Below are 144179 nucleotides of genomic sequence, written 5' to 3'. Positions count from 1 at the left end.
ATAAAATATAGAACCATCATATGCTTAACAGGTAATAACAAAGCATCACACATGACACACATATTTTTCACGTGGAAACCCAACTGGGAAAAACCATGATGGGGATGAATACCCACAAGCTTGTTGTTGAACTCTTTGGAAGTCCGCTCTGTTAGGAGCCTTGTCCTGTTAAAGACAGATATAATAGGTTCTATTAGGAACCGATCTTGTTAGGGATCACCCGGTTAAGGGATGGCTACAATACCCGGTTAAGGGTTAAACCTTGTTACAGGTTACCTTGTTAGAGGATTTCAAGAACTCAATAGCTAAAGGATTTCCAGAGCTCTCTAGCTTTCCAAATCTCAATAACTTTGAGTTACCCTGTTAAGGGATTTATAGCAAGTCGGTTAAGGCTACCCTGTTACGGGATTTTCCTACTGTTGAGGTGGTTAGAGATCAATAGTTATTTCAATGATCTGGTAACAACACTCAATGCCAATGCAGATCTGCTTAAGCTCCTCTTCACCTTTTGCACTTACACTCTATAGGTATCACTTCTCTCCTCTGGTCTAGAAAGAACCACGTATCCCTTCTCTTGGATACTCACACACAACTTTTGCCAACAACCTCTGAAAGAGTCACAAAATCAACCTTATAGGACAACAGACAGGTCGGTAGCATAAACCCTAAACCCTAGACTTGTTAGGTTAAGGAATTCAAATGGTTCAATCCTGACTGTTGATCATACTATATTGAATGCAACAGTCTTGATCCAATCTCAAGACATTCTCCATCGTTTGTTTTCCACTGATTTCATGGCGGATGATAACCCATCACACGTTATCACCATTTACATAATTTGCACATTCCCGAGGTAGATAGGAACAATCTCCTTTATGCAAGATCCTTCACGCGCAACATGATATGTTCTTCATTACAATGCCAACTCATCACACAATGTCATCGGTTGAGCCATATAGGCTTGAAGCACTTCAACCGGAAACCCTGAAGTTGAGACTACCAACCAGTAGTCATACATCACTTCCATGTGTCGGTTCCCATAACCATATGCCCATTCACCATGTTATACCAGTTCTCACATATGCCGGTTCATACCTCTTCAACATATTGACATCAATGACAACATACAATGTCATTATGCCCACATACCGGTTCACATAATGCCAACAACATATACATATATACATATACATATACATATATATATACATATACATATACATATACAGATGAACACACACACATATGAACACACACGTATATGTTGGAAATTGACACTCAATTGGTTGGTTTCACTATGTTGTCATTGATGGCAACATGGTATTGTGTTATGGCTTCATGTTTTGGTTCAGTTGTGTACCAACAGGCACTTCACAAACACTACATTGGCACCGGCACCAGCACCTGCAATGCAGATATATATACACACACACATATATATATACATACACACACACACACACACACACACACACACACACACACACACACACACATATATATGTATATATATATATGTGTGTGTGTGTGTGTGTGTATATGTATATATATGTGTGTGTATGTGTGTGTGTATATATATACACACACATATATATACATATATATGTATATATATACACATATGTATATACACATATGTGTATATGTGTGTGTGTGTGTGTGTTGGCAATTGACACTCAATTGGTTGGTTTCACTATGTTGTCATTGATGGCAATATGGTATTGTGTTATGGCTTCATGTTTTGGTTCAGTTGTGTACCAACAGGCACTTCACAGACACTACACTGACATCGGCACCAGCACCGGCAATGCAGGCTGACATGGTTTAGAATATGGTTATCAGTATTGGAGGCCAACATCTCTTGGATCCAACATCGACAATTGTTTTCAATATTTATGCATTTATGTTATCTAGCTGACATGTAATTTGATATTGTAATTATCTTTGTAAGCCGACATAAGGCATGATAAGTTGTATAGGGTATATAGGTCAGTTTGATAGATCATTTTGATATCATCATCATCATGCAAATATATAATTGTAAGGAGATAATGAAGGAGATGCGAAATATATCAGAGAGATTATGTATGTGAGGATATTTATGTAAGGGTTATTCCGGCAAAGGGTTTAGGGTTTTAGATCGGAACAGATAGAGCTTAAACTGAAACTGTATTTTGGCATAGAAGATGTTATCTTAGCAGTTCAACACTTCTTCGGATTGTAGTCTAGATTTATATGTAGTCATTGAGGCTCCTTTTGTGATTGAGTAGTGTGCTCTAGGCTGTAAGCCTTCCTGTAAGTGCATGCCCCTTATATTTTGTAATATCTCTTCATATGGCCAGTGGATTGATATTGTGGGTCACAAAACCCACCGTGGTTTTTCTTCTTTGAGGTTTTCCACGTATAATTATGTATATTATGATTCTCATTTATGTGATTGGCTTATTGGTTTCTTTACTTCTTTCAATTCTGTATGTACCAATATACCGGTTGGTGTATGGATGTTTTAATAAGGCTAAAATTGATCATTCCGGTATAACACTGATTCACCCCCCCTCTCAATGTTATTGGATTCCAACAATATATATATTATTGGTAAGTTAATAGATGTTATGGGCAACACCCTTTGTATTGATATCAAAAAGTAACATATAGATTTTATGTTCCATGTTGCCTATTTGTCCTGCTACTAGAGGTCGAACTCTACATGACTATTTTGTCCAAAATTAGCACATGTGGTGCAGTTTTTCTCCTATATACCCTTACATAACCAAAATGGTGTTAGCCACCCCCAAAATGGTGACAACAAAGAGCATCAAACAAGAACATACATTTGATATTTGTAGTCTCATACTACAACACTAGCAACATTATTATCCTATTACAACATACAAAGACAAATAAGAGGAAAACAAACCTAGGGTTATTATGCTTTTTCCATCCTCCTCATTTCCTCTACACAGGCTCTGATTGGTAATTCTATGTTGTAGTCTTTAAGGGTTGTCAATTTCACAATGCGAGAAGGTTCGTCTTCTTCATCACCTTTTGCCAACTCCTCCTTTATCACAGTGCAAAATTTCATCTCTTCCTCATTACTCTCCAAGACCTCACTTCGCAAATATTATTTATCTATTTACCACCCTCATTTAACATAATTCCCATTAGTTTCTTTAGGAAAATCACATTTCTAGCAATGGTCGCCTTCCTTCAAATGTTTCTAACTTTGAGGTGTTGACTAGTGGTAGCTTTTTCACCTCCTCCCCTTTCCCATGAACACATAATAGTCTTGAGGGAGAGAGATACTCTTCTTTTCATCTACATTCTACAAGACATTGTTAATTTCCCCAAGATAAGGGTTCCTAAAAACCTTATGGCATGGTATTTTTCCGATCACTTTCGTTTCCCCAATTTCTAAGATTATCTCTAGAAAAATGGTAGATGTATCTGTATTGACCCTATGCCTATGGCATGTCCTCATTTAAAACTCATCCCCCAAGATTGTCTCCATTACATGGATGACTAGTAAATGGGTGGAGTTAAACATGGTTTTGAGTCTCTTCTCAAAGACTTCCCCCAAAAAAGAAATTTGTCATTTATTGTAGACAAGCCTAATGGGTGTGACCATATTTGGTGGCACACTCAATATCTCTCAATTCAATATGCATGAGTTACCCATAGCTGTCAAGGAGAATAGATAGCATTGAGCTATCTATCACAAAATTTGATAACCACATTTTGACATGTTCTCATCATAATGTCACCTTCATCTGGTCATGTTAGTGTGAATTTGTTCATATTTGCAGATGACATAGCTGATTAATGTTTGGTTGCTACATCACATGCATAAGCTTGCCCTTTGTGCCCAACAATGATGTTTGTAGCTCAAAGATTATGTTGTCCAATGCAACATCGTTCCCAATCTCTCGAGAAAATTTCCATATTGCTTATTCTCTTCAATAATAGTATTGCCACTACAACCTCAATACCTTGGCATGCATGCAAAAAGGCATTCTTTGTCCTCTCCATCCCTCTATGTGAATATGAATGATTAGATGACATCCACTAGGGACCCACTGGAATATCTGTACTAGGTCATTCACAATCCTCATGCCCTATCATCTATGAACCTCTCTCTATGGCTTGTTTGTCCAGCTCGTTGGCTAGGTCATTTTCTTCCCGGTAGACATGTGTTAGCTTGAATTCTATAAATCTATTGATGATGTTATGAATTGGCTTCAACCATTGATCCAACCTCCAGTTTGGAGTCGAGTTCTATCTAATGTGTGTTAATAGTAATCAAGGAGTCTCCTTCAAGATGTGGTCTCCTTGCATTTAATTCCTTTCCTAGATTTAAGCCATGTAGGACTACTCTAAACTCCGCAAGATTGTTGATAGTTTCTCCTAGGTGCTCTGATCTTTCTGCAAGAATACTTACATTGTGATCACATGCAATACATTTGGTGCCTATAGGTCCTAGGTTCCCCTTCGATGCTTGATCAAAATTGACCTTGATCCACCCTTCATCTAGAGCCATCCAAATCACTCTATCTTAAGGATTATGAGAAATATTGTCCTTCCTAGCATAATCAATAGGGACGCAATAAGGTTGGGGTAGGCTTTTGAAATTTCATCCTAGCCGGTGTAGACATTACCTGTTAGCTTCACATTTCTTGTTGCATTATTTTCTAGTTTAGTGATTTGGCATTCAATTTTCCCCACTAGGCTTTCCCTAGTCATCACTTTGTCATGAAATATCATATGATTGCATTCCTTCTAGAGATTCCATATGATGGTGGAGGGGAGTATGCTCCATAGATTTTTGAATAATACCTTCTTTGTCTTCTTCAACCACATCACAAACCACTCTTCTAACTCAAGTGGGAGTGGGCATTGGAAGTTCATTGTTGACATAAGGTGCTTCCAACAAAATTCTGCAAAAGGGAAAACTTAGTAGTAAGTGATTTGTTGTTTCTTCCTTAGATTTACATAAGACACACATGCTCAGGCCTTGAATTCCCACCTTCCTTGTCCTATCTTCTTCTAAATAGCCATCTAGGCAAAGACACCTTCTTTCAAAAGGAATTTCTTGTTCTAGAGAAATTTAAGTGGCCAATTTTGTTTTGCTAAAGATGCATCTTTCACTTTACACCCAATCTTCACCTTGTATTCACTAGATACCAAACATCGCCATGTTATCACATCCATGTTGTTAAAAGGGAAGAATATCTTGTCATTGAGAATATTTTGTAAGGCTTCTTCCTATTCCTTGGGGGCATTCACACCCTAGAGAGAATTCCAAATCCAACATGGGACGCCATCAACTACAACATGTTCCCCATAATCACTGATTTTTTTCTCCAAGTCTTGCTGGTTTTAGCTCTGAGGTCATCTAAGCTTGAATTTTTTTTAGTGGTTCATGACCTTCCCAAGAATCTGCCTAGAATGAAGCACTTCCTCCATCTTTAACTTCCCACATGATGTTCTTCATCGTTGAATCCTGACATTCTAATATGTAGTTCCAAACTGTAGATCCCCATGGCAAGTCCATAATTGTGAGAATCTGGGTGGGTCCATCTAAACCTAGATATTTTTCCAAAGGACTTTAACCCACTTTTGATCTCCATTGGTGTGTAGATTCTAAACAATCTTTACTCCCATTGTTAATTTCATGATGTTTAATTGCCTTATACCTATCCCTCCAGCTTCTTGTGGAGCACATATTTGTCCCAAGAAATAAGTGGTAATTTATGCTTCTCATATGTCCCACTCTGAGAAAACCTTTGCATGATATATATAAGGATCTCTTCTACAGTCTTGGGGATTCTCACACAAGACATGGAATGTATAGTAATTCCATAGAGCATTTATTTTAGCATCAATATCCTTTCGATTGAGGTGATCCATTTCCCTTTCCAATTTTCCATCTTGTTTTTGAAACTATTGATCAATTTTTACCATTAAAATTTATTGTTTACTCCATTAAACAATGACATCCCTAAAAGTCTTCCCGAGAAATTTTCCAACTTAAGATCTAATAATCTATCAATATCTCTTTGTAGACTAGGCTGAGTATTGAGGAAGAATACCTTTGGCTTTCTCTAATTAATTCTTTGGCCTCAAGCCTTGCGGTAGATATCTATGAAGGAACTTATTAACTTGGCCTTTGGTGACAGGCCATGCTAAAGAGCATAGTGTCATCCATGAACTATTGACGAATCATTGGATCTATACCTATTGTGACTTCCATTCCTTTTGACTGCCCATCTACTTTGAGTTTTTGAATGCTTCATCCATATCCTCCACCATTAAGATGAATAGGATGGGAAAGAGGGTATCGTGTTGTCATATTCTTGTTGATGAGGTGAATAAGCCTTGAGATTTTCCATTCATTAAATCTAAGAATTTTGGGGTAGAGATACAACTCTTAACCCAAGATATCCACATGTTGTCAAATTCAAACATTCCTCGAACACTCGGGAGGAACTACCCTTCAAGTAGATCATAATGTTTTAAAATGTCTAGCTTTAGTATCATGCTCATTATCCTGGCCTTTCTAGTTGAATGGATTACTTCATGCACCATTATCATGGCCTCCACAATTGATCTTCTAGGTAAAAATCTACTTTGTTCTTCTCAAATAACCTCCTTTAATATAGCTTTTAATCTATTGGCAATAATCTTGGTAATGATTTTGTAGACAATATTACAAAGTGCAATGGGTCTGAAGTCCCCCATAGCTTGGGTATCCTTATTTTGGAGAATTAAGGCTAGGAAGGTGTGGTACAATGCACCCAACATTGTGTTTTTCTTCCTTCACTCCTCAAAATCCCTAAATAATCTTCAGCCACAATATCCCAAAAGTGTTGGAAGAAGTTGACCGGGAAGCCATATGACCTAGTGGCTTTGTCTGAATTGAGTTGAAAAGTAGCTTTCCTAACCTCCTCATTTGAAATTTCTCTGAATAACTATGTATTTAGTTTTACATTAATCATTAAGGGTATGTTCCCTAGTATACATTCTCTTTTTTCTTTGTGCTCATGGATGTCCTTATTTGGAATTGTCTTAAAAAATTTGATGGCCTCCTGATTAACTTCCCCCAAAGATTGAGTCATAGTTCCATATTTCTTCATGATCTCCACAATCCTTCTTCTATTTTTGTTGGTAATTATCATTCCGTGAAAGAACCCGGTATTTTTATCCCCTTCTTTCAACCAAAATTTCCTTGATTCTTGCCTCCAAAAGCATTCTTCCCTTGTCAAGATCTCAGTTAGTTCCGACTTTAGATTTTTCGCAATTTCAAAATCATCTGCACTTATACCTTTCTCAATGACTCCTTCATTAAGGGCCATCAACTCTTTCTCAACTCAATCTTTTTCCTAAAAAATGTTCTTAAAATGCTCTCTATTCCAGATCTTTAGTTTTCTCTTAACATAGCTCAACTTCTTATTTAGTTGATAGAGTCGAGAGTGATTTCCAATATTTAATTCAATCTACCAATAATCCATCAAGTGTTGTAGTCTAGTGTCCCTAAGCCACATGTTTTCAAATTTGAAAGGGCTTCCAACGGGCGGGAGTTTTGACCTTATGATCAACTCAACTAGGAAGTGGTCAAATCTTGTGAAGGGTAAAATGGTGGTCTCTTGTATGTCTGGTTGATTGTCCCAGTCTCCAATCAAGAATTTTTCCAACGTCTTTACTATATTGGTAAATCCCTTCCTTTTTTTCATCGAAGTCTAGGTGTCATATTTGGGTTTTAGACCTCTCAACATATTCTAGTCCAAAAAGTTCTAGAATTCAAACCGAACCAATGTGAGGTTATCCTCATTTCTTTGTGTTGTTTAAGGTCGCATTGAAATTTCCTCCTATTATCCCTTTCTCCCCACCCATAGTCCTTTGTTTTTCAACTACTTCCATGCCCATATTTTATCGATCATGGATATCGAACCATACACATTAATGACATATAATCTTTCATTCTTCTACATAGATTTGCATCTCATAATCGACAAGTTCTAATTTGCTTCTTCCATAATGCATTCCATAGTGAGGGGATTCCATATTATCTTGATATCACTTCATGCTCCTATTGATCCTACTAAAATTCCATTATGTTGTCTCCAAATCTTAAGTCTCTTTATGCTCTCATCTTTACTCCATTTGGTTTCTTGTGACAATACTACATCAACTCTAGTTTGGTCAATTTGGTGGTTGACCATATATCATTTGTTAGGAGCATTAATGCCCCTAACATTCCATGTTAGAGACCTCATTTTCTCCCAAGAAGGAGGTTAGAATTTCTTAATCTCAATTTCCTTTGCCTCTTGGTATTGGCTACCAACTCTAATTTTTCCTTGTTGGATTTTGGCCCCCTTTTTCCTTTTTGCTTTATGTTAGTTTTCTTGGCAACAACAATGAAGGAAAACTAAGAGGGTGGGGGTGAATCAGTTTTCATTGGATCTACAAACTTAACCACAAATACAAATCTAATAAACTATAGCAACAACAAAGATAATCAAATTGATAACACAACACACAACACCCAGATTTTGACATGGAAAACCTCGTTAAGGGAAAAACCATGGTGGGAACCTACCCACAATAAGATGATACTCTGTTGTAGTATGTGAAAATAATTTCAATGGGAAATGCACCAGCATTCATTCTCACTACCTAGAGCTCATAACTCAAGATAAAATAACCTGAAAGGCTACAACCCTCAGGGAAGTCTCATTGACTTACAACAATATTCGGACTACAATCCGGAAGGAATGGATTGCAATAATAGCATCTGCTAATGCCTGATGACAGTTTAGGTTAAGCACATTTGACTACTCTACAACACCTCAACTTAATACACCAAATCAAAAGATAAATCCTTTTTTTGCACATACACTACTCTCTGATAATGCAGACACAACCTCGATCACCCAAATTGCATGACTATGACACCTATTTATATAATTCATCAACCTTGACAAAAAGGTCAGCTAAACCCTCAACTCACAATTAAAAATTTACATCACACAATACAAAGATTGACCACCAGACCGATATAATTATATACATGATATAACATGGACCTAAATAAAATTTCCAAATGCTCATCACCACCAGTAATCGCATCAAGATCAACCACAACATGCTACACCACCAGGAAAAACTGCATAACACAAAGAACATCACTAGTTCAACAAAATCACCAAAAACTCACACAACAATCAATGCAGATCATCAAAACAAATAGGACACAATTAGGTAACACCAACAAGCACATTAGAATCATCAACAATAGCTGCACCAACACCACTTATCAAATCTTCATCAATCAACATCTGAACCTCAAGAACACTCAAACAACAACAACTGTCACAAAGGAAGATAACTTGTGGAGCACCAAGTCCTGAACCATCTGAAATGAAGATACACAAGACCATCCTAAACAAACTCCCAAAATCTCAGCTCAAGATCTGATCACACCAGAATATACCGAAGGAAATACTAAACTCTGCAAAGCACTGATCAGAAAACCAAATTGCAAACTAGATCATATGATATGATCAATTAAGCTTTCCAAATCACTAAAACTAATACAGAAAGATATAATGATACTAGAAATACTCCATACAACAAACCATGATCCTAATTGTAGTGTCATAAAATTGCGACCCTAGCAATTTTTGATCGCGTTAGGGTCCTCACGCATGCGAGATCCAATCCTCTAGTCTGATCGGAGATCAGAGACTACTCAACCCTCAGAATCTGCTTCTTCCTTGGCCTCCATATCACCCTTTTTGCACTTTGCCCTGGAGAAAGGGGCAGGATAGAGGTGTGGCGCCCCTGTTCCCCCTAAGATAGGGGTGTGGCGCCCTTGTCCTCCTAGGACAAGGGTGTGGCTCCCCTATCCCTGCCCTATTATGGGGCAGGACCTTTCCTAAGCATGCATTGTAGGTTGTGCAATGAGCGGGAAAGCTTCCCCGATGTCGGTATGTGATGAAAATCAGTTTCATTAACCCTAATGACAAGTATTTAAGTTGCATTTGCCCTCTCATTTGGGTAAGAAGAAGAAGTTGTAAGTTGGTCAAGTTGGATAAAATTATGATCAAGCATTCAAGAGCATTCAAGAATGCAAGCATTCCTTTCCAGCATTGAGCATTCTCTAGTCTCCCTTCAAGTCTAGGTGTTGCACTCAAGTCAAGGATTCAACCATTGAAGAGGAGATTGATTCCAACATTCAATTCCACACAAGCATTTCTATCAACATTGCTATCACAACCTCCCTTGAGGTGATTTACAATTCAGTCTTTCATTTACATTTACTTCCAAGTACTTTCTTTTATTACCTGGTTAATTCTAAAACTGGGGTTTGACCTGAAGGAAAAACCCCAATCCCAACCCCTTTTTCCTCTCTTTTCTATGTGTAGGTTGCAGGTGCGCAGTTGTAATTTCGGATTTAGGCTCCATTTGCAGAGGCGGAAAAACCCTTTTCGTTTCACAGATTTTTCGAAGGACCGTGTACATTCCCATCATGGTGCGGGCAACTTTTCTTCAAATTCGCAAGGCAACTTCATCTCAACATATTACTATCAGATCTAGCTTCACAAATTTATCCCATACTCTGATCTTAAGTTATAATCAGTTCTTTGTCACTTTTGCACTACATAATTCAATCAATTCCTTTCCATTTCAAATAGGAAGAGGGGATTAACTTATCATTATCATTTCACTCAGAATTCTATCTTCTTCTTTGGAGGTTGAATCTAGTAAATTTTCCTCTCCTCTTCTAATGTAATTAGGTGAAAAGTGTTTGAAGAGAAATTCATAGTGAAACACTTATCTCTCCTTGGAAGGAAAGAGTAGTTTTCCTCTTGGTCTTTCATTCACACATTCTTCACCCACCAATACATGTTGGTGACATTACATTTTGGTGAACCCGACGTCTTGCATGCTTTCCTTTGAACAAAATTGCATATTTTTCATTTGCAAGCTTAAATTTTCTGCAAACTTAGTGGTTAAATCATCAAAAACCCTGGTTTTTAAAATTAAAATTGCACTTCTAATTTTTAAAAATTGCTTGTGGTTATCTTAAATCTAAAAATTATTTTCTTTGTCAAATTCAATTGGCAATTCAAATTTACAAAATTAAGCGGTTGCTTGTTAAAACCCTAATTTTCAAAAATCATCTTGAACTTGTGCAAAAATTAGATTTCCATTTAATTTTTAGATTTTTGATTGTTCTCATACTTGTTTTCATTCCTACAATTCAAATTTTCAATTTCCCTCCTTTTTCCCAAAATTCAAATTTCAAAATTAAGTGGTTAGGTCATAAAACCCTAATTTTCAAATTTAATTGGATTTTACGCAAATTTCAATCAATTTCATTCAAATTCATATTTCTAAACATTTTTCAAGGTGTCCCTATCCATTAGGTTTGACATTTTTCAAAATAGTAATTCAATTCCTCTTTTTCTTCAAAACCCTAATAGGGTCCTATTTTTACATTTGAACCTTAATTTCACACATCTACAAATCATAAAATTTGTCAATTTTGGGGGGTTAGCTTTGAAATCATCATAATATTCATCCCTCAAAAATTTCAAAAAAAGTTGGTCAAACCATGTGCGTTCCCCCCACGGTCCTCGGCTTTTTCCCCAAAATTTCGGAAGACTGTTATGACTATATTTAATAGCCTAAATCTAGAAGATTTGCTAATTTTATCAATTTTTTATCCCTCTAGAATCGGAAATACCTCCAAAATTCAACATTCAAATTTTAAGAAATATTTTTAAATTAAGAGGTTAATTATAATCTGCCCTGATTTTAAAATTAAGTGGTATTCCCTTGGCCCTAATTTTAAAATTCCAATTTCCTTTCATTTTTGGAAATTGTGTCATCCTCTTCCTCCAACAAAGTTCAAATTGCATATTCATTATTTTCTTAAATTTTGCATTACTCAATTTTGTAAGCTTTGTTCCAAAATTTAAAATTCAAATTTTCCCTCTAGTGCATGAGTTTCACCAGTATTACTCCTACCTATATTATCCCCGTTAGACGAAGCATTAAAAGTAAGGCTTCCCAAGGTTTAATTACCGAGGAGATGGGGCCTAATTTCAGTGACTTCTTTAATGAGGATCATGCTAATTCTTCCCATCCTAATCATGTGCCTATTTACCCCATTAATGAAACCCATGATGAGGAAGAAGTTTTAACTAGGGTCTCTATAGATAGACTTTCCACATTAGACAATCAATTTGATAACTTTCAACAATGGATGTCCCAAGAATACCCTAATAGTGAAACTCTTCCATTAATTGAAGGCCTTAAGTGCATGATTCAAAGTGATAAGAATGGAATTGATATATTGCATCATAGCATTGCACATATTGTTGATTCTAATGTCATGCCTATCAAGAGTTGGGCCGAAACCCTAGGTTATTCACAACCTTCAACACAAGTCGATCCTTCAATTCCTTTGACTACTCTTATGACTAGTATTCCTACTTTTACCTCCAACATTATGGCTACTTCAACTCAAAATGTCATCCCTGCAACCATTGGTCATGGGGGCAATCCCTCTTCTTTATTTAATCCTCCATCTTTACCTATGTCTTCCATAATTATTCTTATTATTCCTCAACCAATCAATGTGACACAAGGGGGCAATTCCTTTAACAACTTTGTTCCTCCTTTAAGTATCCCTTTTCCTACCCAATCATCACCTTTGCCTACTTATCATAATGTCTCACCACCTTATTCTCAGTCCATGCCTTCTTTCAATAACGTCACACTACCTTCTCAAACAACTATGACTAGCATCAATTCTTCTACCGAAGTGACAATTAACAATCTTGCTCAAACTGTGTCTTCCTTACAACAATAAACTGCTTGTATGAGTTAATCCAAGTTTAGTGTTCCCACCTTTGATTTTGTGAGCTCACTTTCTCTTGATATTGTTAGAGTTGTGCAACCCAAACATGTTGAGATCCCTCAATTGGAACTCTATAATGGAAAAGGTGATCCTCTTACGCATGTCAAAACATTTCAAACCTTGTGTACCGATTTTTCTTATGATCAGAGATTACTCACAAAATTGTTTATAAGAAGACTAAGAGATAAGGATTTACAATGGTATTTCTCTTTTCCTTCTTATTCTATCACTTCCTTTCAACAACTGGCAAATGCTTTCATCCAACAATTTCAAAACAACATTGGTCCTAAAATCAGTTTGACTTATTTAATGTATTGTAAACAAGGTGTTAAAGAAAAAGTGACTAATTTCATTGGTAGATATAAGCATTTGTGTGCTCAAATTTATTTTCATGTACCTGATAATGATATTCAAATAATTTTCATTTCTAGTTTACAAAAAGATATCAGGGAAAAGATTCTTTTGTCTAAGTTTACTTCCTTTCCGCAGTTGTATGCAACACTCCACAATTATCAACTGGTTGTGAGTCAAATGGAGCAATCCACTCCAATGGCTCTGGGTGATAAGGGGGAGAGTGTTCAACAATCATTTGTGAAATTAAAACCAACAAAAATCTTCATCAAGTTCAATGATACAATCAACAACAACAATGTGAATGCTACAACAGGTGTGCCTTCTATTTCTATTTATTTCCAAAGAGAAAGACATTTTACTTCTTTGAATGAATCTTTACATAGTATTATCTCTCAGTTGTTGCACAGAAATGTTATCAAACGTCCTCCTATAAAGAAATATGATCCTTCTAAACTTTCATCCCCTTATTTTGATAACAATTCATTTTGTCAATTCATCGCCAGCCTGGTCATGATATTGAGAAATGTTTCTCATTGAAAAAATACGATTCAAGATTTGATTGATAATAATACTATATATGTGGCAAGTGTGAATGATAAAGGGAATGGATCAATATCTCTTCCTAATCAAAATCTTAATATTTTCACAGATCCCTTGTCTTCTCATACCTCTAACGTTATTGAGATTGTGCCTAATTCTTTCTCTTCTGAGGAATTCACCTCTATGGCTCCGAACTTGGTAAATATGGTAGAAACACAAGATACACCTAAGGATCCTTGTATTACATTTGACCCAAGGGATACCATTAGAGCACCCGATTGCCCTTTATACATAGTTACAAAGGTTAAGGATATCCCTTGTCATGGTGTCATTATTGATCCCTCTTGCATGGTTAATGTCATAACGGAAGAGTATCTTTTCACTTTACAATTGCATGAACCAATATATGATGCTTCTAATATGGTTGTGAAGTTATTTGATGATTCTCTTGTCCTACCATTTTCTCTATCACCCTTCCTATTGAAGTTCATACTAAATCCATGGATGTTGACTTTGTTATTATACCCTCTTCTGAGCAATTCCATGTGAAGCTGGGATATCCTTAGCTATCTTCCATGAAGGCTATTGCTTCTCCAATCCACAAGTGTCTAAAATTTCCTCATGATGGAGAAATCATAACTATGAACCATAGCTTATTTCGTCCATCTGAAAGAAGACCCCGTGTTCCTATTGATTTCTTTTGGCCTAAACAATTTCAATCTCTTCCATCAAGGAGCGATGCTCTTTTTCAATCTTATCAAAACTGGAAGAAAGATATGATCGCCAACACTTGACATTCCTATTATTCTTCAAGATGAGGTTCTTCCCCTCATGAATAGAACTAATCTCCCTCCAAAGGAAGATTGTCAACCTATTCCTATGGATGTGACTATACCTTCTCCTAAGGAGAACAACAATATTCTTCCTAAGATTAGACATGTACCTCCTCCTCATGATGGACCCGGTTTTCTTCCTATACCTACTATTCCTCCTTTCTATGGTGCAGTTCCACCTCCTTCCTCTTATCAAGAGAAGAGGCATTCTTCTCCTCTTGTTCAACTAAAAAGACCTCAATCTAAACCTTCAACTATCAAGGAGATAAACATTCCTACTTTTTTAGATGCTCCTCCTCCTTCTCAGCCTTCCACTAAGACTCGACGGAATCATTGTGTGAGAGAATGTCAATGATGACATCGTGTTCGATATCATGAAGTTGTCCCTCAAAATACTCAATCTCCTAAGACTCCAACAGTTGACATGATTCCCTTTTCTCCCAAGCAAGATGTTCAACCTACATCTCCAAATAATAAGTTGCACAAAACATGTGATGGTTTTACTCCTATTCGTGTTCTTTCACCTCTTTCTCTAAACTTTGATGAAGAAATGGGTGAAAATTTTATTCACGATGGCAATAAAACTCCTAATGCATCTAATAGTGAGTATGAATATGTTGATGTGGACAAGCATTTATCAACTAAATTTTCACAAATACTAATCCTAGCTCCTAGAATCGAACAAAGTGACTTACAACATGAGCATAATCCTTGTTTGTATCTTATGATAGCTCCATCTACTATGGTCGATGTCGCTCCTCTGGCATGTTGCTCGCCTTCCTGAAATAGTGATTAGCAAGATCGGGAGGTGGATGTTGTGCTAGATTAGCAATATTAGCACTGTAGATCTTCTCTCTCTCTCTCTCTCTCTCTCTCTCTCTCTCTCTCTCTCTCTCTCTCTCTCTCTCTCTCTCTCTCTCTCCTTTCTTGCTCTTTTGTGACCATTCTTCTATATGTATCCCTATTCTTCTATTATCCCCTAAATGTCTACTTGCGGATGATGCAAAGAATTGAGATCTTTTCTTGGTCTCTTTCATGTTGACTCAAAATACATCCTCTCTCCCTTTCTTCTAAGGTAGTGTCCTTATTTGGGGAATGACGATTATTATATACATATACATACATGATATACATGAGTTATCATATAGTATACTGACCCCAAGGAAAGCGAAACTACCTCGTACCTCTTGTTTTGTGTTCATTATCCTTGGGTTTAATCCTAAATTGGAGGTTAAATCCTTGCGATAACACACCCCCTCTCTTCTCTCTCTCTTGGGTGTATCCTACCTTAAACCAATCACTCCTGATAAGGCATGTGTGATCGCTTTAATGTGGGGGCATACACTCTACTCATATTTTCCTTCTTGATACTTAGAATTACTTAGTGAACTTTGTTTTGCTTTGTAATCTTTGGTATCCTTGCTTTCATGACTCATAGTGAGGGGAAATTTGCTACTTGCAATCATGGTTCTCCCCTTCTTGATCTTCCCTTTTACTTTAACAATTGAATTCGTAAGATCCTGAGTCCATTGGGGGCTTGGCACATCTTGCCTCATTGACATGGTAAAAGTCTTTCAATCTTGTTTCCTTGTAATTTACTGGCAGTATTGGCATACACTCATACTCCCACTAAAGTAGGGGCTAAATGTAGTGTCATAAAATTGCAACCCTAGCAATTTTTGATAGCAGTAGGGTCCTCACGCACGCAATATCCAATCCTCTAGCCTGATCGAAGAGCGGAGACTGCTCAACCCTCAAAATCTGCTTCTTCCTTGGCATCTACATCACCTTGTCTACACTTTTCCCTAGAGAAAGGGGGAGGTGTGGCACCATTTTCCTCCTAGGACAGGGGCGTGGTGCCCCTGTCCCTACCCTATTTTGGGGCAGGACCTTTCCTAAGCATGCATTGTAGGTTGTGTAGTGAGCGGGAAAACTTCCCCGATGTCAGCCTGTGAAAATAATCAGTTTCATTATCCCTAATTGAAATGTATTTAAGTTGCATTTTCCCTCTCATTTGGGTAAGAAGAAGAATTTGTAAGTTGGTCAAGTTGGATAAAATTATGATAAAGCATTCAAGAGCATTCAATCATTCCTTTCCAGCATTGAGCATTCTCAAGTATCCCTTCAAGGCTATGTGTTGCATTCAAGTCAAGGATTCAACCATTGAAGAGGAGATTGATTCCAACATTCAATTCCACACAAGCATTTCTATCAACATTGCTATCACAACCTCCCTTGAGGTGATTTGCAATTCAGTCTTTCATTTACATTCACTTGCAAGTACTTTATTTCATTACTTAGTTAATTCCAAAACTAGGGTTTGACCTAAAGGAAAACCCCCAATCCCAACCCCTTTTCCTCTCTTTTCTGTGTGTAGGTTGTAGGTGTACATCTATACTTTTGGATTCAGGCTCCATTTGTAAAGGCAAAAAAACCCTATTCATTTCATGGATTTTTTGGAGGACCTTGTACATTCCCACCACAGTCTAGGCAACTTTTCTTCAAATTCGTAGGGCAACTTCGTCTTGACATATTACTGCTAGATCTAGGTGCACAACTTCATCCTATACTCTGATCTCAAGTTATAATTATTTCTTTGTCACTTTTGCACTACATAATTCAATCAATTCCTTTTCATTTCAAATAAGAAGAGGGGATTAACTTATCATTCCAATTTCACTAAGAATTATATCTTCTTCTTTGGAGATTGAATCTAGTGAATTTCCATCTCCTCTTCCAATGTAATTAGGTGAAAAGTGTTTGAAGAGAAATCTATAGTGAAACACTCATCTCTCCTTGGAGGGAAATGTTAGTTTTCCTATTGATCTCTCATTCATGCATTCTTCACCCACCAATACATGTTGGTGATATTACACTAATAAACCAATCTGCAATCATCAGAGCAATAAATCAAAGGAATACATTGACATCAATGACAATAACATATCCTAGGAGCAGCAATGTCCAACAATCTCCCCCTTTGGCTTTGGTGGCAACATATAGATGTGAAAAACAATCAATGCAAAGAAAGAAAACATCTCCAACAGACTCCCCCTGAGATCAAGCAGATAAAACAGTTTTTCACATGGTTCTCTCCCCCTTTGAGAGTAATGCCAAAGATTCTAAAAACAGAAAACCAAACTTACTCTCCCCCATAGATAAACAAATCATGATTCTCTCCCCCTTAAACATATAACTAACCATAAATAGAATACTCCACTAGAGGAGCAACATAAACTCATCAATCTGGACAAAGAGATAAGGTTGTGAAGTCCACCAGATTGATGCAACTTAATGCATCTAGTTCTCATCAGGAGGGGTGGATACACCTAGCTTGTCTCTCAAATAGGAAAATGTATTTGCAAGCAAAGGTTTAGTAAAAATATCAGCAATTTGTTCCTTTGTAGACACATGTTCTAGCTTTGTCCTCTTCGATGACTTTTTCTCTCAAGAAATGATATTTTATTAACGCATGTTTAGTCTTTGAATGTTGCACCGAGTTTTTTGACATATTGATAGCACTGGAATTATCACAATATATGATAGTAGGCTCATCATAGATAACTCTAATATCCTTCAACATTTGCTTCATCAAAACTACCTAAGTGCAGTTACTAGTAGCAGCAATGTACTCAGCTTTAGCAGTAGATAGGGACACTGAATCTTGTTTCTTACTAGCCCATGAAACCAATTTCTTACCCAAAAACAATGCACCACTAGAGGTACTCTTTCAGTCATCAACATCACCAGCCCAATCAGCATCAGTGTAAGCACATAGCTTGAAATCATCATTCCTCAGATACCAAAAACCATAATCATCAATCCCTTTCAAGTATCTGAATATCCTCTTTACAATAGTGACATCTCTCTCTTTTGGATTAGCTTGATATCTAGTAGCCATGCACACAGCATGCATAATGTCAGGTCTAGTCTAAGTTAAGTATAGCAATCCACCAACCATAGATCTATACAAAGTCTAATTAGCTTTTGGAGATTCATCATTTTTAGATAATTTGCAGCCAATCACCATAGAAGTTCCAAATGATTTGGAGTCATATAACCCAAACTCCTTCAACAATTTCTTCACATATTTAGTTTGAGATATAAAAATAGCTTTTCCAGTTTGTGAAATCTGCAAACTAAAGAAAGATTTCATCTCTCCTATCATAGACATCTCAAATTCTTTCTACATATCACCGGCAAACTTCATGCTCAAGTTATCATCTCCTCCAAATATAATATCATCAATAAAGACTTCAACAATCAAAATGTTATCATCCTCAATCTTAAAAAATATATTAATGTCAGTAGTACCTTTATTAAATCCTAATTTTAGCAAGTACTTATCCAATCTAGCATACCAGACTCTAGGAGCTTGTTTCAATCCATAAAGAGCTTTCTTTAGTTTGCATACCATGTCTCCATCATCTGATAATGAAAATCCATCAGGTTTCTCAATGTAGACTTCTTCCTCAAGATCACCATTCAAAAAGGCTGACTTGACATCCATCCAATATACCTTGAAATCTTTATAAGCAGCATATGCGAGCAATAGTCTAATAGCTTCACGTCTAACTACCAGAGCAAAAGTCTCCTCATAATCAGTTCCTTCTTTCTATGAATATCCTTTGCATACCAATCTTGATTTATTTCTAACAACTTCACCAACTTCATTCAATTTGTTCCTGAATACCCATTTAGTACCAATCACATCCTTATTTTTAGGTCTAGGCACACATTCCCATGTGTTATTCTTTTCAATCTGATTCAATTCTTCTTCTATAGCCCTTATCCAATTTTCATCTTTGCAAGCCTCAACAACATCTTTAGGTTTAATTTGGAAATCAAACATGCCTCTTCAGCAACTAGACTTCTTCTAGTCATCACACCTTTATTTTTTATCTCCAATAATCTACTTTTATGAATGATTCAATCTTACACACCTCAGAGTCTTCTAATTTTCAGGTTCCTGTACTTCTCCACCGGCAGTAGCAATATTTGGGTTAACAATCTCTATTGGATCATTCTGCTTCAACTCTTTAGTTTGAATAGGAGTTAGAACAACATGTTGACCATCATCATATCCGCATGTTCTGATTTCTTTTTCATAGCTTTCATCAACCTTCACATTTGCACTTTCCACTATTTATCTCGGTCTCTTATTGTAGCACCAGTAGGCTTTTCTCTTTGTTGAATATCCCAAGAAAATTCCTTCATCACTTCTTGCATCAAAATTTTCTATATCGACATCTCTCTTGATATAACACTTGCTACCAAAAATTCTAAAATATCTTACACTAGGAAAATTACCAAACCATAGCTCATAAGGAGTCTCACCAACGTCACCTTTTATATGTACTCAGTTGAATGTGTAAACAACAATGCTAACAACTTCTCTCCAATAGATCTTCAGAACATCTCCTTCAATCAACATAGTCCTTGTAGCATCCAAGATAGTACTATTCTTCCTTTCAACAACTCCATCTTGTTGTGGGGTTCTAGGAGCAGATAATTGTCTTCTAATCCCATGTTTCTCACATAATGAATCAAACTCACCGAAACAAAATTCTCCACCTATGTCAGATCTCAAGCATTTCACCTTCAGTCCTGTCTCAATCTCAACCTTTGCTTTCAATATCTTGATTTATCTAATGCTTCTAATTTTTCCTTCAAAAAGACAACCCACATCATCTTGGAATAATCATCAATCAGTAACATAAAATATTTGTCATCCTGTATAATTCTAATATTTTTAGGTCCACATAGGTCAGTATGCACAAGATCTATCAATCCATCATATGTATACTGCTTGCCCTGGAAAGAAATTCTTCATTTGTTTACCCATTTGACATTCTTTACATATCGGATTAGCAAGCTTAACAATTTTAGGCAGATCTCTAACAACTTGAATAGAACTGATCTTAATCATTGAATCAAAATTAACATGACACATTCTCCTATGCCATAACCAAATTTCATCAATTTGAGCAATCAAACAATTTTTCTCACCAGCATTCAAGTGAAAGATATTACCTTCAGTCTTAGTTCTAGATGCAATCTATATGTCGGAGGCATTTAGGATCTTTCATTTTCGATTCTTGAATTGTAAATTATAACCTTTGTCAACCATCTTCCCAACACTTAAAAGATTATGCTTCAAACCTTCAACATACAAGACATCATCAGTATTATGCTTACCATCAAAGGAAAGAACCTCTACCATGGATCACACAAGATTTTTCAAGCCCAAATATTACTATTCCACCATCATAGTTCTCCATACTCACAAATTTTCTTTTATCATCGGTCATATGATGTGAACAACTATTGTCAATCGCCCATTCATCTTTCTCTTCAACTTTAGCGGCTAAAGGTTTCTCCTCAATAGTACAGCTTGTGGAATCAACAGGTGTCAGTCCATCATCTTTGATAGAAATAAACACAACTTCATCTCCTTCTAATTTTTCATCTATAACACCTTCATCAGCAACATAATAACAGTTTTGATGATGCTTATACTTCCGGTTAGACTTGTAAGGCTTATCATATTTCTCATGCTTCTCATATCTATCATACTTATCATGCTTATCAAAATTGTCATGCCTATCATATTTAGCCATTCTCTCTGAGCACATAGAAGCAAAATGTCTTATCTTATTGCAAGAGAAACATTTCTGAGGCAATTTTCCATCATACTTACCAGCTCCCTTAGGCAATCTTTGAGCAATCAATGCTTCAAGCTCATCCAATTCTCTTTCTTGCTCTTTCATATCTGGATATTTTGCATTCATCAGGATCATACTTCTACTTTTCGGATACAGATGCTCTAAATGTTGTCTCAAACTTTCCATGTGATTCACCAAACTCTCTCAACTCAAATGCAACAATATTTCCAACCAACATATCTATTTTCACAGTAGTCACACTCTGGATCTCATCAATAGAAGCTACCTTATGTTTGTAAGTTGGAGGTAATGATCTCAGCACCTTAGCAACAATTTCATCTTCTTCAAGGGTTCCACTGACACATTTGATACCTAAAAATAAGGTCATTCACCTTCGCCATAAAGGAATTTATGTTCTCATCTTCCCCCATTCTCATCATTTCATACTTCCCTTTCAAACTCTACAATTTAGTAACTTTTACTTGTTTATCTCCTTCATACAGGGTTTCAAGCTTCTCCCAAATCTCATGTGCATTCTGAAGTCCCATTACATTATTCATCTCTAAATCCATTAGGGTACTCGACAATTCTTCCTTAGCTCTAATGTTATTTTCAGCTTCCTTGATCTCATTAGCAGTAACCAGTCCATTCTGAGGAACAAAATAGGCATTCTTTGTAATCTTCCAGTAATCTTCTCCAAGACATCTCAAGTGCACCTCCATTCGGTTCTTCCATATCACATAGTAACTTCCATCAAATCTTAGACTCTCCTTCTTAAAGATAACACCACTAGTTGCCATCTCGAATCTCCTCAAGTGGTTAAGCTTCTTCCGAAGGATCTAGCTTTGATACCTATTGTTGACAACAACAATGAAGGGAAACTAAGAGGGGGGTGAATCAATTTTCACCGGATCTACAAACTTAACCACAAATATAGATCTGATAAACTACATCAACAAAAAAAGATAAGCGAATTGATAGCACAACACACAACACCAATATTTTGACGTGGAAAACCCGGTTAAGTGAAAAACCACAGTGGGAACCTACCCACAATAATATGATACTCTATAGTAGTATGTGAAAATAATTACAATGGGGAATGCACCAACATTCAGGCTTACTACCTAGAGCTCATAGCTTAAGATACAATAACCTAGAAGGTTGCAACCCCCAGGGAAGTCCCACTGACTTACAACAAGATTCAAACTACAATCCGGAAGGAATGAACTGCAATAATAGCATCTGCTAATGCATGATGGAAGTTCCAGTTAAGCATATTTGTCTTCTATATAACACCTCAAATCAATACACCACATTGAAAGATGAATCCTTGTTCGCACATACACCACTCTTTGATAATGCAAACACAACCTCGATCACCCAAATTACATGACTATGACACCTATTTATACATGTCATCAACCTCGACAACAAGGTTAGCTAAACCCTGAACTCACAATTAAAAAATTACATCACATGATACAAAGATAGACCACACGAATGATATAATGATATACATGATATAACATGGACCTAAATCAAATTTTCAAATGCTCATCACCACCAATAATCATGCCGAGATCAACCGCAACACGCTACACCACCAAGAAAAATCACATAACATGAAGAACATCACCGGTTCAGCAAAATCACCAAAAACTTGCACAACGATCAATACAGATCATCAAAATAAATAAGACACAATTAGGAAACACCAACAAGCATGTTAGAATCATCAGCAATAGTTGCACCAACACCACTTATCAAATCTTCATCAATCAACACTTGAACCTCAAGAACACTCAAATAGTAGCAACTGACACAAAGAAAGATAACTCGTGGAGAATCAAATCACAAACCATCTGAAATGGAGATACACAAGAACATCCCAAACAAACTCCCAAAATATCAGCTCAAGATCTTATCACACCAGAGTATACCGGAAGAAATACTAAACTCTGCAAAGCACTTATCAAAAAACCAAACTGCAAACCGGATCATATGATATGATCAATTAAGCTTTCCAAAACACTGAAACCAATAAAAAAATATAATGATACTATAAATACTCCATACAACAAACCATGATCCCAATAAACCAATCTTCAATCACTGGAGCAATAAATCACAGGAATATATTGACATCAATGACAACATATCCTAGTAGTAGCAATGTCCAACAAGTTTTCTACAATTTTGATTGTGATTGCTCAATGCTTCTTTCTTCTAGTATTTCCCCTTCTTCTTCTTCCCCATAACTCACTTACTCCTCTAAGTCTATTTCATGTCTACTTCCTATTCTATCTCAATATTTAAGTTTCTCTCCTACAAATTAGTTGGGGTAGCCTCACTACCTTCCTCCTCTACCAATTGATTTGTCAATGCATTGATCTCCTTGGGGGTTTTCTCTTCATCCAAATTATTCACCCCATTTCTAAAGATATTTCTTTCAATCTCATTGCCTTTATCCTTTGGTAACTCCCTATTCTCCATCCCCTTGTCCTTATCTTTGTTTTCTTAAGGGACAAAAAGAGGTTCCTTCCCTTGGGTAATATTTTGGGTGTTGTCTCCCTTTAGCTTATTTGTTGTCTCCTTCCCCTGGTCTCACTTTGCTGAGCAGTCTCTTTTGGTTGTAAACTATCCTTTGGATATACTTTGCTGAGCAGTTTCTTTTGGTTGTCAACTGTCCTCTAGAGATATCCACTTTTTTTTAATTTTACCTACTCCTAGTTTTTCTTGTTTGAAGGCTTGTTGATTGGAAGTACGCACCTTTTTCTTTTATGGTTATGGTTAGGTTATTGGTCATGTGAATTTTCCTTATTAGTTGTCACTGATACCCAACATTCCAATTGTCCATGCCCTTAAAATTTTCACTTAGAGCATAAAATTAGTTTGTCCTCTTATTCTTCCTTTTGTCTCCATGCTCCCCACCTAGTGTGAATTTTCTATTTCTTGAGAAAGTGAGGGGAAAGGCAATAGATTGAGGCAAATTCTTGCATAGGTCCCCAAACATCTATCATCCATCTTCTTATCCACTTGAATAAAAATTCCTAGATTCTTCCTAATTCCTATAAGGTTCCCATCTTCCCAATACTTCGTGGGGATATTATACAACCACACTCATATCAACCCTGCTTCTATTTATTGTTTCCATCGGTCAAAGTTTGGAACCCATTGTTTGATTAAGATATCAGTGTCATCCATTAGATATAGCCCATGTTTAAAGACTCTCCATCTATCTATACTAGAAGGAAATTCAACTAGAAAATACCCATTTGGTAGGGCACGCAACACCACTTTGGTTCTCCAATTTTTGTCACTCCAACTCCTTATTTTACTAATAGTATGCAATCTACCACCTCATTTGATGAACAACCCTACCTCTTTCAATCTTGTTACTGAACTCTCTACCTGATTATTGTTTAGAAAAATAGATATGTATTTATTAGTGGGTTCCCAAGACCCACCCAAGACCTTGAGGCTTACCTTTATTCCTGGGTTGGTTGGATTGGGGATCCATCTCTCGATGTAGTTTTTCATTGCCTTTCTAAGGTTTTCTTGTTTGGTTCCCAATTGGTTGGTGTCTTTCGAGATGTTCTTTTGCCTGTCAATTTTTTAGGATTCTACATTGCCACCTTTGTTTTTCTAAAATAGTCCTTACCTGTGTTTCACCATTGTATCTTGTTGAGAAGGATTTGTAAAATGTCAGGGCCCTCCTCTTGGTGTAGGAGAACCCTTCCAAAATCTCCCTCCTTCTTGTTTTGTTGGTATTATGCTTCTTATGAAGCCGTTGTATATAAAATAATGAGCCAAGTGCTCATAGGTCCTAGGTAGAGTCCTAGAGGAGATCTTAGGGGTCATAAGTCAAAATTGTGATGGCTTTAAAAATGGAGGTTGTGTGTGTCCTAGAGGTTTTTAGGGGTCCTTCATATCATGGTGGTGTCCTTAGGTTGGCCCATTGTGGGTCTAGGAGTCATGAAGAGCAACATTGGGAAAGTTGCTCAAAAGTTGCAAAAGTTGCATGACAACTTTTAAAAGTTGTCAAGCAACTTTTAAAAGTTGTCAAGCAACTTTTCCACCATGTTGTCAAAATCATTAGGTTGGCGTGGAAAACCCTAAATTTGGCACACCAACTGAGGTTTGGGTAGTATAAGATGTTTTAAACCCTAAGTTAAAGGGTTGGTTGTCAGAGATTGTACGGCTCAAGCAAACTATACTGACTGTGACTGTTTTTGAGTTACCAGTCTATTTGAATGAAGTTACCAAGAAAACAAATGGATTGATCTATGATCAAACCTATGTGGAGTGTCTTCTTGGGTGTATAAATCTTGATTGTGAGTGATTAGATTATCTTTTTGTTTACCGGTAGAGTGTGTTTGTAAATAGTTTGTGAACTGCAGTTTTACTATCCAGTTTTGGACCGGTTTGAGTAAATGAAGTCTTGACTCCATTCCCCATTGTGGAACCACCATGAAACCATAGGGAATGGATGTGGAGACCTTGTACCATAGTCACAAACAAGAAGGGCCCTTGGAAATGCAAGGAGGCCAAGAAAATACCCATTCCTAGGTGAGACTGGACAGTGCCCGATTAGGAATGGTTGTTGGTGCAGAGGTCTTGAAGAGCAAGGTTGTATAGTGGGAAGTGCATCATTTGGAGGAAGTGCAGAGGAGTGAGAGAAGCATCATTGGTGTGAAGGAGGAGCCTCTACCAATACAAACAAGGTGGCTAGAATACTAAACCTTCACTGTGACCCTAACGGACTCTAAAACCCTCACAAACACCCTCAAAGCCCTTAAAATCCACCAAGGACAGAGTATGGACACTAGGGGGCCTAAAACCTAGAAAATCCTTGAGTCTTTGCCAAATGAATGGCAGTCCTTTTTGGGATATTGGATTGTTTGTGCATCATTTGTGAGAGGGAGCCCTAGAAGACTGGTTAGGAGACCTAATTGGTCCTAATCCTTGTAGCCCTTTTTGAAGGCAAAAACACTAAATTGTGAAATCGGTAAGGGGTTAAAGGCTTGAAACCTCTTGAGGTGTAGAACAAGATTAGCCCTTATTAGCCATAGTAAGGGAACTTGAAGTCTCATGAGTAGCTGAGACTTTTGGAGTAGCATTGCAACTCATTGGTGGGTGGATTGGGCAAGGTCAGGGGATTCCTCAAGCAAAGGGAAGTCATAGAGACCCTAGGGTGTGTAGAGAACACCAGGTGATCCCAGAAAAGGATCCAAGAGCATAGACTAGGCTAGTCTATCCCAAACCCCATCCCATCAGATTGGTATCAGAGCCAAGTTAAGGACTTGTTAGACTGTGTATGTCTCTATATACTAGTGAATCAGTAGGGGAGAGCAGAATGGTTACTAATGCAGAGCTGGATAAAGAGGTGGAAGAACAGAAGGAGAAAAATAGACTCCTTGAAGAAGTTGTGAGTGAGATGAGGGATAAGTTGCAGGAAGTGGTGGATCAAAGGACACAAGGACCTTGGGATGAAGACACCAAGGGTAAAGGCAAGAAGACTATAGACATAGATGACATTATCCCTGAACCAGATCCCTTGTTCAATGAAGAACCTTTTGTGAAAGCTATTAACGCATTGAACACCAAAGCCTTTGAAGGATTGCCACATTTCAATGGAAGAATGGATTTGGACACTGTTATGGAATGGATTGAGGGCATGGAAAACCACTTTGAGTGTGAAGGAGTGATAGAGGCTCAGAAGGTTAAAGTTGCCAAATCAAGATTAAGGGGAGTAGCTTTGACATGGTGGAAGTACCTGCAAGAAGAAAGAGTTAGTATGGGGAAGCTACCTATTGCAAATTGGAAAGCTATGGTGGGTAAGATTAAGGAGAACTACTTACCAGAGGATTATGAAGTCCAACTTCATAAGAAGAGACAAGGATTGAGGCAGAAGGATCTTGATGTGGCCTCCTACACAGAGGAGTTTCAAAAGCTATGTCTTAGGTCCAAAATCCAAGAAGAGGAATCCATTAAGGTGGCTAGGTATCTCAGCAGCCTAAAGTGGAACATTCAAGAGGAGATAAGTCTATGGACTCCTACTACTGTCCAGAAGTGTCATCAGCTTGCTGCCAAGGTAGAAGAGAGGAACAAAAGGAAAGGAGACTCCCATAAAAGGGGTAGAGGTAGAGGTAGAGATCAAATGAACCACCGAGGTGGTTACCAAAGCAAGTCAAATGAGCAGAGGAACCAAGGAGAAGCCAAGTTGACTGAACATGGCAGTGAAAACAATCCTAAAGGAGGACATTCTAGAGGAAGAGGTGCACAAGGTGGACCAAATAGGGGTAGAGGTACTGGCAGAGGTAACTCCTATTTTGCAACCATGAAGTGTTACAATTATGGACAATTGGGACACCCGACATATAGATGCCCTGACAAGCCTACATAATCCAACAGTGGAAAGAGGGTTGCCTATGCACATGAAGACTCTTCAAGTAGCAAAACACCTGAGGTAGATCATATTGAATCAGAGAGTGGAGAAAATCTGATGTTCAATAGGGTCTTGATAAGACAGCCAGTCAAGTGTGAACCTAAGCATAGGAGAGCATTGTTTAGGGTAAGGTGCAAGATTCTTGGTAAAGTGTGTAAGGTGCAAGATTCTTGGTAAAGTGTGTAAGGTGATAGTTGATTTAGGCTCAACTGATAATATCATATCAGAAGAGGCAGTTAGGAAGTTGAAACTCACAAGGATACCCCACACTAACCCATACAAGGTGACATGGTTGAATCATGAATAGAGTGTGTTGGTCAATGAATAGACTTGGGTAGAGTTTTCCATTGGAGGATAGAAGGACATAATCCTTTGTGATGTGTTGCCAATGGATGCATGTCACTTACTATTAGGAAGACCCTAGCAATTTGATTCGAAGGTGATCTATGATGGAGAGGAGAACTCCATTTCCTTTAAGAAGGACAGCAAAACCTTCAAGATTCAGTCTTTGACAGAGAATGAAGAAGGAACTTCAAAGACACCTAGTGTCTTAATGGCTACTAGTAAAGAGTTTTTGAACTTGCTACATGAGGAGGAGATAGTGAAGTGTGCCATCTTTGTGAAACCAAAGGAGGAAGAAGACAAGTTGCAGACAGAAGTACCCAAGGAGGTGAAGCACATGTTGCAAGAGTATAAGGACATAGTGAGTGATGGGACACCTGCAACACTCCCACCTAGAAGGTCTATAAGTCATCAGATAGACTTTGTTCCTGGTGCATCCTTACCTAACAAGGCTGCATATAATCTCACGCCTAATCAGAACAAAGAGGTAGCAAGGCAAGTGCAGGAGTTATTGGAACAAGGATTGATTAAGAAGAGCATCAGCCCATGTGCAGTCCCAGTAGTGCTAGCATCAAAAAAAGGAGGTAAGTGGAGACTTTGCACTGACTCAAGAGCAATTAATAGGATTACCATAAGGTATAGGTTCCCTATTCCTAGAATAGAGGATCTAATGAATTGTTTAGGAGGGGCTATGTATTTTACCAAGCTAGACCTTAAAAGTGGTTATCACCAGATAAGAATTAAGGAGGGTGATGAGTGGAAGACTACTTTTAAAACCATAGATGGATTGTATGAATGGCTTGTAATGCCATTTGGACTCACCAATGCTCCAAGAACCTTCATGAGGTTGATGAATGAAGTGTTGAAGGATTTCACAGGCAGATTTGTGGTGGTGTATTTAGATGACATTCTCATCTATAGCAGAACCAAAGAGGAACACCTTGAGCATTTGAGGTTGGTCTTAGAGAGGTTGTATGAGGAGAAGCTATCCATCAACCTAGAGAAGTGTGACTTCTTGAAGCAAGAGTTGGTTTACTTAGGATTTGTGGTGTCTAAGGGAACCTTGAAGATGGATCCAAGTAAAGTGGAGGCAATCTTGAATTGGCCTGCACCTAAAACAGGGACTGAGGTAAGAAGTTTCCATGGATTAGCTCAATTCTATAGGAAGTTTGTGAGGAATTTCAGTGGCATATGTGCACTAGTCCTTGACACCATCAAAGGAGGTCTTAAAATTAAGTTTAAATGGAAAGAGCAGGCTGACAAAGCATTTCAATTGTTAAAGCAAGAAATAGCCACAAAACCTATCCTTCTCCTACCTACGTTTGATAAGCTATTTACCTTGGAGTGTGATGCAAGTGGAAGTGCAGTAGGTAGTGTGTTGAGTCAAGAGGGAAGACCTGTGGCATTTTTCAGTGAGAAGCTTAATGAAGCAAAGAAGAAGTACTCAGCCTATGACCTAAAGCTATATGCATTAGTGCAGTCTCTAAAGAAGTGGAGACATTATCTACTCCCAAAGGAATTTGTAGTGTTCACAGACAATCAAGCATTGAGTTAAATCAACACTCAAGAGAAGCTAAGCAATAGACATCTGAAATGGATGGAGTATCTCCAATCCTTCACCTTCACCATCAAGCATAAGAAGGAGCAACTTAACAAGGTGGCAGATGCATTGAGCAGGAAGTTGTTGATTGTTCAAGAGTTACAGTTGCAGAGCATAGGCATAGAGGGTTTCAAAGACCTCTATGAAGGAGATGAAGACTTCTCATCAACTTACAAGGTTTGTAAAGAGTTTGAGAACCATTTCCATGGTGAGTATGCAAACTACACTCTCCAAAATGGTCTCTTGTGCAAGGGTAACTAGTTGTGTGTACCTAGAGGATCTATGAGGGAGAACCTCATCCAAAAGAAACATAATGGTAGTTTGAGTGGACACTTTGGGATGAATAAGACCCTAGATCTAGTACAAAGGTACTACTATTGGCCAAAGTTTCCAAGAGATGTGAAGAGGTATGTAGAGCAGTGTGGTGTATGCCAAAGAGCCAAAGGTGGATCAAGTAATGCCGGTTTGTATCAACCATTGTCGGTCCCTAACAGACCTTGAGAATGTATAAGCATGGACTTTGTAGTAGGACTTCCCAAGACTAAAACAGGTATGGACAACATCTATGTGGTAGTAGATAGATTTTCCAGAATGAGTCATTTCATACCATGTAAGACTACACATGATGCTAGTTATATTGCACATCTCTTCTTCAAAGAGATTGTTAGGATTCATGGACTCCCTTTAAGCATTGTTTCAGACAGGGACAACAAGTTCATGGGTCATTTTTGGCAGACATTATGGAGGAGACTAGGAACTAACCTGTCATTTAGCTCAGCTTACCATCCACAAACCGATGGTCAAACTGAAGTCATCAATAGAGTGTTAGGCAATTTGTTGAGATGTCTAACTAAGGAATATGGTTAGACATGGGACCTTATCATTCCTCAAGCAGAGTATGCATATAATGACAGTGTGAATAGAACCACTGGTAGAAGCCCTTTTGAGATTGTGTGTGGTAGACATCCAAGGGGAGTATGTGAGTTGAGAGATCTGAGTAGCTTGGAGATGAAGAGTGGACAAGTAGAGGACTTCACCCAAACCATCAAGGAGGTACAAGAGAAAGTTAAGAAGGCCATCCTTGAATCCACTCACAAACTAAAAGCCAAAGTGGATGAGAAAAGGAGAGAAGTTCAGTTCAAGGTGGGTGACTATGTGATGGTCCATTTGAGAAAAGCAAGGATGCAAAGTGGTAAGCCTACCAAACTGCAAATGAAGAGGGTAGGACCTTGTCAAATTCTGGCAAAATATGGTGAGAACGCATATAAGGTTGATTTACCTTCAGACTTAGCCATTTCACCAGTCTTCAATGTTGTTGATCTGGTAATGTACAAGGGAGAGATAGTAGGGTAGATTGAGAATCAAGCCAAGGTGTTACAAGACTTGGATGTGAACACCTTACCTCAAGTGAAGAAGCCTAAAGAAATGGAGATCTTGGAATCAAGAGTGAATAATTCCACCAAACAATAGGTCTACATGGAGCACTTAGTGAAATGGGCAGATCAACCAGTATTTGAAGCTACATGGGTGGAAGAGAGCAAGTTCAGGAAGCTTGGCATAGACCCGGCTCTCATCTCTTCTCCTATTTCTTAATTATGTGCAGAGGGGAAGTATGGTGTAGGAACACCCTTCCAAACTCTCCCTCCTTCTTTTTTTTTTTGTATTATGCTTCTTATGAAGCCGTTGTATATAAAATAATGAGCCAAGTGCTCATAGGTCCTAGGTAGAGTCCTAGAGGAGATCTTAGGGGTCATAAGTCAAAATTGTGATGACTTTAAACATGGAGGTTGTGTGTGTCTTGGAGGTTTTTAGGGGTCCTTCATATCATTTTTGTGTCCTTAGGTTGGCCCATTGTGGGTCTAGGAGTCATGAAGAGCAACATTGGGAAAGTTGCTCAAAAGCTGCAAAAGTTGCATGACAACTTTTAAAAGTTGTCAAGCAACTTTTCCACCATGTTGTCAAAATCATTAGGTTGGCATGGAAAACCCTAAATGTGGCACACTGACTGAGATATGGGTAGTATAAGATATTTTAAACCCTAAGTTAAAGGGTTGGTTGTCAAAGATTGTACGGCTCAAGCAAACTGTACTGACTGTGACTGTTTTTGAGTTACCAGTCTGTTTGAATGAAGTTACCGAGCAAACAAATGGATTGATTTGTGATCAAACCTATGTGGAATGTCTTCTTGGGTGTATAAATATTCATTTTGAGTGATTAGATTATCTTTTTTTTTACCGGTAGAGTGTGTTTGTAAATAGTTTGTGAACTGCAGTTTTATTGTCCAGTTTTGGACCAGTTTGAGTAAATGAAGTCTTGACTCCATTCCCCATTGTGGAACCACCATGAAACCATAGGGAATGGATGTGGAGACCTTGTATCATATTCCCAAGCAAGCAGGTCCCTTGTAAATGCAAGGAGGCCAAGCAAATACCCATTCCTAGGCGAGACTGGACAGTGCCCGGTTAGGAATGGTTGTTGGTGTAGAGGTCTTGGAGAGCAAGGTTGTATAGTGGGAAGTGCATCCTTTGGAGGAAGTGAAGAGGAGTGAGAGAAGCATCATTGGTTTGAAGGAGGAGCCTCCACCAATCCAAACAAGGTGACTAGAATACTAAACCTTCACTGTGACCCTGACAGACTCTAAAACCCTCACAAAAACCCTCAAAACCCTTAAAATCCACCAAGGATAGAGTACGAACACTAGGGGCCCTAAAACCTAGAAAATCCTTGATTCTTTTCCAAATGAATGGCAGTCCTTTTTAGGAGATTGGGTTTTTTGTGCATCGTTTGTGAGAGGGAGCCCTAGAAGACCGGTTAGGAGACCTAATTGGTCCTAATCCTTGTAGCCCTTTTTGAAGGCAAAAACACTAAATTGTGAAATCGGTAAGGGGATAAAGGCTTGAAACCTATTGAGGGCTCATGAATGGGTGGAAAAACCTTGGAAAAGACCTAAAACAACCTTGCTAATACCTTGGAAGGTGTAGAACAAGATTAGCCCTTATTAGCCATAGTAAGGGAACTTGAAGTCTCATGAGTAGGTGAGACTTTTGGAGTAGCATTGCAACTCATTGGTGGGTGGAATGGGCAAGGTCAGGGGATTCCTCAAGCAAAGGGAATTCCGAGAGACCCTAGGGTGTGTAGAGAACACCAGGTGATCCAAGAAAAGGATCCAAGAGCATAGACTAGGCTAGTCTATCCCAAACCACATCCCATCACCTCTCCTAGTCATGGATCTGGGTCAAGGTATCCAATTCATAACCTTCCATCTTGACCTTTTTTCTGAACTAATCTCTTGGTCCTCTAAAGGCCTTCTTGCCATAGCAGTTCTCTCTCTCCCTTACTCTCCTTTGTGACTGTGTTGTCTCGAACCTCTCATTCAGCTGATAAAACATGGGCTCTGGTATTGGGAGGTCTTCATGTGCCTACTTCGACCATCATCCTAGTATCCTACCCATTGTCTCAGAGATCTATCATTAACTCAATGGAATCCTATTAGCCCCTGTCAGAATGTTCACTCATGCCTTGGCACCCAAGGCAAGTCAATTGGGCCTAGAGTTCACCATTCTTCCTATCACTTCGCATTTTTTGCTCCTAGCTTTATCTAACTTTAATTTGCAATATAATAATGTAATGTATATTATATAATATTATACAATATATTTTTATATATTATTATATTATAGTATATAAATCATATTTAATAATATTCTTTAATGTTGTTTTTTATAAATACTTCTATAAAATGAATGTCAGTTCCAAACTAATATCCATTTAGTGGTGGTTTATTTTTCTAATATATAATATATTTTTTATATTATATATTATCATGTCTAATATAATATATTATTATATACTATAATACCATTATATAATAGGTTACAAAATATTATTACATATTATAAGATAGAATATATTACTATTATATATTATATTAAAATCATTATATATTAGATAATATATTATAATAAGGACCCGTTCATGGGTTCCCTAGGGTTAATCCTTTCTGCAAAGATCTAGGTATTAAGGAGGAGACTTGGTCAAAACCTGAGCGGGTTGGGTTAAGATTAATTTTGATGGGGCTTCGACGGGTAGCCCGAGTACCTCTAGAGCAGCATGTGTGGCCTGTGATGTTGAAGGGAAGGTTCTCTTCAAAGGTGCAAAAGACTACAAGATGACAATAACAATGATGCAGAGGTTCAAGTGGCCTTGTTAGCAACTGATTTGGCAGTGAATATGAAGGCTTCAAAAATCTACTAGGAGGGAGATTCCTAAGTGGTGGTTAATTCTATTATGAAAGGTGTTACCCCGAGCTAGAAATTGAATAAGTTCATCACCCAAATCTATGCAAAATTAAAAAAAAATCAAGGCTTATGTATCTCATGTAAGGAGAAGCGGAAATGTCATTGCTGACGGCTTGTCTAGCGTGGCATGTGATCTTTCCAAGGGAGAGGTGAGGTGGTGGGATGGTAATGACATCAATGTTCAATGGAGTTAAGATGACTTGCTAAGTACAATACCATCGCATTCTTGAAATATGTGAAATATGGTTTACACCTATGTTAATGTGTCAAGGCTGGATCGAGATTTACAGTCAATTAATGTCAAATGTCTCTGCAATGGCGGCGGATTTTGTGTGTTGGCCATTTGGTGGAATTGATTATCTATTACATTGATGTTTTGTCATTGATGTCAACACTAGTTGTTTGGATGCTTTACCGCCACCCTTCTTGTCCCGGTAGGTTAAGTTGTTTTTGTTTTATTTGGATCCAGCATGATCCGGTAGGCTCTGGTATAGTTTGGTGATGAAATTGGCTTCTTCATGATACTCATGCTCATATTCGATCTGTTGGTTTTGGTCTGGTGATCAGATGCTATCTTGCTTGCTTAGAAGCTTAGTTCCTGGTTCCGATGAGGGTTTCACCGGCAGAGCTTTGATGAAGATCTTTGATGAATTGCATATGCGGTGTTGGTGCATCTTCTGGTGGAGTTTCAGGATGTCGTTGGTGATCATGTTTGAGGCTTGGTAGATGGAGATCATTGTTGTAGCGTTTGGACCTATACTGGGTCCCGGTTGATCTAGGTTATGGACCGACTTTAATGTAATGTGTGGATTGGACCTCTCGAGGTATTTTCAGGATGTCTTATGTGTTGGATATTATTTGTTTGGTCTAAGGCCGACATAGTTTATAAATATGTAATTGGTTTATTATCTGGTGGCCGACCTAATTGTTAATGGTCAAGGGTTTGTATATATAGATGTAAGATCTCATTGTAGATAATCATGGTTATGTTAGAGGTCATCGTCAAGGAATGTAATGTGTGAATAATGTAATATCATTCAAGCGGAGGAGTTGGTCAATCATTGAAGATTGAATTGGGTTTATGTAAGAGGATTTAGTCCTCTGGTATTGAGCTTAACCGGAACTATACTCAGGCATTGGAGATGCTATCTTTTGTAGTTCAACACTTCTTTGGAATATAGTATGGATTTCTATGTAGTCAGTGAGGCTCCTTTTGTGTTGAGAAGTGCACTCTAGGTTGTTGGCCTTCCTACAAGTGCAAGCCCCTCAATTGTAATTCACATACTTATTGCAGAAGTATAATCTGACTATGGGTAGGCTTCCCACCGTGGTTTTTCCCTTTACTGGGTTTTCCATGTATAAATCTTGGTGTTATATGGATGGTATTTATTTTGTGATTGTTGTTTATGTTTAATTGGCTTAACTGCTATTTTAGCATTTGGTTTAAGCATTATGGTATCAAAGTGTAAATTGCTAATAGTTTCGGTAATCTATGAAATGGATTCACCCCCCCCCTCTCAATTGTCTTCTAGTTATTTGAATTGTCTAACAATTGGTATCAGAGCTTTGGTCCTATCTGCAGAAAGCTTAACCACTTGAGGAAGATCCTATGGCGACTAACAGTTCAAGTTCATCTAGTTCTTTTGGAGCTATATTTTGGAGGGATATTCTGAGGCTTGATGGAACAAATTACACAGTATGGAAGATTCAGATGGAGAATCATCTGAGATGTCTTGGCAAGGAGATTTGGGAGATCACACATAATGGTGTCACAACCTATAATCCAGGATCTAGAAATCCTCCTCCAAAAAACCTGGACAAGGAGCTTGAGAATGATTGTAGAGCAAGAGAAGCCCTCTTGTATGCACTTTCTAATCAGCAAATAATGGGATTAACTGACAAATAATCTGGAAAGGCTATATGGGATAAATTGGAGACTCTTAATGAAGGTGACCCTACACTGAAGATTTCTAAACTTGATGGTTATCATGTGAGATTTGACAACCTGAAGATGGAAGAAGATTAAAGGATTACTGCATTCATGGAAAGGGTAAATGAGATTGTTATGGGAATTCAATGTTGTGGTGGAACTCTGAGTGAAGATGAAATAGTTTCTAAAGTCCTAAGAGCCCTACCACTGGCTTATAAAATGAAGGCTACTTCTATTAATGAGTTGAGAACAATGGCTAACACATATGTCAATAGAGATACTTTGTTTGGGAAACTATCTGCTTTTGAGCTTGAAGAATTTGGACCTTCTGGAGTTATGAAATCTGAACCTGCTTTTCATGCATCTACATCTACAACTGGTAAGCAAGACTGGAAAGCTTTGTATGCAAACGAATTAGAAGATATGAAGAGAGAAGATGATGAGTTTCAGCAACTTGAAGCACTATTTTCTAGGAGAGTACCTAAAGGACCGGTAGGAAGTAAGTATGAAGGAAAATTTGTTAGACACAATGCACCACTGAGAGGAGGACAGGGTGAACCAGTGGTTCTCAAACTTTTCCCTTTAGCTATCCTATGTGCACATATCGGTTGTTAGATCTAACTATGAACTGACTTACTGGTTAGTGAGGAGACTAACACAAATGCAAACACACACAAGGGGACATCACATAACACTCTCATATATGAGGAAAACCCAAGATACGAAAAACCTCAGTGAGTAATGTTGTTGGAGTCTACTGCTCCAATCCAACCTCACAATGAAAATTGTTACAATGTTTAGGGAACCAACCCAAGGAGAACCAACCCAAGGAGCACCAACCCCTAACTTGTTTATGGGATACAACCAAAAGGAACTACAATCCCTAATTTAGGGCACCAACCCAAGGAGCTACAACCCCTACCTGATTTATGGGTTACAACCCCTACACTAAGCTACAACTCAGTAATCACAATGAAAACATCAAATACAAAATTGGTTACTGTGTTACAAGTGAATCTTGCAACCATTCCAAATACCTTAACATGTGGGTGAGATACCTTCTCTGCTACACTGACTCACTCTTTTGCTGCTCTCATCTGCTGCTTAACTATTGGTAAACTCTACTAGTACACCTCTTCCACTTCTCCTTCTTTGCTGGATCTCCACCTTACTCTCTTCTCTTCACCGGTATAACACTTTGTTAGTACACTGTCTGCCTTCTCTGCAGCCTCTTTTCACTTCTACTCTGTTGGTATAACCACTACCGGTACTGCTCTTCTCTCTCCCTGTTTTCTCAAATACTCTCTAAGCACTTGGCTGATTCACTTTCACATGCAGAAGGAACACTTAATCACTTCACAATAGCATAAATATTTCTTCTCTTCAGCAACAACTTAACTATGTCTTTGGCCTTCATACTTATAGCCAGGTTTTCTCGCAAAAAGACTTTTCAATTTCTTAGGCGGTTAGGGTTTCCTCATCATCCTTGAGGCAAACCAAATACAATTAGATCTTGCTCGATTTGATCTTCTTGATGACCAACTATACATCTCTGCCATTAGTGCACCTTCTTGATCATGCCTTCTATCTTTGAAGATCTACTTTTTACCCTGTCGACTGATCTCTTGGTCAACCACCAAGATCGGTCATGGTGTTTCCTTCATCGCCTCGATCTCCTCAATCACCCTTAGCTGGATCTCGGTTGTCCTCCAGACCTTGAGCCACAAACCTCTACAACACGTCCCGTGATTTGTGGGATCTACCATTAATGTCGACCAACTCTGCAACTACCTCATCAGTGTATATTCCATCTTCATCCGATGCAGGTTCACCACCTTGATTCCATGTGGCATCCATGTCGACCCTCTACCAGCTTGACTCTTCATGTCGGTCCACATAGGATCACCGACCAAAGACACTACCGGTTCCTCTTTCCTGTCAGTTTACTAACCCTATCAGTATCTTACATTCTACCAGTTAACTCCTCTTGATGAAATGAGTCATCAAACTTCATTAGACTCCTCATTCATTTAGGCCATATTCCTTTGTTTGCATCAGCTCAACCTCACCTTCTTCTTGATCAGCTCGAATCATATCTCGGCCAGTTTTTCTAAATGACAAACACATCACTCTTCTTCTGTATCGGCATCTCAACATGCCTTCTCTGTTGGTCCAGTGCATAACCCTGATCTCATGCACTTAAGGCATTCCCTCAAATCACAAGTAGATCCGATGTGAACCTTCAAACACCTTCCTTTAACTCATCCATCTTATCTCAAGGGGCTATGATGTACACAATGCATAATAGGAGATAAGCTCCACTTACTGGTGGAGTGACACCTTGAAATCTGCATCCTGCAATGTACTCATGTGGCTTCCCTATTTGTGTAGCATATCTTTAAACAGGCACATGTGATCTGGTGTGGGCACATTCAATGTTAGTCATCACTCCATATGGTGACTGCAACTTCATCAGGTGGGAGTCATGTTGTCTAGCAGCCTTACAACATACCTATTCATTCTTCTCCTCTAGTGTTGATATGATTCAGGTAACATTCTGCCTCTTCATCAAAAACAACTACTCAAACACCTTTCCCATCCTACTTGTACACTGGTCATGACCCTTGCAGGCTAACAACCACTCACTTGGTTGATCTAACTTCTCCATGTCAACACATTATTTACCAGTTAACATCCTTCCCTTACTGGTGATACACTGTACCGAGATTGATCGCCTTACCATCTCATCCACACAAGTTAGGAACTAACTTGTGTATCGATGACTCCAGTGGCCATTCATTCTTGCCTTACCGGTTTTTTGCAACACAAGGTGATATCAAAGATATCTTAACCTGTACTTCTCTTTGATAGTGTTTCACATGCATCTCTCATACTGGTAGTCATCCCATATCGGTTGACATCAATGAAAACACAATGCCAACAATCTCCCCCTTTGGCATTGATGTCAACTCATGTAGTATCTAGGATACTACAGAATCCTTCTCCCTCTTTAACAACAATGGCAAAGGGCACTGTCAGGAAATCTTTTCTCCTTGTATTTACCAGGTACTAATAGAAATCTTTCTCCCCCTTTATCTTCATTGAATTCCACTCCTCCTTTGATACCACTTGTTATCTTGTCACCAATCATTACATTATGTTACATCTTCTCAAGTCACAAAACTTGAGATGGAAGATTCAACCATCAACTGACTCCAATTGAGCATGCAAATCTGAAACCATTTGTATAAACACTTAATTGTAGAGGGATGTGTCAGTGAACACTACTCACTTGTCGGTCAACCTTCATTACCTCCTGTTTGATTTGAATTTCTTTAGGAATCAAATGTGATTGTACTACCAACACAACCAACCAGAGGATAGGTAGATACCCCTTGCAATGAAATTCGCCTGGGTATTCCTACTACAATTTTCATCACCTGTAGTTTGGGCAGTTAGTATCCTTACAAGTTCAACCATGCCAGCTCTTTGTCATGATCACTTGAACTCCCCCTGAGTCATTCATCTCAAGTTCTCAACTCTAGTCAGGTATAATACTAGGACTCTAATCTACTCCATATACCGGTTGAGCTATGAATATGTGATCATTTGATGATCTTTAGCTCTATTGTATCCACCACAACCTATGACATGATCCTGAATTCACACAATGCCATACAATGACATCATCATGCCATAAAACAAAATAGTTAGCCCAAAGATATGTATGCACATAAGGTCAACACATGTAATTCAGGTCCTTTCCAATAACACCTGATACATAACCTCATCCATCTAGGCTACCAAAGTTACTGCAATGATCCCTCAACTCATTGACTTATATAACCTCCAACACAGATCTCCATTTGTGCTCGTAGCATGTTGCACATACCGGTGTCCAACAACGGTTCATCTTTTCCACCGGGACACTTACCTCTCTACCTTTAATTCCTAGTTCCTATTTCCTCTACTACCATTCATTTCTTCTATAGTAGTAAACCATCTTCTATGAGTAGTCAGGGTAACTACACATACTGCCATCATATTTTCTTCCTCTTACTGGCAATAGCTTGTTCATCTTCTTGTCTATATTCAACTAAGGGGTGAAAGATCTGGTTAATATGTAACTCCCCCTGAGTCCTGCATTTTCTTTAAGCCATAGGAGACAACACTTGTGAATTAAATGCACAATGTTGGTCCATGGTCCTATTTTCTTGCTTCTTCCTCCATCTCTGCTTGGTCTCACTTTTCTTCCCCTTTCCAATCTAGGGAGCAGGTTTCTTCTTCTCCTGCCGATTGATCCTTGCACTTCTGGATACTCCATTATAGCCGAAAGCAGTGATATAATAGCACACAACATCCATCCCAACCTCATGATTGGGGAACCTTTTAACATACCAGTTAGCTCTTCCTCCTCTGACCGAGCCATTTTGACTGGTTACCAGTTTCCTTGAATTCCTTGCATGTGCAGAAACACTTTTCATTTTGTTCCATGCAGGTCTTTGCTGCTCATATGTCCTATAACTTCCTTTGAGATGATTAGGATGGTTCCACCAGTTTCCATAGAAAGGTGAGTTCTTCTTCCTGAAATCATAGTTTCTATGGCCAAATCCATTGCAGTCATAACATACAACATTTGCATTTCTAGGAGCAGTAAATGGATTCCTGTTAGCATAATCGGGAGTGGGCATATGCATGTTTCTACATTCTGATATTTTATGCTCAAATACATTTATTCTCTTGCAATCTACCATGTTATTCCTAGGAGGAATACCCTGTCTATTCTTGGGCCTCATTTTACATTCATCTGCACTATGACCAAATCCTTTACATTCAAAGCAATAACCAGAGAAAGGTGGCTTATTACTTACAAATTTGTTATGCCAGACATGAGGTGATCTTACCGGCTTGACCTCTCTATTTCTCCTTCTCCAGGGATGAATCCTAGGTTGTCCATGCTCTGCAGATCTTCCATCTGATCTCTTCTTCTACCATGCTTGTCTTGACTTGGTGGCAGCAACATTTCTCTGTCTTCTACTGGTAGGAGGTCTTCTCCTATTCATGCTACCGGTAACATTGTCTTCCCACATCTTTCCTTTTCCTTTCAGATCTGCATTGTTTCTCCATGCAACACCAGTTTTCCTCTTCAAGTCTTCATTGGTTGAAGTCAGGTCAACCTTTTTTCTTGGAGTATCTTTGACTGTGAAGGTTTGGCTTTTGCCATTTTCATTTGAGGAGACAAATTGAATATCTTTGTGGGAGGTCTCCTTTCTTGTAGAGCATTCATCGGTAGCACATCCTAATCCTCCAGTATCCTTGGAATGTTTTTGTTTACTTAACATTTTGTCCAGGGCCTCAGTACTATCATCATACCAGATCCTTATCTTGAGCTCATTTTGATATTTATCAAGGTCTTTCTTGATGCTCTCCATTTCCTCTTTCAGCTTCAGACACTCTTTGTCCTTTGTTTCCACTTCTAGTTGGATATCCTCACATCTTCTCTCCTTACCATCAAAGACTGATTTCAACTCACCAGTCAATTCTTTTGCCTCTTCAAGTTGAGATGTCAATATGCAGATATTATTATTTGATTCTTCAAGACATATTATCAACCGACTGCATTCATCATGAACTGAATCTTTGTAATTTTTAAAATCCTTTCTAACACTTTGCAGCTCATCTAGTGCACTTACTGGTTCACATTCAAGATCTACTTCGGCTTCATCTTCATCATCACTCCCAAACACATCTTTCTGGTGGATTTGTCTGCCTTGTCACACTCTAATGTGTTCACATCACTTTTTGTCTCTTGTGCCATGAAGAGATGAGTTTCCTCTTCATCAAAATTGCAGCAGCTAGCCGATTTTCTATCAACACTTCAACATATGCCTACATTTGTTGTCCTTCGTGCTTCCACAATCCGATTTGGCAATGCATGGCTCATTTCCATAAAGCTTCTTCAGTCTAACCCATAGACTCTTTGTTATTTTGCACTTATCCACCTGTGAGAGAACATCACCGGTGAGCCCACTGAATATAGCCTTCATGGCTTCTTCGTTGCATATACATCTTCTTTCTTCTTTAGTGCCATTGGGAGGATAGACATTTCTAGGGAGACCATTAGCAGCTGCCATCCATACATCATAACCTAGGGAGGAAAGGAAGACTTCCATTCTGCAACTCCAAATGGCATAGTTTGAACCATCAAACATTGGAGTAGGGATTGACACTAAAAAAACCATTGTGTCCTTAAGCCAGAAACTACCCAAGCTGGATAAAGCTCGTCTAGCTAGGAACCTAGGCTCTGATACCAATTGTTAGAAACATTACACCACTGAGAGGGGGAGGGGGTGAATCAATGGTTCTCAAAATTTTCCCTTTAGCTATCCTATGTGCGCATACCATTTGTTAGATCTAACTACAAATCGACTTACCGGTTAGTGAGGAGACTAATGCAAATGCAAACACACACAAGGGGACATCACATAACACCAACATATACGAGGAAAACCCAAGATGGGAAAAACCTCAGTGAGCAATGCTACTGGAGTCTATTGCTCCAATCCAGCCTCACAATGAAAACTGTTACAATGTTTAGGGCACCAACCCCTGATTTAGGACACCAACCCAAGGAGCACCAACCCCTAACTTGTTTATGGGCTATAACCCAAAGGAACTACAATCCTTGATTGAGGGAACCAACCCAAAGCAGCTACAAGCCCTACTTGATCTATGGGCTACAACCCCTGCACGGAGCTACGACTTAGTGATCACAATGAAAACATCAAATATAAAAGTGGTTACTCTGTTACAAGTGAATTTTGTAACCATTCCAAATACCTTACCTTGTCACTGAGATACCTTCTCTGCTACATCGACTCACTCTTCTACTTCTCTCATCTGTTGCTTAACTATCGGTAAACTCTACCAGTACACCTCTTCCATTTCTCCTTCTCTGTTGGATCTCCACCTTACTCTCTGCCCTTCACCGATATAACACTTTGTCGGTACATTGTCTGCCTTCTCTGCAGCCTCCTTTCACTTCTACTCTGCCGGTATAACCACTACTGGTTCTACTCTTCTCTCTCCCTCTTTTCTGAGATACTCTCTGAGCACTTGGTTTATTTTCTTTCACATGGAGAAGTAACACTTAATCACTTCACAATAGCAAAAACATTTCTTCTCTTCAGCAACAACTTAACTATGTCTTTGGCCTTCATACTTGTAGCCAGATTTTCTCTCCAAAAGCCTTTTCAAATTCTTAGGCGGTTAGGGTTTCCTCATCATCCTTGAGGCAAACCAAATCCAATCAGATCTTGATCGATTTGATCTTCCTGACGGCCAACTATACATCTCTGCCATTAGTGTGCCTTCTTGATCATGCCTTCTATCTTTGAAGATCTTCTTTTTTCCCTGTCGACTGATCTCTTGGTCAACCACCAAGATCAGTCATGTTGTTTTCTTCATCACCTCGATCTCCTCAATCACCCTTAACTGTATCTTGGTTGTCCTCCAGACCTTGAGCCGTAAACCTCTGCAACAAGTCCCGTGATTTGTGGGATCTACCATTAATGTTGACCAACTCTGCAACTACCTCGTCGATGTACATTCCATCTTCATCTGATGTAGGTTTACCACCTTGACTCCATGTGGCATCCATGTTGACCCTCTGTCATCTTGACTCTTCATGTCGGTCCACATAGGATCACCGACCAAAGACACTACCGGTTCCTCTTTCCTATCAATTTACTAACCCTTCCGGTATCTTACACTCTACCGGTTAGCTCCGCTTGATGACACAAGTCATCAACCTTCATCAGACTCTTCCTTCAGTCTGGCCATATTCCTTTGTTTGCATCAGCTCGGCCTCACCTTCTTCTTGATCGGCTCAAACCATATCTCAGTCGGTTTGTCTAAATGACAAACACATCACTCTTCTTCTATACGGGCATCTCAACATGCCTTCTCTATCCGTCCATTGCATAACCCTGATCTCATGCACTTAAGGCATTCCCTCAAATCACTGGTAGATCCTGTGGGAACCTTCAAACACTTGCCTTTGCCTCATCTACCTTATCTCAATGGACTATGATGCACACAATGCATAATAGGAGATAAGATCCACTTACTGGTGGAGTGACACCTTGACATCTGCATCCTGCAATGTACTCATGTGGTTTCCCTATTTGTACAACATATCTTTAAACAAGAACATGTGATCTGGTGTGGGCACATTCATTGTCAATCATCACACCATATGGTGACTATAACTTCATCAAGTGGGAGTCCCGTTGTCTGGCAATCTTACAGCATACCTGTTCATTCTTCTCCTCTAGTGTTGATGTGATTCAGGTAACATTTTGCCTCTTCATCACAAACAATCCCTCAAACACCTTGCCCTTCCTGCTTGTACACTGGTCATGACCCTTGTAGGTTAACAACCACTCACTTGGTTGATTTGACTTCTCCATGTCAACACATTATTTACCAGTTGACATCCTTTCCTTACTGGTGATACAATATACCAAGATTGATCACCTTACCATCTCATCCACAAAAGTCAGGCACTAACTTGTGTATCGGTGACTCCAGTCGCCATTCATTCTTGCCTTACCAGTTTTCTGCAACACTACCGGTTTTTCGCAACGCAAGGTGATATCAAAGAAATCTTAACCTATACTTCTCTTTGAAAGTGTTGTACATGCATCTCTCATACCAATAGTCATCCCATACCGGTTGACATCAATGATAACACAATGCCAACAAAAGCACCTTTTAAATGTTTTGCATGTAATAAGATTGGCCATTTTGCATCTAGATGTCCTCAAAAGAATTCAAGATTTGAAGAGAGAGTTAGAAGATCATTTAAGCCTAACCCTAGATATCAGAACAAGTATAAGTACAAGAAAAACAAAGACAAATCATGCTACATAGCGGATGAGGAAGGCATTACTGATTCTGATAATGAACCGGTAGAAGACTCTGCTAGTGGTTTCAGCAATGGGAAGGAATGGGTGTTCCTGGATATCAAGGAAGATGATCCGGCACTAGAAGAGAATGTACCTTAAGAGAAGGAACTTGCTGCTAAAATTGAAGACAAGGATGAATGGGTAATTGACAGCAGTTGTTCACATTATATGACTGGAGATAAAGGGAAGTTTCTGTCTTTGCAAGAATTTGATGGCGGCTAGTTAGATTTGGAGATGACAAAGCATGTATGATCGAAGGAAAATGAACTATATCATTGGATTGTAAGAACACTACTAACAATGTTTATTATGTTGAAGGTTTGAAGCATAATATTTTGAGTGGAGGACAATTGGTTGATAAGGGATTTCAATTACAGTTCAAGGATGGAAAATGCAAAATCATTAACAGATCTAGCTTGGAGATTGCAACCGGTACACAGACAAAAGGTAATATATTTCATTTGAACTCTGGTGAGAAGACATGTTTGATTACACAGATTGATGAGAGTTGGCTATGGCATAAAAGGTTGTGTCATGTGAATTTTGATTGCATTGTGAAGATCAGTACAACTAAGGTAGTTAGGGATATACCTAAGATTATGAAGCCCTATAATCCAATATGTAAAGAACGTCAAATGGGTAAATAGGTCAGAACCTCTTTTAGGATTATACAAGATAAATCAAATGATGTTATTGATCTTATTCATATAGATTTGTGTGGCCCTGCTAGAATTAAAAAATTTCAAGGTGATAGATATTTCATGCTAATCATTGATGATTATTCTAGAATGATGTGGGTTACTTTTCTAAAAGAAAAATCTGAGGCATTTGAAAAGTTTAAAATTTTTAAGGCTAAAGCTGAAACTGAGACAAGATTGAAGATTAAATGTTTGAGATCAGATCATGGTGGAGAATTCATATCCAGTAAGTTTAATAAATTTTGTGAGAAGCATGGTACAAGAAGACAATTTTCTACTCCTGGGCCACCTCAACAGAATGGAGTTGCGGAAAGGAAGAAGAAAACTATCGTAGATTTCCATTAATTTTTGTTTGAACAGTAAATGCCAAATTAAGTTTGGCTTGATGTATATGGACAATTTCATTCTAGTTGTGGGGTAGGGTTTGTGCAAGATACTGGTCTGAGAATATCAAGTTTTGTGTAGGGTGGTTTGGTGGACTGTGGGTGGTTTTTTGGTGGTTGATGGTTTTTTCCAGTTGATGTGCTATTTTAGTTATATTTAATAAAATCATAAATATTACTGATCAATATATATATATATATAAGGATTCGTCCTTAGTTTGAAAGATTGGTAAGGTTGTGCTAAAGCTTTTGGTTTTTCTCATGTAGGTCGAAGATCCAACTCTCATTAGCTAGGTTTATGTGATTGTTGGTCTAATCGGGCCAAGTCTACTTCTCGAGGGGCTTATAGTGGGGGCTCGCCTTGTTTTGAGCGATGATGTGAGGTGATCTCCAAGTGAAGCTCCAAGTCATTGGGTTTCCCTACCAATTCCCCCTATATATATATATATATATATATATATATATATATATATATATATATATATATATATATGTATGTATGTATATGTATGTTTATGTATATGTGTGTGTGTATATATATTATAATATTTTATATATAACAAGAGATGCACTATGTTAGGTTCCTGTCATGTAGTGAATGCAATGAATTTTGTTGTGTTTAATAAATTGAAATTGAGTGATGTTAAAAAAATCATTTAAGGAGACAAAATAAAGTGTACATAATATTGCTCATATCATTGGAATCATTAATTAGTAGACTTGAAAATTGATTTAATGAATTGAATGTTGATAAAATAAATAAATTGTATTGATTGGCCCACAACCTTCTAAATGAAATTAATGTCCTTTATAAATAAATAATAAATAAAATAAAAAATGATATGAAGACAAATTTGAATAAAAATTTAAAATGAAATAAGTTATAAGATTCCATATCTTACATTCCACTAATAAGACTATTGAAAACTTTCATCCAATAGAAAGGTAGATAAATTAATTTTGATATTTTTTTAAAAATGAGAAAAAATATACATTGGAAAATTTGGCCAAACTATTATAATTCTAGCATTTCATTGGTTCATTTGCTAATAAATAGTAAATCATATGAATGCATTAGTATTCCTGCTTTAGAGGAACTATTAATAATATATTATATGATAATACTATATATTATTATTATATAATGTGTAATTTTTTTATTTTTTTTATAGGTGAATACTTTTGACTGGAGCTATGAACCAGTGAGGCCACATTTTTTAGGGACCTCATCCATTTTTCTCTAGTTTTTACCATAGCAAAATGTACCTTTTACCTAACCCGAGTAAAAAATCAAACCTACATTTAGCAATTTTGGCTAAGTGACAAACATGTTTATTTCCTATCACTACTATTGGCCCATCATGATCCTACACTCATCCTATAATTACACTTTTATGAAATGATACAATCAACTTTCACCTTATTTCCCCATTATAAAATCCACCCATCAATCACTGCATTTCTTCTAATTCAATTCACAATTACCAACTTATCTTATCAAGCATCTTCCATATAAATTAAAAGTGTTGATTTCAAGACTTCTCCATTCATGATGGTGAAGAGAACTCAATCTCAACGCTTATATGTTTACACTTGAAAGTGTTGATCTCCCACAATTAGAGTCATCTCTATATCTAGACCTAAATCTTGGGGGTTCATTTATAATGATTCTTCCTATGTATGCCCTTTAGAAAACCAGAGGCTTCATAGTTTGTACACCAATGTTAGAGGCAGTTCATTCTCTCCTATTGTATGAGATCTTTGATCTCACCTTTAAATCATTACTTTAACTTATTTTAATTATAATTGTATGATAACAATTTTCCATCAAGTATTGGATCCACCAAACATTACCAATCATTAATGTACAAATATACACAAATACCTAGGGTTCCTATCATTTCATAATCCTTAAATTCTCTCGGTGCTTGAATCAAATTTACACCACATATACACAAGGAAACTAACTCCAACATAGATCACAAATACATAATGACTAGCTCCAACATACTACACAAATACACAATGACAAGCTCTAGCATACATCACATATACACAATGACTAGCTCGAGCATGCATCACATATGCAGTGATTAGCTCCAACATACATTACAAATACACAATAATTGGCTCTAGCATACATCACATATACACAGTGACTAGCTCCAACATACATCATATATACATAGTGACTTGATCCAACTTACCTCATAAATATGAAGTGAGTAGATCATACACACATCACATGTACAATAGTGATTGGCTAGTCCACAAGAGCTAATGAACACCTACACCCAGTGCATCTTAGATAGAAAAAGGAATTTTGGTGCATTACAAATTACATTGTGGCTCCCTTTTTTTTTTCCAATCTTTTGCACCAATAGACAAATAGGAAGAGGATTCAATGTATCCCATGCTACACCAAGGGTCCTACCTCAATCCAATAGGATCAAGTATACCATATGACAAACAGGAAGAGGATTTGATGTATCTCATACTACACTAGGGGTACATCCTCCATCGCAAATATTTTCACAAATAGTGAACCAACCTAGCTTGATGGATTCCAACTTCAATCACTTATAGGTCACTGATGACAAGTCTTTCCACCTAGAAAGAAGTAGCTCTAACATATACCACCAAGTGACGTTAGTAATATTGTCAACTATCTTCTTCACAATCTCAAGTAGCACTTGTCCTTGGTCACCTGCATGCTATAAGTGATTGCATGCTAACCTTCCTGATACAACAATTAGTTCCATTTATTGTTACCCACACATTAGGGTAACTACATATGCAACCATTACCATATCATATCCAAGGTAGCTCTTGGAAACCTTCACCTCTATGAAACAAGTGAATGCCAAATAATCCTTTTCAATAGCCTAGACATGCACAATCCAATTATTAATGTCTACCACTACTCAAATATCTCACAAGTTCACACTTGTGGAGGTCACATAACAAGGTTTATAGTATTGGTCATGGACCTAGATAGGTACATCACAATAGACTAATTTAGGATCCTATACATATATTCCTATAGGTTTGGGGTTAAATTTTACAAACATGTCTAAATCACTTGGATCCAACACAAAATGGCCTCTAGTCAATATACATGCATAAACAAATACCAACTATAAAGTAGTAAAATTCATTGCTTTCATTTGATTTGCTACTCAAAAGCCATTATGTATTAAATACAAGCTATCAAGTTTCCTTTACTCATTCATAACAATTTGATACCCCATTTCAACCTCTTACTGAAGCCTACTTAAAAACAAAGGTCAAACAAGCTAAGAATGACTTAAAACCTTGCAGTTATCCCCCTTTAAATCCTCCCTCTATGTACTTAAGGTCATAGGGGAATCATTTGCCAAAACACTAGATATGTTTCTGCTTCCAAACAAGATTGAAGTCACACATAGTTATCCTCCCCAAGTCTCTCAAAGGACCTACATACAAGTTCCCATAACCAAGGTTTTATCATTTTGAAATAGAGGCTTGGCTTATTACTGAACACAAAATTACCCCAGTTCACTCAAACCTATAGAAAAGAACTTACATTTGAAATTCATATAATGGGGTTCAATATTGACGTTTGTTGGTTGAAAATTTTGTAAACCTAGGGGATGTGCAAAATTGTGGTTTCAGCCAGAGTGTGAGTATGATACTCTCCTAATTTAGGGAAGGCTCCCCCTATCTACAAACTAAACTAATCTAATATGGGTTGGACAACAATCTTTCTTATTCTTTCAAGAAAATCTATACTCTTTTATCTTCATAAAAAAGCAATATCAATTGGAAACAAATAACAACAAATACAGAAATGAGAATTTTTTGTAGGATTTTTGGAACATAAAGGGAAGAAAATTTTCCATAAAAGAACAAAGACCTTCGTCACTTCCCTGGGACGGGAAAACAGAAATGAAAGCACAAAGTCTTTAGCACTTCTACTGTCCTATCAACCTTTCTAGATGATTTTAGTGTACAACACATAGCAACTCAAAATCTGTCTATGTGATGCACTTCTCCTTATGTGCACAAAGTCTTAAAAATAAAAGAAGAACAAAGTCTACAAGTTATTTCCTTACTTGAGCTTTCTACACTAGCTTCAAACATGATAAACATCTCAAAGTTTGCAAGACCAAGTCTGAAAACCAAACCTATATCTCCAAATGCAATTAGCAACTCAAAGTCTGCAAGATTGAATTTAAATCTATCTCGAACACTAGAACAAAGATCACAATCAACTCTACAAAATGTCATCACATAACAATTTGAATTGGCACAAAGTCTCAACACAACTTGCCTCTTTTATTGAAAGCAAATTGATTTACATCTAAGCTCAAAGTCTCAGAGTGCACATACAAACTAGCAAAATTTTGTTGCATTGCCAAAAGGTAAAAATTATAATAGATCCTCTCAAGTATTTATAGGATAGGAGCCTTGAGAAAAAGGTGGGAGGATCCCAACTAACTTGAGAAATTCTCTCAACCGCCATGACTTATTCCAACTACAGTCCTAATCTAAATCAACTTGTAGTTATTTTACAAATAATTACATTATTTTACATGTAATGGCATTACATGTAATTTTTCAAAACAAATTTACAAATGCATAATTAATCTAAGTGTCCAAAGACACAACTCCAACTGCATCATCCTTTGTCTGTGATGATCTTCATGCGGCTTGAAGTATTCTGGATTGGTGAAGACATCTTTAATCAAAACGAGAATTTGCATCCTTAATGATCTTTGTATCCTTGGCCAACAAAATTCAACCTTATCTTCTTTCTTGGGGTAGTATTGGCTTTTTAGGAGGGAAGTTCTTTGCAAGGTTGAAGTAAGAAACCTCTCTCTATATTGAAAGCATTCTATGCTCTTAACCATGAATTGTTGTTGTATCTCTTCTTTGTATTATCCTCCAATCTTGGAATCTACTTGCAAAATAAGTCTCATGCCTTAATTTATTGATTTGGTAGGTCGTGTGTGCAAATAGGACTGACAAGGGAAGGGATAAATTGATGCAAAAATGGGCTCACAAGTAAATTTTGGGTTCTGGAAATTACATTACATCTGTGGTAAGACGAGAGCATTAACTTGCAATTGTGGAGAACAAACATGCGACTTCATATGTGTAATGGGTAACTACAAGTTTGCACTTGTATTTGGATCTTTAAGACTCATTTTCAAGTTTTTTTAAGTGCATTTTAGATCAATTTCAGGTTCTGGAAGGTTGACTGCAAGTAAGAGAACATTACAGCCTGCACTTGTAATCGGGTTTTAAAATTTCGATTGCAAGTAAATAGAAAAAATTTGCAAGAGGGGAAAATCATGCACATTTACAACTTGCCTTGCAAATGACATCCATTTGGGAAGTTCACTTAGAAACCCAAATCCTTGCTTGGTCAAAGGCAGTAGACCAAAACAAATGAGCTTGGGAAGAACTAAAATGCTCTATAAATAGATGAAAGAGCCACCACGTTGATATTCCTTGCAGCAAGTAAATTGGTTTTGCATTTAGTCCTCTCCACAAAAAAATGGCTTGGAAAGAGAGATGCATTTGACTTCAAACACTCATTAATGAAGGACGTGCAAGACATGTTTGCAATGTGGCAAGAAGGTGATTCTCATGCTTCAAAACATGGTAATAACCAACAAATGGTGTATCCAAAAATGTCTTCAAAAAAAATTCAAAAATACCTTCAAAAATGCCTCGCATGTTCACCCAATCTGTTTTTAGTGAAAAATGTGGTAACCAGCATCGATTCCCAATGATTTGCATGAATGTTGGACGGATTTTAGGGAAGAAAGCCACAAAAAATAGATTTGTGGGAGCAAATGTGCAGGTCGGGTTCTTCCTTAGTAAATACAAGCAAATATGCCCTCCAAAGATGCAATCGGGTTTTAGAAACACCTTTGAAAGTTTTAAATTGCATTACTTTTCCTTCACTTGAGCAATTTCGGGTTTCTAGGGAAGAAGAGCACAAAAATAAAGAGCAAGTCGACTTGCAATGGGAAAATAAAACCCCTACATCAACTAAAAGGAATAAAAACATAAAAACTTGTAATAGGGAAATAAAATTCCCATTCCAAGTAAGACATGAGACATAAAATCACTTTAAAAACTTTAAAAGACTTGTAATAGGGAAATAAAACCCCTATTACAACTTAAAAGCACAAAGTAGGAACTTTTATGAGAAGTTACAAGTTCTCATTAAACTTGTATTTTAAATTAACTTGTAAGTTGTCCAAAAAGTTCCTAAAAACAACTTAAAAGACAAAAGGGAAAATAAAAAGAAAGTTACAAGTTACAAGTTTTTAAATAAAGTTCACTTGTAATTGCTAGAAAAAACCCCTACAACAGTAAAACATAAAGGAAACTCTAAACTTGCAAAGGAAAGAAAATTTTCCACTTGCAGTCTAGAAAATAAAATCCGATTTTGAAGGAAAGACATAGAAAACGAACTTGAAACGCGACAAAATTTGAAAAGCGGATTGAGGATGAACCAAAGATCAGTCCATTTCAACAAGAAGCAAAAATTTTGCCTCGATAAGCATGCCTTAAGAGTAAAATCTTCAACTTGTAGTGATTGCTCTGAAACCTGAAATTGCACAAAAAGCTAGAAAAATGAAGACCGAAACTCATCAAAACTTGGACAATGATGGTAAAGACACCCCCAATGATTTGACATTAACAAATGTGAATTTTTCACCTTGTAAAACGTGCCTTGGAGACAAAAAATGATGCATTTTAAGCAAAATTTGTAGGGGTTGTCACATTTTTTAAAATTCGAAAATAAGGACAACAAGGTTCTTATGCTCAAGGGTTTAATAAATATCTTGTATTCGTATAAAATCCTTTACCCAGATACTCAAATACCATTCTATAATTATATAGTGTGTCTTATTATTGCATTAATTAAGGAAGATAAAATGACATTAAAATAACTTATTACACATGTTGCCACCACAATAGACTTTCCCATGCTTAGCTGACCAACATAATTATGTCTCATAATTTTTCAACTTGAAAAGTTTACTAGTCACATAGGGGAAGAGAACTAGTTATGGACATAGTACCAATGACAATCATGATTTTGTCAACCCAACTCCTCGTTACTAGATTGTAAAGGAGCCCAAAAAATTGATAATGAAAAGTTCATTAATGAATACCACATCTACCAATAGTGGATAATTTTTTAGCTTTTTTACCATAATTAGCCCATTTGTGCACCACTACTAGTACATTTATGCATAACTATTGGGACATTTGTTTGCTACTACTGGACTACTATTGGATATTTTGAGTTATATATTGTTGGTCAAAGATGATTATGTATCGGACTTTGAAATGACCACTTTTTGACCTTTGAACACATAACGAATTCCACGACATGCATCGTTACTACCCAGAAGCCAAAAAAATAGCTTTAAGCAGTTAAGTTGCATACAAAGAGAACCAGAAAAAATTGTCGAAATCAGATGAACTGTTTAGGAGCTTAAGATGCGTGAAGTTAGCTATGTCCACTATTGGTACGCTTCCCCTATACCCCAATGTAGGAGTAGACAACCATTGAGAGTTTCCCACAAGGGATAAAATGCTACCTTTATTAATGCCAAGACTATATATATACATATATGTAGGAGTAGATACACCCTTCTAGTCCCAATAGGTTGAGTAGTTTCTGGTTGCTTTGGATCCGACATGATTCGATAGGCTTCGGTACAGTTTGGTTATGGAATTGGCTTATTCATGATACTCATGTTCATATTCAGCCAGTTGGTTTTGGTCTGGTGATCGGATGCTATCTTGTTTTGCTTGGAAGGTTGGCTTGCGGTTCCAGTGAGAGTTTCATCGACAGAGCTTTTAATGAAGATCTTTGATGATATGCATAAGTGGTGTTGGTGCAGCTTCTAGTGGAGTTTCAATATGTTGATGGTGATCATGTTCGATATTTGGTGGAGGGAGATCATTGCTTTAGCATGTGGACCTATATTGGGTCTCGGTTGAACTAGGTTATGGATTGACTTAGTGTAACGTGTGGATTAGACCTCTCAATGTGCTTCTGGGATGTCTTATGTGTTGGATATTATTTTTTTGGTCTAAGGACGACATGTTTTGTAATTATTTATTTGGTTTATTGTCTGGTGGCTGACCTGATTGTTTATGGTCGAGGGTTTGTATATAGAGATGTAAGATCTCATTGTAGATCATGATGGTTATGGGATATGGATATGTAATGTGTGAATAAAGTAATATCATTCAGGCAGAGGATTTGGTCGATCATTGGAGGTCGAATTGAGTTTATGTAAGAGGAATTAGTCCTTCGATATTGAGCTTAACCAAAATTGTACTCAGGCATAGGAGATGTTATCTTTGCAATTCAACACTTCTTCTGGATTGTAGTCTGGATTTCTATGTAGTCAGTGAGACTCCTTTAGTGATGAGCAGTGTGCTCTAGGTTGTTGGCCTTCCTGCAAGTGCAGGCCCCTCAATTATAATTCACATACTTACTGCAGAAGTATTATTTAACTGTGGGTAGGCTTCCCACCATGGTTTTTTCCTTTATCGGGTTTTCCACGTATAACTCTTGGTGTCATGTGGATGGTATTTATTATCTGATTATTTTTTATTCTTAATTGGTTTTACTACTATTCTAGTATTTGGTTTAAGAATTCCGGTATTAATGTTTTGGGTTCTGGTATTAAAGTTTTAATTGCTTAAGATTTTGGTTATTTGAACTGTCTAACAATTGGTATCGTAGCTTTGGTCCTCTCTGCAGAAAGCTTAACCGCTTGAGGAAGATCCTATGGCGACTAACAATTCAAGTTCATCCAATTCATCTGGAGCTATCTTTTGGAGAGATAATCCTAGGCTTGATGGAACAAATTACACAGTATGGAAGATTCGAATGGAGACTCATCTGAGATGTCTTGGCAAGGAGATTTGGGAGATCACATAGAATGGTGTCACACCTCATAATCTGGCATCTGGCAATCCTCCTTCGGTAAATTTGGATAAGGAGCTTGAGAATGATTGTAGAGCAAGAGAATCCCTCTTGTGTGCACTTTTTGATCAACAAATAATGGGATTAATCGACAAATCATCTAGAAAGGCTATATGGGATAAGTTGGAGACTCTTAATGAAGATGACCCTAATGTTAAAATTACAAAACTTGATGGTTACTGGGTGAGATATGAAAACCTGAAGATGAAAGAAGATGAAAGGATTACTGAATTCATGGAAAGGGTAAATGAGATTGTTATGGGAATTCAATGTTGTGGTGGAACTCTGAGTGAAGATGAAATTGTTTCTAAAGTTTGGAGAGCCCTACCACCAGCTTACAAGATGAAGGCTATTGTTATTAATGAATTGAGAACAATGGCTAATACTTCTGTCAACAGGGATACCTTGGTTGGGAAATTATCTGCTTTTGATCTTGAAGAATTTGGACCTTCTGGAGCTATGAAATCTGAACCGTCTTTTCATGCATCAGCATCATCAACTGGTAAACAAGATTGGAAAGCTTTGTATGAAAAGGAATTGGATGATATGAAGAGAGAAGATGAATAATTTGAGCAACTTGAAGCCCTATTTGCTAGAAGAATACCTAAAAGACCGGCAAGAAGTAAGTATGAAGGAAAAGAACCTTTTAAATGTTTTGCATGTAACAAGATTGGTCATTTTGAATCTAGATGTCCTCAAAGGAATTCAAGATTTGAAGAAAGACTTAGAAGATCATTTAAGCCTAACCCAGGATATCAGAACAAGTATAAGTACAGGAAAAATAGAAGCAAATCATGCTACATAGTAGATGAGAAAGGCATTACTAATTCTGATGATGAACCGGCAGAAGACTCTGCTAGTGGTTCCAGCAATGGGAAGGAATGGGTGTTCCTAGCTATCAAGGAAGATGTTCTAGCACTGGAAGAGAATGTACCTGAAGAGAAGGCACTTGCTGCTAAAATTGAGGACAAGGATTAATGGGTAATTGACAGTGGTTGTTCACATCATATGGCTGGAGATAAAGGGAAGTTTTCATCTTTGCAAGAATTTGATGGCGGTCTGGTTAGATTTGGAGATAACAAAGCATGCATGATCAAAGGAAAAGGAACTATATCATTGGATGGTAAGAACAATACTGATAATGTTTATTATGTTGAAGGTTTAAGGCATAATCTTTTGAGTGTAGGACAATTGGTGGATAAGGGATTTCAATTACAGTTCAAGGATGGAAAATGCAAAATCATTAACAGATCTGGTTTGGAGATTGCAATCAGTACACAAACAAAAGGTAATATATTTCATTTGAATTCCGGTGAGAAGACATGTTTGATTGCACAAATTGATGAGAGTTTGCTATGGCATAAAAGGTTGTGTCATGTAAATTTTGATTACATTGTGAAGATCAGTTCAACTAAGGTAGTTAGAGATATACCTAAGATTGTGAAGCCCTATAATCCGGTATGTAAAGAATGTCATATGGGTAAACATGTCAGAACCTCTTTTAGGAGTATACAAGATAAATCTAATGATGTTCTTGATCTTATTCATACCGATTTGTGTGGCCCTACTAGAGTTAGAAGTTTTCAAGGTGATAGATATTTCATGCCAATTATTGATGATTATTCTAGAATGATGTGGGTTGCATTTCTAAAGGAAAAATCTGAGGCATTTGAAAAGTTTTAAATATTTAAGGCTAAACTAGAAACTGAGACAAGATTGAAGATTAAATATTTGAGGTCAGATCATGGTGGAGAATTCACATCTGGTGAGTTTAATAACTTTTGTGAGAAGCATGGTATAAGAAGACAATTTTCTACTCCTCAGACACCTCAGCAGAATGGAGTTGTGGAAAGGAAGAACATAACTATCTTGGATGTTGCTAGAACAATGATGATGTAAGCTAGTCTACCTCATATCTATTGGAGAGAAGCAGTGATCACAACGGTTTTTACATTCAACAAAGTACATATCAAAGGAGAAACCGGTAAGACACCTTATGAATTATGGTTTGGCAATACACCTATAGTTAAGTATTTCAGAATCTTTGGTAGTAAATGTTATATCGGGAGAGATGATACCATTGGAAAATTTGATCCTAGATGTGATGAAGGCATATTTCTTGGTTATTCTAATGAAAGCAATGCATATAGATGTTATAACAAGAGATTACAGAGAATTGTGGAGAGTACTAATGTCAAAGTGGATGAGATGAATAGAGGTTAAATCAGAGTTTATGAGAAGGAACCAGCTGTGAAAATGATTATATATAAACCAGTAGAACCTTTACCAAAACAAAGTGTTGAACTAGTTACTCTGGCAGTATCAGAAAATTCTACAGCAACTAAAGAACCGAGAAGAGGAACAGAGAGTCAGAAGACTCCTAGGTATGTGAGATTGAATCATTCAGATCATTGGGGATAAGAGCAATGGATTGATGACAAGAAGAAGACTGGAAACTAATGAGGTATGTTTAATTTCACAATTTGAACCGTTATTAGTAATTGAGGCATGTAAAAAATGAATATTGGTTGAAATCTATGGAAGAAGAATTAGATCAGATTGAGAAATGTAACACATGGACCTTGGTTCCTTGACCTAAAAATAAAATTTTTATTGGAACTAAATGGGTTTTTAGGAATAAATTGAATGAGGATGGTCAAGTTATAAGGAATAAGGCTAGATTGGTTTGTAAAGGATATTCTTAGAAGGGAGGAATTGATTATGGAGAGACTTTTGCAACTATAGCTAGGATTGAAGCTATAAGATTATTTATTTCCTATGTTGCTTATAAAAACTACAAGGTTTATCAGATGGATGTTAAATGTGCATTTTTGAATGGGAATCTTGATGAGGAAGTTTATATTGAGCAAGCTGATGGTTTTTCACTATTAGATGATACAAACATGGTTTGCAGGTTAAGGAAAGATTTATATGGATCAAAACAGGCACCTAGAGCTTGGTATGCAAGGTTGGATAAATATCTTTTGAAGCTTGGTTTTACTAAGGGTAATGCTGACAGTTATTTATATTATAAGGTTATTGATGATGATATACTGATTATTGAAGTATTTGTTGATGACATCATTTTTAGAGGTGAAGATAAGTTGTGCATGGAATTTTCTAAGAATATGAAGAAAGAATTTGAGATGTTTATGACTGGGGAAATGAAATTTTTCTTAGGTTTGCAGATTACTCAGACTAACAAAGGCATTTTCATCTATCAAACTAAGTATGCTAGGGAATTGTCGAAGAAATTTGGTATGGGAGATTCTAAACCGGTATGTATTCCTATGGTTACAAGTGAGAAATTGACAAGAAAAGATGTTTCTGCACTGGTAAATCCTACAAGATGCAAATCTATGATTGGAGGTCTGCTTTATTTGACTCGGTCTAGGCCTGACATAATGAATGTTGTTTATATTGTATCAAGATTTCAAAGTGATCCTAGATAAAATCATGAGAGTGCAGTGAAAAGGATTTTTAGATACTTACAAGGAACATCAGAATATGGTTTGTGGTGCCCTAAGGATGATGGCTTTACTTTATGTGCATATACAGATGTTGATTGGGCTAGAGATGTTGATGACTGGAAAAGTTCTTCTGGTGGAGCTTTCTTTCTTGAAAGAAGTTGGTTTCATGGATCAACAAGATACAATCATGTACCTATTTATCTACTACTAAAGCTGAGTAGGTTGTTGCTGCTACTAACTATACATAGCTTTTATGGATGAAGCAAATGTTGAAAGATATAAAAGTGGATTGTAATATACCAGTAGTTATTCACTGTGATAACTCTGTTGCTATTGACATATCAAAGAATCTGGTATTTCATTCTAAGACAAAGCACATATCTATCAAGTACAACTTTCTGAAGGAGAAGGTGGAAGCAAATGAAGTCAGACTGGTTTATGTGAACACTAAAGAGAAGATTGCATATATCTTCACTAAACCTTTGCCTAAGGAATCATTTGAGTACTTCAGATACAAATTGGGAGTTTTTGCCCCTCCGGTAGAGACTTGATTGATGTGGTTTGGCATCAGTCTAGTATACATTATTAGAGATATTTTTCATTTGGGGATGCTACTGCTCGGGGGGAGTAGTTATCTTTGTGATTCAGTGGTTTTTGTTTTTTCTTTGAAATTTTTGTCATATTTTTGGCATTGATGTCAAAGTGGGAGAGATATTGATGTGAAAAAGAAAAACTTAAGGAGTTGTACACATTAGAGGGAGAGATATATGTGTAATTCAGAGATTTGCAAAGATATCATTCATAGGGGGAGTTTGGTCTTTGTTTCAGAACTTCATTTCTATATCTTTGAGGATATCATTCACAGGGGGAGTTTGGTCTTTGTTTCAAAACTTCATTGCTATATCTTTAAGTGGGAGATTGTTGGTTGTCTTCCATTGGGGGAGACTTGTTTGGCATTTCTTGGTACTTAGATGTTTTTCACATCTAGTGTTGCCATCAATGCCAAAGGGGGAGATTGTTGGCCATTTTGATGAATTGATTATGCGTTGCATTAATGTTTTGTCATTGATATCAATACTAGTTGTTTGGATGCTTTACCGACACCCTTCTAGTCCAGGTAGGTTGAGTAGTTTTTGGTTGCTTTGGATCCGACATGATTTGGAAGGCTCCGGTATGGTTTGGTTATGGAATTGGCTTATTCATGATATGTTCATATTCAGTCAATTGGTTTTGGTCTGGTGATCAGATGCTATCATGTTTTGCTTGGAAGCTTGGCTTGTGGTTCCGGTGAGGGTTTCATCAACAGATCTTTTAATGAAGATCTTTGATGATATGCATAAGTGGTGTTGGTGCAGCTTCTGGTGGAGTTTTAGGATGTTGATGGTGATCATGTTCAAGACTTGGCGGATGAAGATCATTGCTTTAGCGTGTGGACCTATATTGGATCCTGGTTGATCTAGGTTATGGACCAACTTAGTGTAACGTGTGGATTGGACCTCTCGATGTGTTTCCAAGATGTCTTATGTGTTGGATATTATTTGTTTGGTCTAAGGCCAACATGTTTTGTAATTATGTATTTGGTTTATTGTCTGGTGGCCAACCTGATTGTTTATGGTTGAGGGTTTGTATACATAGATGTAAGATCTCATTGTAGATCATGATGGTTATGGAATATGGATATGTAATGTGCAAATAATGTAATATCATTTAGGTAGAGAATTTGGTCGAGCATTGGAGATCGAATTGGGTTTATGTAAGAGGATTTAGTCCTTCGGTATTGAGCTTAACCAAAATTGTACTCAGGCATAGGAGATGATATCTTTGCAGTACAACACTTCTTCTGGATTGTAGTCTGGATTTCTATGTAGTCAGTGAGACTCCTTTTGTGATGAGCAGTGCACTCTAGATTGTTGGCTTTCCTGCAAGTGCAAGCCCCTCAATTGTAATTCACATACTTACTATAGAAGTATTATCTGACTGTGGGTAGGCTTCACACCATGGTTTTTCTCTTTACTGATTTTTCCACATATAAATCTTGGTGCCATGTGGATGGTATTTATTCTTTGATTATTGGTTATGCTTAATTGGTTTAACTGATATTCTAGTATTTGGTTTAAGCATTCCGGTATTAATGTTTTGGGTTCCAGTATTAAAGTTTTAAGTGCTTAAGGTTCCAGTATTAAAGGGGGAGATTTTTGGCCATTTTGATGAATTGATTATGTGTTGCATTAATGTTTTGTCATTGATGTCAACACTAGTTGTTTGGATGCTTTACCGACACCCTTCTGGTCCCGGTAGGTTGAGTAGTTTTTGGTTGCTTTGGATCCGGCATGATCTGGTAGGCTCTGGTATGGTTTGGTTATGGAATTGGCTTATTCATGATATGTTTATATTCAGTCAATTGGTTTTGGTCTGGTGATCAGATGCTATCCTGTTTTGCTTGGAAGCTTGGCTTGCAGTTCCGATGAGGGTTTCACCCGCAAATCTTTTAACGAAGATCTTTGATGATATGCATAAGTGGTGCTGGTGTAGCTTCTGGTGGAGTTTTAGGATGTTGATGGTGATCATGTTCGAGACTTGGCGGATGGAGATCATTGTTTTAGCGTGTGGACCTATATTGGGTCCCGCTTGATCTAGGTTATGGACGGACTTAGTGTAACGTGTGGATTGGACCTCTCGATGTGTTTCCAAGATGTCTTATGTGTTGGATATTATGTGTTTGGTCTAAGGCCAACATATTTTGTAATTATGTATTTGGTTTATTGTCTGGTGGCCGACCTGATTGTTTATGGTCGAGGGTTTGTATATATAGATGTAAGATCTCATTGTAGATCATGATGGTTATGGGATATGAATATGTAATGTGCGAATAATGTAATATCATTTAGGCAGAGAATTTGGTCGATCATTGGAGATCAAATTGGGTTTATGTAAGAGGATTTAGTCCTCCGGTATTGAGCTTAACCAAAATTGTACTCACGCATAGGAGATGCTATCTTTGCAGTTCAACACTTCTTCCGGATTGTAGTCTAGATTTCTATGTAGTCAGTGAGACTCCTTTTGTGATGAGCAGTGCGATCTAGGTTGTTGGCTTTCTTGCAAGTGCAAGCCTCTCAATTGAAATTCACATACTTACTATAGAAGTATTATCTAACTGTGGGTAGGCTTGCCACCTTGGTTTTTCCCTTTACCGAGTTTTCCACGTATAAATCTTAGTGTCATGTGGATGGTATTTATTCTTTGATTATTGTTTATGCTTAATTGGTTTAACTGATATTCTGGTATTTGGTTTAAGCGTTCTGGTATTAATGTTTTGGGTTTCGGTATTAAAGTTTTAATTGCTTAAGGTTCTGGTATTAAAGGGAGAGATTATTGGCCATTTTGATGAATTGATTATGCGTTGCATTAATGTTTTGTCATTGATGTCAACACTAGTTGTTTGTATGCTTTACCGACACCCATCTGGTCCGAGTAGGTTGAGTAGTTTTTGGTTGCTTTGGATCCGGCATGATCTGGTAGGCTCCGGTATGGTTTGGTTATGGAATTGGCTTATTCATGATATGTTCATATTCAGTCAATTGGTTTTGGTCTAGTGATCGGATGCTATCCTGTTTTGCTGGGAAGCTTGGCTTGCGGTTCCGGTGAGGGTTTCACTGACAGATCTTTTAATGAAGATCTTTGATGATATGCATAAGTGGTTTTGGTGCAACTTCTGGTGGTGTTTTAGGATGCTGATGGTGATCATGTTCGAGACTTGGCGGATGGAGATCATTGCTTTAGCATGTGGACCTATATTGGGTCTTGATTGATCTAGGTTCTGGACCGACTTAGTCTAACGTGTGGATTGGACCTCTCAATGTGTTTCCAAGATGTCTTATGTGTTGGATATTATTTGTTTGGTCTAAGGCCAACAAGTTTTGTAATTATGTATTTGGTTTATTGTCTGGTGGTCGACCTAATTGTTTATGGTCGAGGGTTTGTATATATAGATGTAAGATCTCATTGTAGATCATGATGGTTATGGAATATGGATATGTAATGTGCGAATAATGTAATATCATTTAGGCAGATAATTTGGTCGATCATTGGAGATCGAATTGGTTTTATGTAAGAGGATTTAGTCCTTCGGTATTGAGCTTAACCAAAATTGTACTCAAGCATAGGAGATGCTATCTTTGCAATTCAACACTTCGTCCAGATTGTAGTTTGGATTTCTATGTAGTCAGTGAGACTCCTTTTGTGATGAGCAGTGCGCTCTAGGTTGTTGGCTTTCCTACAAGTGCAAGCCCCTCAATTGTAATTCACATACTTACTGTAGAAGTATTATCTAGTTGTGGGTAGGCTTCCCACCATGGTTTTTCTCGTTACCGAGTTTTCCATGTATAAATCTTGGTGTCATGTGGATGTTATTTATTCTTTGATTATTGTTTATGCTTAATTGGTTTATCTGATATTCTGGTATTTGGTTTAAGCATTCCGGTATTAATGTTTTGGGTTCCGGTATTAAAGTTTTAATTGCTTAAGGTTCTGGTATTAAAGGGGGAGATTGTTGGCCATTTTGATGAATTGATTATGCGTTGCATTAATGTTTTGTCATTGATGTCAACACTAGTTGTTTGTATGCTTTACCGACACCCTTCTGGTCTGGGTAGGTTGAGTAGTTTTTGGTTGCTTTGGATCCAGTATGATCTGGTAGGCTCCAATATGGTTTGGTTATGGAATTGGCTTATTCATGATATGTTCATATTCAGTCAACTGGTTTTGGTCTGGTGATCAGATGCTATCATGTTTTGCTTGGAAGCTTGGCTTGCGATTCTGGTGAGGGTTTCACCGACAGATCTTTTAATGAAGATCTTTGATGATATGCATAAGTGGTGTTGGTGCAACTTCTGGTGGAGTTTTAGGATGCTGATGGTGATCGTGTTCGAGACTTGGTGGATGGAGATCATTGCTTAGCGTGTGGACCTATATTGGGTCCTAGTTGATCTAGATCATGGACCGACTTAGTGTAACGTGTGGATTGGACCTCTCGATGTGTTTCCAAGATGTCTTATGTGTTGGATATTATTTGTTTGGTCTAAGGCCAACATGTTTTGTAATTATGTATTTGGTTTATTGTCTGGTGGCCAACCTGATTGCTTATGGTCGAGGGTTTGTATATATAGATGTAAGATCTCATTGTAGATCATGATGGTTATGTGATATGGATATGTAATGTGCGAATAATGTAATATCATTTAGGCAGAGAATTTGGTCGATCATTGGAGATCGAATTGGGTTTATGTAAGAGGATTTAGTCCTCCAGTATTGAGCTTAACCAAAATTGTACTCAAGCATAGGAGATGCTATCTTTGTAGTTCAACACTTCTTCTAGATTGTAGTCTGGATTTCTATGTAGTCAGTGAGACTCCTTTTGTGATGAGAAGTGCACTCTAGGTTGTTGGCTTTCCTACAAGTGCAAGCCCCTCAATTGTAATTCACATACTTACTGTAGAAGTATTATCTGACTATGGGTAGGCTTCCCACCATGGTTTTTCCCTTTACCGAGTTTTCCACGTATAAATATTGGTGTCATGTGGATGGTATTTATTCTTTGATTATTGTTTATGCTTAATTGGCTTAACTGATATTCTAGTATTTGGTTTAAGCATTCCGGTATTAATGTTTTGGGTTCCGGTATTAAAGTTTTAATTGCTTAAGGTTCTGGTATTAAAGGGGGAGATTGTTGGCCATTTTGATGAATTGATTATGCGTTGCATTAATGTTTTTTCATTGATGTCAATACTAGTTGTTTGGATGCTTTACCGACACCCTTCTGGTCCTCGTAGGTTGAGTAGTTTTTTGTTGCTTTGGATCTAGCATGATCTGGTAGGCTCCGGTATGGTTTGGTTATGGAATTGGCTTATTCATGATATGTTCATATTCAGTAAATTGGTTTTGGTCTGGTGATCGGATGCTATCCTGTTTTGCTTGGAAGCTTGGCTTGCGGTTCTGGTGAGGGTTTCACCGGCAAATCTTTTAATGGAGATCTTTGATGATATGCATAAGTGGTGTTGGTGCAACTTCTGGTGGAGTTTTAGGATGTTGATGGTGATCGTGTTCGAGACTTGGAGGATGGAGATCATTTCTTTAGCATGTGGACCTATATTGGGTCATGCTTGATCTAGGTTATGGACTGACTTAGTGTAACGTGTGGATTGGACCTCTCGATGTGTTTCCAAGATGTCTTATACATTGGATATTATTTGTTTGGTCTAAGGCCAACATGTTTTGTAATTATGTATTTGGTTTATTGTCTGGTGGCCAACCTGATTGTTTATGGTCGAGGGTTCGTATATATAGATGTAAAATCTCATTGTAGATCATGATGGTTATGGGATATGGATATGTAATGTGCGAATAATGTAATATCATTTAGGCAAAGAATTTGGTTGATCATTGGAGATCGAATTGGGTTTATGTAAGAGGATTTAGTCTTTCGGTATTGAGCTTAACCAAAATTGTACTCAGGCATAGGAGATGCTATCTTTGCAGTTCAACACTTCTTCTAGATTGTAGTCTAGATTTCTATGTAGTAAGTGAGACTCCTTTTGTGATGAGCAGTGCACTCTAGGTTGTTGGTTTTCTTGCAAGTGCAAGCCCCTCAATTGTAATTCACATACTTACTGTAGAAGTATTATCTGACTGTGGGTAGGCTTCCCACCATGGTTTTTCCCTTTACCGAGTTTTCCACGTATAAATATTGGTGTCATGTGGATGGTATTTATTCTTTGATTATTGTTTATGCTTAATTGGTTTAACTGATAGTCTAGTATTTGGTTTAAGCATTCCGGTATTAATGTTTTGGATTCCGGTATTAAATTTTTAATTACTTAAGGTTCCGGTAATCTGTGACAACTGATTCACCTGCCCCCTCTCAGTTGTCTTCCAGTTATGTCAACTATCTAACATGTATGTATGTATGTATGTATGTATGTATGTATGTATGTACACATGTGTGTGTGTGTATGTATGTATGTATGTATGTATGTATGTATGTATGTATATGTATATGTATATGTATATGTATATGTATATGTATATGTATATGTATATGTATATGTATATGTATATGTATATGTTTGTGTGTTTGTGTGCTCACATTAATACCCACTTCATACCCAATCTAATCAAATAAAAGTCAAGTTCCACTGTTCTCCAAATTGGAATACTTTCACTAATTTTCAACTATTAATAGTGCTTAAGAATATGCAAGGAAAGCTAACCTAGTTCCCAATTTAACAAGCCTATACAATGACACTTCCATCTAAAGATGTTGAGATCTCCTTAACACAAAGGTTAGGTCAATTAGTTAACAAGAATTTATCTTTGTTTGTACAAACCATGTTTATTATTTGATCAAGACACTATGTGATAATGGATACATAAACATAAAGTTAAATTATCATAATCATCACATCCAATAGTTATATCTTGATGCAAAACCATATAAGGTTTTATTTGGCTAGCTCAACCACACCCCTTAGGAACCACGTTACAAGGTTGGTGATCCCTTATTGCTCTATTTAAGATACCTTGATCCACTAGAAGGTATTACTTACCCTTGATATTCAACATTCACAAGGGATGTATAAGTAATAGTGCCTAGAAGGTAATATATTTATAGCAAGTCTACATCTCATATTAATTTATAGATTATTCAAATAACAAGCATTTTAATCTAAAAGCCTATAAAACACAACCATGAAACCCAAAACACTCTTAAGAGCTAGAATACTTTGTTTTAACTATTGTTGCACTTACTTCAACTAGACCCGATGGTTTTACAGTAACCTTATTCTTTACACCATAAAATAGTCTTGATACTTAAGCAAAGCATTAATAAGAAATAACCGCAACTCACCAACTAATTAGATTGATGTCAAAGCTTAAAAGTTTAACTTCTTTTCATAGTATGATAAGCTTAGTAGATCTTTACCTAATTATCAACTCAACGTAGCATGTGATGACATACTATTGTTATTTATACCATATACCATCAAGGGTCTTGACAAGTAAATGATACTAGAAAAATCAATTAAACACCACCAACATAAGATAATGATGGACAACTTCTTAACAACATAAATGTTAAATACAACACTTTACATGAATTCTACCATAAACAATAGTACATAACTCATTATAAATATTTTAGATTGATAAAAGAAATCATCCATACTCATAACCCCTTTATAATTATACTTGATGGTTTCTCATACCCTTCCCAAGCTCCTATTTAAGTGTATGAAAGGCCAAATACTACTTGCATTTAATAATAGTTTCTAAGGCCTTTTGGTCAAAACTATTTTGACATACCTTGCTACAGTGCCTCACTCCTTGAGCCATTTTGTGAGATAGTTCTTTTTTTTTAATTGAAATAAGCTAACACAATTTTTTTTTAAATTTAAAAAATCAAATTGTTGCCAAGCAGCAAGTGGAATGTAGCAGAAATGATTAAAATGTTGCCCGACAACCAAAAGAAGCAACAACAAAAACGAAGTACACAACCATGAATGAGTTGTTAACAAAAATATTATACAGAGATGAAATACTAAAAGTAAATGACTATTGTTTATATTCAGTATACATGATCACAAAGTAATGTATAGCAGTTGGAACAATATGACCAAAAGAAAAATTAACGTAGCTAGTTATATCATAGAATAGTACACTCCACTTTGAGCACTCCTATTGCCAATTTGAATGTCTTGCGCATTATTCTTTTCCTCAAAAGCACTAAGTTGAACTTGCAGATCTTTGATTGTCTCTTTGAGCCCAATATTGGTCTAGAGAGCAACTTGAAGAGTACGAATGTGTGAAGAAAAATCTGCACAAATAGTCATAGACTCCACTTGAGGATTATTCTTCTTTGCGTGAAAGTTTGAATAATGATATTACGCTCCAAGGATATACCTAGCAAAGTCGTTTTCCAAGACCAAGCTTGGGGAAATAGCACGGGGAAAGAGGAGAAAAGCAAGCTCCAAAGATGTTGAGCATGAGGACAAAACCAAAAGGCATGCTTGATAGTCTCTTTTTTAGAGAAAAAGTGGCAAGCTGGGGGGTGATAAAAGAGAATCGATCTCCAATAGGAATTTTGACGTAGAGAAATTTCCACACTAGCAACTGGACTCGAGCATCAACTTTAGATTTTCAAATAAGGGAGCTTAACTTATTCTATCTTGATCTACTAAGCCTGTAATGCCACTTAAGGTTGAGTTGGTGGGTTAAGGGAATGGAGGGAAGGAGTTGTTTATACACAGCTCTGAAAGGGAAAATTCAAAAATTACATTCTCAATCTTTAAGAAAGCTATCATAACATGGTGTGGACATGAGGCACCACAATTCAGGTCTAACAAGTTGCTGGTTTTTTTGGATTTCAGTCCTATAAACCGATGAGAGTTTGATCAGAGACTTAATTTGATGCCATGTTTTCCAGTCAAACTTCAAAGGGTCCCAAAAGTCTCAAAACACTCGAATGCCTTTCTTAAAGAGGTGTCTACCTTTGAGGTTTTTGATATTTGCCAAAGGGCTTTTGTTTTCATGGACCAGTCGGTTCCACCAAATGGAAGAAGAGGCAAAACTCAATCCATGGCTCAAGGTCTGATCATACCAAGTTAATTTTTTTGATGTAATTTGCCATGATCTCCAAATGGAGTTGAAGGGGTTGAACCATGAGTTTTTTTAAAAATAAAGCATGAAGGAGCTTGTCTTTCCAACTAACCAAATTTCAAGATCAGCCCGCAATAGCCATTTGAATACGGTGCCTAACAAGATGTTTCCAAGTAACATCTCCATCCAAAGATCTCACAATACATTTCGTAGTGAAGCAAAAGCCCTGGGTATAGGGGTCTATAACTCCCAATACTCCCAATCCTCCTTTGTCTTTTGATTAGATGCAGTGAAGCCATGAAGTAGCTGGTAGACCTTTTGTACTTTCCCATTTAGCCCAAAGGAAACTTCTAATAAGCTAAGTAAGCTAATTGTAGTAGGTTTTAGAAGGAAGCCAACAAGAAGAGATGTAAATATGACTGGCTAAAAGTATTTTATTAGCAACTTGAATTCTATGAGCCATGAAAAGGATCTTGTTGGCCCAATTTAGAAGTTTGTTTTTCATTTTACGAAGGAACCACCTCTGGATCTCTTCAAGAGAGATTCCAATACCAAAAGGGATACCAGGGTATCTTGTGATAGTTCCATGCTTCACCTCATGCCATTCACTAGGAATCCAAGGTGGTCGAGGATTGGGGTGAGTCATTATGAATTCAATTTTAGGCATGACCAACTTAGAGCCTAAAATTGTTCAATAAAGCTTCAAAATGTCCAAGGTATTAGTCACTTCCTTTGTATAATTTTGTATGAATAGCATACTATCATTTGCAAAATGAGAATTAAGTGTTGTAGCATTGCCTAGAAGTGAGATGTCACGAATAAGCCTATTTAAAAGAGCATGTTGAAACAAATCCCCAAGCGCACCATTCTTGTCTTGTCTATGCTTCTCAATTTTATGTTCAAGTTAAAGTAGTGGTGAGAGGAGTGAGAGAGAAGGCGACTATTATATCTATTAATTGAAATGTCATTAAGATTTCCTTCATTTGTGATTTCTTTGATTAAAATTTTACCCACACGTCACACGACTACTTTTGGGATGACAAATATTATGATTGATAGAAGTTTAAAGAGTATTATGGATAACAATTATTTTCATTCAAAAATAATTAGCAATATATATCAATTTCTACTACCGATTATTCATCAATGATGGGTACTAGTAGCTCCTCTTACCCCCTTTTATGCTCTCCAATTGCTCTAATGTTCCCTCGCTCTTCCTTCACCTCTTGTTCGTTCCTTGTGCCACCATTTCTAAAAAGGAATTCCTTAAGAACCCTTCTAAGAACTCCAACCGTTTTCTCAAGACTATGATGTCCTCAAGCATCACAACTTCATTTGATGGGAAGCCATGGATAAGCACCCCAAATTTTATACTAAGGAATTTATTGATGTGCATCGTCTCTTTCACTTCATCTCTCTGCATGCAATCTCCTTTTCATTCTACTCTCAAATACGCCAAAAATTTTCATCTCTACCAATATCTAATGGTTCCTCAAAGAATTATATTTATTGATTTTTTAACTTTCCTTTTGAAAAATTTCATTAGAAAACAAAATAAAATTCTTTGGTCCCTTACACCTCTCAACTTCAACTACTTACAATTGCAACAAGCTTCCTCACAATAATCATTGGCAGCTCCATTTTTTACTTCAAGATATAATGGCAAATACAAATTTTGCATGGAGCATTGACTCCTTCATAGCTAGCTAGACTCCTTCTACTCTTTTGCCTTGCAACACTAATTGTAACTTGTCTCCCAACCAATTACAACTCCTCTTGATGGCTTTTGGATGGGTGTGAACACTCAACAATTTCTATGCAAATGACAAACACGGGAAAAATGGTAGGATTCGAATGACAAAATGGTAGGATTTGAATGACAGCTCTAATAGCAAATTAAAAAAATATGAAAAAAAATATATAACAGAGCACCAAATCACACGATGCAATAATCATTGATTTAGTACACTTATATAGTTACAAATAACCTTAACAATCATGCTATAATTACAAACTAAATATAATTGACAACAAACCAGAGAAGACTAGTGACATCAAACTAAGACTAACAGACACACCTACTGTTCTAATAATGAAATGTATTTGTGTTGGAACATATATTCCAACATTTAGAGTCGGATTAACTTGATGGACAAGACCCACTACCACATTGGTGTTGTCCTTGTAGAATAAACATGATGATTTCCTTATTATTTTTCTGATCTAAGAACTTGAATGTTTTTCTTGTGTGATTGTGTTCTTGTTTGGTGATTATTCCATTTTTGGGACCACATTTATGTTTTGTTCCATGCTTTGCCAACATGATCCCATGCCACCCATATTTTTTAAGGTTGTAGCTATATACTTTTAATATGGTCTTTTCACTATAAGAAATAAATTTAAAAATTAAATAAAAAACTTCATTGTGAGGTGAGTCACATCCAAGATCATTGGGCTTCACTGAAATAGCATTAGCAAACATTACTTGGATGTACTAGGGGAAGAGCACCAATAGATAACATAGTTCCAATAACCGTCACCTTATTGTCATGTTGACCCCCCAATAGTCATCATAGTGAAAACACCATTAACAAATCTGTTTTGTACCAATAGCCGATCATTTTTTGTAATTAATTGGCCCATTTGTGCACAACTATTGGAACATTCGTCCCATTTGTGTACCACTATTGGAACATTCGTCCCATTTGTGTACCACTATTGGAACATTTGTGCACCACTATTGGGACATTTGTCAACAAGTACTAGTGATTTTGAGTTGACGGTTACTAGAACATCTTTAGTTGGGTATCAGGGGAACCTTTGAAATGTGTACTTTTTTACCTTTATGCGCATAACTGATTCCACAGCGTGCATCGTTACTACCCAGAAGCCAGATCAATAGCTATAAGTAGTTAAGTCGCATACGAAAACAACTAAAAAAAAAAAATCAAAATCCGATGTACTGTTTAAGATCTGTGGGTGGACGAAGTTGGCTATGATGACTACTGGTGCTCTTCCCCTATACCATTAGCAAAAAGCCGTTTATCATGTCAAAGAATGTTGGACATTTTGTCATTGAAGTCATTGTAGGAGCTTGACCGGCTTGACCAACTTGACCTGCTTGAGGAGTTTGGCCAGCTTGCGTTTGCTTGAGAAGTTTATGTGCCTGCTTGTCCAGCTTGTGTGCCTACTTGGCATATGTCAGCTGCCACATCAAATTTCTTATGCCACGTCATTGTATTTTTTGTGGGACCCGATTCTCAGCTTCTTATGCGAATTTGTAAGACTTGAGTGCTGGAATTTGTAACTGAAGATGTGCCCTGGATACAAGTTTTTTTATTTTGATAAGTTCATGGAATTATTCTGGGCTTGATGGGACTTAAATTTCTGGAGACGCATTTATTTGAAATCATTGGAGTGGACTGAGAAGTTTCGAAGACTCTTTTTGGCATCGATTTGAATTTTCTTTTTTGGGGGGTCAGAAAATTTCATGAGTATGGCGTATGCGTAATTCAGAATAATTGGATGGGCGGTAAAATTCGAACAAAATGTATATAGGTTTTTCGGAAAATCCTTTTGGTGGGGTGGTGGGGGGGTTCAGTTTCATTTTTCTTTAACTGGAGCTTTTACTTTCTCCGACAGACTATGTTTGGCGTGTGGTGCGTTGTACTGATGAAGTCGTGCTTCTTCATTAAATGCGCAGGAGTTTATGTTTTTTGAAAAAAAGGCAAACACATATTCTGAAAGAACATATACGTTTTCGAATGAGACTTAGTGAGATGTTTTTTTTGAGTGAAGTGTGAAGTTGTGCGGAATAAGGAGGCTGCTGGAAAATTTCTTACAATTATTCAGAATCGTTTTGGGGGGGTGTATTTGAAAGAAGAGATGATTCGATAAAAAATTTACTGGGGTTGCTTACCGTAAGAGGAATCTGAAGAAATCGTGTGAACTGTTTCATTTCGGTGTGGTTACCACTTTTTGATATATATCCAGCTCAAAAATTGGATGCGCGCTATTATTTTTGAAGTGCTGCTGTGAGTATAATGGCGTAATAGGAAAAAGTGTTGTTGTCTTTTGAATGGTGAATAGTCGATTGCAGATATCATATTCTTTCTAGTGAAGGCTCGCTGTGAGTGTTCAAGTGCTGTAGCTGCCATGAACCATAAAGGATGATCACTGTGCTTTATATGTTTCATCTCTGGCCATGACTTTACTTCTTCGAGTCGATACTACGAAGATGAGAGGAATTTTTATGATGTTCAAAAAGAATATGCGGCTGGGTGATTGATGAAACTAGGAGTTGCGTATACATGCTGTATGAACACTTAAAGATTATGATCAGAATCTAGTTCTCGTGATTGTTAGTAGATTTTCCTTGAGAAGGAGATTCTGTTTCAGAACAAGTTATCATTCAGAGTTGGTGCTCTAGGAATCGGGTCGGTGCCTGATTAGTGGTGTGGGTGCTTCACTGTTATTGATTGTACTTGAAAAGGAGTTGATGCTGTTTATGTTGAGTTGGTGCTCATATTTTTAATAAGAACCTTTTTATACCGTGGTTTTTTCACCCGAAAGGGTTTTCCACGAAAAAATCTTGTGCCATCTTTCTGATGGTGGTTCATGTGTATGATTTAATTTATTGCTGTCTTTAAAAGTTAAGATTTGTCCCCCTCAATATTCTTTGTGTTTTCATCAAAGGGAACATTTTTTCTATATACAATTTAGATTGCTTCTGACGCCCAATTGTTTCAAACAGAAACTTGTATGAAAGTAGAATAACGACGATTTGGAAAAGAACATTTTTTAGTGATTCGACTTCACAAGCAAATTAACAGTTTTGAGTGTTCTGAAGACTGAGTGATTGCACTTGAAATACAATCGGCCATTCAAGTTTTTTGAGATTTGACAAAATACACCAAAATTATATTAGTCACCTGATAGTTTGCTCAAACCAAATGGCATTATATTGAATTTAAAAACATATCCAGATCCAAAAATTGTCTTGCATCCAATTTGCAAGTTACTCCATGAGGAATTGTGTTCTGATTTTCCCTCCCCTTTCTGTCATATCAGTTGACAAAACAAATCATTACATCTTGAATTTGAGTACACTAGAACCTGGAAGTACTCCACAAGTCTTGAGTTTGTGACCTTTGTAGAAGATGTCAAGCATATCCCCACTTACATGAAAAGATTGCTAATGTATTGTATGTATGTTAATTCGGCTAAATGGATATTACAATTTCTTAAACAAATGCAAAAATACACAATGAGGTTTACACGGTCTGAACATTGCCATCTAGATAAATTTGAGTCCATTAGACCCGCAAGTTACTCCACAAGTCTTGAGTTTGTAACCTTGGTAAAGGATGTCAGCATATCCCCACTTGTATGAAAAGCTTGGTTATGTATTGTATGTACAGTAATTCGACTGAATGGATATTACAACTTCTTGCACAAACAAATGCACTGCACAATGAGCTTTACATCAGTGTCTGAACATTGTCATCTAGATCATCATCTGAGTCTTCAAGATCTAAATTGAAGTTATTTGCCAGGTCCATCAATGTTGTAAGTCCTGTAAGATCTTCCAAATATGAAGGCTGATTTAAGGCCTCTAGTATGAAGTCCATTCCTCTTTTACGATATTCTGACACAACCTGCAAAACATAAGAATCAGTTCCTGGACAAACAAGTCATGGAAACAACCAAGCAATTAAAAGAGAATGTTACCAAATTAGATATCATATGGAGACCATATTGCATCAAGACAGCTCATAGGCTTACCGTCTCAGAGCAAGCTGTGCATCTGTTAAATGCACGCCCCTTGAATATCACTTGTGAAAATTTTGCAATATCACCACGGATTTGATGAGGCAAAATACCAAGAGGCTGTTCAACACTCGAAATGTCTGAAGCTGTTTGATCTGCTGAGGCATTTATCCTAGAATAAAAATGCATTTAACATCATAAGGGTAACAAAATGTAGTTACTGTTCATTTTCAGGATTTATTGAAAATTCCAAAAACACTTTCATCTAGTTCTTACCCAAGAGGATGATGAATAATGCCCACTGTAAGTTCTACCGCAAGAGATGCAACAATAGGAGCAAGCCCAGGACGTGTTACAGTACACTGCTGATCCAAAGTAAGGTTCCTAGTTGACTGATCAAAATAAAAACAATAAAGCAACAGTTACATCTTGCAGAAGCCATCACCCAACAAAACGATCTTTCATGTTCTGAATATAAGAAATACAAATTGATTTTCAGATTTAACTACAGAAAATATTAATGAAAACATATTAGCATGCTCAAAAATAATTAGAGATAATATGCAAAACATTAGAAATTTGGGTTTTGACATCCAGCTGCATTAATGTTGTATCTTATAAATACTCAGCTACTCTTCCATCAAGAAATCAAAGTGGGTAAGGAAAATGGTTATGCAATACACACACACACACACACACACACACAGAGGAAAGAGAGTACATCTACGGGAGCAACAATATCGCTGCAATAGTAGCACCCTAATCGTTGTTTCCTTCGTTCTGTCTCCTCAAAAATTGACAGGTCCATTAATTCAGAAGGTTCATCATGTTCAATCTGTGGAGAATTGGTCTCCTCGTCAGAACATGCAGGAGAGGAATCAGTACTAGGTAAGGCTATGCCTGCACCATGTCGCATCACGAGAAAGGTATCAAATCCTAAAGCAGCTGTGATTGCCACCTGCGAAGGAAAGCATTCAATCAATTTGCCATCACTATGAACTAGTAAACACCAATAAGTAGTCTAAAACACAAATACCTCTGGTAGACCATGATATGCTTATATACTATTATTAAAATAGTGCAAAACCTATGTTACAGAAATATATAATATGGTCTTATATGATATTTATACTTTCATCCACCTACAAACAATATGCTATGTATAATGATAATCTGTCAACATTTTATGATAAAGTGATCAGAAAGTGTATATGCTAATTGTAAATTAAAAAGACCAAACAGAAACATGCTCTATAATTTGATTTCAGATATTCTTAACTATATTCATCGCACCTTATTAGCATCAGCACATAGAAGTGTTGGAAGCCAACGACTTTCTCTTGTATCAGTGAGCAAGAAAACAAAATCATGGCTGACAATCAGATCCTTTAGATGCAAACAATCTTTAACAATATTTTCTATTTCATCTTCTGCCACTGGATGTCCAGGCATCGGAATGGCCATGGAAATGCCCTCTGCCTCCTGCTCAGCAGAGAAGAAAAAAACGATGTATTAAAAAACTGTCACGTTCCCTGTAAAATAGAGAAATTTATAGAGATATTAAACTCCTAAGGGATGAAGAGATTACCACGCCAGGAAAAATGCACTTCAAATTCTTCGCTGCTGTAAAAGCCTTCAGCTCACCTCCATTCAGGGAGTCATCTAAAGTATATAAAGATTGCCGCACAGGATTTGACATGGCCACACGACCATAGTCAACTAGTGTGATATGTCTAATGCCCCAAGCCTGAATAGTAATGAAAACACATTTAGCTTTGAAGATTGCAGAATATGCATTCCACATGTGTAGTGAAGGCACTTACCATAAGATTACGGGCAACCTGACATCCAAGTGTACCTGCTCCTAGAAGAAGACATTTTGTACTCGATAAAAGTGGCAAGTTTAGGGAAGGTAGAAGACGCCATCTCATAAGCTTCAAATTTAAATCTGCTGCCGATATAGCTAACCTGGAAACAATATTGCCACTAAAATAACGGAAATGCTCAACATTCCTGCAAGGCTGCAACAATAAACTCTATAGATCATCCTCACCTCTTCGGATCCATCTGAGATGCAAGACTGATCCGCCTAGGCCCCATCTTGCTTTGGTTATTTCGTTCCCATCCCACTGCCTTGGGAACACTTTGAGGATCACTCCAACCTAAGCATTTACAAAAAATCAATACCTTAGCTAGGAAATATAAGAATTACAATGGCTTGATAACAAACAAAAATGAAAAATAATTTTACAAATTTCATGTAAAACATTGTCTGCCTCCACCTTGTGTAGAGGAAACTGAGATATCAGCAACGAGAGATTGCTGCAAATCTCCTAACCCTCCTTTTTCCCGATAGCATAGAACCGTAACACTTCCTAGTCCCCACCGAGCAGCAGCAAAAGCAATTAAGTTCCGAAGAGGCCATCCTGGATTGCTTGGGAGGTGGCACGGATCATAAAAACCTAAAAGTACCTGTCAGATCACATAACAATGTTCAAGAAATATAATAAAATATGTAGATCTAAGGGTTGAAATCATTAGTCTGTTCAAAAGCTCCAATACTTGAATGAATTGACGGAGGTGGGTTCCAATCACTGATAAAAAATTCTGAGTATCTGTAAAGTAATTATCATAATATACAAGCTAACATGAAGCTGATAAATTGATTGCAAAACCATGACACCTATGTTGCAATAATCTAATAGCAACTCAACAATGACGAATAGAAACTCCATGAACTAACCTTACCACCTTCTTCTTGGCATGTTTCCCATTCGTTTAAAGGCCTTAGTCTAACATCAACATTAGAGAAAATGTGCACTAAAAAGAAAGGCACGCCTGCATTTTCCAATCCTTTGGTTATTGTCAGAACTCAAATAAAAAGGTCAGATTGAAACCATGAAAGGAAATCTAAAACTGAAAGAATGCCAAACAATCTTCCATAAAAAGAACAATCAATGTTATGTTAAAAGCCAATGGGGATTGCAATAACCTGTAGTTGCTTCGGATTGTCGCCATCCATTACAAGCAGCTAATAAAGCCTTTCTCTTCAAAGAAAAAACCAGAAGATTAGTCTTCTATCAATAACATGATGATAAGTTTATCAATGACGTAATGGAAAGTTTATCAAATCTACTAATTTTGATACCTCTTCGAAGCTAAAAAAATCCGAGGCTCGTTGCAATTTGGAAAATGTTGCAGGAGGATCAAGAACCAAAGCTGGAAAAGCAAACCAATAATAGAAGTTCCATTTCTTTAAATCTACAAATGAAATCAGCAAAAATCTACAAAGCAAACTGCTGTCCTCCTCTGCTCTTCCAGAATGTATATCTTCCCAAATCTAAAAATACACAATAGAAATCATCATTAATCATCGTACGAGGCTTTTACTATCATTTATCTTGTTCCCTGCAAATGATTATTGTAGAGCCCTTGACTTCACCAAATCATTTGTAGCCAAAAGAATGTAAGCCATAAAGTATTCATTTTACTGGCTCAATTGAAGTCACAGCAAGTACCTTCTTTGCCTCCAAATTCAATTGAGTCTGCCTGTCAAGAGCCTTGAAGCTTTCCAGTGTATTTGTATTGTGTAGTATTCCTGGAACAGGACAAAGGTTTCTGTTCCCTAAAAAATAGACAGAAGCTGATGTTTCCTCACCATTATGAGGCAATAGTGATTCAGAAAGCAGCTTTAAATGATTTGACACTTGCCCATGAGAAGATGGAGCATAAAAGCCTGTTCCACCAGATTGAAGAATATTACTAATTTGTAATATGATGGTGAAATTAATTGACAAGAATCATAATGCTTGCTACCTATATATGTAATTATAAAGGCACTACATATTGGAAATTTGGAGGGTAAGCTATTTTAAACATCAAGAAAATGAAAGTGTTTGCCAAAGATGCATTGCACTTAGAAAATGGAAAACACACAACACACAACTATCCAAAAGTGCAAGAGCTTGGTGCAACATTGCAAAGAAACTAGATTGAATAGTTTAAAAGGGCATTACTATTCAGGCATCCCTAGTTTAGTAGTTCTCACAACCCAGCAAAAATAAGCAACAATGTCAAAGAAGCCAAAGGAGGAAGCAAATGCTGAAGAACCCTGATTCTATCATGTAGCTATGTTTTGCAGAGTCCCCTTTTCAAGGTGACAGGAAAACGGGAATGCTAAAAAGGGGGCTGCCTAGAAGTCCCAAAGTTATAGGAATGATATTAATTATTCTAATATCAACATCGACAGGGACTCAGGCATGTAGGCATGTCCCAGTAGAACATAGCAATGAAGTTAATGAAGTGCAATTACCACTTATCAACAAAAGACGTGGCAAACATTGCTAAGGTTCTCAAAGGAGGAGCTGGAGGGTTTACCTATCCTAGAAGTACGTGCATAGCTCACACAATCTAATAATATTAATTATTCTCAATGCTAAAATTGGTGTCATTTGATGAGATTGACTAAGAGGAAATATTAAGAAATATTGAGGCTTCATGAGATTTTTCCTAGTAGAAACAAATTGGGCTGCTGAGGACGTAAATATTGTTTTTGTCAAATCTGGACACTTTCTTCCTTGTCAAAAGGAATTTGAGAAGGTTGTTCAAAGGCCATTGATTGATTTGATCATCCACAAAATATCATGAAGACAAAAAACACCTATAAACCTATGCAAAAGAAGTAATGACAACATAATTTTCCATACAGCATAAAGAAATAATGGCACCCCCAGCATAAAAAGTGATTTTACACTAGTAAACACTTCGAAGAAAAAGCCCCACAAAAACAAAACTCACTGTTTTAATCCGACCAGGCACACTAAAATAAAATAAATTGCACTTGTGCTTAACCCAAATCCATGTGAGTATTTATAGGCACATCAATGTAGGAAAACAGTAAGCAATGTTCCAATAAAATGCATATAAAACCATGGGCTGGGAAACCACCTATAAGAGCCCGAAAGTTCAAAACAAATACTTGGGGGTGGTACCCCCCAACATGGAGGACCACTGGGACCCTCCAATTGTGGTGGGATTGTACAGTCCATAGTAAGACAACTTGGACTAAGGAAAACTCAGAAAGACCAAAACCATAATTGTGCAAAATAAAAATAAAATTAAAATTAATACGTGAGTCTTTGCAAAACTTGCTGATTCAATATTTTGGACCTCCAATCACTCAACAATCAATCCACTCTCCCAGGTTAGTACCTGCTAAAAACAATATTGAAAAAAAAGGTTTTCAAACCCCTACCACATTTTCTTAAGCAGCCATGTCCAAGTCTGAAACTTGCTGAAAACTTGCTTTGTTTCACCAAGAAACTCACAAGTTATCTTGCATGAGTCGACCCACAAGTTCTCTATGATTAACTTACCAGCCAAAGAAACTCACTAGTACAGCAAGAACTTGCCAACTTTTCCAACTATGGTACAGTCTGTAAGGTGTGTAAAACATGCAAGTATACAACACATATCCAACATATGAAATGGCTTTTTGTTAGTGTTATCATTTTGAGCTGCAACTAAGAGAAAGTATTTACCGAAACATGAGAGGGTAACAAGATCCTTCTAAGGCCCACACGGCAAAAAAAGCTCATTAAACATCAATAACACCTGCTGTATTTGCTCTCCAAGGCAAGAAAACCCTCCCTGACAACAAACACGCCATTTGCAATGATTTTTCATTGAGAGATGATTGAAAGAGATTTTTTGGTGAACTTTGAAAGCAAATTGGAACCACAGGTATAATACAGATGCAAAAGCATATGGATTTCAAAGAATCAATGTTGTTCAATTAATCAAGGAGACAAAGCTCCTTTATATAGAGTCACAAAGACAATGTTTCTAAAAAAAACAATTGTTAACTAGAGGTGAAATTAGAAACAACTTAAATGACCATTAATAACAGAAGAGAAAGATATTATTCTAATACCCTCCCTTAATGGTCATCGTTCTAACTACCAACAGAAATAACAGATAAGGTTACCCCTTTCTTCTCAGAACATGCTACAACAAAAGACAAGAGCCTGCCACTAACTCTGCCACTTGAGAAGAGTCTGCCACCAACCCTCCCAGAAACTGCAGAACTTCTGGAGATATCCAAAACAACACCAACTGTCCAACCTGATGTTGGAGAACTGTCCCTCCCTGTAACTAGAGACACACCAAGAACAGCTGTCACGATTTTGAGGAAAAAATCGGCAAACCCTCCAAACTATTGCAGATGAGCAAGATGCCCGAAAATAGACTGCAAACAAGAAACTAGTGCAAATGTTCGCACAACTACTCCAGGTGCGACTTAAAACAGACTGCAGCAAAGTACAATTTTTTAGGAAAATATCATAAACCCTCCCATGATTTTTTATTTTTTTTACAGGGACAAAAAATATTTAAAAACCCACAGATAATTTTTAGGACAAAATTATTAAAACCCACAAATTTTTTCATGGGAAAAAAATATTAAAACCCATCAGAATTTTTTTTAGGTAAAAAATATTAAAAACCGAAACAAACATCGATGCCCATAAAGCCATAAAACTGAAAAGAGGCGCTGGCACGAAATTCAAAAAATTTGAATCCCAATGCAGAAACAGAGGCAGAGGCAGATGCAGGTACAGACTTCAAAAAATGAAGTACGACTGGCACAAATTTCAAAAAAAAAATTCCGGCTGACCCAGAAAAATCCGAAGACAACCCAGAAATCCTTGCGAAAAACCCAGAAGGAATCTGCTGTCGAAATCTGGATCCGCTGGCTCGAAATTCGAGGCACGAAAATCGAAGCACCCAGAAAATTCTAACGACGACCCAGTTGAGATCTCGAAAAACCCACCACGAATCTGTACTCAGAAAAAAATTTCGACTAAATCTGGAGGGTCAAAACCCTAGCCGAAAGTCAAAAAACGCGGGTTTGACCAAGTTGCAGGTTGCAGAAAAAAATGGCGGGTCTGTACCGCGCCGAAAAATGCCGAAAACCCTCGCTAGACAGACTCGAACAGGAAGAATCCCGTTACACGACATAAACACAGTCCAAAACGGACTTTTGAACACAATTTTTTCGAAAATCTCCAGCAAAACTAAGAGGCCCGAAAAATCTCGGAAAAAAATTCACAAATTCTTTATTCAGGCTCTGATACCATAATACAGATGCAAAAGCATATGGATTTCAAAGAATCGATGTTGTTCAATTAATCAAGGAGACAAAGCTCCTTTATATAGAGTTACAAAGACGATGTTTCTTAAAAAAACAATTGTTAACTAGAGTTGAAATTAGAAACAACTTAAATGACCATTAATAACACAAAAAGAAAGATATTATTCTAATAAGGTAGGTTTTCTGTTTTTCATTTTTTTTTGTTTTTTCAAGTATTTTGGCTGCATCTAGGTTAAAAAAAAAAGTCCTAAATTGCCAAAACAGATATGAGATACGGGTACACCGGTACGGCAATTTTTTGCCTTGGGTATGATATGTCCAAGTACGGTGTGTGTATACACAAAAAAATTAAAAATTTAAAGAAATATGTAGAATTGTATAACTAGATACATTTTATAGTATAATACTTCATCATTGATCAATGCCAAATGCCAAAATAGCAATGAAAAAGATAAATATTAAATTATTTAAATATTTAATATTTAACTTAATTACTTGACATTTAATAATGCTAATTTTAGTTGTCAAAGTTCTTGATTCTGGTCTCCACTCTTAGACCCCTTCATTATAATCAAATTTCTTATATGACAAGATCTCAATAACTAGTTTGTTTTTTTTGAGCAGGCGGAGAGTGGGGTTTGGGAGTGTAGACCCTAATGGGTTTGAAGGGCAGCAATGATAAGCTGCACAAGGTGTTAGATGTGAGAAAAACTCAACAATGGAGAGTGAAGAGAGCAAAATGATATTTGTATTGGGCGAAATGATGCTTTTAGGGGCATTTTATGGTTTTTGAATACAACAAAAAGTCAAAAAATGTCTTTTTTTGTTACTTTTTGGTGCTTGGTGCCTTTTGGTACCCTAGGTACACCTGGATACACACCTTGGGTTTACCCAAACGTACCCTTGAGTGAACCCATACCCAGATGTACCTGGTACAAGTGTGGGAAGCCTTAAGGGGCAACCCAATAACTTAGAAAAAATTCATCAATGCTAAAACTGAGTAGTATTTTTGGATTTAAATTCCACAAAATAAGATTCATCACCATTTTTTGTCAATTTTTAATGATTTTTTCACTATTTTTGTCCTTTTTTTTAAGAAAATGTTTAGAATCTTTAGATTAGATTAAATTTTTACTGATCTACACTAATCTATATTGATTAATACCCAACTTAATTTTTTATTTTAATCCTTTTTTTTAAAGAAAATCTTTAGAATCTTTAGATTAGATTAAATTTTTACAAATTTAAACTTAACCTTATTTACTTTAACTAATTTTATGCTGATTTTAGTGATTTATGTATAATTTAAGTTATTTTTTTGTATTAGTATTAAAAAATTATTATGTTGTGCTTTCACTTTGAATGTGTGGTTATATACTTCATAAAATGGCAAATAGAGAAGCTTTTGCATCAAGTTCAACCTCAAGCTCCACCCCATAGGCGTCACCACCACCACCATTTGTAAGCACTCAAACTGCAAGAGCTAGATACCCTACTTGGAAAGTATTGTCACTTTCAGAACGGAGACCCAAGTTCACACCTCATGGAAAACATGATAAAGGTGTTAAAATTGGATAAAATGCTGCTGAACCATAACAAAGCCACACATTGCAATCCTAAACCCCAGGAAAAATAATACAGAGCTCAAATAAGGTAAAATACTAGTGTAACATAACAAAGACCCAGGTTCAAGCCCCATGAAAATACATGGCAATATCTTAAGTGGGTAATTTGCTGGCAAGCCATAGAAGAATCCCAGTTTCAAATCTCAAATACCCAGAAACATAATGATGTACCTGTAATATTAAATTGTCAGATATACCCATTTCAGGGGTTAAAGAATAACAGTCAATGTCTATTTCAAATTAAACAACAAACCAGCCCAAAATCAAGGCTGCACGCAAACGAACCATCAGGGATAAATTCCTGTAACATGAATTTCCAGAGAGCCCTTATTTAACTCTAATATGTAAGACTCAAAACAATCATTCTAAAATCTAAAACATGATATAGAGTTGAAATTAAGTAATTCATCTGCATACCACAATGGGGACCCAGATTCAAATCCTTAGAAATATGATAATGTAATAAAATTGGATAAAAATAACGGCATGTACCAACAGACCAGGCAGATGAAATGCCTTCCTCCTGGCAACTAAGTGAAGGACTACCCAAATGAGAAATTATCTTTATTAAATATGTCCCGGTCATGGCAACTAATCCCAAGGTAAGCCCAACAAGGAATTTAGACAAATCAGAAGAGTGAAAAAGAAAACTCTGCTACGGCAACTCACCAGAGTTTACCCCGAATCAGCAATTAAGTCCAAAGTAAAAAAGAAAATTAATCAAACAAAAATACTAGATACCAAGTTGAAGGGTACCCAAAAAGGGAAAGTTTACAAAATTTATAAACTAAAATTAATTAAAAGAAATATTAGTATTACATATAAACTGTTAAATTATTGTGTTGCAAATTATATGTTTTTTCAGTAGCAAGCTACCATCTGAATTGTTATAACCATTTCTAATTACACAAATCTTTTTTTTTTACCCAAAAAGGGGAAGTTTAAAAAATTTATAAAATAAAATTATTAAAAAAAAAAATATCAGTATTACATATAAACTGTTAAATTATCGTGTGTTGCAAATTATATGTTTTTTCAGTAGCAAGCTACCATCTGAAATGTTATAACCATTTCTAATTACACAAATCTTTTTTTTTTTAATTTAGTAAATAACTAATGTTGAACATTTTTTGTACCTATGATTTCAATTGAGTGTTGAGAAATGTTGAGTTCATCAAGTTTTAGGTCGGCTAAGTTTCTCCAGAAATACTGAATTAGGATTTAAGTTATTTTCTCCTCCCTCATTAGCAGTTGTTGGCGAAGGTGATCCACCATCTGCAGTTGTTACAACTTTTGTAGCATCTTGGCCAATCTCATCTGGCATTTTTTTCAAAAGAAAATTCCCCTCCCTCCCTTTTTAGAGCAGAAGCTGATGGGTGAACTGGAGGGGCAATCAAACGTTTTCCTTCCTCCTATATCATAATGTCTTTTCAACTTCTCCACGGGCTATTGGAAAGGCCCTTCCTTTTTTTTATGTCGCCAAACAATAGTTTTGTGAAGAGTCTGTGATTGGTGGGGACTCCCATGGCCCCATGCTTTCTATGCTCGAATAAAATTAGTACTCGTTTCAAGGAATACCATGATTGTATGCAGAGTTCATTTTAAAATGACTAGCCAGAATAGATGAAGTTAAATCCAGAATTTTTTATGTTTTTTATACAAGATTTTTAATGTAAGTTATTTAGTTTTATTTTTTATTTATTTAAATATTGCATCTAAACTGTTAAATTATTGTGTTGCATATTATATGTTGTTTTGGTAGCAAGCTAGCATCTTAACTGTTATAACTATTTCTAATTACACAATTTTAACTTTTTTAAATTTAGTATATAACTAATGCTGAAGATTTTTTGTACCTGTGATTTCAATTGGGTGTTGAGAAATGCCAAGTTCATCGAGCTTTAGGTTGGCTAGCTTTCTCCAAAAACCCTCTTCAACTGAAATACTGAATTAGGACTTGTTGTGATGTTTTTACACATCGTCCCATTGCAAATGGGGACCCCTCATTTCGCTGGCTAGGTTAGGTGTTTTGTTAATCTACCGTTTGCTTGGCAACATTTTTGTGATCTTTAGCCTTAGAATAAGAGGGTTTCATCTTGACAAGTCCAAGAGTGAGTCCGGGATTTAGAGAAAGGTCTTGAAAGATGAGGTTGCAAGATTCCTTGCTTTAGTTATCAGAAGGGTGGAATTGCAATGTTCCCTTGCAATTTTGCCCAAATACTGCATTTGACCTTTGGGTCCCTGACGTTGCACTGCAAAGTTGCTTAAACTCCCGAATGTCAAGACATAGTGAAGTGACAAAAGTTCCCATTTCTTACATGAACAGGTGAAAGCTCCCATTTCTTACATGAAGTGCTCAAAATCCTTAAATCCTACATGAAGATGGCAAAACTCCGATTTTGTACATGTCAATGATGAAACCATGAGTTTTTACACAGCAAGGGTATGATGAAGGCTAAGTTGCAATTTGGCAAGGAGAAAGTTCATCATTCAATGCATGGCACAACTTGAAGTATAATGTGTAAGTGCTTGAATGTTGATGTTTATAGCGTCGGTCAGATTCTTCTCTAAACCGACTGTGCAAAATCCAAATGTCTAATTGGCCTTCCGGCCTTATTAGACATTTTAGGAGATCGATTTATATGTGCATCAACCTAATACTTATTCACACTTGCCGATTTTATATTTAATATTATAACTAAATGAAATCCCGCCATGCTTAGTGAATGTTTGGAATAATCATAACATAACAGATGATTAATAAGTGACTTTTGGCATTAATCGGTTCTTAATGAAGACGTGTTGATAGAGAGCAGACTTTCCAAGAAGACGTGTTGCATGGCACCACCTTGTGTATGGGTATATATAGAATCATTCTTTCTCTCCTTCAAGGCATCGAATTAATTATCACTGCAGTTCGAAGCTTCTCTATCTTCAGTGATTCATATCCTAGCAGATCGTGTATATCTCCAGCAAGTCTACCTTCAGCAGTTCATTGATAATCACCTACAGCATATTGGAGAACACATACTTCAGTGAATTGTGTATTGTATTTAGCATATCAAGTCTCTTATTCAGCAAGTTGCAATCTTCATTATATTGATTGATTCTAGAGTGAATCTCCTCATTGTAAAGCTTCATAGTGTGAAGCATTTGTAAAGACATTTTGCTAATACATTTCAAGAAATTAATAGCTGGGTTTTTCACCTTCAAGAGGAAGGTTTTCCCAGGGTATACTTTGTGCATTTTGTGTGAATTTTCTATCTATCTAATCTGATCACTAAAATTAACATGGTATCAGAGCCACGGTGAAATAAGATCGTGATCAGATTTCCTACAACTGCGAATTTTTTCTCCTACCTCTCGCCTTCAACAAGAAACTCCAAGCATCAAAAATGGTGAACAGTCTTAAAGTCGAGGATAGGCTTGAGGGTGCATCAAACTTCACCTCATGGAAGTTCAGAGTGCTCATTGCACTTGAAGAAAATGACCTTCTCCAATTTGTGGAGGAAAAGGATTTAACCGAACCTGAAGATCAAGAGGAGAAACTTCAATTTAAGAAAAATGTCATCAAAGCAAAGAAGATATTAATCGACTCCGTGAGGGATCACTTGGTGCCTCTCATCTCCAAGATGACAACTACGAGAGATATGTTCAAGACCTTGGAGGGTTTATATGAGATTAACAATACAAGTAGGGCTTTTGCCTTAAGGCAACAACTCCACCAAGTAGAGATGGCAAAAGGAGAATCAGTTGTCATTCTTCATGAAAATTTCAGAATTGAGAGATCAACTAAGCTCAATTGGAGATCAAGTGATTGATAAAGACCTTGTCATGCTAGCTTTGAATGGCCTTCCTCATTCATGGGAGCCATTTATCCAAGCATAAGTGGAAGATCCAAATTACCTAAGTTTGATCGACTTCATGCGGATTGCATTCAAGAAGAATCAAGATTGGCGGCTCAGGGAATTATCAAAAGTTCCCAAAATGAACATACTCATGTTCTTGCCACCCAATCTACCAAGAAAGGAAAGAATTGGAAGAAGGGCAACTTCAAAAGGAATAGAGATCAAAGATCAGATTCCGCACCTGAATCAAAGAAGAAGTAGAAAGATCCCTCTTGTATCCAAAGTTTTAGATGTGACAAGTTTGGTCACTATGCAAAGGATTGTTTGACAAAACCCAAGCATCAAGGGGCAAACATCAATAAAGTTTCATCTCAAAAGGAGGCAAAAGATAACTCAAATGGTTTTCTTTTCATATCAGCATTATCGAGCAATGTTCCTATGGACAGTGATACCTGGTTGATTGATAGTGGAGCCTCTAGACATATCACCGGCTATCGAGAGCACCTTTCAGATTTGGTGGAGAAGGAGTCTAATCTTCAAGTGATCATTGGAGATGATGCACACTATTCAGTAAGAGGATCTGGTGCTACATCTCTAAACCTAGAATTTGGAGTCTCACTACACCTAAGTGATGTTTTGTTCGTGTCAGGGATCAAGAGAAACCTTGTGTCTATTTCAGCCTTGGAGGATAAGGGCTATCAAATTGCATTTTCTAAAGGAAGAGTTCTAGCATGACCAAAGAACTCCAGCATCAAGACTGCTCGTGTGATCGGAAATTGTCATGAGAGTTTGTATAAGCTCTCCACTCTTCTAGTCCAAGCTCTTCTTCATGATTCTTCCAGTTCCAGCGAACTTTGCCACAAAAGACTTGGGAATCTTCATTTTAGGGCTCTTCCATTCACTGGAGAAGATGGTAAAAGGTATTCCTAAACTTAATCATGTACATGATGGTACTTGTAAAGGTTGTGCTATGGGTAAAAATATTAAGAGTCCTTTTCATAGCAGTGAAAGTAGGTCTAAAGAAATTCTAGATCTTGTACATTCAGATTTATCTGGTCCAATGTCAATTTCATCCCTAAGTGGATTTTTGTATCATGTAACTTTCATAGATGATTACTCTAGGAAGACTTGGATTTAGTTCTTAAGGTCTAAAGAGTCTGATGAAGTCCTAGGCAGGTTTAAAGAGTTTAAAGATCAAGTAGAAAATTTATCTGGAAAGACAATTAGAGTTTTAAGGTCTGATGATGGAGGTACACCTCGAGTAGCTTTCGTGATTTTTGTATTGAGGCAGGGATCAAGAGGGAGTTTTGTGTCCCTTACAACCCTCAACAAAATGGGGTTGTAGAAAGAAAGAACAGATCCATTGTTGAAGCTACGAAAGCTATGATTCATGATCAAGACCTTCAGACTTTTCTATGGGCAGAAGCTTCTAGAACAACAGTGTATGTTCAGAATAGATGTCCTCACCGAATATTGCAAGATATGACTCCTAAAGAAGCCTTTTCAGGGATCAAGCCTGATATCAATCACCTAAGAATCTTTGGTTGTTCTGTGTATGTTCATATTCCCAAGGACAAGAGGACCAAGTTGGAACCTTCTGGCAAGAGAGGGATATTTGTGGGCTACAGTGAAACCTCCAAAGCCTACCGTATTTGCATTCCTGGTTAGAAGCAAATAGAAGTAAGCAGTGATGTCACATTTGAGGAAGATGTTGCATTCCGAAAATCAAAGGGTTCATGCATGGAGATAGATGATGAAAATCATGCGACTCCTCAAGACATGGATGTTGATCATGCTCGTAAGATTCAGAGGGAGCCTACAGAACCTGATGTGAATGATGATCCAATTAAACCTTTGGATCCTACTGATGGGCCTAGAGATATTGTTGTGACTAGAAAGAGACCTCTTTGGGCAAGAAACACTATGCAAGAGGCAAAACAGTTTGCAGCTCCTAGAGGCACATTCAGAGAAAAATAAAGACCACAAAGATTCTCTAGCTTTGCTGCATTGATGTGTAATCTTATTGAGACCGAACCTTCCAATGTTGATGAAGCCTCAAAACAGCAAGTATGGAAAGATGCAATGGATGAAGAGTATCAATCCATTATCAAGAATGATGTGTGGGATATCGTTCCTAGACCTGAAGGGAAGTCCGTTGTATCTTCCAAGTGGTTGTACAAGATTAAGCATGTAGCTGATGGAAGCATTGAAAAGTACAAGGTTAGATTTGTGGCTCGTGGTTTCTCTCAGAAAGAGGGAATAGACTATGAAGAAACATTTGCTCCTGTTGCTCACTACACTTCCATCAGGACCATCATTGCCATTGCAGTAGCTAAGGGATGGAAGTTACATCAAATGGATGTGAAGACAGCTTTTCTCAATGGTGTGATTGAGGAAGAGGTCTACATCGAGCAACCTGAAGGGTTTGTGATTCATGGGAAAGAGTCTCCTGTGTGCAAATTGAAGAAAGCCCTATATGGCCTTAAATAGGCGCCTCGTTCTTGGTATGAAAGAATTGACAGATACTTAGTGGGTTTGGGTTTTTGCAAGAATAATGTTGGTTAGAACCTTTACTTCAAGGTATTCAATGGTGATATGTTGATCTTGGTACTTTATGTTGATGACCTATTTGTTACCGGAGAAGATCATCTCATTCATAGATGCAAGGAGGAGTTGACTTCAGAATTCGAGATGAAGGACTTAGGACTCATGCACTTCTTTCTAGGTTTGGAAGTTTGGCAAAGGCCCAATGAGATTATCCTAAGTCAAGGAAAATACACCATTGATATCTTGAAGAGATTTAGAATGATAGATTGCAAATCTATGTCCACACCGAAGGAAACTAACTTGAAGAAATTGAGAGAAGCTGTAGCTAGTTCAGACCTTGTGGATCCTACTATGTACAGATAGTTAATTGGATCCTTGATGTATCTTGTCAACACTTGACTAGATATTTGTTTTGCAGTGAGTGCATTGAGTCAGTTCATGTGTGAACCGAGACAGATACGTCCAATTGCAGCCAAGCATATCTTGAGATACTTGCGTGGCACAATTGGATATGGCTTGAAATACCCTTCTAGTGTGGATCTGAATTTAGAAGGCTATTCCGATTCTGATTGGGCAGGGAGTGTTACTGATCGAAAGAGCACCTCTGGTTGTTGTTTCAGTTTGGGATCTGCTATGATTTCCTGGTGTAGCAGGAAGGAGTCTTCAATGGCACTAAGCACCGCAAAGGCAGAATACATTGCAGCATGTGTGGCAACTCGCGAAGCAGTGTGGCTTCGGAAGCTCCTTGCAGGACAATTTGGACAATCATTGGAGCCTACTACTATTCATTGTGATAACCAAAGTTGTGTGAAGCTATCAATTAATCTAGTGTTCCATGACAGAACAAAGCATGTTGAGATCCAGTACCACTATATCAAAGATATGGTACAGAGGAATGTTGTTCAGTTGAGATACATTTGTACTAAGGAGTAGACGGCTGGCATTCTCACCAAGCCTCTTGCCAGAGTGAAGTTTGTGCATTCCGAGAGAAGCTTGGAGTTGTGGAGAATGAAGCCCTTGCTGAGAGGGAGTCTCAGCATCAGTGATTACTTGATATGTATTATAATGCATTCTTCTTTGTGAGAGAGAAGTTTGAGGTGCAAGCCCTTGTTAATGCATTCTTCTCTATGAGAGAGAAGTTTGAGGTGCAAGCCCTTGTTAATGCATTCTTCTCTGTGAGAGAAGTTTGAGGTGTAAGCCCTTGTTCCACCCTCTGTGAGTAGGTATGGTGGATGTCATGGGAGAAATTCTATGACTTAACACTTGTGTTTATTCACCCTCTGGGAGTAGCTATGGTGAACGTCATGATGTGATGACGACATCACGTTGAGTGATTCCGTGATGGGCACTTGTGTTCATTTGCATTTCCATACATGGGAGTAGCCATGATGGACCCACCCTCTGGGAGATCAATAAGAACTCCTCCCTAGCTAAGAGGGAGTGTTGATGTTTATAGTGTCGGTCAGATTCTTCTCTAAACCGACTGTGCAAAATCCAAATGTCTAATTGGCCTTCCGGCCTTAGACATTTTAGGAGATCGATTTATTTGTGCATCAACCTAATACTTATTCACACTTGCCGATTTTATATTTAATATTATAACTAAATGAAATCCCGCCATGCTTAGTGAATGTTCGGATTAATCATAATATAACCGATGATTAATAAGTGACTTTTGGCATTAATCGGTTCTTAATGAAGACGTGTTAATAGAGAGCCGACTTTCCAAGATGATGTGTTGCTTGGCACCACCTTGTGTATGGGTATATATAGAATCGTTCTTTCTCTCTCCAGCAAGTCTACCTTCAGCAGTTCGTTGATAATCACCTACAGCATATTGGAGAACACATAGTTCAGCAAGTTGTAATCTTCATTATATTGATTGATTCTAGAGTGAATCTCCTCATTGTAAAGCTTCAAAGTGTGAAACATTTGTAAAAACATTTTGCTAATACATTTCAAGAGATTAATAGCTGGGTTTTTCACCTCCAAGAGGAAGGTTTTCCCAGGGTATACTCTCTGCATTTTGTGTGAATTTTCTATCTATCTAATCTGATCACTAAAATTAACATTGAATTCCTACATAAAAAGTGCGAGGATGGAGTTAATGTTCGTTTGAAATTGTTGCACAGATATTCTAAGTCTGAACAGAAGTGTTGATTGCCTCTCAACTCACTTTAAAATGTTGATGCAAGGTGGATTTCCAATTCAAATTGCAAGATTCTATTAAATCTCTGCCTTTAAATGTTGATCAAACTTTAAATGTTGCAAAAAAAGGTTAGTCTAAGGCAAAATTTCATTTGAGACTGCAAGAGTGAAGTTAAGTTTTGTTTTGAAAATATATGGTCATGAGGCATTTCCTACTTGAAATACGTTACTGCATGAAAGTGTAAAGACCATAAGGTCTGTATGATCTAACACTGTGTTTTTCTGAACCAGTAACTGGAAATTCAGGAATATATTTTTTATATTTTCTTTACAACAGCAATTTAAGCTTTCAGATTACACAGAACTCAATATTGAATTCAAACAGCAACACACAGCAGAGGATAACTCTTGAGGGTTTCATCTCAAGACCATAAAGAGCTTGAACAGCAACACACAGCAGCAGTGGTGATCCCTTGGGGGTTCCATCCCAAGACCCAAAACGTGCACAAAGGCAGACCAAAATATTCAGCATCCCAAAAAACAAAGCAGTCTTCAATATATACCCACTTGGGGCAGTACATTAACTTGTAGTGCAAGGCAAGTACACAATCTGATTGCCTTTGATGAAGGGATGCCAGTTTGTAAAGAGGCAAATGACACTTAGCAACGAGTTGGCTGGAGTTGGTAGAAGCTTCCAGTTTACAACTAGTGGCAGACAGTTGGCAAATAGTTGGCACATAGTTGCCAAAGAGAAACCCTAGGGCTGTTTGTCCCTAGAAGACAAAGCAAATCTGATTTGGCCCCCTTCAAGAAGTCAGTAGAAGATACAAAACAAAACAAAACAAAATTTGTTTTTCTTCAAGAAGTCGGTTGTCACTACAGAACAAAATCTGATTAGTTGTCACAACAAAACAAAATCTGATTATTTGTCATAACAAAACAAAATCTGATTTTTCTACTAAAGGACAAGAGTGCACAGTTGGCAGCCAGCACTGCCATCCAGGCTAGGTGGCCCCAATTCACAGGTTCATCACAGTGCTCCCATCCCTTAATTGCTTGACCTCAAGCAATTTCAAGTTGGGTTGTTTGAAGATTTCAATTCCTTCCTAGGCCACATCTTCCGATGGTAGTCTCTTCTACTTGATCAAGTATTTTGGTATAGCTTTGTTATGTAATCTCTTCTTCCTTGCATCCAAAATAAATTCAGGTTCAAGGATCAATTTTATTTCATAGTCCAATGGAGGGAGCTCCATGGATGGGTTGATCTGCTGTCTAAGGGCTTTTTCAAGCATGAAACATGGAAAGTATTGTGAATCTTGTTGTCAGGAGGTAATTCCAACTCGTAAGTAGCCTGTCCCACCTTTTTAATCACCCGATAAGGACCATGAAAGCATGGTTTTAACTTCTCTTTTCTGCTTACCTTCATAGACGATTGTCTAAAAGGCTATAACATCAGAAACACCAAATCACCCTCTTCAAATGCTCTTTTTTGTTCGATGTCTATCTGCATACAACTTCTGCTGACTTTGAGCTTGTCGCAAGTTCTCTTTGAGGGCTTCCATAATATCCTTGCTTTGCTGAATCAAATCATTAGCACTAGGTACTCTACTATCAGTGAGAATCAGATCCACAAAACAAGTTGCATCATAGCCATACAATGCTTTAAAGGGGGACATCCCAATTGACATATGGTAAGTTGTTTTGTAGCGGTATTCCCCAAGATGTAGCCATATGACCCAAGATGCTTGCTGACCTGTTGCGTAGTTCCATAAATATCCTTCAATCCATTTGTTCACTATCTTTGTTTGTCCATCCGTTTGTGGATGATAACTAGTGTTGGGTGTCAATTCCATTCCTATCAAATGAAATGACTCTTGCCAAAACAAGCTGAGAAATCTGTTGTCTATCACTTGCAATCGTTTTTGGCAACCCCTGTAGTCTAAAAATCTCCCTAAAGAAAAGTTCAGCCACTTGGGGCACCTTAAAGTCTGATTATATAGCATAAAAGTGTGCATACTTGGTAAGTCTATCGACCACTACATTCAAACAATCCTTGCCTTGGGTCTTCAGCAAACCGGTAGTAAAATCCATAGATATGCTTTCCCATTTTTGGTTGGGAATAGGTAGAGGTTGCAGTAATCCTACTGGAAAAAACATGCTCAACTTTGTTCAGTTGACATTCTTTACATTCCCTTACATGCTGCATCACATCCTTCTTCAATCCTTTCCACGAGAAATGCTCTCGTACCTGTTTATATGTTTTGTAAAACCTTGGATGGCCAGCCAATGGAGTGTAGCAGGCATGCCCTTAATATTTTTTTCCTTCATTTTAGGTTCAGGTGTAATATATACTCACCCCTTGTAGAGAATCGACTCATTCACTATTTTTAACCTATCATCTTGCTCCTTGCCCTCCAAGATATCACTTGCAAATGAATTTTTTACATACTCTGTTGTAATCAATGCTCTCCAATCAACAGATATATCAGAAATAGAATGCCAATGAGGTTTCCGAGATAGAGCATCTGCCACTATATTGTTGTTGCCCTTCACATACTCAATATCAAAATCGTAAGCCTAGATTTTGCTGACTCACTTTTGTTGTCTATCATTCAATTCTCTCTAATTAAGGAAATACTTTAGGCTATTATGATCAGTTTTTACCACAAACTTGTTGCAAACTAAATATTGTCTAAATTTGGTTAGTGCATGCATTATGGCAGCATTTCCTTATCATAAATGGAGAACTTACGTTCAACCTCCTTAAGCTTGCTACTCTCAAACACTATAGGGTGTTTGTTCTGCATCATAACAATTCCTATTCCCTCTCTAGATGCATCACACTCTGACAAAAGGAAATGAAAATTTTGGAATTGCCTAGACAAGACATGAACTCATTACCTCCTTAAGCTTATCAAAAGCTTGTTGGGCCGATGTTGTCCATGTAAATGATCCGTTCTTGGTTAGATTTGTTAAGGAGGCTACCAATTGTGAAAACCCGCTAACGAACCTCCAGTAGTAGCTGCATAGAACCACAAATCCCCTCAACTGCGTCAAGTTGTTGGGTCTAGGCCATTCTTGGATGGCTTTGATCTTATCCTCATCAACACTTGCTCCATGTTTGCTGATCTTGAAGCCCGAATATGGGATTTCTTGTAACCCAAACTCACACTTGGAAGCTTCGGCATAAAAGGACTACTACTCTAAGATTCCCGACACTTCATCTAAGTGTTTAAGATGATCTTCCCAAGATTTTCTATAAACTAAGATGTCATCAAAAAAGACAAGAACAAATTTTCTTAACTGGTGAATAAACACCTAGTTCATACATGATTAAAAAGTTACTTGAGCATCTGTTAAACCAAAGGGCATCACCAAAAATTCATAGTGCCCATAGTGACACCGGAATGCTATCTTGTGTACGTCTTCATCCCGAACTTTGATATGATGGTATACTGAACACAAATCAATTTTGGAGAAGAAGCTGGCTCCATGTAACTCATCAATCAATTCATCAATGCGTGGTATTGGATAACGATTCTTTATAGTATTCTTATTGAAAGCTCGATAATCAATGCACATCCTCATGGTTCCATCTTTCTTCTTGACCAGCACTACGGAAGATGCAGAAGGGTTGGAACTAGGTCTTATATGCCCCATGTCAAGTAACTTTTTAATTGCCTTTTTAATTTATTCCTTGTAAACCTTCGGATGGTGATATGGAGTGATCATCACCGGTTTTGCCCCCTCTTCAAGTACAATGATGTGCTGGAAACCCCTACTAGGAGGTAACCCGGGGGGGTATGTCTCTGAAGACTTTATTATGTTTGTCCAAAATAATTTGAATCTGCATGTTGTTAGCACCTTCTTTCTTTGCATCATTGGCATTAGTAATAAGGCACATTGCTGCCCAACCTACTTGTTTCTTATGGAACACCCACTCCATGTTTTTGGCTGATATTTCCATTGTTTTGTTGGAAATTCCCTGCAAAACTATCTTTTCCCCATTATATAGGAAAGTCATCTCCAACTTCCGATGGCTAATCTGCATGCAACCATTGACAACCCAGAACTACTTCCATATCCATGTCAATCACATAAAAATCGTCCTTTAACTTATATTCCCTTGTAGACAATTCCATTCGGGGAACCTTCTGGGTGCAGGAAAGAGTAGTCCCATTGGCTACCTTTACTCCAAACCCTTCAATTGGAGTTGTGTCCAAACTAAGCCTCCCTTACTATTTCTTCATTTACATAATTATAGGTGGCTCCACTATCAATGAGGATGATAACTCATTGTCCCTTCAAAATGCCTTTTATGCGGAATGCAGTATAATGTGGTTCTCCGGTAAGATCTGCAAGTGTACCCTCTTCAGGCTTCTCAATTTTGTATGTTTCATTTTCGACATCAACTGCTTCACTTTTTGCTTCATCATCGGAGATTACCTCAATATAATGTATTTCCCTTTACCTAAGCATCGATGCCCAGGTTGCCATGGTTCCTTGCATGTAAAGCACGGCTTCTTTCGTCTCACCTCATTTCTACTAGCTTCCGTTTGATTGGGCCTTGCTAAAGGCACTCTCGAAGGTATTGGAGTTTTTTGAAAAGTTTTCTTGAACTGTATGGGTGGAATTGTCCTCTTACTGCTGAAAGTATCCTTGACCACTGAATCCTCTAAGTTGAGAGTTGTTGTGATGGCTTCTTGGAATGTTGATGGGTTTAAGGCTTTAAGCAACCCCTTAAGTGGCTCAACTAATCCTTCTGCAAAGGGTACTATCAGCGTCCTATCTGTCACATCAGGCACCATTACCACAAGGCTCTGAAATTTTGATACATAATCGTCCACTCTACCTTCTTGCTTCAATTGGTCTAGGTTACAGAAAAGAACTTCGAGGTCAGTTCTATCGAATCTTTCCATCAGCCTTTGGCTGAAATCTTCTATGGTGGAAAGAGTCATGACCTTGAGTTACAAGCCCATAGTACCACCACTGGTGGGCTAATCCTTCCAAGTGTAAGGTGGCAAACTTTATGGCTTCTTCTTCTATCATTGGGTTTAATAAGTGTCCAGCTTTTGTAAACAAGATCTTGCTGTAGTACTACTTGTTCCATCAAAATTAGGTAAAGTAATTTTGCCCAGGCGTTGTTGAATCTCTTTTCTTCCATCATACTCCTTCCTCCTATATCCACCTTTTGTTTTCAGTCCAAAATACTCAAGGAAAGACATGTTCTTCTTAACTGCTTCGCTTAACATACTGTATTCTGCCAAAAGGCAATTCATTTCATCAGTCTGGTCGGGTTGATCCTTCTTGATCGCTTCGTTTGGCAATAAATTATCCCTAAATGTTTTGGCTCAATTCCTCTCACTACCAAGGACAGATTTTGCTTGAAATTGCTTCCTTCACCCTAAAAGATAGACTTTCCTTTATCAGCAACGCTTCCTTCACCCCTCTCATCAACGGAATTCCTGCCATCTTGATTCTGTTTAAGCCCTCTCGGCAATTAGGTGACTTCCTTTAATGTCTCTGCTAGACCGAGATGCAGGGTTTCAGAACGCTTAAAGAAGGCCCTTGCTTCTTCTGTCTTCATCATTGTCGCCCATACTGGAACTCTTCTTTCTCTCTCTGAACATACCGCTGTTCCCTTTCACTCATAAAACGAACCCACCACTGGCAGGGTTGAAGCTCCGATGAAAGTGTAAAGACCTTAAGGTTTATATGATCTAACACTGTTTTTCTGAACCAGTAACTGGAAATTCAGGAATATATTTGTTATTGAACTGATATAGAATTTTCTTTACAGCAGCAATTTAAGCTTTCAGATTACACAGAACTCAATATAGAATTCGAACAGCAACACACAGCAGAGGATAGCTCTTGAGGGTTTCGTCTCAAGACCATATAGAGCTCGAACAGCAACACACAGCAGCAATGGCGATCCCTTGGGGGTTCTGTCCCAAGACCCAAATCGTGCACAAAGGCAGAACAAAATATTCAGCATCCCGAAAAACAAAGTAGAGTCTTCAATATATACCAACTTGGGGTGGTACATTAACTTGTAGTGCAAGGCAAGTAAACGATCTGATTGCCTTCAATGAAGGGATGCCAGTCTATAAAGAGGCAAACCACAGTTAGTAGCGAGTTGGCTGAAGTTGGTAGAAGCTTCCAATTTACAAATAGTGGCAGACAGTTGGCACATAGTTGCCAAAAAGAAACCCTAGGGCGGTTTGTCCCTAGAAGACAAAGCAAATCTGATTTGGCCCCCTTCAAGTAGTTGGTAGAAGACACAAAACAAAATTTGATTTTCTTCAAGAAGCTTCAAGAAGTCGGTTGACACTACAAAACAAAATCTGATAGGCTGTCACAACAAAACAAAATATAATTTTTCTGCTAAAGGACAAGAGTGCATAGTTGGCAGCTAGCATTGCCGTCCAAGCCAAGTGGCCCCATTTCACAGGTTCATCAGAGAAAGACCTGCTTTCATATGCATGACTTCATTCAATTTCCGGAAGTCAGTACATGGAGGCATCAATATTCCACACTATATATTACATGAGAAGGTGCAATCTCCACAAGTAATTACATAAACCCTTTGGGATTCCACCATACATTACATGGCCAGGTCAAAACTCCACTTCTTAAATACATGACAAGCCCTAGCTTCCACCTTGCATTACATGAGCAATTGATTATCCCGATCTGCATTGCATAGGTTCATCAAATCCATGCCATTCATTGCAAGACCACTTAAGACTTTTGGAATTTAATGCCCAAGCCCTTCTTGTCTCCACCATGCATTACATAGGTTAGTCTAAATTCCACCTTGCATTATACATACTCACATCAAAACCACAACCTGCATTACACAAACTTGTGAAAATCCCACCCAGTTATACACAAGAGGTGCACAACCCCGAAATCATGCAGAAGGATGCTCAAATCCCACTTTTTTACATGCTGTAGTGAAAATCCCGATTTCTTATATAATCATGCCTAAAACCCGAAATCAGAAGCAGAGTAGATATAAAATTGGATTTGGATTGCATACTGATCATAAAATCCCGCCATGTATATATAGGGTGTGCAAAGGGTAAATATACTGCCAACCTAAAGGTGAGCCAATTTATTTGAAGTGTGAGTAGGCCGACCAGCATATGCAAGGTAAAATGTGTGGGAGGGGAGTAAGGCCGACCCAAGGTATCGGGCCTCACTAGACATGAAAATAACTACGAAACTCGGGGACGCGTCCCCTACCTGAAAACCCCCGTCCCAGTCCCGAGGACGTTTCGGGGACTTGGGGACGGCCAGGGGACATCCCCCCCTGTCCCCAAATTGTCAGAATTTTGAGGGGACGTCCCCGAAACGGGGGGGACGGCTGGGAACGGATTGGGGACGGCTAGACCTCCCCCACATCTAGAGCTAGGGAAAAATATTAAAAAAAAAATCGTATTTTCAATTTTTTTTTAATTTTTCTAACATGGGCCCTCTATATTGAAAAATTTTTTAAAACGACTATCAATTTTTTTATTATTGAATTTGAATAGTTATGAAATCAAAATAAGACTATCTATATTTTATTATTTTTCTAACATGGGCCCTCTATCAAAAATTAAAAGGCAACATTAAATTTATTAATTCATATCAAATATTCATAATTTTAAACTAATTCATATTATAAATTTTAAAATTTATAAATAGAAAATAAATTACATAATAAAATATTAAATAATAAATATTATACTTTGCTTTTTAGTATTTACTTAGTACTATTTTGATTTCCATATCGCAATTGACAATGAAACAATATGGCAGCAGTGTGGCCTTCGGCCATTTTGTATGTTATTTCTTTAATATATATTATGATATGCATATTGACAATGTGAATGAATTGAAATTCTGAATTATGAGTGCATATTGAGTATTGAGTCTCTTGATAATGTTGTATGTTCGATGTTTGCATTCTAAAATGTTTTCATAGTATCATACACATGCTATATCCATGTTTTCATACGAATATAATGTATAGATGCATGCTTTATCCATGTTTTCATATGAACATTTAGAATTTTCCTATATATTTTAAATTTTCCCTATATTTTATATAGCCGTCCCCTTTGCCGTCCCCCCCCGTCCCCAAATTTGGCAATATAAATTGTCGTCCCGGAAACTCGTCCCCCCGTCCCTCCGTCCCGGAAACTTGGGGTAACGTAGGAAAATAATGATGTAGCGCATGTAATAAGACCGACTCGGTTTAGAAAATACATATGAAACGTGGACAAAGGTGTATGAAACATGTAAAGAAATAGAGCCTAGCCAACCCTTTCTTATGAGGTGATTAAAGCATATATAGGAGTGAGAACTCATATTTGTTACTTCACAATTCAAATTCAAACATAAATCCATTAATTCAAGGAGCAGATCGAGGTATTAAGGACACAGGTGATTCGAAATAAAGAGCAGAAATTGATTACTTTCACAATAGTTTCTGATCATCATCAGCGACATTAAGGTTTTAAAAGATCAATTCAAGTAAGAAAGATGCCACGTGATGAGGAGTAAATGTGGAAATTATTTTCACAGCTCAAACACCATTCACTCCTCCACCTACAGTTTGCAAAAGAGAACAAAAGACATTGAAACAAGGCAGATCAAAGGAGAAAGACCAAAACTGTTGTAAAAATCAGAGCAGATTTTATTTCATTCATTAGCAATTTCTGTTTTGTATTATTAATACCAATCATTTCCAGATTTTAAAGCAATTTAACAAGAGTAATTTCCAGATTTCAAGTACAAAGGCAAGCAATTTAAAGTGCAATTTCCAGATTTGAATTATCATATTTTTTCCTTAATGTGTTCTTTTGTAGGAACATTGCAAGCGAACGATAGTATAGAATCAAATTCACAATGTGGAAAAATTGCAAGGGAGCGTGAGGAATGACCGATGCGAAAAATGATGCATAAAGAAGAGACACTTCACATGGGGAAATCAAATCATGTGAAGGGGCCGATGGTGGAAGATTCAGCAAGGCAAAGATGAAAGATGACAATGAAGGTAGAAGAGGAGCTACTCCAAGGAGGCCTTCACAGTATGAGAGACAAACACTTCACGACTTAGGATGAAGAAATCAAGATGATAACATGCAAGAAGAAGCTAAGTTCAAGTAATGCAAAAGTGGAGATCAAAGTCAAGATCTAAGACCCAAGGAAGATGAAGACTCTGCCACATGGCAAACAACATACAACAAGAAGATCAACATCATGGATGAGCAAATATAAGAGATGAAATGCTAAAGGAAGAGTAAGATTAATGCATTCGAGGAGAAGAAAGATGATTCCACAATGTTAAGGGAGGAAACATTCATACTCCAAGGATGAAAGGACCCTACAATGCAATGAAGAATAGTTCAACCACATGGAGGATCGAGTTTGTAAGAACCCTAAGCTTATACAGTCATATTATCCCTGAATTTTCTGTTTTTTGTGTAATGACATTTGGTCAAACACTTTGTATGCAAGCTGTCTTGTTTACTTTTTGAGTTTGGATTGGATTTGATAATCTTGTATATTGCTCACAATAAATGTAAACATATGTTTGTAGAGTGCAATATGGAAGAAATGCAACTATAAATTATCGATTATAAATTTCAAACTGAAATAAGCTTTCTTTTCAAGTACAGACATCTAGCTAAATATAGATGATTATTTTCATTCATTCCTAACCAGAATCAATGTTCTTCTGACAATTATTCAAGTTCAGCAAGTGCCTTCTATAAAAACATCATGACTGACCTCTCATTCTGGAAAGGTACGATGCAACATACTGCAAGAATACAACCTCTGAATCACCTCTTTGATTTTGGATTTACACAGTATTCTGGCTTGTCTTTCAGCAGAAATTCCTTGAATGATGAAAGCAACCTCAATCAGGTTAAACAGTTCCCCTTTAACAGCTGAAGATATACTTGATGAACAATGATTCATCTATGAATGAGTACGGTAAGCTTTAATTAACTTCGACCTTGTCTTCTTCTTATGCTGCGACCCTCCCAATCACAACACAGTCTCTTTTTAATCTCTTTGATTTCGGATTTAGCCTTTGCACCTGCGCTGATCCTGGTGATGGGAATCACCTGTGAATGGAGACGTCCATGCCCTAGGCGCCGCTTATAGCTGTTAAATCTTCACGAGCTGCACCCAAGGTCAAGCTCCAAGCTTTGTCAAAATATGATGCTACACTCTGGACATTAGGGTTTCATCCCAACCATCCACTGTGCTAGGGTTTTCGTCCTAGAAATGAGAAACAACACGCCTTCCAGCAAGTTCGATAAAATGGAGATTAAAATAGCATGAATGAATGTCATCCGTCTAAACCCAATTCACTTTATGTTTCGCCTTTTACCTTGTTTGCATGACTTCATGTAATATTAATAATATTTCATTGGAATAAAGTTACCCCACTTATATAAATCGACTTCATAAAAAATCCTTGACTTGGCCATGTCGCTTTACACCAAAAAGTCAGGCTTTGATATGTTTTCACAAAGGCACGAGAATAATTATATCATCTTCCATAAGCCGTTCAAGTTATATAAATTTTCACTTAGCTTTTACAAAAAGAGTCGCCCCCCTTGACACATTAATAGGTTGGCCTAGGAAAAATTTAAATCATCACTGAAGTGGCCCCATTAAAATAACTAAATATGAAAGATTAAATACTCTAGCTTTTGACCCTTTCATATTTAATTATATTTTTTTATTCCCTTATAAATTAAATTTAGCTCTAGCCTAAGGAAATAGTAAAGGCTAGAGAAAATCAATCTTTTATTTGCTCGTCAAGTGGAAGGGAACATTACAGAGTTACACCAAGAGGCAAGATCAAGAACTAAGACATGAAAAAAGATGCTACAACAATCTTGAATTTCCTTCGAAAAATCCAAGATAAAGGTCAGTAACAAGGAGGTAATCCCAGTCAAGGACATCATGCACAAGTAACAAATACGGATGGAGGATATACTTGCAACGACCACACATGAAGATCAAGCAATAACATCATGAAGGTGAGAGAATAAGAAGATGAATAGCAAGGAATGCATCTCACAAGCGGATAGTTTTAGAAGAGTTAATCAAAGTTAGAAATTCATCTAATGGAGACGTCAAGAATGATGCAATTCGGGAATATGACCCATCACATTCATCTAAGGATTGGATAATATTGAGTATCAAGAGAGATTGCTTGTGATGAGGTCTACATGGCGTGCAAGTATTTGAGGTGGCATCCAATCATCATCAACTAATCAAGTTACTCCAAGTCAAAGCGTCTAAGTTCAATGAACCCGACTCATCCCAAGAAGGACAACTACACGTGTAGGGCACTAAGTTCAATGTACCTAACCTCATTTCTTATTGGTCTTTCACCTAAAAGGACGTGTATTCAAAGCAATGTAATGATCTCATTGGTCAAAGAGGAGTTAGTTGTAACTAACCCTAATTAAGGTTTTATTGTTAAATCTTGGTCATTAATTTCAAATCAATCTTGGCCCTTGAATTGTAATTGGGATGTCTATATAAGGCATCACCTTCTCAATTGAAAAGGTTAATAGTACAAACGTTAATAGAATAGAGTAGTAGGAGTAGAATACAAGGGAAGATATGGTGAATTTTCGAGCATTATTTCAACATACTACTTTCATTGAAGATATGGTGAATTTTCGAGCATTATTTCAACATGTTGCATGGTTTCTACTTCTCAAGTTTCAATTCAAGTTTTAGATAAAGTTCATTGATCTTGATGGAGAAATGCAACGATATGTGATGAATGCCTTGGTTCATACTTATTGTGGTTTGTTGATTGTAAACTACAATGTAAATTAGCCTAAACCTTGTTATTGTGGCTAAGTTCGCTTGTCAATATTTGTTCAAGTTGCGCCAGCATTGGGTATTTGTATGAATATTTGCAATAATGAAAATGATTCACTGTCTTAGGATATCACATCAATTTTGTGTAGTTGTTGTTATCATGGCAAAGCAAAGCTTGGTTTGAAGGAGTTTATCTATCAAAGCATTATTCATCATCATCATTGTTCTTCGGATTAGCATATAGATTCTCTAAACCCTTTCCCTTTTGTCTTTTGTTTGAATTTGAGTTATTTAGTCTCCACATTCCAGCTGCAATTCATAAACGTGAGTCCCTTTGTGATACCAGCATATCACATCATATCAACTGGGTCTATCCATGTGCATTGTCAAGACCTGACTACAAAAACCTTGGGGTTGCCTTACTTGATCACATTATTTAGCATATAAATTTTCCTTGTTCAAGTGAGGACAGAATACTTATTATTTTATTCTGTGTTTGAAGTGCATAAAAAACACTTTAACAAGACTTAAGTTATTTTCTCCTCCCTAATTATCAATTGTTGGAGAAGGTGCTCCACCATCTGCAGCTGTTACAACTTCTGTAGCACTTTGGCCTATCTCATCCGCCATTTTTTCAAATAGAATAAAATCCCGTCCCTCCATTTTTGGAGCAGCAGCTGATAAGTGAACCAGAGGGTCAATTAAATGTTCTTCCTTCCTCCCATATCTTAATGTCTTTTCAACATCTCTACGGCCTATTGGAAAGGCCCTTCCTTTCTTTATGTTGCCAAACAATAGTTTGAAAAGAGTCTGTGATTGGTGGAGATTTCCCGCAGGCCCCATGCTTTCTATGCTTGAATAAAGTTGGTACTCATTTCAAGGAATACCATGATTGCTTGCAGAGTTCATTTTAGCTAGAATAGATGAAGTTAAATCCAGAATTTTGTATGTTCTTTTAAACAACATTTTTAATGCAAGTTAAAAAAAATTATAAAAACATATTGCATCTAAACTGTTAAATTATTGCATGTTGCAAATTATATGTATCTTCGGTAGTAAGTTAGCATCTGAACTGTTATAACCGTTTTTAATTACACAAATCCATTTTTTTTAATTTAGTAAATAACTAATGCTGAACATTTTTTGTACCTGTGATTTCAATTGGGTGTTGAGAAATGCCAAGCTCATTGAGTTTTAGGTTGGCTAACTTTCTCCAAAAACCCTCTTCCACTGTGCTCTGCCACGGTGCAAACTGCAATACTGAATTAGGATTTAAGTTATTTTCTCCTCCCTCATTAGCAGTTGTTGATGAAGATGCTCCACCATCTGCAGCTGTTACAACTTCTGTAGCACCTTGGCCCATCTCATCCGTCATTTTTTCAAACAAAAATCCACTCCCTCCAAATAACTATAAATAGCCTGCCAAAAAACAATATACAGAAGACAACATTATGAATTATGAAACGCTCAAATGCTAAAAGTAATCAATTTATTGATGTATGAAAGCTGGAAATATGTTATAAAACCCTTAATTATAAACCCACATGCACCATGAATATTAAATTAAGGCAAATATAACTATTATGACAGCAAAAGATCCTATGAACGGCACTTTAGACGAACAACAATATTTATTTTACCAACAATCTAACTTACAGCAGTTCATACAACTGTACAAAAGGGTACAAAACCTTGAATAGGTGCCAGACATAATGGAGCTGAAATTGTACAGTGTCTGGGGGCTACATGAACAGATCTGAAAACCTTCTTTAATGGCAGCAAATTGATGACACCAACTATTCTATCAGCCAAACCCAGAAAATCAGCCAAAAAGTATTCAATGACAGCAGATCTAAGGTCGCTTAATCCAATGTCATGCCCCTTGCTGACAACACTAACTCACAAGACGAATAGCAGCCTTAATGACAACTAAACCTGGGCATTAACAACTAAAGCCGACTAATATTACAAATAAAAAACCATTATAATAGTTATTGGAAGAGGGCCAACTAAGCCCAGGAAATTGATGGATTATTCTAAGAGGCCGACCTGACTAAGAAGAAAAAATAAATATCAGCAGTTCTAAGTGGCCAACTAGGTTAGGGAAAGGCAGCAGTCAGTTAGAAGAGACACCTCACTTGGAAGGGTGGTGATCTTGGCAAAGAGATGCGTCCCTCCATCCCTCTTAAGAGATATATAAGGCAGATCTTCATTTGAGAGAAGACATAAAACAAGATCAGCAAATGGAGTTCTGAACAGAATTCAGAATTAAGACAGCCATTTGATATTTAGAACAAAGTGTGTGGTATGCAATATAGAAAATCTATTGAATATCATGAAATCTCTCATGAAGTCTTTAATTTATTTATTATGAATTACATTGCAAATCCATCAAAGATTTAGGATAAGTAATTATATATGATTTTAGTAAAGCAATCATATTAGAAACTGGCAAAGGAAACATAATAGAAAGATGCAGGAGTATGAGTCCCCTCAATTGAGTAGACACCCATTGAGTTGGTACTTGTGGGCCAGGGATTGGATTGGTATTTGTCCGCCAAGGGGTTGGATTGTCTTGGCTGGATGTTCAGTGCCCTTGGGCTTAATTGGGGAGGATAGTCTCCCGGTATCCTATGGTGCTTTCCCCTCACGTTTCTAATATTTTTCTTAAATTCAATTGCTATGGTGAAATTTAGTAAAAGAATACTATTGCAAATAGATTGTATTGTTGTTATTGTTATTTTTGGCAAATTTTAGGTATATCCCAAAAGGAGAAATTACAATTGGTATCAGAGCATTAATCCTGCCAACCTGTTGAACAAACCTACTTAACTGCCATACAATTAGGGTTAAACTGTTTCTAATATGGTTGAAGCTATAGTGTGCATGATTACAATAAGAGTTTTAATTATTATTTTAACATTAACTGATTATTTTCCTAAATTCAATTGCTATGGTGAAATTTAGTAAAAGAATACTCTTGCAAATAAATTGTATTATTGTTATTGTTATTTTTGGCAAATTTTAGGTATATCCCAAAAGGGGAAATTACAATTGGTATCAGAACATTAATCCTGCCAACCTGTGGGACAAACCTACTTAACTGCCATACAATTAGGGTTAAACTATTCATCTCCCCTTCTTAAAAAAATCAAAGAATAAAATCAAGAAGGCCAGCTTTGCACTTCTATGTGTATGGCTACATGTCTTACATGTATGCTTCATGCCTTTTGTGTGTTTATGTATATTGCTTCATGCCTTGCATGTATGTATGATTCATGCCTTACGTGCATACTTCATGCCTTATGTGTATGTATGTACATTGCATCATTTATGTCTGACGTGTTTTCAGCATTTATTCCATGTGTGTTTTTTGAGTACTTACAACTGTTTCAAAAGCCATATTCTTGCATTCAAATTAAAAAGAGGTGCATGTTTTAGATTATAAGGCCCTTCTTTCTACAAACATGAGTCTCACAGTCCCCTAAATAACATTGGTATGACACTAATAAAAACAACATAGGGATTGTTGAACATAGCAATGCCATGAAAATCTATATGGAGTACGCCAAAGGATAGAAAGGAAGAATGTGTGATAATACAAATGCTCAAACACCATGAAGTGATAGTGTAAGAATTTGATGACTACAGTAAGTTTGCCTATAAGTTGTCATGAAATGTAAAAGGAAACGTGTTGAGATTAATAACCATTCACAATAGATTCATGACAAACAATACCAAGGCGTTAAGTCATAGGACAACAGCCATAAAATCATGTGAGTAGCAATCGATAATAACAGTACCCTCGTCTAGGGCACACCCACGACAAGTTTACAACACAAGACTAAAACTTATTGATAACATTCTCATTAATTAGTCTAGTAAAGGTGGAACTAACAACCACTCAAACCCTGGTTTAGGTATGTAATGTCCCCTTTTTGGTAGTTATATGGCGCTTTCTCATTAGCCCTTTTTGCCATGGTCCCAAGGGCTAACCAAGACTTTGCAGAGATCTGTGATGGTTTTGGCCTAGGCAAATTCAATTTCAGGCCAAACGGAGTTGATTTGTCAGAGTTTCTAGGTCCTTACTATTTAAAGTAAGTCAGTTCGGGCACAATGTTGGGAAATTTTTGGTGCATTTATTCATTCGCCTGGATTGCATTTTTTATAAAGGAATTAATTGTTCAGGCAAAAATCAAAAGTTTCTAAAGTTAAATTTAATTATTTAACTTAAAGGGTTATTTAATGCTGAAGCTAATGTTTAAATAGGAAATATTAAAAGTACCCCTTCTTTGTGGAGACATAAGGGGATAATGTTATTTTATTCTATTTCTCATTTATCCCACATTGATAGTGCTTTGGGATGTGTGCCAAAAAGAAGTGATAAATAGAAGCATTTAATGCTGGAAACTCATCTTGGAAATTGTGTTCTAGAAGATTGAGAAACTGAGATTCTGGAGAAACCTGGAAATCTTCTTGGCATTTGGGGACGAAATCCCTCGAATGTGACATTTCTCGTCTGTGAGAGACCAGGTTTGGGAAATCATTTAAAATGAAATTTGTCAATGGAAGGAGAGTTCGAATTCTTCAAACTGAACTAGGGTACACTGGATTGGTAAGGGGTTTTACTCAGAACATTGTATTTGATTATTTATGTTCTAGCTGCAGCAAACTTTCAGTTCATAAATCATATAGTGCATACTTCAGTATTTGGCATGGGTTTGATTCAGCAAGCAACTGCTTATATATAGAAATACGTTCTGGAAGTTTGGACATTGGGAGAAGTGTAGCTCGTTGAAATGCTACAACTTTGCAAGTCGAATTCTTCTAGTCTGCAAACAGTGAACTAAATTCCTTTACCAGGGCGTGGGATTTAATATCTACTGTGTGAAGTGTTACGTCTTGGGGCTGGGCGTATAAGGCATTACAGGCTGAGCGCAGGGAACACCTCTTTCCTGGGAGCGAATTCATCATCAGGCTGGGCATGTGACTCAGTGGTTGATTCTGTTTTTATCCTGCTGGGCGTGAAAAATAAGTTTGTGACTGGGCACAAACATTAAAACAGAGCAAACTTGAACTCCAGAACTGGACGTGTTTATTCCTTCTCGTGTGCGTGGAATAAGTTACTGCACTGTGGCGATCAGATTAGTCATGGTGGGAATGCTGCTCCATTACAGGCTGCGTGGCAGACGAAGGTGAAGTTGTGGAGGGAATTTGGATCGATAGGATTGGGAAGGACACCCCATGAATACTCATAATCCCAGGTTCAGTTTACTTACTGCAGTTTGAAAGAAAGTAAATGTTACTTTGAACTTAATGACTCAATTGTTAGTAAGGAAATGATTTTAAACCATAAGTGCTGAAGACAATGGATTAATTAACCATTATTTACTGTCCATAGTTCTGCTTGATATTATACAGAAATATGTCTTATGATTACAAACAAAGTCATCTTGAATACTTGTTGTTATTGAGTTACTTTCCATGAGTATATGCATGAATGAATGTATGAAATCAAACGCACCAAATTTCAACTAAACCACAGAGTACAAAAAGTAAACAGAGACAAGGATCAGTTATCTATCTATTTGACAGAATAACAGCAGTTAGTCGCAGGAAGAAAATCACATTGGTCAGACCATTACAGTGGTATCAGAGCTTTAAGACCTGCCAACCTGTGAAGGTCAATGAGTGAAAGAGAAGGAGATATTGTAAACGAGAACTCAGAAAAGAGTAGCAACCACCATTAGTTCCTGAAGGACAAACATCGTCTGGTATTTTGGGTATTAATCGAGGGTCCCCTTCACAACGGGGAGATTCTATTCCCATAATCACTTACCCAAACGAACTTCCTGTTTTTGAAGAAGTGATTCATTCTCAACAGAAAATATGGGTGAAAGAAGGGATCTGAGAGAGGAAAGGTTTATTCAGTTATTAGACACGCTGGTACAAGGGCAGCAGCTAGCAGAACAAAGGGCACAACAGCAGAATCAACGGTTGGATTTATTGACACAGATGATAACTAGACAAATGGGCATAAATGTGAATAACCTTGGTGGTCGTAACGCTGGAAACAATCAACAAGGTGGACTACATAATCAACAAGGAGGAATCAATAATCAGCAAGGTGGAATTAATAATCAGCAAGGGGGAAATAATGGACAAAATGGTGGGAACAACCGAAATAGAGGAGGGCAAATGGCAGATAATTTTGGTCACGCAACACAGCCCGCTAGGACAGCGAGTTCTAGACTCTCATACCCATCTTTACACCTAGAGTTTCAGTTTAGCCAGCTGTTGAACTGCAGATTGTAGACTTACAGGATCAGTTTCGGAGAGATTGGGAGAGCGGTGGACAGGACTTTCAGGCAGCTATAACTCTTCGAGACTATATTGATGTGAGATGAGACACATGCCTCATTCAGGTGACAAGAACCTAAATTATAAGCTAAGGAAGAAAGTGGGTAAATTGTTTTTACCTTATTTTGATGCTTCTGGTAAGACTACAGCACGAGCTTGGGTCCAAAAGGTGGATACTTACCTTCAGTTGAATCCTATGTCTAAGGAGGAAGCTATTAAGTATGTTGCTATACACCTTGATGGAGTTGCTCGTGAGTGGTAGCACCACGGTATGGTAATTATGGGACATGGGCAGATTACTTCTTATATTGAGTTCACAGAACGATTGATTGAGAGGTTTGACACCAAGGATCCTGAGTTGCATTTCAAAGAATTAGCACAGCTTAGACAGTGGGGATCAGTAGATGTGTATATTTCAGAATTTCAGCGATTAGCAGTGCTAGTGACTGATATTTCAGAGAGGAGACTTGTTGTCTTATTTATGGATGGTCTTTCAAATCCTTTACGAGGTTGGGTCAAGGGTCATGATCCTTTGACATTGCAGGAGGCCATCAAAAAGGCTAAGGACTTGGCACCCTCATCCTACAAGAGCAAATTAAAATCTAAGGACTCTTATTACAAGAAGGACAAAGATAAAAAAACATCTCATAAAGATTCACACCAGCCACGTGAGGGTACTAAGAAATTAGATAATGACCAGCGAAATGAACTCAGAAGGAAGAAATTATGTTTTCATTGCAGGGAGCCTTGGGATCCTTCTCATGTTCAAATAGTTCATCATCTTTAGGGGACAGCAATAGTAAATCAGCAGCCGATGGGGATAGCAGTGATGATAGAGTGATTGCGCGCTTGACAGGGAATCATAAATCAATTAACTTTAAGGTGCGAGATGTGATTCAGGGGCAGCTAGTGATATCATTGATAAACACTGGGTGCTACTCATAATTTTATCAATGCTTAGGTTGTGGCGAAATGGGGATTACAGACAAAGGAGCATGATGGATTCAGAGTTATAGTGGCTAGTGGGCATAAAATCCTATGTACGCAGAAAATTTCTAATTTGCACATGAGGATTGGAGATTATGAATTGGTTGATGATTTCTATGTTGTAGACATGGGAGATTATGATGTCATACTAGGCATGACTTGGATGAGTTCTCTAATTGAGTTTACATTTAATTTGGAGAGAGTTGAAATGAGATTTGAGCATCAAGGCAAGAAAGTGGTACTTCGTGGGTTGTCAGATGGTGGTCTTACAACAATTTCACTTAGATGAATGGAGAGGTTGATTTGTCATGACCAGGAGCAGTGGGAAGCTGAGATTTTAGTGATGCCAGAGGGAACGGGACAGCAGAAGCAGTATTATCCACCACAGGTTTAGTCACTGTTGACCAAACACTTTGGAGTGTTTGGTGACATACCTCTAGGTAGACCTCCTAATAGGGGGATTGAGCATATTATAGAATTACAGGGAGCAAAACCTGTTATTACTACACCCTACAGGCATCCAAAAAGGTATAAGGATGAGATCGAGAAGGCTATCAAAGAGCTTCTCGAGATGGGGCACATCAAACCTAGTAAGAGCATGTTTGCTTCTTCACTGGTGTTGGTTAAAAAGAAGGACAGTACTTTCAAGATGTGTATTGATTACAGAGAATTGAACAAGAAAACGATAAAAAACAGATATATCCAATTCCCCATATTGATGAACTCAAAGATGAGTTACATGGTGCCTGCTACTTCTCCAAAATAGATTTGAGATCCGGCTATCATCAGATTCGAATTAGGGAGGAAAATGTGGAGAAGACAGCTTTCAGGTGTCATTATGGACACTTCGAGTTCTTAGTCATCCCCTTTGGCTTGACTAATGCACCAGCTACCTTCCAATCCTATATGAACAAGACATTCAAAGATCAATTGAGGAGGTTTGTGTGGAGTATTCTTGAGCATGAATCCCTGTATGCGAAGATGTCTAAACATGCTTTTGGGATGACAGAGTTATTGTACTTGGGGAACATCATTAGTGTTGAGGGTGTTCGTGTGGATCCGAAGAAAATCGGAGCTATTATGGATTGGCTGCCACCGAAGAATATATCCAGTAATACCCCGGTTATTTTTTTTTGTTTTTAAAGACCAATCAGAATCATCAACCAACATAGAACCCATTAAGGTTAGAAAGCATAAACTCAAAGCTTGCTGAAAAAGCAACCCTTCCACCTTTCGATCACCAAGTGCCCAATGTGGGAAGGTGAGAGCATACGGTGAAGAGGGGATCGTTAGATCACAAATCTGCTGAAATGATAAAGTAAATACAATACTTGGCGGCAAGCCAGCTCCTTCCGCTTATCCAACGAGAAAACAAGAAACTTGGCGGGGAACCAGCCAAGAGAAACATACAGCAGACACAAATCACTCAACCGCAATATTTCAGCGAGAGGACTGAATTACACAAACTCAACTCGACCGCTTATGCAACGAGAGGACCATTACAACCAATCATCACTCAACCGCTTATGCAGGGGGGAGGACTGAATTACAATTAACTGATGTAGGCGGCAAGCCAGCCTCTTCCACTTTTCAGCGAGATGAGAGTTTACAAACCAAAATGGGTTAGTAGTACTACTACTTAACCTTACAATAACAAAGAGAGTGAGAGTAGAAGAGTAATGCTGAACATCAGAGATAATAAACATGAAACTCTACTAACATCAAAACTACAGGCTGGAAATGCATAACCAACAGCCTATGAACCCACTAAAGCACTCATATCTCTCTCAATTCATACCCAATTCAGCCCAAAACAGTTCTAAACCAACACTATACCAGCAACGATGAAAAAAAACCCAAGGTGAGCCATCAAAACACCCTCATTTATTTGGCACGCATCCCAATGCACATCCTAAACCTCACGCCTAACCAGAGAATTTCGATGTACTCTAATAAATTCAATGCTCAATAAACGGGCCACAAACTTACAGAATGTATCGCCAATAGCAGGAAAGATGAATGAGCCGGTACCCAGAATGATAGAATCGCCTGGCCAAGAGGTATGAGCAAAATACAGTTTCAACAACTCCGCGACCAGCAACTAGAAAACACTCCAATCCCACACAAAACACTCCACAATCTGCAAAACTCACTCACCAACAACAATACTCTCCCAGGTGAAGCCATCTCACCCATGCATTCTGCTGCTCCGAGACATAGTTTCTAAGATATCCTTCCAACCACTTATTCACTATCTCGGTCTGCCCATCAGTTTGTGGGTGATAACTTGTGCTTGGAGTGAGCACAGTACCACATAATCTGAAGATCTCCTGCCAAAAAGCACTTAGGAACTTGTTGTCCCTATCACTCACAATGTTCTTCGGTAACCCATGTAATTTGAACACATCTCGAAAGAACACTTCAGCAACCTGAGCTGCTGTAAAAGAGTTGGTGATGGCGAAAAAATGAGCAAACTTAGTTAGCTTGTCTACCACCACATAAATACTATCCTTCCCTTGAGCTCGTGGCAATCCAATGATGAAGTTCATGGAAATACTTTCCCATTTTCGACCGGGAATAGGCAAGGGATGTAACAAACCAGCTGGCAGATTGTGCTCGTCTTTGTTTCTCTGACATGTGTGACACTCCTTGATGTACTTCAAGACATCATTTTTAAGTCCCTTCCAAGAAAATCTCTCTCGGATCTGCCTGTATGTTTTGAAGTAACCTTGGTGACCAGCAAGGGGGATATCATGGAAAGTCTTCAAAATCTTCTCCTTTAGCTTATTAGATTCAGCCACAATGAAGATCCTTCCTTTGTATAGTATCAACCCCTCAACCAATTTGTACCTTTCATCATGAAAAGTACCTTCTATAATGCTGGTTGCAAACTGATTTTTGGCATAATCAGCAAGCAACAACTCCCTCCAATCAGCAATAAGCTCGCATAGTGAGCTCAAATGGGGCCTTCTGGACAAGGCATCAGCCACAACATTGTTCTGGACCAGCTACCTTCCAGTCCTATATGAACAGGACATTCAGAGATCAGCTGAGGAGGTTTGTGTTGAGTATTCTTGAGCGTGAATCCATGTATGCGAAGATGTCTAAACGTGCTTTTGGGATGACATAGTTGTTGTACTTGGGGAACATCATTAGTGCTGAGGGTGTTCGTGTGGATCCGGAGAAAATCGGGGGCTATTATGGATTGGCTGCCACCGAAGAATATATCTCAGTTGAAGGGATTCCTTGGGTTGTGTGGATTCTACCGCCACTTTGTGAGGGGTTTTTCTCAGACTGCTGCACCCCTTACCGATTTGACTAGGAAAGATGCTTTTGAGTGGTCAGACAGAGCTTAGCAGTGTTTTGACAGATTCAAGGAGTTGATGAGCACATGTCTAGTGTTGGCCATTCCAGATTTCAGAAGGCCTTTTGAGTTGCATTGTGATGCCTCGGGTGAAGGCCTTGGTGCGGTATTGATGCAAGATAGACACCCCATTGCTTTTGAGAGTAGGAAATTGAGGGGGCTTGAGAGGAGTTATAGCATATATGACAAAAGAAATGTTAACGATTATGCATGCCTTGGCTAAATTCAAACAATATTTAGTGGGCAGTAAGTTTACCGTCAAGACAGATCATAACAGTTTGAGGCATTTCCTTGGGCAGAAGGATCTGAATGACAGGCAACAGAAATGGGTTAGCAAACTGCAGGCTTATGATTTTGATTATTTACAAGGAGAGGATTTATTTAGTGCCAGGATCTGCTATGAAGCAGAAGATTTTGAGAGCTTTCCATGACTCACTATTAGTAGGACATCCAGGGTTTTTCAAAACCTATAGGCAAGTGAGAGAGCGCTTTACTTGGAAAGGGCTCAAGTCAGAAGTATTATAGTATGTGAGGGAGTGCCCAGTGTGTCAACAAAATAAGCATGAGCACTCTTTCCCAAGTGGTTTATTGCAGCCCCTACCCATTCCTGAGAGGAAGTGGGCCAGTGTTGCGATGGATTTCATTACGGGCCTACCTAAGGTCCAAAGCAGGGATTGCATATATGTTGTGGTGGATTGGTTGACGAAGTTTGCTCATTTCTTCAGTATTTCATCCACCTATACAGCAGTGCAGACGGTAGAATTGTTTTTCAGAGAGGTATTCAAGTTGCACGATTGCCACGAAGCATTGTGAGTGACAGGGACAGCAAGTTCATTAGTAATTTTTGGCAAGAGCTCTTCAGGTTGTGTGGGACAGAGCTTACTCCAAGCACCAATTATCACCCGCAAACAGATGGACAGTCAGAGATTGTGAATAAGTGGGTGGAAGGATACCTCCGCAATTATATCGCAGGGCAGCAGAAGGCATGGGTGAAGTGGTTGCATTTAGGAGACTATTGTTATAACACCACTTATCATATGTCCATTCAGATGTCACCCTTTATGGGCCTTTATGGTCATGAGGCTCCGAGCTTCTTGGATTTGCTTTTTGGGGACAGCCGAGTACCTAAGGCTATCTTACAGGAGAGTCAAGATATCATGAGGTTGCTGAAGGAAAACATACAGAAGGCTCAAAATCAGCAGAAACAATATGCAGATCAGCATAGAGTGGAGAGATCTTTTGACGTGGGTGGCATGGTTTATCTCATGTTGCAGCCATATCGATAGTCCACTCTCAAAAGGAGTGGTGCAAAGAAGTTGAATCCACGCTACTACGGACCTTTCAGAGTTGTCAAGAGGGTTGGTGAGGTGGCTTATGAGCTAGAGTTGCCGGCAAACAGCAGGGTACAAAATATGTTTCATGTGTCACGACCTTAAAAAGGCGCTGGGTCATAATGTGGTACATGTTATCACAAAAGCTTGCACCCTTGCTGAGCTATCAACTCAGCAACCTTGTGAAACATGGAAACAACCCCGAAGTGTGGGACCTTGCACAAGGGGGTTGAATCTCTGGAGAAGGCCGGCTTCCTTCTCAATCTAGGTGCAAGTGTTGAACTAACTCAACACTTCAAAACTAACTCTTAAGCCTATCCTAACAATTTGCAGAGGTAAAGGGAAGAGAGAATGCTTGAAATGAAAGGAGGTGATGCATCAAGAAGAGATTGTCTTCTTTTATGTTGCAGGAGAGGAGGAGCATTTTTATTTCAATGTCCATCCTCACACATTTCATTTGGTATATGTAGTGGGCTGGGTACGGTTAAGCGATGCCTTGACCGGCCATGTCTTTTGGACATGGCCGATTAAGACATCACTTGATCGTGCCCCCTCACGATAATAAATGTTTGAATGAGAGACTTCATTTATCTCTCATTCAATCATTTATCTTACCGAGGCTATCATGCATTAACACTACCTCTTAGCTAGGTAAGATAAATGTAAAAGGTATTGGGAGCAATATTCATAAATCGTATGATGCTTATCTTGGGACCATAGTTTCAAGATGTGGATTGCCTCAATCGGCGATTCTATCCACAAGCTCTTGTGTGGATTGCCTCAGTCGGCGATTCTATCCACGAGCTCTTACGTGGATTGCCTCAGTCGGCGATTCTATCCACGAGCTCTTACGTGGATTGCCTCAATCGGCGATTCTATCCATGAGCTCTTACGTGGATTGCCTCAGTCGGCGATTCTATCCATGAGCTCTTACGTGGATTGCCTCTATCGGTGATTCTATCCACAAGCTTTTACGTGGATTGCCTTTGTCAACGATTCTATCCACAATCTTGAGTTATTGTAAGATCGTCACCTTCCAATAACCTCAAAAATACAAGTGGAAATCATTTGGAAGTCGTCACTTCCTTATGATTTACACAGGGCCCATAAAATAATTATTAGTATTAATAATAATAATCAATTTTTACAATTTTTACCTCATAAGTGCTCAATCTTGATTAGTAAGCTCCCTCTCAATCACAAGGTATCTTGAGTTTCTTCTAGAGAACATATTTTTCTGAACATACGTCTGACTTTCTGACTTCAGCAAGGGACGCTTGTAGTTTAAGTTTGAGATGACAAGTTCTTGCAATGTGGCCATATTCGAGACTTTCAAGGAGATATCAATCTAATCTTAATCAGATCTTCCTTCAGGCGGTTGGGCTTTATAGAAGGAAGCCTGGCTCTAATACCATGTTAATTTTGTGGATCAGAATTAAAATTTATCTTGTTCTATGTATTATCTATCACTGAATTGTTGTATAAATCTGATTGTCTTCTTTCATGTTGCAGGAGAGGAGGAGCATTTTTATTTCAATGTCCATTCTCACACATTTCATTTGGTATATGTAGTGGGCTGGGTACGGTCAAGCAATGCCTTGACCGGCCATGTCTTTTAGACATGGCCGATCAAGACATCACTTGATCGTGCCCCCTCACGATAATAAATGTTTGAATGAGAGACTTCATTTATCTCTCATTCAATCATTTATCTTACCGAGGCTATCATACATTAACATGGAGGAGGAGGGAGAAAGGCGAAGAAGAGGAGGGGCTAAGCTTAGGGAAGGAACTTCGGTTCCGGAGCTCCAAAGAAGGGAAGAGGAAGGGAGAAGAACTTCGGAACCTCTGGGTTTCGGAGTTCCGAAGAAATTGGAGAAAAGCTAAGGGAAGGAAGGGAACCTCAAAACTCGGAGGTTCTGGAGTTCCGGAGCAGGAAAGAAAGTGGCTAAGGCAAAGAACTTTAGAATCTCGAGGTTCCGGAGTTCCGGAGGGGAAGAGAAAAAGAGGGCCTAGGAACTTCCAACAAGGCAACACTTCAAACCATGATTCTACTGCTTTTATCCTTGATCAGATGGGGCAGCGCTTGTCCATGGAACATATCTCTGGTCGGTTCTCACTGATGGACGAAGGGTGTCATAAAATGACAACAATACCTTCAGCAGAGTTACCACAGTACCTTCAGTAGAGTTACCTCATCATATAAAATGACAACAGTACCTTCAGCAGAGTTACCTCCTCTGGATGATGAGGGGAAGCTTATTTTGGTTCTTGAGGCTGTTTTGGAAACTAGGGAGCATACTTTACAGAGACGAGTCATCAGGGAGTTTTTGGTGAAGTGGAAGAACTGTCGGTAGAGGATGCTACCTGGGAGGGTGAGCAGGTCTTACAGCATCTCGAGCTGAGATTGCTTGAGGACAAGCAATTTCAAGGGGGGTGGACTGTAATATCCCCTTTTTAGCAGTTATCTGGCATTTTTTTGTTAGCCCTTTTTGCCATGGTCCCAAGGGCTAACCAAGACTTTGCAGGGATCTATGATGGTTTTGGCCTAGGCTAATTTAGTTTCAAGCTAAACGGAATTGATTTGTCAAAGTTTCCAAGAACTTACTATTTATAATAAGTCAATTCGAGCATAGTGCCGGGAAATTTTTGGTGCATTTATTCATTCACCTGGATTGCATTTTTTATAAAGGAATTAATTGTTTAGGCAAAAATCAAAAGTTTCTAAAGTTAAATTTAATTATTTAACTTAAGGGGTTATTTAATGCTGAAGCTAATGTTTAAATAGGAAATATTAAAAGTACCCCTTCTTTGTGGAGACATGAGGGGATGATGTTATTTTATTCTATTACTCATTTATCCCACATTGATAGTGCTTTGGGATGCGTGCCAAAAAGAAGTGATAAATAAAAGCATTTAATTCTGGAAACTCATCTTGGAAATTGTGTTCTAGAAGATTGAGAAACTGAGATTCTGGAGAAATCTGGAAATTGTCTTGGCATTTGGGGATGAAATCCCTCGAATGTGACATTTCTCTTGTATGTGAGAGACCAGGTTTGGAAAATCATTTAAAATGAAATTTGTCAATGGAAGGAGAGTTCGAATTCTTCAAACTGAACTAGGGTACACAGGATTGATAAGGGGTTTTACTCAGAACATTGTGTTTGATTATTATGTTCTAGCTGCAGCAAACTTTCAGTTCAGAAATCATATAGTGCATACTTCAGTAGTTGGCGTGGGTTTGATTCGGCAAGCAATTTCTTATATATAAGAATACGTTCTGGGAAGTTTGAACATTGGAAAAAGTGTAGTTTGTTGACATGGTACAACTTTGCAAGTCGAATTCTTCAAGTCTGCAAACAGCAAACTAAATTCCTTTACCAGGGCGTGGGCTTTAATATCTACTGTGTGAAGTGTTATGCCTTGTGGCTGGGCGTATAAGGCATTACAGGCTGAGCACAGGGAACACCTCTTTACTGGGAGCGAATTCATCATCGGGCTGGGCATGTGACTCAGTGGCTGATTCCGTTTATATCCTGCTGGGTGTGAAAAATAAATTTGTGACTGGGCGCAAACATTAAAACAGAGCAAACTGGAACTCCAGAACTGGACGTGTTTATTCCTTCTCCTGTGCATGGAATAAGTTACTGCACTGTGGCGATCAGATTGGTCGTGGTGGGAGTGCTGCTCCATTACAGGCTGCGTGGCAGACAAAGGTGAAGTTGTGAAGGAAAGTTGGATCAATAGGATTGGGAAGGACACCCCACAAATACTCATAATCCCAGGTTCAGTTTACTTACTGCAGTTTGAAAGAAAGTAAATGTTACTTTGAACTTAATGACTCAAATGTTAGTAAGGAAGTGATTTTAAACTGTAAGTGCTGAAGGCAATGGATTAATTAACCATTATTTACTGTCAGTAGTTCTGCTTGATATTATACAGAAATATGTCTTATGATTACAAACAATGTCATCTTGAATACTTGTTGTTATTGAGTTACTTTCCATGAGTATATGCATGAATGAATGTATAAAATCAAACGCACCAGATTCCAACTAAACCAGAGTACAAAAAGTAAACAGAGACAAGGATCAGTTAGCTATCTATTTGACAGAATAACAGCAGTTAGTCGCAGGATAAAAATCAGATTGATCAGACCATTACAAGGTATAAGACCCTTTGTAACAAAATCTCGTTACAAAGAATTCGCTGAAATATCAAGAGATCCTTATCATTCTTAGATGGCTCATGCTCCATTCTAAATACACAATATTTAGAGAATGTTTCCCCCCCCTTCAAGATTAACAATGAATTAAATGCTGGAAAGGTATCATCTTTACTATTATTCGTGACCATACTACTCAGTGGTCCTCTTTTGAAATCCACCTTATTGAATCCTTATTGTCCGAAGTTCAAATACATAGCTTGGCAAGCATATGCCTAGAAAGAGTTGTTGTTATGCAAAAGATTCATATGAGCATCTACCATAGGAAAAATATTGGGCATTACCAAACTCTTGTAGCGCAAGGTTCCTAGCAAAATCTAAACCTCTTCTTCATATCAAGACATCTCAGTCTCTGAGACAGATGGTAATTCAGTCAAGTCCCAGATATCAACATGAAATAAAGTACCCATCAATAGCTAGACATTAGAGAAATCAAATACAGTCTCCAATCATCTTTAGACCTATTTAATCAGGATCAAACATCCTTCACATTCTCTAATCAGTACAGCATCTCTACATTTTTGAGAATCTTATCTCACCGACTGTCATAAAGTTTCTTAACTATTGTATTAGAAATAATAATTCCACAACTTATAAAGCAAGAAACCTAGACGTCTCTGTACACTAATCATGGGCAGTGCATACTGGTGAAGTAAATATCATTTAGGGTATTGTGCGTTCTTCCAAGGCACTGCCATTGTCACAATCTATACTTGATACTGGAAGCTCTTCCATTTTTTACCTTAAGCCAGTACTTATCATTTCACAATCTTCTCACTAATGAGAAACACCACAAAAGATCATGTTCAAGAATGCAACAAGTCTGCTTGTAACTCCTCTATCTTGGGTCTTTCATACCCCACAAGTTAGTAAGATATTTCTCTGTAATAACCTCTACAAAATTTGCATAGCCAACTCACTACATCCCAAATTTATAAACAACATACCAAGCTGAACTAACATATTTTATTTATGTCGTAAAACAGGATTACACAAAGAGATAACAGAATATTATCAGGCCAAACCTGCAACACATGCAATGATCCCAATCAGATACACTAAGGATCAAAATGAGCCCCAAATTACCTAACATATACAGATGTACCTTGGAAATGATCATAGTTAGTGATGGAATACATCTTTTATTCTCCAAGTTAAGAAAAGCATCTCTCTCTAATTTGCACACTTAAATCTCGCACCACTTCAGATTATAAAGATAAGCTAATAAAATCTTACTGATATTTTAATGGTTCTTAAATCACAAAATCATCTTCAGATATTACTTCACATGCTCTACGTTTGGCTTCTATTTTCATGCAGCAAACAAAACTGAGCCAATGCCCATGTAACATTTCAATATACATTCTTACACCTGGAGCTATTGTGAAGCCAAACTATAACCAGAACTTCAAAAATCTGTCATAAAGATTATAAAATACATACAAAAGAGAAGAATTTTGGAAATTCTCTAATTGGACTAGCTACAGAATGTGAGAATAATGAAAATGAACCAAAAAGATATAAATTCATTTTAGAAAAGAACATCTAAGACCATAGATGTTTGTCATGCTTCTAATCCTCATCTTAATGTGTTAGGCTCACCCTTGTTTTAAGGCAAAGAGATACCCATGTTGTGCAAACATTGGGTCAACCAAATCAGTCCTTGCAATGCGAAAATAGAAATTGAATTTTGGATTGATACTTTTTGTCCTCCCTCTCTAAGGATGAGAAAAAACTTATTCAAAGTTACAAACCTTACTCTTGATTATGTTGTTGCGAGTTATTGACAAAAAACATATCCTAGTTCAAATTTGCAACTTGAGATAATATCAGAGTTGTGTAGCGGAAGCTAATTACATCACAAGGAGGATCTAAGGATTACAGATCTCCAAAGGTTGACTTTGGGACATGTTGTGACCTAATCCACACATCGACCCATCGCAGATGGGGACCCCTTGTTTTCGCTTTTTTTAGGTTTTGTCTTAGCTCTTCATTTTCATAAACCTTCATTCTGAGAGAGTTAAGAGTTAGAGTTTTGAGGTCATTCCGGACCAGATTGAGAATATATGCTTAGAATTGAATTTAAGAGTTGTCAAAGTGTTCAAAAGGTCTGAAGGGCAAAGATCGCAATTTCTTTGGGTCATTTCTGACAACTTGCTATTTTTAGAAGAAAAAAACTCTGCTTTTTTGAAAGTGACATCTGGGTTTTTTGAGCTATTTTATTACTACCCATTTTGTCGAAATTTGAAAATCTCGCCTCTAGATATAAAAACAAGACTTCGAAAAATTTTGTTTTTTTTCTAAGATTAGGGTTTTGTTCTTTAGGTCGTTTTGATCCTACCCATGTCTTCAGATTCTAAAAATTTTGCTTCTAAGTGTAAAACGCAAGGGTTTGAAAAAATTTGTTTTTTCCGAAATTAGGGTTTCAATCCTCATGCCAAATTAATCCTACCCATATTCTCAGATTTTGAAAATTATGTCTTTAAGGGTAAAAAGCAGAATGCAAACCCTAATTGGGGTTTTGTTCCAAAAGATCAGCCATTTTATCAATACCCATGTTCTCAAATTTCAAAAATAAGGTCTCCAAGTGCTAAAAGCAAAATGGAAATCCAGATTAGGGTTTTTGTTCAAATGAACCAGCAAGGTATGGACATGGCATGAACAATGTTGACCAAGTCAAAAGAAGGCAAGTGAAATGGCACATTGAAAATTTTGCCCAAGTTGAAGAAATAAAAATGGCAAAAAAGTTCGACAAGGCTCAAGGTTAAGCAAATGGAATGGCAAATGATTAGTCAAAATCATCCAAGAATGTCAAGCATGGAAGATGTTTTAGCATAATCAATGTTTGCCAAGGCATTGGAGAATTGTCCAAATAAAATTGTCCGACAAATGTTAAACTCCTACCAAGGGTTAACTAATCCATGGCAAGAGTTTATTCAAACTCCTACCCAGGGTTAAGCTTATTCATACACAAAAATGTTTGACAAATCTTCCAAGTGCACCTCATAGCCAAGCTAAAATTGTTCGACAGATGGCAAACTCCTACCGGGGGTCAACTAACTCATGGCGACAGTTAACAAACTCCTTCTCAAGGTTAAGCAAATAAGAAGCCGAGGCGTGAAAATAGCTAAGTATATGCAACTTTCAACATGTCCAACACTCTCCAAAGTTGGCCTTGTCCAAGGATTAACAAAGTCCGCCTTGATAAAAGATGGCACAAGGAGTATAAAGTTCGCTCAAGAAGACAAGTCTAACACTCTCCAAAGTCCGCCTTGTCCAAGGGTTAACAAAGTCTGCCTAGGGAGAAGAGAGTGTAAAGTGTGTGGCACAAGCACATAATAAAATATGTCTAAACTCTTTCCAAGTTCGCCTAGACAAGAAGACCTTCCTAATTGGCGATGAAAGATGACATGGCAAGGAAAAATGACTTGTCATTTAAAACAATCAAAGTCAATAAAATATATGACATGTCAAGTTCGAACTTCTAGAAGAAGATATAAAGCAAATAAAACTTTCTAAAAAAATAATGGAAGCCTCCATGTTAAGTTCGAACTTCTAGAAGAAGATATAAAGCAAATAAAACCTTCTAAAAAAATAATGGAAGCCTCCATGTTAAGCTCGAACTTCTAGAAGAAGATTTAAAGCAAGTAAAACTTTCTAAAAAATAATGGAAGCCTCCAAGGAGAAGTTCGAACTTCTTGGAAGAAGAATAAAGCATTAAAACTTTCTAAATTTGCAAACTCCCTTCTAGAAGAAAGCAATGAAGGGTTCGAACTTCCTAAAGGAACACTCAAAGCAATTAAACTTTCCTAAAATTACTGCCTTGTGTGACAAGCAAAAGGTTAAGATAAAGCTTCTAGAAGTCTCCAAGAAAACTATAAGACAAGGTTTTATTTCATTAAAGACTTCATTATTTGCCTAGCAAGGAGAAGTTCGAACTTCTAGAAGATAGGATAAAGCTTCTAGAAGCAATCAAAGGAGCTATAAAAAGAAGGTTTCATCCCATTAACACTTCTTTCTTCAAAGCAAGATTGAATCCTTCCTAAAATTCGCCAAAGGAAGCAGTTCCAAAGTTTGATCAGGTTATTAAATTTGCAGCAGAGTTAGCCAAATTCGCCTTAAGAGATAAAAGCAAGACCAAGGGTTTGAAAGAGGTATTCAAGAAGTGCAGCATATCCTCCAAATTCGTCATTAACAGCAGATTGAAGGTTTGATGATAAGACAATAAAGCTCTTCATATCTTATCATATTCAGAAAGATTCACCATTGTTCATCCTTGAATCTGCTTAAGAAGAGAAAGATCAATCAAATCTGCACATGGCCTTCTTAAAAAATCTTCCAAATCTGCACTTCACCTTGTCCAAAAGACTATCAAATCTGCCTTTGATGAAACAAGACAAATTTGAGGAAGATACATATCTAAAACTCATCCAAGATCATCCTAGACAGCAAACTGAAGGTTTGTTGAAGATAAAATTATTTGACAGATTCCTTGATGATCTTCCAAGTATAAAATGAGTTTTCCTAAGGAAGAATAAACTCTGCCCTGTCAAGAAGAAAATAATCTGAATTCACTTATTCAAGGGTTTGAGAGCTAAATAAAATTATCTAACAGTTGCAATCCCAATTTGCCATGATTGGCAAGATTGAAGATAGCAGATTGAAGCTCTAAAAGCCATCCAAATCTGCCTTGAAAAGGAAAGATTACTCAAGTTTGATCCACATGACCTTCCAAACATAACACGAACCTGTCCATAGCATGTAAATTCTGCCAACTAAGGAGGCATTCAAGTTGGAAGTTTGTCTCACAAAACATGGCTTAACCTATTCTCATCCAAGTCCGCCTAGGGTTGGACAAATGAAGCATCACACAGAAATGAAATAAAAGATATGACAGGGATGAAGACAAATTGTCTGATCCATCTTGAAATTCACCATGAACAGCAAGTACAACAACTCCCAAAATTCACTAAGTACAAGAAGAATGGTTCGTGACAAAAGGACGCATGATTGTCCAAGCTCACCAAGACATGATGGTCGAAGAATCACCCAAAGATAACTGTCCAAAAGAGAATCGATCCAAGACAATTCAAGACACGAATTGGCAAGACAAAACAAAATTCAAGTTCGCCTAAGGGAAAAGAAAGACAAAACAAATTGAAAAATGATTGTCCAATTGACACAAAACATTCCAAAATCACAAACCCAAAGGCATGAAGAAATTGTCTAAACCCTTGCAAAACAATTATACATTGATACATTGATTTATCCAGGCATAAATGGAATATGTGAAGATGCCTAACCAGGGACTTGAAATTGAAAATAAAATTGCCATGACAAAAAGATGAAATTCTGATCACAACCCACATAAAATCAGACTAGCAAGTTGGAAAACAATTTTATTTTCAAAAAAATTCGAAAGTTACAATTTTCAACACTTCGAAAATTTTCAAAATTTAAAATTTCTAGAAAGTTCTAGAAGATTCCTGGATAAAATTGAATTTTTGAGAGAGGAAACAAAACTTTCCATTTTGGAAAGATTAAAACAAAAAAACAAAAAAAACAATAAAAATTATTTGAAAATTTCAAAAAAAACAATAAAACAAATCAAAAACTTCTAAATTTAAGAACCCTAAACTCTATAAATTTTCAACCAATTCACTTTCATAATTCATTATTCAGGTTGAAAATTTTGGAGAGCATTTGAAAGAAGTTTTCTCTCAAATTTCATAAATTTTGAATTTTTGATGAAGAATTGTCCAAAAGAACATTCTTCTAAGTGTCAAGGGTCTAGAAATTAAGCACTTTTCTTTGATCTTAAGGCAGATTTTCAAAATCAAAGGTAATTTTCAGTCATAAAGAGGATTCAAAAACTCAATTTGACTGAATTTCCTCATCTTTCTGTCTTATTTTTCATTAATTTCTTGACCAAACCCTTCAAAGACTTAGCCTTTTAACAGGCTGAAAGTAAAATTTTCAGAAAAGAATTTAAAATCAGAATTAAATTCTGAAAATAACATGAAGTTTTTATGTGTTTTTGCAGGTAGCAATGAAGTTCACCAGCAAGGGAACGCAGTTGAAATCCAAACTCAAGTCCAAGTGGAAGAATATCACTGACACTGATCTCGGGCATGTTGATATGGAGGAATTTAAGAAAAGAATGTATGGACATGATGGACACATTCCCACACCTATTGCTCGTAGGATGATGCAAAACGGAATTGTCCAGGCAGTTGGATTCCCACCAGCCAAAGAGTGTGTCGAGTTGATTGTCGAATGTGCTTTGCACTATAAAGCACAATCTAGAGAAATCATTGCACCAGATGGAAGGGTCCTAGCTAATCTTTCAGAATTGTCCATCTAGGAGACATTTGGTATACCAAAGCACAATAAAACCACCTATAAGACTAAGGAGCAAGCCAAGAGGGTTTATGATAGTCAATCCAAACTTTGTGCTGCAAATGTAAGCAAGTCTTGGCTTGAGAAGAAAAGACCTCAAGGAAAGGTGCCGACATATTTGCTACGTCCATTCTTCAAGGAAGAGTATGGTGATATCATCCTACTATTGATAAGATAATGGGCAGCCCTAGACATGGATGTACTATTTCATGGATGAAATCACCTCAAGAACCAAGATATTCAATTGGTCCCGCATAATCAGTGATAACCTTCATGAGCAGTTGATGAACTTGGAAAGGACAAAGACATTCCACATGAGTTCCTACATAATTTATTTGTTGGCAGCCACTTACAAATATTCAAGATTGATTTGCAAAGGCATAGTAGGAGGTGGTGAGAATGAATTTCGATCATATGATTGTTATCCTCAACTGCAGCTCAAGGAGAAAAGTTTTTGAGCCCATGACGCATTCCTGATGTACATAACAAGAACACTACAAGGAGGCACTCATAACCGACTTTCTCATGAATCTAAAAGTTTGATCAGCCAATATGGATCCTGATTTATCCAGTTTCCGAAGTTCACCTATATCAGAATCCAAGGTTTCACTGGCCGTCCCTACCGATTGCTAATCTACCCAACCAATAGGATGATTTTGTTGGAAGTTCTCAGACAATTGGAGACATATCAAAGTTTCAAAAGAATAAGGCAGAAAGCAGCCGTATCTTTTCCATTCTTCATTGGAAACATGGAAGAATCTTGTTCAACTACGTAAGCAACTGAGGGTGCCAGGCTTGAAATGCAGTGGTATCCTTTTACCTTCTACCAATCCAGAACCAATTATGATCCTCACAATAACATCAGATCAGTAAAGTTAGAAAGATTCAGCCATAGAGTAGATATAGAAGATTTTTGGGGAAATGTTGTTGATGAGTACGAAATCAGGAAAAGGTTACATTCCAAGCTATCTATGAATTTCATCAAAGAAACTCAACCTTTTCTCGTACCAAATCAGTTAGAAGATAATGGAGAGCACACTTAACCTGGTTTTGATGAGCATGCACCTCTTCCTCCTATCAAGTGGTCAAAGCTGGATCATGCAAACTTAGCCACCCTAATGCGGCCAGTCATGATATATACTAGGTGGTGGGTTAATCAGAAGTGTCACAGGCTGAAGCAGAGAAATATAACTTTGACATATAATCTGATGGGAGTAGCAGAAGGATATTCTTCAAATGAAGAAGCAACACAAAATGCCAGACCAAGCAAGAATGCTAAAAGGAAAGGGAAGGCAATTGCGAATGAAGAACCAGCTCAAAAAAGGGAGAGGATAGAACCATCTCATTTCACCACATCAAGGAATGAGAAATACATATTAAATATTGATGAACCATTGGTTGAAATAGAAATTCCTTCCTCAGTTCATGAGGAAAATGAAGAATTAGTCCATTAGGAAGATAAACAGCCACCATCACCTACTGGCACAGAAATCCTAGAATCAGAGCATGTCACAGATATTGAAGAGGAAGAGTTCCAAGAAGGGATGATTTCTGCTCTCTGAGGGATTGCACGTGACATAAAAACAAAGGATGACCAAGAGGTAGAAGGCATTGAGCAGCCCACTGTTCCTGAATGGCTGAAAGAAAGATTGACGCTAAACAAACCAGTAGTAGAAGAACAAGAAGAGGATGACATGGTAGACTTCTTGGCCAGGTTAGAGCAGACTGCTGTGAAGAAGTCAACCAAGAGATATTCTACCATCCAAAGAGATGAGACAAGCAACCACACAGTGCAAATAGTTGTGCCTAAGGTGGACAAAGCAAAGGGAGACATTGCCCCTCATGAGTTTGAGATCACCACTTTTGACTTAGGTCCAATCACAAAGACCCAAGCAAAAGATGACTTAGATAATTCAGTTGCTTCCATAAAGGCAAAACTGGATGAGGAGACAGAAAAGAAGAATGAGCATAAGAGAGAAGTAGAGCGCCTGAAAGAGTATATTTGGCAGTTGACCACTACGCCACTTAATCAAGCTAATCCAGAAGCTCTCTTACTTTTGGATTCACAGCAGGTAGTCAAAAAATCTGAAGAAGATGCACTGACAGCCAGAGAAACCAAGGATTGGATGGAAAGTACAAAAGAAGAGGCAACCAAGTTCATAGAAGAAATATCATCAGCATATGAGCAAACTTCTTCTTAGCTTTCCAAGATTGAGAATATGGCAGAAATGTGGGCAAACTTTCAAGATGTCCAGGAAAGAATCATTTCATGCCTTTGAGAACTCAAAGGAATCTCATCCCAAGAGTTGGTTAATCATAATATAATTGAAGCAGGGGCTGCTTATGATTTCCACAGTTGGCTCTGGGCATTGGTTGCACGGAATGAAGTCTTGGAAAAGGTGCAAATTGATGTTGATAAAATAGAGGAGTAGAAATAGTTAAAGAAATACTTGAGAAAGAAACAATTCGAGAAAGGGATATGGAGTTGGAGAATCTGAAGATCAAAATACAGGACATCTTTGCCATCACAGGACCGGTCTGGAAGAGCAACTTGGCTAAAACATCGAACCTCCTTTCCATCAAGGATGCCTTTCAAAAGCAACAACTTGACTGGGAATTCATCTTTGCTCTTTGTGCAAATGACTTAGAAGGACTGGAATTCAAGGTCAACCTATTGCCACATGTCACAATGGAGGAAATGGACCAAACTGTGTCCAAGTTCAATGAATATCAAAAGAAAGGGATACAATCCTAAAAAATAGCATCTTGTGACACTTGTCTCTTTTGTAATTGATCTTTGATATTATTTTAGGAAACTCTATCTAGGGTTGGGTTGTTTAGATCTCAATCGTTGATCTTAGATAAATCTAGGCCATTCATTTTTCTTTCAAAACTCTATATAAACCCCCATTCTCTCATTTCATTGAGTTGTGGAGAGATTTATGAAATTGTTGCACAGAACTATATGACTAATAAAATATTCATTATAAGTATTGTTTTGAAATCTTTTTATTGCTAAATGGTTGCATGGTTACATACTCCCTTCAACAAAGATTAGATTTACTTAAGTAATTTGTTTTCAAGTTATTAGATGAATGATAGATCTAATAGTATTGATTGGTGAAATCTTGCTAATACTTTTGTTGGATGGATGATTTCCTTTCAACGTACAAAGTTAGTCTAAGTTGTTTTTGATATGGATGTTTAACTAGTACTTGGAATGATATTGTTCAATTGTTGGTATTCTTCATAAGTATGAAAATCTTAAGCATAACCTTAGAAGATTGCACCCGCTTTGCGTAGTTGTCTGAGTGTGGCAAAACAGAGCGTCGTTACCGGTTTCATCTAGTCATTGTTGTCTCTTGAGTTCATAGGAATAGCTTAGGAGTAGCATAGGATCCTTAAACCCTGATCTTTTATCTTTTTTTTAGTCCTAAATTAGAAAATCCAAAAAAACATAGAGCATAAATTGTCAAATCTGCCTAAGTTCAACTCGTGAATGATTAGACCTTGGAGTTGCCTTGTGGTCTTCTCGCAATCTTGGCATAAGTAGTGATTTTGTTCGGGAGAGGATAGGATACCCTTGTGGTATTTTATTCAAGTGTTCAGTAGATGATAAAACGTCCATCAACAAGACCCTCACATCACAAAGATCTAGTTAACAAAATTAAATCTGCCGTTGCTTGAGGACAAGCAATCTTGGGAAGGGCGGACTGTCATGCCCCTCGCTGATATTACCACCTCACAAGACAAATAGCAGCCTTAAATAACAACTAAACCTGGGCATTAGCAATTAACGCCAACTAATATTAGAAAGAAAAAATAATAATAACATTTATTGGAAGAGGAGCGACTAAGCCCAAGAAAATAAATAATTATTGGCAGATTATTCTAAGTGGCCGACCCGGTTAAGAAGAGAAAATAAATATCAGCAGTTCTAAGTGGCGGACTAGGTTAGGGAAAGGCAGCAATCAGTTGGAAGAGATGCCTCACTTAGAAGGATGGTGATATTGGCAAGGAGATGTGTCCCTCCATACCTCTTAAGAGATGTATAAGGCAGATCTTAATGTGGGAGAAGGCATGAAACAACATCAGAAATAGGAGTTCTGAACAGAATTCAGAATTAAGACAACCATTTGATATTTAGAACAAAGTGTGTGGTATGCAATATAGAAAATCTATTGTTTATCATGAAATCTCTCATGAAGTCTTTAATTTATTTATTATGAATTACATTGCAAATCCATCAAAGATTTAGGATGAGTAATTATTTATTGATTTTAGTAGAGTAATTATTTATTGATTTTAGTAAAGCAATCATATTAGAAACTGGCAAAGGAAACATAATAGAAAGATGCAGGAGTACAAGTCCACTTAATTGAGTAGACACCTATTGAGTTTGTAATTGTGGGCCCTCGTTGAATTGGTATTTGTCCACCAAGGGGTTGGATTGTCTTGGCTGGATGTTCAGCGCCCTTGGGCTTAATTGGAGAGGATAGTCTCCTGGCATCCTATGGTGCTTTCCCCTCATGTTTCTAGTATGGTTGAAGCTATAGTGTGAATGATTACAATAAGAATCTTCATTATTATTTTAACGTTAACTGATTATTTTCCTAAATTCAATCACTATGGTGAAATTTAGTAAAAGAATACTCTTGTAAATAAATTGTATTATTGTTATTGTTATTTTTGAGCAAATTTCAGGTGTATCCAAAAGGAGACATTACATCAAAAACCTAGTTGTAGCACTTGTTCGAGATGAAAACATCAATCAAATGGTAGGCACAACAATCATGAGGATTGAAACATTGATTAATGGCCAACCATCAACAAAACAGCAGATCCAACTCTATCAACAACAACAATGTTAGTGCAACAAGTTAACTTTCTTTTCCACCGCATAATGTTCTATTTGCTCCATGAATTACGGAGAAAAATGTGTTGCATGCTTGTTTGCATTTAAGCTAACGAAGGAGAAGTGTGCACCATAATTTCTGCTCCTGTGTGCTATTTATTCATTGTACATCGTACATTTTATATAATGTAAAAGATAGAATTTCATTATTATTTGCAGCTTTGTTCTTCTCTGTTTTCTGCAAGGTTTTCTTCTTTTTCCAGCTAGATCTATATTCTATTTTGCAGGATTAACAATGGCATCATCCCAACCAGAGGACATCTATGCAGTTCTTCAGTTTGGAGCACATTTCTGCAGATTGATATCTCCCTATCTTCAGACGATCAATTTCTGTATCAAAGACCGTGTACCTGTTTGTTCATTCATTTGAGCAATGCAGAATATGTAAAACTGCATTTTTTAGCATTCGGGAATGTCCCGGAGGTACTTGTGCAGTAATTTCTATGACTCTGATATAATGCTGTTGCAATGTGGATTCATTTGCAGTTCTTCATTGGCAGTTGCAGCTTTCTTCTTTAGTTTGAATAAATGGTTCAGAGTTTTTCTCACTTGGGTTTTCTCCTTTCCTCTTTGTAATTGGGTTCTTGATCAGACTTTGTTTCCAAGACCCATATCTCTCCTTAGTTAGACTTAAGGGGGGGTGTTAGCGCAACAAGTCAACTTTCTATCACACCGCATAATGTTCTATTTGCTCCATGAATTAAGGAGATTTACGAAGAAAAATGTGTTGCATGCTTGTTTGTATTTAAGCTAACAAAGGAGAAGTGTGCAGTTTTAACTCTGCCTCTTCCACCATAATTTCTGCTCCTGTGTGCTATTTATTCATTGTAAATCGTACATTTTATATAATGTAAATGTTAGAATTTCATTATTATTTGCAGCTCTGTTTTTTGCAAGTCTTTCTTTCTTTTCCAGTTAGATCTATATTCTGTTTCGCAGGATTAGCTGCAAATTTTTACATCCAAAACCCTAGTTGCAGCACTTGTTAGAGATGAAAATATCATCAAATGCTAGGCGCAACAATCATGAGGATTGCAAACATCAATTAATGGCCAACCATCAACAAAACAGCAGATCCAACTCTATCCACAACAACAAACTCCCTGAAAATGATGGATGGAAACATGAATTACAGTTGAACCTATTAAATTTGGCACCACCTTATTATGCTATAAGAAACCAATTCACCTGGACAATGATTTAAAAGGGATTGCGATCCGATGTCATTGGCAGGTACACGACAGAATAAAATGTCAATTTCAAAAAATAGCTACACATTTTTTTCACAAAATCTCATTCTGATGCCACGGGCTGTGGAAGCCCTGCAATAAATCAATTATAAAGGCTCGTAGTTTTACACTTAGACACTTCCAAACAGTGTGATTTCTTGGGTTTCAGTTCTGGTGTGCAGTCATATACTTAACATTGCACAGAACTCTATTTGAAGCACACCTATTCTGTCCCCATCTATCTTTGTGGCCCTAATCTCAAAAATTCATCCAGCAATTTTTTCAATTGCGAACCCCAGTAAAACCCTCATTTATCTTTTAAAAAAAGTCACCCTAATCAATGAACCATAATATTATTGGGAATTTGAATGATGCAATATAACCATACATATTGATAAGTTTATACATCAATGCAATTTTTTGATTGAGGACCAACTAAAATCCCTGTGTATCTAGAAAAGAAAAAGGTAATTTATAAATATGCAAAGAACCTTGATTAATCATGAGTTTTTTATTCGTTTAGTATCTCAATTACTGATGAGCTTTTGTATCGTTTTGTATTCTTGCTGTTTTTCGCTTGATGACCTGGTAAACCCTAACTTCCCTAGAAAAATAAAGTAACCCTATCTATATACCCTATACTATTGGCAAATTAGGTTAATAAGTAATAACCTTAGTTACTAATGATTTTATACTTCATTTGGTATTTGTTATTCTTTTCGGATTGAGACCATGTCCAGTCCTTGTTTATTCAGACAAAATGAGGACCTAATTAATCTAAGTAACATGGAGTTATCGAGATATTTAAGATAATGCAAAATAGCCTTAATCACAGAGTCCTTGTTTATTCAGACAAAATGGGGACCTCATTAATCTAATTAAGATGGAATTATCGAGATATTTAAGATAATGAAAAATAGCCTTAATCAATGGTGCTTTGCAGATAAGAAAAAACAATACAGAGACGCTTATTCACTACTGGCAAGGACAAAAAAAGAGTGAAACATTATTAAGTTAAAAAGATGGAGTTCAAAGCAAATATAATGCTTGTAACAACAAAATATACAGAAACACCTGCAAATTTATGTATTGAAAGAGAAAACACCTTTGAGATCCTAATGACAGAAATTTCTATTCAAATAAAATGGAAAATTAGTGAAATGAAAATTGAACGTACCAACTCTGTTACGCCTAGACTTTGGCATGTTTAATACTCAAAGCTGTGCAGTCTATGAATACAGGAGATTCCGCCTAAGGAGACATTTGCTTTCAAGGGTTTGTGTACAAGAAAAAATAAAGTTGTGGGGTCTATGATTTCAAGAGATGCCGCCGAAGAAAAGATTTGCTTTTAAGGGTTTACGTGCAAGAAATAATAACGCCGAAGGTGATTCTGCTTTGTCTTTTAAAGTCCTTCACCGTCACTCAAGACATGCCAGACGATCTGAATGATCCCAACCGTTCCTCACTCGCCGTTCTTTCCTTCGCGCTATAAATTTACCCGATTCCGTCGCCGCCTTTCTTTCCCCGCCATATATTTTTAATTCACAATTTTTTTTGGCCTTTCCTTTTTTATCGTTCAGTTTTTTTCGGCTTCCCATCTCCCCATTTCCCGGGCAAAGACAGAATAAGAAGCGAAAGGCACGCGGCAAAATTTCATTGGCAGATAGTGAATGTCAGTTTGAACATGATGGCCATAGGTATTTAAGCTACTTTGGACATGAATGCTGACATAGCGGTGTACCTTTTAAATTTTCGAGTAGAGATTCAACTTTTAAATAAATAGATTGTTTTTTTAAAACAATTATAATTTATTTTGTAAGTTTTAATTTATTTAAAAATAAAATAGAATTATGAGTCTGCATAGATGTCTGTGAGCAAGAGGAAACTATAAATCATTTAATAGTCCAATTTAAATTCGCATATCAATGTTGGTATCATTTTTGTAACAAATTAGGATGGCACAGTGTTTCGGATGAAAATGGAATCGAGTAGAATTAGAACCTAAAACTACTTTCACACAAACATTGGAATACAAAAGTACCTAGAGGAGTGATCGTCCTTGACTAACTCTTATAAAAGAGAGTCAAGGGATACTTCTAGGGTTTCTATTCCTTTGTTGTTATGGAAATGGATATGCAAAGTATAGAAGGATGCAAGACTATGATGAAAGCACAAAGAGATGTAAATGCAAAGATGTTGCAACCAACTAACAAATAACAGAACTGAGACAATAAACACAAAAATGAAAGCAGAATATAACCGTGCACTTGTGACCCGAATCTAAAGCTAAATTGACAAGACTAGGGCATTGGATGCCTTGGTCTTTCTGAGCTATGATTTGGAGGCCTGGACTTCAATACAATCTGAGTTGTCACCCTAAAATCTGGAGTTGAAATAGGAGGACCAAGGCACTGGTTGCCTTGGTCCTGGGACAAGGGCATTGGGCACCCTAGTCTCTAAGAACCAAGCTAAAATTCTGATAGAGAACCTGTATTTGCTTCCTAAGGTTTCCCAAAGTCTTCTAGCTTTGTCTGATACCTGCAACTGCACCTGCAAACTAGAAAACGATAGGGTTGTGACTATATAGGGATTTGCCTTGGTCAACCCCCTCATTTTGGTGATTTCCACCTCCGCGAATAGTCGATATTGTAACTAAAAAGGTGTGTGTGCTCTCAAATCTTATGTGTGTAAGATTGCTATGAGCTAAATGAAAACTAGAGTTCTACTCAAATGTGTTAGAGAAAATCTTAAATGATTGTAATGAAAATGTTTTAAACCACAATTAGGATGCAAATCTAAAGCAATAATGTAAGTCTAAAAACTAATGTGATGTAGATATGAAGCTTAATGTAGAGGCATAAGAACAACATGAAATCATACCAAATCCTTAGGAAGAGGTGCAAGTCAATCAACAATTGGTGATTCCCCTATTATCATCCAATGTCTCTTGAAACCTCCATGGTTGATGAAGACTTGATAATGGATGAATTTACCGGTCAGAGACTTCACCTAAGGCAGAACTTTCACTCCACAAGGATCTCCTCTTGAATTTCTAGATAAGATCTCTAAATGGGGAAAACACTTGCCTTAAATATGATACCCTAGGTTTGCATTTGATGAAAAGTTGACCTAGAATTGATATATTTTGACATGAAGCAAGATTTGAATTAGAAAAGCTTGCCAAATTATCCCCCCAAATTTGGGGAAAAAAATATTGAGACTGTGTAGTAGAGATTCGCCTATAACGAGATTCTAATGTCAAATCCAACTCAAAGGCTCAAACAGGAATGTGTAGATATGCAAGATGTGCTTTGAAGATTGAAACTAGGGTAAGATTGGGATTAAATAAAAAGGGGCACACCTAAGATCGAGGGCCCAATTTTATGATATGTGTGAATTAGTAAGGGAGGACTTAGGTTTTAATTGAATTTATTAATTAAATGCCTAAAGAATTCCTATAATGCATAATGCAATGGGACACACTAAAATGAGTGCTAACTAAGCGTAGAGTTGGACAACCTAATTAAGGTTGTACAATTTGTGATGCTACTTTTAGCCCCCACTTTAGAAGTCATACAACACTACGTGCATATGCAAGCTAAAGTAAAAAAAAGTAAACATTCATAAGAAAAAGTATATGTCCATAAATGTCAAACGAAGCTCCCAACAATATCTGCAATATAATGTTAGGAACCACATTATACAAAACCACATTGTTAGTTGAAATCGCAAAATCTCCTAAAATGCTTACTAAGAGTGATGAAATATGAGGGTAGCTATATGCCCCCCTATTTTGGCTTGCTAATTAGGAGGTTGAATAAGGTATCATGTTTAACACTTCGAATTGTGAAAGAAAATTGATGACAAATACTCACAACGAGGTTTCATACAAGATCAAAACTAATCGAGGGTCATTGGGTGAGATAGAGATCTAAATCACGATTCCAACACAACTAACAGTGCAAAAATCAAAGCTCTCTAACTCAAGATGTGAGAGATTTAGTACAAAATTCATATTTAGGGCTTTGAAAAGGAACTACCTTTATATAGTGACAAGGGCACTATTCATTTGTCATATTCACCTTTTTGTCTTGAAGTGCGGAAGAGGAGCCCACGAAGTGAAGAATGTCACATGTCGACGACCAAATATTCCCACAAGGATGGAGACCCTGAGGTAATTAGTCTCGGAGGACCTCCCACTAGATGAGGTAGGCTTGCCAATTGTAGCCTGTTGATGTGTTTTCATTTGATTTGTTGATTTGTTGTTCATAGCCCTAGGTTGCACATGGGACCCCTATAATGGGTGTCATGGTTTGCTCATAGTACCATGGTCCCATAAAGGGCACCAAGTGGCACACATTAGGCTAGGATAAGTTTGAGATAATGATACTAATGCATGAGTTTGATATTTGCAAGAGTTACCCTGCATGTGAGAGCATACCTTGCATCACATATATAGCCATCTTTGAAGTCAAATTCCTCACCTTTCTTAAGACAAGTAGACACTTCTTCAGGTAGTTGGCTTATGGTGGATATGTTGCATGTTGGCGGTCAAATTTCATGGGCCAATGTTAATGGCCTTGATGGAGAGATGGGATCCAAATACATCTACCTTCTACCTTCCTGTCGGAGAGATGACAGTCACACTAGAGGATGTATATTGTTGACTCTTAATTTTACCTTAAACGTGAACAACCTTATGGGAAATTTAGTGATGGGGGACCTATTGTGCGAAACTCACTAAATGACCTCCGGGTTTAAGAAGTTGGCTCTACATACAATTGGGGGAGAAAAGGGGAAGGAGAAAACTTAAAGCAAAATGGTCTACACTATTTAGGCAATGTGCCAGAACATTTTGGAAAAGCATTAACAACATATAAAACTTAGAAACATATGGTTTTAAAGCCCATTCAACAATCTACAGGCTCAGAACCATTCAAGAGAATAATTCAACACAAAACTCGTTCAACATTAAATGATATTAACTATTCATTCAACAGATAAAAAGTCTCGAAACATAGTTTAATCTGCGAAGTCTCACAGCAAATATCATAGAATTTATTAAACTTGAAAACAACATAGAAGTCAATATATTAAGCTTCAAATAAAACCATCACAAAGGCCATAGGCACAATCTAATATGTCTATCATTCACCAAATTAAATCAACATAAAGGCTTCTTCAAATGAGCCAAAGTCTAAAAACTCTCTGAAAGTCTCAACCCTTCTAAGCGAGGAGAAGAAAGCATAAATAGAGCCCACGGCTCCTAACTAATAGCCTGCGCCATCAACAACATCCTAGCAACCTCTTCTGACAAGAAAACCTGGTGTGCCACATAGCGAGACACTACCCAGTAAAACAACCTTCAAAGTTGCTATCTCCACCACATCATGGTGATCCTTACACCTTCCCAACAAGGAAACCATGATGCAAACCACATCCTAGTTCATGAACCACCATGAAAGACATGTGGCATCTCGGGGGACATCCGAAGATGAGCGCAGAAATATAACTAAATCGGGCAGCGCGAAGACACCAAGTGTCCTTATCCTCGCACGATGAATGGTGGGGCCGAGAAACATATCGTGCTATAAAAACCTAGCCACGTGGCAGCTCCATGTTCTCCCTACTTTAAACGAAAAAAAAAGCACTAGAGGCAACGTCAAGACGCCACCTGGCTCACATGTTGGCAAACGGGAAAAAATGTCGAAGGCAAAGAAGAACGCTGCCACTTGATCAAAATGTCGCTTGCGAGCAATCCCAAAATAATATTAACATTTCTTGGTGACTAAATGGGGAATTCTGCCTGCGAAATGCTATAACCCAAAATTGCTAGTTCGGAGACCAGACTTCATGCTAGAACGGGGCGAAGCAGATCGAAGACCTGCTGCAATGGAAACCATTCATCCTTAGAGGGCAACACCTGTGCTTCCAGACTTTGTTAGTGTTGATCTAAACAAATTACTTCGTCGAACGTCAAGTTTGTTGGTTCATCGTGGACCAGATTCAAGAGTGCATAGATTTGGGCTAAGGGATGCAAGAGACGCTTGACCTCCTCCGCCGATATAGAAATATTTTGGCATTGTAGGAAGGTCCTATCCTGCTGTATTTGCTCTATCTGGTTCAACACTTTTTCAATCTCTAACACGAAACCATCTACAGGAAAAGGAGAAGGCGGACCCATGGAAACAAACCTCTCTATACGTTGCTTGATATCTAGAACCAAAATTTGCAAAGGCTCAAGCGTTGGTAAGACATGTATGATCACCTTGTGCTGGTTAATGAAGACATTAGTTTTCCTGATTAATTGCTTGCAGTCTGTAACCCCTTTTTTCTCTCAACTCTTCATCTTGAGCGGCGTACAACATCTGAATCAAACCCTGGGCTACGGGGAGCTTAGCACCAATAAAAACCATAGAGTTGTTAATGAGAGAACCTGCTTCAACACACCGTAGAGTTGTTAATGAGAGAACCCGTTTCAACACTGAGGGAATGCGCTTCTCTTAGAAATCTCAGCACGGGTTGTAGTGAAGGGCAATACTGCTTAATTCTTTCCTAATGGGAAACGTACAACTCCACCAAAAATGGAGAAAAATCATGATGAACCTCCACGAGGGGAGGAATGATTGACAGTCATAAAATTTCTTCGTCCTTTGTTGTTATTTCATGTTGCAGCTCCATGCACTTATCTTGTTCAAGGGCCACTTGACTTTCGAGAGCAAGGATTCTAGTGCTTCCATCTTGCACAGCTTGTTGAAGTCGCGACACGAGATCTCATTCTTGCTGCAATAAACCTTCCATATCCAAGAATTTCTTCTCCACTTACTCCAGGCTACTCCCTTTTTCTCTCAACTTTGTTTCAAACCTTGCTTCCTCCTCCAAAAGCGTGACCTGTGCATCACTCGGTTACCGAGTGTACTCTTCTTTTAGGTGGATCTCCTCACGCAATTGTGTATGCATTTGGGTAGCATCTCTGGAAGTTGGCTTTAGCTGTTGTATTTCTTGCTCCTTCTCATGCAATTCTTTCAAGACCACATTCCTCATTGCCTCCTTCCCTCTCAACTAAGAACTCACATTATTCAGGGTGGACTGCAACTTTCCTTTTTCAGAGTTATCTTGTGTCAATAATCCCTGCAAGCGGTTGATTTCAGCATTCCTAGCTTTATCTTCTTTTCTTTGTTGGTCCAAAGATTCTCGGAGATTCACATTCTCCACTTGCACTTTCTCCAGACGATGACTCTTCTTGATGAAATCCGAAGACACAACCTTCGAAGTTTCTTCCATCATCTCAACTTTATCAGATGTCGTAGCATTCAGAAGGTTGACCCCGACAACATACAAAGTGTAATCATTGGGTCTCATTTGGGCCTCCAGCTTGTTAACCTTGGGGAACATGGTCACAAAGAAAAGACTATCATTTTCCTCACTGAAATGTGTCTATACATGAGGACGGGTTGGCCTGGAACCATCCTTCTCCTTTCTTTTATCAGTTTTGCCTATACGTGCAGTCTTGGAATAGGTAACCCATTGTTGATAAGCATCCGAGTTTGCAATAGCTTGGCCTGCAAATGCTACACCAGGAGGGATTGCAAAGGGAAATTGGTAAATAGGGCCAACAAAAGAGGTCAGAATGGGATGTGCAAGCATGGTTGGAGAAAACAACGAGATGAAAGGAGAGGCTTCTAAGGAAACTGAATTAGTGGGTGTTGCCCCAATATTTGGGGGAGGAGTGGACTCTCCAAAACCAAGCCTATGTGAGACAACGACTGCATCAGGCATCTGTGAGGAAAATATTGCAGGGATAAAATCGGGGGCGGGGAGCGAAACGAAGACCTGTGAAAATGCAACTTGAGGGTTAGTCGAAGCCCTGACGGGCGCTAAAGTGAGAGCAGTGGGAATTTGGGTAGACATGGATGCAAGATGGGGAAAAACAGATACAACTTGAGCAGAGAGAAATGTTAGGGTTTCAAGCAGATCCAAAGCAAATATGAACTAACAATTATATGTAGATTTAAATACAAAAGACAAAGGAATAAAATAGGACACAGATAACATAGAGATTTAACGTGGTTCACCCAAAATGGGTTACGTCCACCATACACAGCCGTCCAATCTTTCTCATTATCCAGCAAAAAATAGTACATCAACCTTCACATGCCTTAAGCATCCCAGCCGCTTATAACATGTGTTTTTAGGGCAACAAACATAGTCAGCCTTTGTAGGGTTTTATTACAATGTTGGTTTTCATCAACAAAAAAAAGGGCAATTTTTTTTTTCTTGGGGGCGGTGGGGGGCTTCGCCCGCTTTGGGGGCTGCCGCCCCCAAACCCCAGCAAGGATACGTGCTGAGTGTACAATACTTTGTTGATCAGTCGCCACATTTCAATAAGAAAGGGCAAAGAAGGGCATACCTGATATGTGGAAATCACCAACCGTTGCGAGACTAAGGGACCCTCTGGGACCCGAGAAGATGAACCCTTCTTTGTATAACCCAAATATTGCTTCTTACTGAAAGGGGAGTCAGGTGCCTGCTTCTTCGTTGATCTATTGGTAATTTGGGAACAGGGTTTTCAAACTGAACCGGCGAGAGGGAGAAGAATATTAGGGTCGGTCTCTTCCTCTTTGATACTTATAACCTCTACCGTTGGCTGCTAGGCCACATCGGGAGATGAGTCACCATGTGGGGACTCATTGCCTGTCTCTTCATCTAGCCTGTTGTGCTAATGCCATTCAATCTCAAAACGCTCGTCAAAAGGAGCGTTCCCAATATTAGCTCTAGGCGGGTTCACTTCCTAACGATAAATCTAGAAATCCTCCCTCTTTTTCTTAGGCCACGAATCCAACGTCATTGCTTCTAGCATAATCTGGGGAATGGGATTCGCTGGATTGTACTTTTGTATGATAGAGTATAAACTCAACCACGAGGGTCGTTTTAAAATAGGAAAATCATTCAGACCCACATAGAGATTTGGGTCATCCACTTGCGGGTTAGTGCACTCTTCCCACGATCTCTGTGGTTCATGCTTAACTGCATTCTTCCTCTTAGATAGGCACCCCTCTGGGTCATAACTCTACATATCGTCAATCACTACTAAGCCAAGTTGCACCGGCTTGGATATTAGGACATTTTCGACAATACTCCTCCAGACGAGAGTAATGGGGACAATGGCTTTATGGTCCTCTGTAATTGATGTATCATGCTTTCTTGCCCCTGTAGCTCTTTCAATTTGCACCAATTGTCGTGAAATTTCAAGGGTGAGGGTTCTTTTTGTGACATAGGTAGGTAGGCGGAAAGGCTCTTCGGAGAAGCCATGCACTCGGACAAAGCAAAAGTCGCTACCTATAAACCAATCACAAGGAGGGCGCTCATTATACATCCAATTTATCTGTATCTGAGAAAAGCGGGCAAGAGGCTCTATTGGGACTCATTAAATTTGGTGAATTTGAGAGGCCCATTTCAAATTTTTGCATCTACACTTTCAAATGACCACCTAATGAATCAACCTAATAAGCCTACTTTGAGGGCATGTAAAATGGAGCCAGTTAATCATCAAGAGGTAAAGCTTTGAACTTGTTGTACACCTTTCATTTGGTCTATGAAGTGTTTGGATCAATTTATCAGGTACCCATTTTAAGGGGTGAGCTGAAAGTCCATGTTAGGTGCAAATGCAGATTTTATTAAGTAGCCTACTTTGAGTGCCTATATATTTTGATCCGTTGATTTTCATGGTGAAATTAAAGGTGTATTGAATTGTATGCATATATGTGAGTCAACACGCAAAATTTCAAGTCCCTGTGAATCCATTTGCTCAGTTTGGTAAGCTCAATCCGTTTGCAGTTTATAGTTTGCAAGTCCCTATTTCGACAGCTAGTCAGAGCCTCGCTTTGCACGTGTAAAAGTTGCCTTGGTGAGTGTCATATCAGAATGTTTATTCTAGGCTATTTTTGATATAAAAGAGAAGCTATGTTTCAAATTTGAAGCTCCTTCCAATCCATTCGATCAGTTTTCAAAAGGGTTTCTTGAGCCACCTTATTTAGTGTTCCATATTTTCATTGTTACATCTATTAAAGTGGTTATTTTCATGGGCGCACTATTTGTACCCTATTAGCTTCCCGATCGAACTGAGCATTCTAAATTTTGATATGTACTTCAAGGTACCTATGCCTCATATTTAAGGTTCTACGGATATCTTTTGATATTTTTAAGAAAGGCATCATGAGTTCCCTGTGCATTGACTTCGTCAGGTTCGCAGTGCTGACAAAGTCAGTTGGTCATCTTTGACCATTAATATTTCTTCACTCAGGATTCGTCTTGAGAAACGGCTTGGTAGAGTTAATTTTTGTATATCAAAGTACACGCCTATTAGTTTGCGAAGTCTAGAAAGGTGTTTTGATCAGTTTGAAAATTACGTCTTTGGGATTAAATGCGAAAATGTGGCGCAAGCGCCTGAAAGTTGCAAAACTCAATTTCATGATCAGAAAATAGTGTCGATCGACTCCAGAGGTATGTTCAAGGTTCCCTAGTGGTGCAGGAGCACCCTTTCAAGCTCCCTCCTTGTTTTTTTGGTGTTATGCTTCTTATGAAGCCATTGTACATAAAATAATGAGTCATGTGCTCATAGGTCCTAGTTAGGGTCCTAGTGGAGATCTTAGGGGTCATAAATCAAGATTGTGATTTTCTTGAAATTGGAGGGTATGTGTGTCTTTGAGGTGTTTAGGGGTCCTTTATAACATGGTGGTGTCCTTAGGTTGGCCCAATGTGGGTTTAGGAGTCATGAAAAGCAACATTGAGAAAGTTGCTCAAAAGTTGCAAAAGTTGCATGACAACTTTTTAAAGTTGTCAAGCAACTTTTCCACTAGGAGGTCAAAATCCTTAGTTTGGCTGGACAACCCTAATATGGGCACACAGAACGAGGCCAAGGTGGTATAAGTATTTGCAAACCCTAAATGAATGGGTTGGATGTCAGAGATTGTACAGCCCAAGCAAGAAGAGCTTGACTGTGACTGTTTGTTGGTTACTAGTCAGATTGAATGAAGTTACCGGGCAAGTAAATGGATTGAATTGCGTGCAAAATTGTGTGAAATGTCTTCTATGGTGTAAATAATTTCATTGTGAGTGATTAGTTTAGGTTTTTGTTTACCGGTTGAGTGTGTTTGTAAATAGTTTGTAATCTGCAGTCTCACTGTCCAGTTTTGGACTGGTTGTGCAAATGAAGTCAGAACTCCATTCCCCATTGTGGAATCACCATGAAACCATGGGGAATGGAAGTGAAGACCCTGTACTATAGTCCCATGCAAGCAAGGCCCTTAAAAATGCAGGAAGGCCAAGCAAAGACCCACTCCTAGGCGAGACTGGACAGTGCCTAGTTAGGAGAGGTCAAATTGCAAAGGTCTTGGAAAGCAGGGTTGGTCAGAGGAGAGTGCACCCTTTGGAGGAGGTGTAGAGGAGTGTGTGAAGCATCACTGGTATGAAGGGAGCCTCCACCAATCCAAACAAGGTGGCTAAAACACAAAACCTTCACTGTGACCCAGGCAGACCCAAGCAGACCCTCACAAAAACCCTTGAAAACCTTAAAATCCACCTAGGCCAGTGTACGGACATTTGGAGGCCTAAAACCTAGAAAATCCTTGAGTCCTTGCCAAATGAATGGCAGTCCATTTTGGGAGTTAGGGTTTTTTGTGCATCGTTTGTGAGAGGGATCCCTAAAAGACCGGGTAGGCGGCCTAATTAGTCCTAATCCTTGTAGCCCTATTTGAAGGCAAAAACACAAAATGGTGAAATCGGTAAGGGGTTGAAGGCTTGAAACCTCTTAGGGGAACATGAATGGGTGCAAAGACCATGAAATAGACCTGTTATAACCTTTCTAAGACCTTGGAAGGTGTGGAACAAGCCTAGCCCTTATTACCCATAGTAAGGGGTTTTAAGTCTCGTGAGTAGGTGAGACCTTAGGAGCAGCACAACAACTCATTGGTGGGTGGATTGGGCAAGGTCAGGGGATTTCTTAGGCAAAGGAAGTCCTAGATACCCTAGGGTGTGAGGAGTACACTAGGTGGTCCAAGGAAAGGATCCAAGAGCATAGACCAGGCTAGTCTATCCCAAGCACCAACCCATCAGATTGGTATCGGAGCAAGTAAAAGACTTGTTGGACTGTGTATGTCTCTATATACTGGTGAATCAGTAGGGGAGAGCAGAATGGTCACTAATGCAAAGCTGGCTAGAGAGGTGGAAGAACAAAAGGAGAAGAATAGACTCCTTGAAGAAGTTATGAGTGAGATAAGGGATAAACTGTAGGAAGTGGTGGATCAGA

General features: G+C 37.7%; 1 protein-coding gene across 1 annotated transcript; it reads right to left on the bottom strand.

Moving 5' to 3' along the window:
* Positions 1-73060: 73060 nt before the first annotated feature.
* LOC131052008 (ubiquitin-like modifier-activating enzyme atg7) lies at positions 73061-133434 on the bottom strand. Its single transcript, XM_057986617.2, has 15 exons — positions 133050-133434; positions 104212-104481; positions 77410-77627; positions 77040-77231; positions 76884-76938; positions 76635-76729; positions 76174-76363; positions 75945-76053; positions 75715-75859; positions 75480-75638; positions 75185-75373; positions 74613-74849; positions 74168-74283; positions 73907-74063; positions 73061-73779 (listed from the first exon to the last, which is right to left on the bottom strand). The coding sequence occupies exons 2-15, from the start codon at positions 104435-104437 to the stop codon at positions 73603-73605; spliced, it is 2265 nt and encodes a 754-aa protein (XP_057842600.2). The 5' UTR covers positions 104438-104481; positions 133050-133434; the 3' UTR covers positions 73061-73602.
* Positions 133435-144179: the final 10745 nt, after the last annotated feature.

Source organism: Cryptomeria japonica, chromosome 10 (assembly GCF_030272615.1).
Source record: "Cryptomeria japonica chromosome 10, Sugi_1.0, whole genome shotgun sequence".
NCBI classification, from domain to species: Eukaryota; Viridiplantae; Streptophyta; class Pinopsida; order Cupressales; family Cupressaceae; genus Cryptomeria; species Cryptomeria japonica.
This window is presented reverse-complemented; position numbering and strand designations above follow the sequence as displayed.

Excerpts from the sequence above, each read along its gene's own strand:
- LOC131052008 (XM_057986617.2), bottom strand. The coding sequence starts at position 104,437 with ATGACGGATGAGATGGGCCAAGGTGCTACAGAAGTTGTAACAGCTGCA. Across the intron at positions 74,284-74,612 it reads ATATTGTTGCTCCCGTAGAT|TCAACTAGGAACCTTACTTT; the intron begins GTACTCTCTTTC and ends TATTTTGATCAG. Across the intron at positions 73,780-73,906 it reads GCACAGCTTGCTCTGAGACG|GTTGTGTCAGAATATCGTAA; the intron begins GTAAGCCTATGA and ends TATGTTTTGCAG.